The following is a 129,837-nucleotide window of genomic DNA, read 5'->3' on the forward strand; positions in this document are numbered from 1 at the left end:
CTCAAGCAGTCCCCACCTGCCCACCTTTGTGTTTACACCTAGTCAAAGGGGTGGCACTGGTTACCAGCTTCCTCCTTCTTAGTCTCAATGTCCTTTGTAGAATTCTGCCAGGAGGACTATGGGGACAAAACTAGAATTAGTTGGTTGTGCCTGCCATTGCCTCTTGCCTTCGTCTACTGTTGTCTTGCCTTCCTTCCATTCTGCCAATCTTCATCGGCACCAGCCACCACCAGGTCAAGACATTTTGTTGCCTGAGATGAAGGACGAGATGGTGCCCCTGTCCCAGGCAGAGTGAGGCAACTTCCTCTGGCGGTCACTGTTGAGGGTCAAGGAGCTAAGATGGCTGCTGCTTTCGGGTGTGGTGATGGAGGCTGTCTCGTCTCCAGATTCAACTTCTAGTCCAGCCAGTTTTTGTATGTGGAATGGAAGGTGTCATTTTGTTCTTTGTCTGAGGAACAGAACATCCTGGGCAGCCTTGACCCCAATTTGATGTTGATAAACCAGGTGGGAGCTATATGAGGACTTTTCTCACATAAGATACAGTGGTACCTCGGGTTAAGAACTTAATTCGTTCTGGAGGTCTGTTCTTAACCTGAAACTGTTCTTAGCCTGAGGTACCACTTTAGCTAATGGGGCCTCCCACTGCCGCCGTACGATTTCTGTTCTCCTTCTGAAGCAAAGTTCTTAACCTGATGTATTATTTCTGGGTTAGCGGAGTCTGTAACCTGAAGCGTCTGTAACCCGAGGTACCACTGTATATATAACCTACATTGTGAGTGGTAGGGGGGGAAACCAGATATCAAGCAAGTGATTGCAACAAACTGTTGAGTGTGTGCAAATTATAGGGGGAATGAGACAATAAAAGTAGACGGTGGTCATTCATTCATATAGGTAAAGGTAAAGGGACCCCTGACCATTAGGTCCAGTCGTGACCGACTCTGGGGTTGTGGCGCTCATCTCACTTTATTGGCCGAGGGAGCCAGCATGACTTAAGCTGCTTCTGGCAAACCAGAGCAGCACATGGAAATGCCCTTTACCTTACCGCTGGAGTGGTACCTATTTATCTACTTGCAGTTTGACGTGCTTTTGAACTGCTAGGCTGGCAGGAATTCATATATGAACAAGGAAAATCCTAAACTGGCAAAAGCCTTCAGTATGGGGGTTGCATGTAACAAATGTTCTGCTGCCAGAAGAAATGATCCACCCAAAACCAGCATGTAATAGACACCAGACAGCCCAAGCCCTGAAGTGCTAAGTGTTAAGTGACAAGATGAATAGCTGGCAAGTAAGAACTGGGCTTTGCCAATGGCTTTGATGACCAATCCCAGCAACCAGGATTGAAAATTTAGCCAATATTGCTACTCTGCAAGTAAATGAAAGCAGTCTGCCGAGTGGGGATTTCCATCCTACACTTCCGTGTGGAGCTGGGCGGTGGGATGGTTGGGAATTCTGCTGAATGTATAATGTATTTCTTGGTACTTTCACCTTGCAGATTTTGCAAGGATTTCCATGAAGACAGCTTAGTCATGTGACGGGCCAGATTCCCCAAAAGTCATTTACATAAGTAAGAAATGCACTGCCTGGCATTTCTACAAAACCATGTAGGGGTTTTCCAAATAGCTGCTCACCCGCTCCTTGCAGCAATGGGAGCAATGGGAGCCAGCGTGGTGTAGTGGTTAAGAGTGGTGGACTCGTAATCTGGGGAACCGGGTTCGTGTCTCTGCTCCTCCACATGCAGCTGCTGGGTGACCTTGGGCCAGTCACACTTCTCTGAAGTCTCTCAGCCCCACTCACCTCACAGAGTGTTTGTTGTGGGGGAGGAAGGGAAAGGAGAATGTTAGCCGCTTTGTGACGCCTTCGGGGAGTGATAAAGCGGGATATCAAATCCAAACTTCTCCTCCTCCTCCTCCTTCTAGCATTATTGAAATAAGGACATGGGAGGCAACAGATAGAAGAGCTCCCATTAACAGGCATTTTCAAAGCAACAAAATGCAAGCTGTTATTTCCGTATTATCTATATTATATATTTTGAAAAGTTGTCTGTTCACTAGACTCTTGGACACCTCTTAGGAGAGAACAAAACTTTGCAGACTTTCATCCATCTTTTGATGCAAGTGCATTTTGAATCAAGACAGCAGACGGAACCTTTCAAAACTAACACTGATTTTAACCATCCATTTCAAAACTACATGGATCTTCTCATTTATTAGAATTCCCAAGCAATGCCTGGTACGAAACTGCTAGTTGTTCATGTGCAATAACATCACTGTCCTAAATCTGTTTGGGGGTTGTTTTTTTTCAGTCCCTGTGGTTTTAATTGTAGAAGAGCTCTTCAGGGACATCTCCAGAGGACAGATTTATTAAGCACTCTTCCTGATTTGCTTGCACAAACCTTACACAGAGGTGAAATTATAACCTTCCTGCAAACAAATCAGAACGAACTCTCGATTAATACTTGATAGAAAAAGATCAGCAGTCATCGTGATGTGAGGTATTTGTGCATCTTCCTGTTAACCATTCATTCCACACTTTTCAATGCACTCCCCCATCGCTCTCCTACCCACAAAAAGTCCATTTCTTTTTTTAAAGGGAACTTACTGCACTAGGATAAGGACCACCAACTTTTGGGGGCCAATGGGGCACCTTTTGAATTTTGAGCATGTGCCATGGGTGCCAGTCACACAGTGGCTGCCAAGGGGTTGTATAAAATGACTGCTATATATAAAAGACCAGAAAAAGAGATAGGAACACAAAATGGTGCAACAATGCCCCCCCCAGCTGCCCCATCAATAGGGGGAAAGACTAAAGACTCACTCTTTGTACCACTCCCTTTTCTGCTCAGAAAGGGTGGGTTTCCATGAAATATGAACATGTTGTGGGGAGGTGTTTAATGCAGGAGGGGTTAAATTAGTCCAAACAGGTTCTGAGCAGGAAGAGCAAACAGCCTCACAAATATTATGGGGTTTTTGAGGGGATATCTACCTTTCATAAGGTAAAGGACCCCTGACAGTTAAGTCCAGTCGCGAATGACTCTGGGGTTGCGGCGCTCATCTTGCTTTACTGGCCAAGGGAGCCGGCGTTTGTCCGCAGACAGTTTTTCCAGGTCATGTGGCCAGCAGGACTAAGCCACTTCTGGCGAACCAGAGCAACGCATGGAAACGCCATTTACCTTCCCACTGAAGCGGTACCTATTTATCTACTTGCACTTTTTGACGTGCTTTCAAACTGCTAGGTTGGCAGAAGCTGGGACCGAGCAACAGGAGCTCACTCCGCCGTGGGGACCCGAACCGCCAACCTTCCGATCAGCAAGCCCTAGGCTCAGTGGTTTAGACCACAGCGCCACCCGCGTCCCTTTCGTAGGCAACATAGATGACGGTACATCAGCACCCATGGGTGCCACATGGAAAACCTTGTCTTAGGGTGACAGAGTGCTTTAATTGCATGACCTGCAATTCCCGATATGTCACTTTGGCAAAATGCTGACTGACTGGAGACGCCCTTTATCAAAAGTTGTAGGGAACAGAACTTTTAACAATCAAAGGAAATAAGTGTGGTGACTCACGTCAACCAGAGAGCGCTCTCTTCCCCCCCCCCCTTCTGAATGTCATTCATGTCCGTAGCAATCATTTGCTACTCCTTCTTCCCTGTTCTGATAACTGCATATATCAAGAGAGTATTTCGACTCCCTTTGTGAGGCAAGAAAGGGAAAGGAGTTGGCACGTTTTCCTTCTTTCAAACATATATCTGCCACTGCACTGTAACCGGTGGTTTTTTGTGTGTGTGTTTTAACTGTTGCAAATAAGACCTGGCATATTTCCAGAAGGTGTGTCTGGGCAGTAAACGTATAAGGTTCTAAAATGTGCTATTGTGGAGTAATACCCTTCCGAAGGCGTGTAGGTGTGTCTCTGACTGTATAAATAGGCATGAAGCGTCAGTACTTTGAAGGAGACGGGAATCACCTTGAGTTTTACACTTGGACAAGTGGAAAAGACAGCAGGAGGTATGTGTAATAGCTATCTTGCAATTTGTCTGCAATAGAATGCTAATCTCTCAGAACGGAGTGGCTAAATTTCTTGGTTGCCTGCTCAAAGGCAAACTGCACATTACCTACAGGAGTCTTTTTCTTTTTCATTCACATTTTAAAACTAAAAAGCAGAACCTTATTAACAGACAGCAGGAGGGCAGAGGGGGCGAGGGGGAACTGGAATGGCTGCTTACCCTTTCCCCTCTGTCTTCCACTATAAACTACATTTTACAGGCAGCTTCCCCCAAGATAGTGGGGAAAGCGGCTTGGGGAGGGTGATTGCGAGTGGGCAAATAGCAAGAGGCAAAAGAACTAAGCAGTCACTCCACACCAGTAGTAGAACATCTGCCTTGTACCAAGGAAGTCCCAGGTTCATTCCCTGGCAGCTCCAGATAGGGATGTGAAAGAAGTCTGTCTGAAACCCTGGAGAACCACTGCAACCCTGTATAGGCAATACTGACCTATATGGCCCAATGACCAGTGGATTCCATATAAGGCAGTTTCCTATGTTCCTGGCATCCTTACTGCTCTTCTGTTCCTGCTTGAGATTTCAGAGGCTCCTTTTCAACAGCAACAGCAATTAGGAAAGAAAGATGCAACTGTGTGGTCAGTGCCAGCCAAGGTTCACATTACTGGGTTAGATGGACTAATGTTCTGAATTCAACAGAAAGGCTGCTTCCTATGTTCTCGTTATGTTGCTTAAATCTTATTGATGGCTGTGGGATGTGGAGCCCAGTTCTTTGCCTATTTCCTCAGACATAATCCTACTGACTTTAATGGGGCTTTATCCCAAGTATGCCCATTTAAGATCTGTGTGTGCTGGTCCAGGCTTTTGCTCTGGAATAGTTCCTCTGAAGTCTGTGGGCCAAGAACTGCAGTGTTAGACTTCTGTCCCCAAAGAGTTGGATAGGAGAAAAACCATTGGGTACCTACTTTTGCCGTTGGGTGAGCAGTATTCAGATTAAGTAGGGAGTCTTGCGCATGAGTAAATCTTGCATTTTGCTAATGTGAATGCCTTGGAAATTGTCTGTTGGAGGAGGTGTGGCAGCAAGCACTGAAGATGTGGCCCACTTCAATATTTTCACACTAACTGTGGTTACAGATCATGCAATAACTGTCAGTTCTTACATGTAATAAATGATGCTTATCCACTCAGGGTGGCTCACCAGCAACAGGGCTCAGGTTTGCAAAACGAGTTACGGCAGCAGAACAAATTCCAAGTGTACATTTCCCTCCTGTCATTTTTGACATGTATCTGCATTGTAAAGGAAACACGTCCCCTGTTTTTTTCCCCTTAGCATAGCATCATATTTAATATTTAATATTCAGCTGACTTGTATGTATCTCCATTGGGTTAGTCGTAAGCACACAGAGGATTGCAGCCTTTTTCACTATTTTTCAGAAGTCTAAGTTGGAGAGGTACTTTTACATGAACTTTTACTCCAGTAGAGCTTTGGTTCCTGCATTCCTGAACCTTTGCGGTCCCCTCCAGTTCTACAATTCTATTATATTATGATGATCAGAGGGGAGTCTGAAACACGGTTTGATTATTCAATAATCAATAAGCACAGAGCTGCTGGACTAAATATAAACCAAGCCACCCAAATTGGCATGTGCAGCCTTAAGTGTGCATGGCAGTCTATCTCTGGATTGAGGCTAAGAGCTATTGAGCTTTGAATAAGGAATGGCCCTGTGCTTCATACACATGAAATAAATTTTCTGGAGGGGCTTTCCCATTTGAGGATAAAGGTTTTTGGTTTTTTTACTAATAAGCTCTTCCTATGAGCATAGAAATCTGCTGTACAGATTGCACTAACCCTGCCCCCAAGGAGCTCAGAATGTTGTTTAAACCTCACAACAAACCTATCTGTGCGAAGCAGGGACTTAAACATACACACCCAACATTCTAGCATCCTGGAAAACGGTGGGTACCACTTTTCCATGGGCACTGCTACACATTAGCATCAGCTTTCTGTCCTATCTTCTGTTGCCTCTGGCAGACTTTTCATCCTGTTCGTGGCTCTTTCCCTGATCCTTCTTTAACTTGGATTTGGCTGAAATGAAAGAAAAGGGATAGTCAGAAAGGGCAGTGGGAGCCGGATGTGAAACAGCTGCATATCTGAATAAATTTCAAGTGATCTTAGCTGCAAGTGATGTTCTGCCTAAAGGGAAACTGTGGACTGAAGAATCAGTTCATCTAAGCTCTCAAACACACCCCTGTTTGCTTTCTGGCTGAGTGAAAGTATAATTTCCTAACCTATATTGTCTTCAGAGTTGGTTCGGCAGTCAGACAGATCTAGGATGAGATTAGAAATTGATATCATCCTCAAGTGAATGTGGGAGAAAGGAAACAATTTCACGTTTTGCACAAAAGTTATCCGGGTGCTCTTAAAACATAGTGCCAAAGCCAATTTTACCTTTGGGGCAGTTTTGAGATATAACCTTATAAAGACTGATTGTGGCAACAGTCAGGTAGTCACGATCATAATATGACTTCCTGGTCAAGAAACATCTGAGCTGGTCATTTAAAAATAATATCCTGTTTGGTCCTGGCCAAATCAAGACCGATTGATGTAATATTTATTTTAAATGAGGCACCCAATTCTGTTATTTAAGTCTTTTAAAATCCTATTTGCCAATTCCTGACAAAAGTATAGTACTTTTGCTTAAGGTGCCCCTAGTTTATTGACTTGCCCCCCCCCCCCCCATTTGACTATATGGCCATGGGTTGTACCTGACATTGCACAAGCAGAAGGCAGTTCATGCAACTGGATTTTTATTTCCTCCTCGTCCACCCTACAGCCCTTTCAGAACTACCCCAAATCCAATTTTGGGTGATCCCCTTATCCCTCATCCCTGTAAATAAGAGCCCATAATATTCAGGAGGTCTGCTATACCCTCTGTAGAAGGATTTGGGGGTGTTCCTGGAGGAGGGAAGAGTTCTGCTCATACAGTCCTGGATAAAGCCCAGTTATGTCCCTCACTCTGAAAAGCAGGTACTTTGTACAGGTGTTCATGCACCACCTGACAAAATTAGAAAGAGGAAGGGTAAGGCTCAAGCCTACTGGCTCTGGCTCTTACCTCCATCTGTTCAAGATCTTGTAAGCATGAGGCTGAGAGACAATTAGTATCCTTCAGAAATGGAGGGGATAGATCATGCATAAGGTGTCTGCTTGCATTTTGGGCAATGAATACCTTGAATTTCCAGAGGCTAAGGCATTGCAACAGAGGTTAGCACTTTTTTTTTTTTTACAGAGATAAATCCATGCTAGAAAGATACCATGATGTGAGACGCTGATCATTGTACTGCTTTATGATCTTTGCTGGTGTCAGAGTATCGATAATGTTGATGCCAACATGGCTAAAGATGAAAATATGGATTGTCATAAATTCATTTTACTCTCCCTAAACAGGTTTCAAGAGAACAGCAAACCATGAAGATCAGACATTTCGCTGTTCTGTGTGCCCTTATTGTGTTCTCCCAGGTGCTACAAGCTGACTGTGAAAAACAGAAAGAGAGGAGAAGAGGGAGGACCAACAATGGAAAAGGTGAGAGGCCACAGCCTGGCTCTGATGACCAGAATGGAAGAGGTCAGAAAACCCGAGGACAGAAGGGTTCACTTAAAGGCAAGTTCATCACCAAAGAGAAGTCTGAGTGTACCTGGGTGCTGAATGAAGCAGAGATTGCTACCTTGAAAATTGATTGCAAAAGATCAGAGAGCACCTTCTCCTGTGAATTTTCAGGAAACCCTTCCAGCTGTCCTCAGTATGCAGAAAACAAGAAGGTGTTCTGGAAGCAAATTACTCGGTCTCTAAAGAGGCAGAAGAACATCTGTGAAGACCCAAAGAGTATCTTAAAATCTAAAATCTGTAGGAAAGGGCCATCAGCTGCTCACCTTAGAATGGTGACACCAACTAGTTCCAGAGAAGACAAGCCAGTTCACCATGGACAGGAGACCCCTCTGGAACCTGATACATCTGGAACCCGACCAGACGAAGCATCCAGCAATTGTGTTGAAGATGTTGATTATATTGATCAGAAAAAGGTGGCTGAAGAACACTGCTCAGAGTTATGGCGGTCTCTTTGCCTTTTCGTCATTTCAATGATACAAGATAAAAAGTGCAAATAGGAATACAACAAGGTTGGCAACATTCCTTGAGTTACTACAGGCGCACATGTAAATCACATTGTAGAAGGACGAACCCTATAGCCCTCTAATACATTTGCCCAGGAACCAGTTTTCCTGGAGACACTCAAAGGTGATTCCTTTTTCATCTCCAAAAGGGGCTGCTGCCAAACCCCATGGCCACAACTACTGATACCACTTGCACCCTCCTTACCGCCACGTAACTGTGGGGAAGAGGTCACATGATACAACTCATGGAGGGAAATTGGACCGAGGCCGAAATCGTGCTTATTTTCCCATCATATAAGGGTGACATCTTCAAAGTGAACATTTAAAGGTCTCCCCCTCCCCCAGAAGATACTGCTTTTCTCAGGTCATCAAAGATGCTATATATTTTATTTTTCTAAAGAGAGAAATTGATTTATATAGCATGCTATATAAATGTTACCATTGGATGTTACAAGCCCTCTGTAAAAATGTACATATTAGGCTTTGTTGAATATCTCCTCCTTCGCTTGAGTATTTCTAGCCAAAGTGATTATTTCAGTGCTATGCACTTTTTGTACTTTTGCTTTCAGAATTGCAGAAAATTAATAAAGTTAAATATCTACTCAGGTTTGTTCTCTATGTGTTAAACATTTCTTTCTGTATGAGAAAATTGTGGATATCTATGGTTTTAACGATAGGGATGCGGATGGCGCTGTGGGTAAAAGCCTCAGCGCCTAGGGCTTGCCGATCGAAAGGTCGGCGGTTCGAATCCCCGCGGCGGGGTGCACTCCCGTTGCTCGGTCCCAGCGCCTGCCAACCTAGCAGTTCGAAAGCACCCCCAGGTGCAAGTAGATAAATAGGGACCGCTTACTGGCGGGAAGGTAAACGGCGTTCCGTGTGCTGCACTGGCTCGCCAGATGCAGCTTTGTCACGCTGGCCACGTGACCCAGAAGTGTCTCCGGACAGCGCTGGCCCCCGGCCTCTTAAGTGAGATGGGCGCACAACCCTAGAGTCTGTCAAGACTGGCCCGTACGGGCAGGGGTACCTTTACCTTTATGGTTTTAACAGCCACATTTCTCTCTGTTGTGTTCATGCATTACTTGCAGTGAACATCAATGTGTTTACTCGTAAGTTAATCACACTGTGAACTGGAATCGCAGATGGAACTATATAGATGGACTCAGCTGTCGTAGATCCCCCCAAAAATGGGATACCTTGGGAACCTTGTTGGAGTAGGGGCAAACGTATTTCTAAATTATTTTTAATTTACATTTTCATATATTTAAGTGGCTGACATAGGGGAAAATTTCAAGATGTTTTCCTCTCCTTCAGTCAAGAGAAGTCCATGAATGTTCCATATTCCCAAAGTGTGTGTGTGTGTGTGTGTGTGTGTGTACAGGGGTACCTCAGGTTACATACGCTTCAGGTTACAGACTCTGCTAACCCGAAAATAGTGCTTCAGGTTAAGAAATTTGCTTCAGGATGAGAACAGAAATCGTGTTCCAGCGGCGCAGCAGCAGTGGGAGGCCCCATTAGCTAAAGTGGTGCTTCAGGTTAAGAACAGTTTCAGGTTAAGAACAGAACTCTGGAACGAATTAAGTACTTAACCCGAGGTACCATTGTAGTATGAAATTCTAATCTACAACCCGGACTAATGGTACTATACATGATCTTAATGTTTTTTAATAAATAAAAAATTGGTTTTTGAAGGGGGACAATTCAGCAACGTCCAAAGGCAAATTATTGGATACTGTCAAGCTTGCAAGACAAATGTGTATGCTAAGAACATTTGTTGAATTTTCAATAGACTTAAAATCAATCAACGCAGGACAAACAGGGATGTGTGCCTTTTGCATGCATGTTGAGTACATAAGTCCGTGTAATCATTTGTTAAAAAAACAAGAGTTATTCCACTCATGATGGATTGGAGATATAATTTGACCCTGAGGGAGTCTGCCTCATTTTCTAATGTTCCTTTCACACTGCTACGTTACCTGCTATTGGCTTTTTGACCAATATCTCAGCATGTCACACTCAATTTCATCCACACCAGTGGGCCTGGAATGACACAACAATGATCGTCACTGTATGCCACACTTTCTGCACATACATGCACTTGCTCTCCCATGAGCCACCCATGAATAATAATAATAATAATAATAATAATAATAATAATAATAATAATAAATTTTATTTATATACCACCCTCCCCAGCCGAAGCCGGGCTCAGGGCGGCTAACAACAATAAAACAGTACAACAGTACAACACAACACAACACAACACAACACAACACAACACTCTAAAATCATTCATTATAAAATTAATTAATTCAAGCCACTGGCAACCATTGGGCCAGAGCTCCACGAAGATTGCCGAAGGAGGGAGTCAGGCTGTGCCCTGGCCAAAGGCCTGGTGGAACAACTCTGTCTTGCAGGCCCTGCGGAAAGATGTCATAAAAACAGCAGGGAAGAGCTGTATGCCAGGATAACACCCCAAATGTCAACACAACTCCCACAATTTTCTGGGTTAATGGCGTTGCAAGCATAAAAAATTTGCTGGAAGCAATTAACACAGATATAAGCACAAAACACCCACTAGATATCTATAAGTGGCTTCTACATCGTGTGAAAACTCATATATAATTAACAGTTAGGGAAATCTTGTGAAAACGGAATCAACTGTTGCATGAACACAGTCTCAGACTGCTATCTTAGAATACTTCTGGCACATTCCTAAGAACAAGATGACTATGCTACGACACAAGTCCCCAAATAATCAGACATATACGCATATGCGCCTATATACACTTTACTATAAGTTCCTTGACTCAGTCAGAAATGTGAAGTCTAAGTCAGAATTGATATGAGTGGTTTTATTTTGCAAATTGGCCAGAGCAGCCTGTCATGGGTTCTACCAACTCTCCTCACAGACCAAGCTGCAATACGACTTCTGCCACTCACAATGTGACTGACACTGAGCAAAGCAGTGGTGGAGAAACAGACTTTCATCCCTGCAGGCTAGACTCTAACATCCGTCCTAGCATGTTTCCCATTGGATTTGTCACAAATTGCATACCATGCAAGCACCATTCCTCCTGTGCTATTGCCCCAGCTTCTCAGACAACCAGAGTAGTGGTGAACTCTACAATTCAGGAGAAGGCATTTGAGAGTGATTGTGTATACTACTACGCAGTCATTTCTATATTCCAGAGAACAACCAGAGCATCAGGATATGTCCACCAAATAGGTCAGTAGGAAAATCTATCGGAATCCATCAAGAGTAAGTAGATCATCTCCCCTGTCCTGCAGAGGTCAGGTGTCAGTGAAAGTCTCAAACTAGTCTGTCCATGATAATGGCACCAAAAATAGCTATCAAGGAGTTGGAGTCAGCAGCAGATTAGCAATAAAACACCCGGTGTCAGCGAAGTTCACACTTTATTCAAACAAACCACCTCAGGTCTGGTGATCACAGCCACGCTTCCCAGTAGATCTTGCCCCAATTAAGCTGTTGCGAGAACTTACGGTCCCCGCCTTCTCACAACTGTCAATGACTCCTCCTGGTCCTTCGCCAGCAACCAGAGGCTCTTTCATCTTGCCTCTCTTTTCTCCACTATTACATTCCTTTATGTGTTCTGGGAGACCAGGGAGAAAGGGAGCTGGTCACAGCAAGAGGGGGAGACTCCCTGGCTTCTTCCGCAGCCTGCCAGATCTCTGCATCTTGGCCCCCTCTCCTCTCCAGTCCCTGATTCTGGATTGCTCTCTGCCCCAGTCTCATCCTGTTCACCAATTCCTGTTACCTCTTCAGTTTCCAACACCCCTCCTCCCAGTCTTCTTCCTCTTCCCTCTCTGACCACTCACTGTCGTCCCACCACCAACCCCAAGGTATGAGCTTTCTTCCCTTGGGAGTACCACCCACACAGGCGTAAGGCAGAAGAAACCACCCCTGTGGTTCATCGTGACAGATCACTTATCATGCTTGTCACATCTCAGTTTGTGATGAAGCACACAAAGCATTAAACTTGATGTGATATACATGGATGTCCCTGTATGTTAAGCAATGTGCCAGCCCTGTTCACATATAATGCAGTGGCCGGGGGAGATGTCTAATTTGAATATCAAAAGGGATAGGAAGTCTAGGGAACTGAAAGTCTGCAACCCCATGTACTTTCCGCCCAGGAGTGATCTCAGCTGGGACAAATGTGGGGCAACAGAATGTGGGGCGGGAAGAGGAGAAAGTTCAGTTCCCCTCCCTTGCACATCCCTTTCCATGCCAAAAAAAGACTCATCCTTGGCCCTGCTTATTACACAAGTGGAGCAGACTAAAGAAGCTTGATTGTTCATGTCCCTTCCAGTTTGGCCCGGAACAAAAGATACAGTAATGCTGTTCTTCCACCTGTTCTGCTGCTTGTGGCAAACTAACAAATGGCTTTAGCAGGGATGGGTAATCAGTGACTCCTAGGGTTGGGCAAAGGTCTCAGTCTCAGTTTCTCTCAGTTTCTCATTTTTCCAGTCTCAGTTCAGCTCTTTACATTTTCACATTGACGTGTGAGTTGTGTTTTTCTTTAAGTCATAAAAATTCACCAGCATTTTATTGTGAATCTCTCCAAACGTACACCAAACTTTGTATGCAATTTTGCCTAATGTGCACATTTTTGCAAAGCAATGTCCCCAATATAATGCATTTTTGTTGGTCTTTCATTAATATTTGCATTTCTTTGCATACTTGACCCTTAGCATATGTACTTTTGTACACACTAGTTGGCCATAGAACTGCACTGCAAAATTTAGAGGTGCAAATTTCAAAGGATGGCTGAATTTCAGTTCACATGGTGTTTCAGAACGCGCAAAACAGGTAGCTTCACATTTACATGTGAACTGAATCAAATTTCTCCCCTTCCCTAGACTCCAGTTCTCACCAGTCTCTGCCAACATTGCCAGTGACCAGGATTTGTAGTCCAACAATATCTGGAGAGCCACAGGTTACACAGACTATAAAGGTAATGGACCCCTGACAGTTAAGTCCAGTCGCATACGACTCTGGGGTTGCGGCGCTCATCTCGCTTTACAGGCCAAGGGAAACATCATTTGTCCACAGACAGCTTTCCGGGTCTTGTGGCCAGCTTGACTAAGAAACCAGAGCAGCGCACAGAAATGCCGTTTACCTTCCCCCTGGAGCGGTACCTATTTATCTACTTGCACTTTTTGGCATGCTTTCGAACTGCTAGGTTGGCAGGAGCTGGGACAGAGCAACGGGAGCTCACCCCGTCATGGGGATTTGAACTGCCAACCTTCTGATCAGCAAGCCCAAGAGGCTCAGTGGATTAGACCACAGCGCCACCCGTGTCCCTCCCAGACTATAGGCGCCACTGAATTCTGATACTCAGGATTTATCCTATGCATGTTTAGACAGTAAAATGTTCCACTGTGTTCAACAGAAGTTACCCCCATATAAGTATTTTCCTCCCCCTCTAGCATAAATCTTTATGACTTACATGTCTGAAGTGTATGGTGTATATGGGGTGTTAAGGAGAGGCGTAGTATCTCTAGTGGGGAACATGTTGTGCTCCTTCTGGTGTCCAACCTGTACTCAGCTCCCATCTATGGCTCCTTGAAGCTCTCAGCAGGCAACAGCGGCTGGGAACGATTTTGACTGGCTGGCTAAATCAGGTAAGGGTGGCCGATGGGTGTCAAACATCCAGTGAGTTTGGGACCTCCCCTGCATGAGAAGACAGGTTCCAGCAGACGAAACCAATAGTGGGCCCAATGGTCAAGAAGGTGGTTTCTGCATGTGATGCACATAAGGGCAGGTGGTCTTCTTCCATTTCAGAACGTAGCTCATCTAGGAGAAGGAAAAGTCTGGTCCTAAACCTCTGCTGCTTTGTGTGAAGAAAAGGCTAAGGAGTAAGCCATACACAAATATGGAGTGGAGACCCTAAGACGCCTTGTATGCCTCCTTCCAGCAACTCCTGTAGATAAGCTGGTGCCAAATGTATTGCTCTGCTTTCCTTTGGACCACAACAGTGAGGCCAGGATGGAGGTCTTCTCATCTGGGTAGCCCAGGACTTCCAAGCACACTGCCCTGGCTTGCACCCTCGAAAAGTCACTTCAGTGCCGCTAACACAGCAAAAACAATACAGGGGGGAGCAGTTACTGGTCTCTGCAGCCACAGCAGGCGCTGTGATTCCCCAGCTGTTTGACTTTACCCCCAGAGATGCACTCCATTGTCTCTTGAGACAGACGGATGACAACACGCATCTCAAAGGAAAATGGACTGCTGAAATGGACTGCTGAAAGTTCTAGATTTGCACTTGCTTATTGCTGCTTCATTTGTTGTTGTTGTTTAGTCGTTTAGTCGTGTCCGACTCTTCGTGACCCCATGGACCAGAGCACACCAGGCACTCCTGTCTTCCACTGCCTCCTGCAGTTTGGTCAAACTCATGCTGGTAGCTTTGAGAACACGGTCCAACCATCTCGTCCTCTGTCGTCCCTTCTTGTGCCCTCCATCTTTCCCAACATCAGAATCTTTTCCAGGGATTCTTCTCTTCTCATGAGGTGGCCCAAGTATTGGAGCCTCAGCTTCAGGATATGTCCTTCCAGTGAGCACTCAGGGCTGATTTCCTTCAGAATGGAGAGGTTTGATCTTCTTGCACACCATAGGACTTTCAAGAGTCTCCTCCAGCACCATAATTCAAAAGCATAAATTCTTCGGCGATCAGCCTTCTTTATGGTCCAGCTCTCACTTCCATACATCACTAGCTGCTTCGTTATCAAGAGGAAAAAACCCACTCTCTGGGAACACCCCAATAAACTGTTCATAAACTGTTCAATAAACTGTTTAGGGACTTACATATTACCAATGAATCAGCCATCCAGATCTCCATTTAGCATTTACACTGAGTTTTTGAATGCTTACAAATGTTTAACAAAAATTGACTCGGGTTTCCTTGCAAACATCCTGTTAGGTAATGAAAGATCGTTAGACTACAGACATGGGGACTGAGGAACACGGTGGCTTCCTACTCCATCCCAATGGTTCCCATAATTGTACTTCATCTGACATTCCAGTAACCATAGCAAGAAAGTTTGGGAGCCGTGGGCCTCTGACCTTTTGCATACTGCAAACTTAGTCACTCAGTTTTCTTTTCCTGTTCACACTTTCTGGTGGAAATGTTTTGTGTGTGTGTGTGGTTTTTTTAAGAAATCTGTTTCCACACCTTTCATGGCCTACCTCGCTCGTTCCCTTCCTTGGCACTGGTACAAGCGACACACCTATTTCATAATCTCATTGCCTAACAGCCTGCTGGGGATACAATGAATGAGTCAATGGTGCTTTCTTCAGATACACTCCCCTTCCCAGTTAGGGCCAATGACTGACAACCTCCTGATATGGACTCACCTGCTCACGGCCAACCACTGCAGCGGCTCGGCAATCAGTCACTGTGTGCATATTATGCATTCCCCTCAGTTTGTACGTACTGTTTATGTGCTCAGATAACAAGCTCCACGCCCTCTGCTTTGTTAAACCCCTCTCCTGATGGGGCCTGAGGCAGGGCAACTCCTTGCTTGTTTCTTGTCCTGCTCCTTCCGTTGGCTCCTTGGTGTTTTTGGAGTTATTTACTTCCTCTAGGTTGTCTCCAAGCACGGCACTCCTTTGATTTCGTTACAGAAAAGGCGCAAATCAGAATCCGTGCTGGAAAACTGACAGGAAACGCTGCGAGTTTCGGCTTGCTGCGCTTCCTTCCACTCATCTCGGAGGGATGGTGCAGGGAGATGTATCACCAACACGGACCTCATCCCATTGTGAGAGCTACTCAGACAGTCAGGTTTTATCCAGAAGGCTATTCTCAGGGTAGTTCTGTCAACTGTAAGCTACAGAGAGTGGGGAAAAGAAGGAGTTTCTACCAACAGTAGACTTCCTACAGGCAAAAGAACAGGGAGTCGAAACACCTCTCCCCCCCTCCATTTACCTTCCCACCAGAGTGGTACCTATTTATCTACTTGCATTTTGATGTGTTCTCAAACTGCTAGGTTGGCAGGAGCTGGGAGAGAGCAACGGGAGCTCACCCGTCACGGGGATTTGAACCACTGACCTTCTGATCGGCAAGTCCTAGGCTCTGTGGTTTAACCCACAGCGCCACCCGCATCCCTTATTTAGGTAAGGTTGCTCAATTGCTCTGAGAGGCTCTAAAACAGTTGACCCACAGCTTGAAGAATGCCCAGCTTCTCCTGCACAAGCGAATGAGAGCTCACACTCATCTCAGTCATAGAATCATAGAGTTGGAAGAGACCACAAGGGCCATCGAGTCCAACCCCCTGCCAAGCAGGAAACACCCTCAGAGCACTCCTGACATATGGTTGTCAAGCCTCTGCTTAAAGACCTCCAAAGTAGGAGACTCCACCACACTCCTTGGCAGCAAATTCCACTGTTGAACAGCTCTTACTGTCAGGAAGTTCTTCCTAATGTTTAGGTGGAATCTTCTTTCTTGTAGTTTGGATCCATTGCTCCATGACCGCTTCTCTGGAGCAGCAGAAAACAACCTTTCTCCCTCCTCTATGTGACATCCTTTTATATATTTGAACATGGCTATCATATCACCCCTTAACCTCCTCTTCTCCAGGCTAAACATGCCCAGCTCCCTTAGCCGTTCCTCGTAAGGCATCGTTTCCAGGCCTTTGACCATTTTGGTTGCCCTCCTCTGGACACGTTCCAGTTGGTCAGTGTCCTTCTTGAACTGTGGTGCCCAGAACTGGACACAGTACTCCAGGTGAGGTCTGACCAGAGCAGAATACAGTGGCACTATTACTTCCCTTGATCTAGATGCTATACTTCTATTGATGCAGCCCAGAATTGCATTGGCTTTTTTAGCTGCCGCGTCACACTGTTGGCTCATGTCAAGTTTGTGGTCAACCAAGACTCCTAGATCCTTTTCACATGTACTGCTCTCAAGCCCGGTGTCACCCATCTTGTATTTGTGCCTCTCATTTTTTTTGCCCAAGTGCAATACTTTACATTTCTCCCTGTTAAAATTCATCTTGTTTGTTTTGGCCTAGTTCTCTAATCTGTCAAGGTCGTTTTGAAGTGTGATCCTGTCCTCTGCCACAGAGCTTCATCACCAGCTGAAAAGAATTACATCTCCTGTGGCCAGACAGACAGAGACTCAGTCAGGTTGACTGGTAAAGAAACCCCCATCGCCTAAAATCTGTGTCTAAATTAAAGAGGGCACATGACTTTTGAAAACAACTTGAAGCAATTGCATGACTGACATTAAAACATGCAGTGAGAATAAATTAAAGGGACTATTAAAAGAAAACTAGCAAACAGTTTGAATTGGATATGCAGTGAAAAAGATATAACACAATTAACCGCAGAAAGGGGGGAGGGAGGTCAACATTTGATGTTTTAATTTGACTATGTAAATTTTTTTTTGTTAAAATATCCGTAAAATGAGAAAATGAAAAATGTTAAAAAAGGAATTCCTCATAAGCTTCTGAGGAAAATAATAATAAAAAATTGAAACTATATAGTCAGTGCTATTTTTCTAGAGAAAGCGGAACTCACAATGAACCCCCACCTTATTCTCTTAGCGTGGCAATGGTGCCCACCTGAGAGGTACTGGAGCTCAGCTTTGGCGAATTCTGGCTGGGGAAAAAGCCCTGGCACCACCCTATTATTCCAATTGCAAGTTGTTTTAATGGATTTGAATATTGCATTTTTACATTATTGTAACTTGCCCCGGGATCTTATGGTAAGGGGTGGATAAGAAACCTAATAAATCTGTGAGGGTCCTTGTAAGGGCCAAGAGGTGATATGCAAATATTATTATAAATAAATATGAAGTAATTATAAATAAATTATAAATTATTATAAATATGTAGCAGTAGCAGAACAGACTCCCTTTGAAGGTGGTAGACTCTCCTTCCTTGGAGGTTTTTAAGCAGAGGTTCGATGGTCATCTGCCATGGATGCTTAATAATAATAATAATAATAATAATAATAATAATAATAATAATAATAATTTATACCCTGCCCATCTGGCTGGGTTTCCCCAGCTGATCTGGGTGGCTTCCAACAGAATATTAAAATACAATAGTCTATTAAACATTAAAAGCTTTCCTAAACAGGGCTGCTTTCAGATGTCTTCTAAAAGTCTGGTAGTTGTTTTTCTCTTTGACATCTGGTGGGAGGGCCTTTCACAGGGTGGGTGCCACTACCAAGAAGGCCCTCTGCCTGGTTCCCTGTAACTTGGCTTCTCACAGTGAGGGAACCGCCAGAAGGCCCTCAGCGCTGGATCTCAGTGTCCGGGCAGAACGATGGGGGAGGAGACGCTCCTTCAGGTATACTGGACCGAGGCCGTTCGGGGCTTTAAAGGTCAGCACCAACACTTTGAATTGTGCTCGGAAACGTACTGGGAGCCAGTGTAGGTCTTTCAAGACCGGTTTTATATGGTCTCGGCGGCCACTCCCAGTCACCAGTCTAGCTGCCGCATTCTGGATTAGTTGTAGTTTCCGAGTCACCTTCAAAGGTAGCCCCACATAGAGCGCATTGCAGTAGTCCAAGTGAGAGATAACTAGAGCATGCACCACTCTGGTGAGACAGTCTGCGGGCAGGTAGGGTCTCAGCCTGCATACCAGATGGAGCTGGTAGACAGCTGCCCAGGACACAGAATTGACCTGTACCTCCATGGGCAGCTGTGAGTCCAAAATGACTCCCAGGCTGCACACCTGGTCCTTCAGGGGCACAGTTACCCCATTCAGGACCAGGGAGTCCTCTACACCAGCCCGCCCCATCCCCAAAAATAGTACTTGTGTCTTGTCAGGATTCAACCTCAATCTGTTAGCTGCCATCCATCCTCCAACCGCCTCCAGACACTCACACAGGACCTTGACCGCCTTTAGTTCAGATTCTTGCATTTCAAGGGGTTAGACTAGATGACCCTTGGTGTCCCTTCAAACTCTGCCGCTCTGTGACTCTATGAATTGGTATCAACAGTAGCAGCAACATTAGCTGCCTCATGTCTTGCTTCTCCCTCAGCTCAGATCCAAATCAGATTCAGGCAATAATTGTACTATTTTATATTGATTGTTGCAGGGTCAGCTCCTGTTGCTCGGTCTCAGCTCCTGCCAACCTAGCAGTTCAAAAGCACGTCAAAGTGCAAGTAGATAAATAGGTACCACTCCGGCGGGAAGGTAAATGGCGTTTCCATGTGCTGCTCTGGTTCACCAGAAGCAGCTTAGTCATGCTGGCCACATGACCCGGAAGCTGTACGCCGGCTCCCTCGGCCAATAAAGCGAGATGAGCGCCACAACCCCAGAGTCGGTCACGACTCGACCTAATGGTCAGGGGTCCCTTTACCTTTATCTTGATTGTTGCATTGAATTAATGAGCTGTATCTCATGCTAACAGCAACTCACAGTCAATTCTGAGACTGTTAAGCAGCTTAACAGTAGAGCATTCCGATAACATTGTGCTAAAATACCCGCTGCCTACTTATTTTTTTTAACAAATATTGAAATATTCGCTTAATAGTGCTTGAACAAAAATATATTTTAGTGCAAATGAAATGGGATGCACGAAGAACCCAGAGGTTCAAACCCTAAACTGTATGTCAACTGCAATTCCAACCTGTTATCAGCCGCCTCTCGCCTTCCAGTGGACGAGTAAGCACACTGCAGTTTATAAAGCTTGTTATGTACTGAGTTGAATAGGATCCAAAATGCAGCAGTCTGGTTGGTGCTAGAACAATAGGATCCAAAATGCAGCAGTCTGATTGGTCCTAGAACAATAGGATTCAGAATGCAGCAGTCTGATTGGTCCTAGAACAATAGGATTCAGAATGCAGCAGTATGATTGGTCCTAGAACAATGCAGCAGTATGATTGGTCCCCAGGAGCCACCCAATCCAGCTCCAGATGGAATTGAATCCACAACCTGATTGGCCTACAGGAGAATCCCGGAATTAGCCAATCATGTGCAGCCCATTGTGTAAATAATGTATACAGTGGTGCCTCGCAAGACGAAAAGAATCCGTTCTGAGAGTCTCTTCGTCTAGCGGTTTTTTCGTCTTGCGAAGCAAGCCCATTGACGGATTAGCGGATTAGCACTATTAACGCTATTAGCGGCTTTTAGCGGCTTATCGGCTTAGCGGATAAGCGGTTTAGCGGCTTAGAAAAAGGGGGGGAAGGGAAAAAAAACCCCGCAGGAACTCGCAAGACATTTTCGTCTTGCGAAGCAAGCCCATAGGAGATTCGTTTTGCGAAGCACCTCCAAAACGGAAAACTCTTTCGTCTAGCGAGTTTTCCATCTTGCGAGGCATTCGTCTTGCGTGGCACCACTGTATAAAGCAGATACTGTGGGGGAACTTCCATTCCTCCTCCCACTATGAGCTGAATAAAGAGCATGAAATCCACTCTCGACTCCAAGTATATTTCAAAGCTGAAACTCAGTTCTTGGCAGCAAACGTTTTGATCTCACTCCAAGGCCAGCTTTGGTTGCACTTAAGCAGCACTGGCTGAAAAATGTTGTGATGAGAAGGTGCAAAGTTTACATGTATAAGAAGTTTGGAGGGCCGGTGCCACCTCACTAGTTTTGATTTAGACCAGCCTTTGATCGCGCAAGTTATCTTTCTCCAATTTTGATAAATGTAATCAGTCTGTGGGGGTTCCAGTTGATCTCACCATGTGGATATAAAGTCAGAAGGCAGACACATCAGCTGGACTTTGCTATACAAGTCACTGCAAAAGAAAAATAATAATGGACTGCACTTGAGCCTTTGGCTGAGGGGGGGTTGGAAAATGAGAGCAGGACAGGGAGGGGGCCCTGCTCTCAGGTCTTGCAACATATTCAAAATCTATTTTATCTGTCAGGTTAAAAGTGCACCCAGTTTGCAGACAAGTTTCTCCACGTATACCGGCCTCTTCATGTAACTGAGTGCCAGATTGGGCTTTGAAAGATGTTTGCAGAAAAAATAAGTAGACTGTTGTCAGTGCCGAATTTACGTATAAGCTAAACAAGCTATAGCGTAGGGCCCCACTCTCTTGGGGGCCCCAAAAAAAATTAAAGGGGGAAAAACCCTGGATGTACATTTCTAAAATATAAGATAAAAAACAAATAAAACAAAACCTACATATAGCAACAGTGCTTTGTGTTTTGTAGGCTCCTATTAGGTCCATAAGTTACCATATAGCATATATTCAACACAGAAAACAGTGACAATTTGTTGTTGACAAAGGACAGCTGGACATATAAAGGGCCCCAGTTCCTTCAGTAGCTTAGGGCCTCATCAAACCCCATCAAACCTTGACTGTTGTTGCAATCTGGGAGACACAGTAATTTTTTTGATGGAATCCAAACCAACTTTAACAACTTTTTTTTTTTAAGGAATCCAAACCAGTTCTGGGGACTCGGATGGCGGTGTGGTGTAAACCACAGAGCCTAGGGCTTGCCGATCGGAAGGTTGGCGATTCAAATCCCCGCAACGGGATGAGCTCCCGTTGTTCAGTCCCACACTTCGGAGCCAGTGTGGTGTAGTGGTTAAGAGCGGTAGTCTAGTAATCTGGGGAACCAGGTTCGCATCTCCGCTCCTCCACATGCAGCTGCTGGGTGACCTTGGGCTAGTCACACTTCTCGGAAGTCTCTCAGCCCCACTCACCTCACAGAGTGTTTGTTGTGGGGGAGGAAGGGAAAGGAGAACGTTAGCCGCTTTGAGACTCCTTAAAGGGAGTGAAAGGTGGGATATCAAATCCAAACTCTTCTTCTTCTTCTCCTGCCAACCTAGCAGTTCGAAAGCACATCAAAGTGCAAGTAGATAAATAGGTACCGCTTTGGCGGAAAGGTAAACGGTGTTTCCGTGTGCTGCTCTGGTTTGCTTAGTCATGCTGGCCACATGACCCGGAAGCTGTATGCCGGCTCCCTCGGCCAGTAAAGCGAGATGAGCGCCGCAACCCCAGAGTTGTCCATGACTGGACCTAATGTTCAGGGGTCCCTTTAGCTTTTTAACCATATATTATAAAGGCACCACCTTCTCCACTGTCTCTCATTCCAAGGATACTAAAACCCTGGATGAGCAATTGGAACCGCCTGGAATCTTGCGCTGCTCTGAGATTGGGGTGCAACAATATCTTTTCAAGCGTGAGCCAGGAAATGGCCTGCCTGGGTAATCAAATGGCTCTCTCTTCCTTTTTATAGCTGTTTCTCTTCCTCCATCCTACATGTTCCCAATGTAATTGGCGTCATGCACCACAACCACTGACTCAACCCTCTATCAAGCTACATAAATGGCATGTAGAAGAAGAAGAAGAGTTTCAATTTGATATCCCGCTTTATCACTACCCAAAGGAGTCTCAAAGCGGCTAACGTTCTCCTTTCCCTTCCTTCCCCACAACAAACACTCTGTGCGGTGAGTGAGGCTGAGAGACTTCAGAGAACTGTGACGAGCCCAAGGTCACCCAGCAGCTGCATGCGGAGGAGCGGAGATGCGAACCTGGTTCCCCAAATTACGAGACTACCGCTCTTAACCAATACACCACACTGGCTCTGATGATATCCACAACTTTCGTGCCAAGCAGGCACAACTACTACTGTATTGGCCCAAGTATAAGCCGCACCTGAATATAAGCAGCACCTTTAACATTCAAGGAGGAGAAAGACAACACCCAAATATAAGCCACTCCCTTAAAATTCCACAGGCACTCACACCTGTTCTGTTTTACCGTATGTCTGTTTCAGCAGCGATATCGTAAAAGCCCTTTTTTGTAAGGTCAAGAATTTCAGCCGCACTTTAACTTTTCATGGTCAGAATTTGGAGGGGGAAGTGAGGCTTATATTCAGGCTACTATGGTATATAGCCTGCACAGCCACCACTCACCCAGCTACCTATGTCCCTTGTCCTCAGATCACCCACTACCACCTCCCACCCTCTGCAGGAGAGGACCACTGTTCATGTAACAAGGAATGGGTCACTTCAAAGGGATCATTTTGCGTAACACCTTCCATCCCTGAGACCTTTGTTCTCCAAGGAGGGACCTCGAGCTTATCTTTGGGTGTTTCTGATTGACTGACAGGCACTCAACCACCCAAATTTGCTATTAGAGCAAATGCTTTTGCAAATAAAAGTAGCTAAAATAATGCACCATTGTAGTATCTGCTGTTGTTGCACGACTAGTCATATTCAGCTAGAGGTGGCTCAGGACCAAAATGAAGCCATTGTCAATTATTTTTCCTCCTACAAATGTAAAATGTTTAGGATTGTGGGGGGGGGGGGGCAAGTCCTGAAACCCTGGCACAGCAGTAAGATTCCTTTTCAGGCTTCTCACAAATGTGGTTTGCAGGGCCAAATCTTACTGCGTTATAATCTTCCTTCCTGGCTCCACGTTCATCAAACAGACGTTAAATGTTTTACAGCAACACTCAAATAGCCTGTTTCCATAGAAGCATCTAAGGTAGTTCAAACACTGCAACAAACTTGTTGATTGGCTTCTTGCAATCACCTCATATTCCATTTCCAAATTGTGCAAGGACACTGTGTAAGGAAACTGCTGCATGATGCTTAGCAACATCTTGGCTGTCCGAATGAGTTTCGGGGTAGAGCTTCACATTGCAAAGCAAATGCAAAGTTCCCAGTCCTGTGTTTGATTTGTAATACTTACATGGGTTGGGACTGGAAGGCCTTTGCAGAAGATCAGAGGGAAGCATTCATCCATACAAGTCCACCAACCTTACCATCACCGCTCACAAATAATAGAATTATTATTGCCGCCCAGAGTGGCTAGGGAAATTATTATGATTTATTTTATGACCTGAAGCCAGAAATAAACCCAATAGTGGGAGTGGGGGAATAGTAGGAACAGGTGTGGGAGAAGAATATACAGGCAAAGCGACTTCTCCCTTTCAAGTCTCCTCTTGCCCATGACTTGGCATGACCTCAGCAAATGTCGGTTTAGAAACAAATGTTTACAAGATTAATACATGGCTTATGAAAGTCATGCACCTCCCCAAAGCAATCTGGACAGCTTCTACTTGAACAATCATTTTTATAGGGAAATGAGCTGGAACCCACAACAGCAATTTCTACCTCCTAGAATTAGTAAGGTAAAGGGACCCCTGACCATTAAGTCCAGTCGCAAACAACTCTGGGGTTGCGGCGCTCATCTCGCTTTATTGGCCGAGGGAGCCGACCTACAGCTTCCGGGTCATGTGGCCAGCATGACTAAGCCACTTCTGGCGAACCAGAGCAGCGCACGGAAACGCCGTTCACCTTCCCGCTGGCGCGGTACCTATTTATCTACTTGCACTTTGACGTGCTTTCGAACTGCTAGGTTGGCAGGAGCAGGGGCCGAGAAACGGGAGCTCAACCCGTCGCGGGGATTCAAACCGCCGACCTTCTGATTGGCAAGTCCTAGGCTCTGTGGTTTAACCCACAGCGCCACCTGCATCCCCCTAGAATTAGTGGTAAGCTGCAAATTGCTTCAAGTTCCTTTCTTCTCCAAAGTCCCCTGTTCACACTTTCTCTCCCCCTCCCTCTTTCTGTGTGTATTGACTCTGAACTTTCTTCAGGACTCCCCCATGCAACATCTGAGGTTGTGTGAATAATAGTGAGAATTGGGATTTTCTGCAGCGGTGTCCTTGCCTACTTCACCTGCTTCCTCCTTTTAATATTAATATTAGTCATTTTTTTCTGTTTTAGTGCATGTGTGTGACTGCTTTAAAACTTACGCGCTTCACATTCCTTGTGTGCAATAACGTATGCCAGGATTGTATACAAATAGATTAAAGAAACCATTGATTAGAATAGCTGAGCATTTTTTTCTTCATACAAGAAAATGTGGAAATAACTGACTTTAAAAGGTAGGAATGGGCACCTGCTTATTTACCGTATTTTTCCGTAAATAAGACACCCCCATGTATAAGATGCCCCCTATTTTTAGGGACTCCAACTTAAGAAAATAGGGGGGAGATTACCCCATGTATAAGACAACCCACAGTTTTTCACATATTTTTTAAGTAAAAAAAACCTACACAGAAAAGTACGGTATTTATCTTAATCAAGTTAATGGAATAATTTAGAGAGGTCTGTCGACACCTGTTAGCCACTGTAGCTAAACAGAATGTCAATGTACATACATAATAGGTGTGATATCTAAAGGGCTTGTCTGTACTTGTTTGTGCCGTGTTTAGAGAGCATGAGTCCAAATGGTTTTTCCCTCTTTCCAAAACTGCTCTTTAGCAGTAGATTGGAACAAATGGCAAGCCAAATTGAGTTGAGTGCTAAAGAACAGTTTTTAGTTCTCAGTCCCACTGGATAAGCTGGAAGTCATACTCAGAGTACAGTCGTACCTTGTGTTAAGTACTTAATTTGTTCCGGAGGTCTGTTCTTAACCTGAAACTGTTCTTAACCTGAAGCTAATGGGCCCTCCCGCTGCTGCCACGCTGCCGGAGCATGATTTCTGTTCTCATCCTGGAGCAAAGTTCTTAACCTGAAGCACTATTTCTGGGTTAGCAGAGTCTGTAACCTGAAGCGTATGTAACCTGAAGCGTATGTAACCCGAGGTACCACTGTACAGGTGAAATCACTGCCCTTCATGCCCTTTTTGAGAGCTTGTCGGCACCTGGCTGGATCCAGCAAGACTTATGGGGCTTCGGTGAGTGAAAAACTTGTCCCGTTTGCCCTTCTTTCTTTTGCATTTTGATATATGCTTGTTTTACGACTCCAGCCTTACCAATGTAAAGGAAAATATTTTGTGTGGGTGCATTTACTCTCTGGCATCACTACAGAAAATGCATCAACTCTTAATGTAACATCACTACACTTTGAATTACTGTCCATAAAAGCTTACACCACTCCTTATTTCTCATACTTAACGATGCAATTTTTAATTATATTATGCAGTGCTCCAGAAGTGACTTGGCATGATAAAGATAAAGAATTTGTTGAAAGTACATCTGCTGGGATTCAGAAAGTGTTCTGATAACCAGGGGTGAACGAAGGCGCCGTGACACCCGGCGCATGTGCAGGCCGCATGCACCATACGTAGCAACGCCACACATGCGCTGTACATAGAGGTTTGCCGGAGGCACTGCTCCAGCGCTGTATGGACAGCTGCAGCCGCGAGCAGAGGATCTTCTACATGCAGCTGTAGTGGCAATGGAGGGACCCCACCGCCATCCGTATGGTGCTCAAGCGGCGCCGGCAGCAAACCGCTATGTACAGCGCATGTGCAGCATCATTACGTACAGTGCATGAATGTGATGCCGCACATTCGCTGTATATAGCAGTTTGCTGCCAGTGCCGGGATCCTCTGCTTGCGGCTGCAGCCACGAACGGAGGATCTTACATAACTTGAGTTGTCATTACTCTATTCCATCCCATTCATTTCAGTGCAAAGGAATCACAGTGCAAATGGTGGTGGTTTGCGGCGGGGGACATTATTTCATTATCGTTTGCAGACTGAAAGCAACAGCAGCAGCAAACATCAGGCATTTTCACTGGGTTGACAGGCACTGCCTTGAGTCAAAAAATTTGGAACATTTCTATGGAGTGGGCTGAAAATGAAAGAGCCCAAACAATCAAACTTTGTAATTTGACATCCATTTGATTCTGAAATGTGAATGTTGATGTCCAATATCATGATTTGAGCATGTTAAGGAATTTTGAATCTGGTTCTGAAATTTCATTTCCCTCTAGATGGGACTTAAGTCTGGAGAGTTTGCAGCTTAGTGATCCTTTCTTTCTTGATCTCCCTCTTGTGGTTAGACTATGAACTGATGGCTTCCTTATGGAGCCTTAGAACTCATAATTTATTTTTTCCTCTGGACACTTTAGATTCTTGGGGCTCAGCCGCTGGGTTCAATGTTGACACCTTATCTCCTTTTCTCTTCGGTATCTTATAAGGCGGTCTTTAGGAAGTTCAATTTATTTTGAACAAGTCGGGGAGCATGAGTGCCTACGAGGTGCGGGTTGATCTGGAAGCTGCAGGTGATCTGTCCCTTTTTCATTGCATTCCGTTTCCTAGGCAGCTTCTCAACTGAACTAGTCCTCAAGGTGGAATTAAAACCACGTCATCATTCAGAATCAAGAAGCCCAGCTAACAGCTGGGGATAGTGGGTGGTTGGCCGCTGTAGGAACACAGGATGTTGGACTAAGATGAGCCTTTGGAATGATCTGGAAGGACCCTTCTTGTCTTCTTTAAGACATCCAGTTCCTTTGCCCTTTCCTCATTAATGGTAACTGGAAGCTGTGCATGAACGATGTAGACAAATGGGCAGTTCAGGTCCTGTGAGAAAGACCCTTGTGCTGTGACTCTTGCCTTTCATGCTCAGCACCCGGCCAGGTGGGATAGTATATGCCTCCCTGCCCCCTGAAACCCTTCCCCCCCCTAATCACTCCCGGAAAAGATCCTTCCGTATGTCCCCTTCCCCACTCTCTAAGAGACCCTTTTTTGCCCCCCTCCCAGCTCCGACCTTACCCCTGATACCCTTCTACACCCCGGAACACTGGGCAGAGTACGACTAAGCTGCAGTTAAAGTTAAACTAAGCTGCCAAAGTTAAACAGACCTCTGGGGAGGTTGACTTTGACCCACAAATTGGAGGATCCCCGTTTGGTTGCCTGGGATTTGCAGCCATTCATGGCACAATGGCGGGGTTCCAGTGTCCCTGGAGACGCCAGAGAATTCCAAGGCAGTTGCAGCCAGAGATGTCTCGCTGCAGGAGCCAGTGCTCCTATTCCCCAGGACCCCAACCATCCCTCCCTCCCCCAATCTGCCCCCCTCCCCCAATCTGCCCCCTCCCCGAATATGCCCCCCTCCCCCCTGAGATCTTCCCTGAAGATATCCCCCTCCCGGCTTCCCCCCTCCCCCCTGAACTTCCCGAAAATATCCCCCTCCCCCTGAGTTGCCCTCAGACCTTGTCCCACTCCTCTGCTCCCTCTCTCTTCAGCCCACCCCCGAATATGCCCCCCTGCCCCCTGAAACCCTTCCCCCCCCAGAAAAGATCCTTCCGTATGTCCCCTTCCTCAGCCTCTAAGAGTTCCTTTTATGTCCCCCTCCCAGCTCTGACCTTACCCCGATACCCTTCTACACCCCGGAACACTGGGCTGAGTACAACTGAGCTGCAGTTGTTGGTAAGTATGACAGCCCAATGGGTTATTGTCTATGCAGCTAACTGAAGATGGATCCCAAACTCCTGCCCAATTCATCATCTCCCATGGACCAGGTGAGTGTGAAGCTGGAAAAATGGCCTTGTGGGCCAAAGTTAAACAGACCGCTGGGGAGGTTGACTTTGACCCACAAATTGGAGGATCCCCGTTTGGCTGCCTGGGATTTGCAGCCATTTGGGTCACAATGGCGGGGTTCCAGTGTCCCTGGAGACGCCAGAGAACTCCAAGGCAGTTGCAGACAGCTAGAAATGGCTCTCCTCTGCAGGCACCAGTGCTCCTTCCCAGGACCCCAGCCATCCCCCCCTGAACCCCTCCCCCAATATTCTCTCCTCCTCGAATATGCCCCCCTGCCCCCTGAAACACTTCCCCAATGGGACCAGTACCTGCATCACTACACGACTGCCACTGAGCTGCCAGAGCCAGTTCAAGAATAGTTGGAGCATACAGCTTAAGGCAATTGGGGAAACATGGCTCCCTGCTCTTCTCCCTTCATATGGAGCGTTTTCAAATCCCCCTGCACCCTGAGGACCCCTCAGAAATTGTTCCACTCCTCTGCTCTCTCCCTTCAGCCCACCCTGGAATATGCCCCCTGAAACCCTCCCCGATTATGCCCCCCTGCCCCCTGAAACCCTTCCCCCCCAATCCCTCCCAGAAAAGATCCTTCCATATGTCCCCTTCCCCACCCTCTAAGAGACCCTTTTTTGCCCCCCTCCCAGCTCCGACCTTATCCCTGATACCCTTCTACACCCCGGAACACTGGGCTGAGTACGACTAAGCTGCAGTTGTTGGTAAGTATGACAGCCCAATGGGTTATTGTCTACGCAGCTAACTGAAGATGGATCCCAAACTCCTGCCCAATTCATCATCTCCCATGGACCAGGTGAGTGTGACGCTGGGAAAATGGCCTTGTGGGCCAAAGTTAAACAGACCGCCTGGGAGGTTGACTTTGACCCACAAATTGGAGGATCCCCGTTTGGTTGCCTGGGATTTGCAGCCATTGAAGACATCCCCCTCCCGCCTTCCCCCCTCCCCTGCGCCCTTTCTTTTTTTGGGTGTGTGGGTGTGCTCTACAACCATGGATTTTAAAATAAACCTATCAGATTTGGGCAATACTGGAAAACAATTATTTTCCCAGCTCACACTATATCATTTCCCCCTATCCATTGCCATCTTCCTGTTCTGCAATGGGAAATTCCAGCTGTTCTAGGATTAAATATAAAGTAAACTGCACATCTACAACCTAGACAGCATTTTAAAAAGCAGAGACATCACCTTGCCAACAAAGGTCCGTATAGTCAAAGCCATGGTTTTCCCAGTAGTGATGTATGGAAGTGAGAGCTGGACCATAAAGAAGGCTGATCGCCGAAGAATTGATGCTTTTGAATTATGATGCTGGAGGAGACTCTTGAGAGTCCCATGGACTGCAAGAAGATCAAACGTCTCCATTCTGAAGGAAATCAGCCCTGAGTGCTCACTGGAAGGACAGATCCTGAAGCTGAGGCTCCAATACTTTGGCCATCTCATGAGAAGAGAAGACTCCCTAGAAAAGACCCTGATGTTGGGAAAGATGGAGGGTACAAGGAGAAGGGGACGACGGAGGACGAGATGGTTGGACAGTGTTCTCGAAGCTACCAGCATGAGTTTGACCAAACTGTGGGAGGCAGTGGAAGACAGGAGTGCCTGGCGTGCTCTGGTCCATGGGGTCATGAAGAGTCGGACACGACTAAACAACTACAAATAAAAATAATAATGTAGGCCACTGATACGCACACTTTTTATCTACCCTTAGTTAGAAACTCATTCACCTCCCTCAAGTATAAAAGCAAAATCCATGTGTGTGATGCAGATGTCCTCTACTGGCAAGAGGCAGCACTGCAATCAAATCCATTAACTTCTCCCGAGTATGTACAGCACACGATAAGACAGGCAAACTGTGCTGGTCCAGGGGGGAGGTTACCGTGGGGCGAGGTCCAGGACCTGAGTTGAGGGTCATCAGACAGTCCTCCTCGGGCAGGGTCCACAGCGAGAAGCCAGGCAAGGACAGGAACTCTGGGGGAACAGGACTGGATGCTGGCCGAAACAGCTCATCAACGACGTTGCTCCCGCAACCTGGGACCGGGCTGACTGGCCTTTATCTTCTCTGAGGCCAGGGGAGGTCCTGGCCCCCAGGTGACCCGCCTATCCTGGCCTTAAGGTGAGCACTCCTCCTGAGAGAACCTAGTTCCCTCCCCCTCTCTGCCCTGAGCCTCTGCAGCTCAGGAGAGGCTGAAGGGTTACTGGACCCAGGGGGAGACTCACCTGTAGGCACTGAGTCCTCAACCACCTCCGGAGCCAGAGTGGATTCACCTGGTGCCTGCTCCTGAGGATCCGGCACAGGTGCAGGCGCTTCAGAATCAAGGCCCTGCCCCAGTTCAGCCGGCCCTGGAGGCGGGGACTCCTGTGCAGGCTGGGATTCCTCCGGTTCACCCTCTGAATCGGATTCCCAGGCCATCACACCAACATTAGAGAGACAATTATTCTAGAGAGACAAAAGAGGCGTAATTTCTCCTGATAGCCAACTCTCTCTTCTTTTGTGCATGTTCATCTCTTACTGAACAGGCTTTTTTCCCTTTAAAAAAAGGTTTAGGGGTACAGTGGTACCTCGCAAGACGAATGCCTCGCAAGACAAAAAACTCGCTAGACGAAAGGTTTTTCCATTTTCGATTTGCCTCGCAAGACGAATTTCCCCTATGGGCTTGCTTCGCAAGACGAAAACGTCTTGCGACTTTGTTTTCTTTGTCTAAAAACAAAGACATGTTTTGTTTATAAAGTTAATTTATTTTCCCTTCAGTTTTTGAACTGCTCTTTACAGTATGTGTGACTTTAAAGAGCAGTTAATAAACTGTTGTTGTACCAAATTTGGCTTTGGACTTTTTTTGATCATAGGAACGGATTAATTGATTTTCAATGCATTCCTATGGGATTTCGTGCTTCGCAAGACGAAAAATTCGCTAGACGACAAAAATTGCGGAACGAATTAATTTCGTCTTGCGGGGCACCACTGTATTCTCATTTTACTAATGTTGAAATACTGCCCCTCATTGAGACCAAATTTAGATTCACAAAATGTTTAGGGGTATGTGTACCCCTGCGTCCCCCCAGGAAAAAAGCAACGGGTTTTTGAAACGCCAGACAAAACTGTGAACAGAGATGACCGTTGCCCTCGCGCCAACTGTCGCCCGGGCCGCGAGAGCGGCGGTTGGAAGCGGGGCGCACGCGCAGAAGGGACAGCGTCTCTGGCCGCGGTTGCCAAGCGAGAGCGCCCGGGTCTATGGGGCGCATACGTCTATGGGGGAGAGAAGATGGCTCCCTCCCCTGAGCAGGTGGATGTTTTCACGGCCCCGCACCGGCAGATGAAGCAACTCGTCGGGCTTTATTGTGACAAGGTATGAGGGGAGGAGGAGGAGGTGGCTTCTGAGGGGCGGGCGGCGCGGCGGCCATAGCCGGCGGGGAGGTCGCGCGCCCCTCGTTACGTGAGGCGCTGGGACACGCCCCTCGGCGCCCTCAGGCCTCGCTCGGCCAGCGTTCGTTTGCTGCGTGAGAGGGCATGCGCGCGCGCCCGCTGAGAGTGAGGAGAGAGGTGTGTCAGTATCTCAGCTCGCAGTCAGAGGTAACTGGCCTCCCCTGGGCAACCGACTGAGATACTTGTTGGCCTTCCCGTCTGCGTCTCCCGGCAGGATACAGGCAAGGTCACAAATGGCGATCCTCCTCTCAGACGTGAGAAGAACACACCATCCTCCCTCTCCCTGCATTCCCCCAGGGAGGGGGAAAGAGACAGACAGGAGTCTATTTACATTTCTTTATTCCTGTCATTTCAGCAGTACAGAGAAACGTGACTGCACTCTCCAGACTCCAGCAGTAGAGTCACAACTCCACCCCTGTACTTCCAGTACAGGTCAGATGACACTCTGAGCTAACATCCGGTGCTCGGTACAGAGAATAGACTGCCCCCTTTTTCCACTAGTACAGTTCCAGACAACAACATCCTGTTTTGCATTCCAGCCACCTGCAGCTGGCTTTTGCATTGCTGCTTTTTTCCAACAATGTGCGCCTGCGCAGCTGCCACCGCTTGGCGCGCGCCGTGACTCCTCTCGGCCACCGTCGTCCGCGCACGTGTTTCTTCCCCCCCACCTTCCACCGCCACATTCCTCCGCTTGCAGATTTCCCCTCTTTCTTCCCCGGTTTTTATGCGCTTAGTTGCGAACCTCTGACGCAGCTTCTCCACGTGTTGTTGTCTTTATCTCGGATGCGACCTTCTCGCCACACGTGTGCACGCACGCACGCGTGTCCCTGGCTTAAGAATCTTTTCCAAAGGCGGCACCCGCGAACGAAGCGCGGCCTAAGTGCATTAGCCGCCGACTTCGACACTCCCCTCCACTATATACACCCCTCCTCCACTGCGATTCCCAGCTATGCTGCTACATGAAGGCAGAAACTCCTTAGAAGACATTATTGGACTTTTGATGACATGAACCATGCGTGTCGAATATGGACAAAGAGCTCGTTCAGAAATCCAAATGTCAAAAAACATAGGTGGTTGGCACCCCTCTGTGCGCCTCCGGGGTTGAAGTCAAACTCTAGGAGAGTTACAGTGCCTGCTGTGACTGTAGAGACATTGGCATTTCTTTCCTCTGCGCTTCTCCCAGCAGTCCCAATGCAAAAATCCTGAGGATCCATGGGCTTTTACCTCTCCCCTCCCAGGCAGCCTCAGCTAGCATCCCTTATCTCTCTCCTGATCCCACCGATCAGCTGCTATCTTTCAACACTCCCTTCCCTCTTGTTTGTCTTAGTGTCTTTTCCTTAGCCGGAGCAGTTTTTTGCTCCTCCTTTTCTTCTAATTTCTCTCCTCACTGATTTAGTCTTCCTGTCTCCTCTCCTTGCAAGTTTGATGTCTTTACCTCCCCCCTCCCAGGCAGCCTCCTTTATCTCTAGCGTCCCTTTTCTCTCCCCCAGATTGGCAAATGATTAGCGGCTTTGGGGGGGGGAGCATGATTTGCTTTTTGCTCCTGGGCAATTCGGCTCCAGGGACCACACATTCACTCCATAAGATGCAGACATTTCCCCTTACTTTTTAGGAAGAAAAAAGTGTGTCTTATGAAGCGAAAAATACAGTACATACATACATAGAGGAGCAGAGAACCTGTAGCTCTTCAGATGTCACTGGTCTATAAGGCCCATTGACCCTGACCACTGGCCAAGCTGGCTGGGACTGATGGGAGATGTGAGTCCAACAACTGGAAAGCCACAACTTACCCACCTGCTACTTCAATCAGCATTACAACAAGGGATGTGACTGCTACACTTTTTACAGTATCAAATGCACATTATACAATCTGTGTCCTGGGGAAATGTTAAGACAGATGTGCTTGTGATTGTTACTGAGCCACTTCCCGCCGCCATCCTACACCCTGCCATTTACCAATGCTGCCTTTGAAAATCAGTAAAAATGCAGTCATGGACAATTGCAACTGAGAAATGGTACAATTTTCTTTATTAAAAATAATTTACATCCGTTTTAACATTTTATGCACAGTTCTCAGCAAACTGAACTTTGTAAGATTTCTATACAATACTTATTAGTGAACGTAAAACAATTATATACTGTTTTGTTGCAGTTGCTTAAGTATGGTTAATAAAATGCATTATTTCACAGATGTATAATTTATATTAACAGCCCCCAAATCTGATAAAGGATTAGAATAAAGGTTCGCTTTCGAATCAAAACCGAAGAGAACTTGAAGACAAAATAGATTTCCAGTTCCCATTATTTTAACTTCCTAGGGCTTCAGATCAGCACTTATTAACTCACCCCAAGCCTTTCTGAGCAAAATATATATTGTGCTGCTGCTAAGCAATGGATATAGGTAATTACTCTCAACCCAATAGGGCCATACAGGGAATTATTTTGCATGTAAAAAAGAGACAGTGTATATCACTCAGCTCTGGTCTTTCAGATATGCTTTCTGCCTGTATCAGGAAGACAAGTCCACTCAAATCCACGAGTGTGATCTCGAGGTGGGGGGGGGGGGCGGCAGTGCTCAAGTCCCACTAAAATGATTCCAGACCTGCAGCCCAACTTAATTCATGTTTACTTTGAAGTAAATCCCATAGGGGTCAAGGGGAATTGCTCCCAAGTAAAAATACAAAGGACTGAGCCTTGAAAACAGAGTATTTCAAGTTTGGAAGGGAAGATCCAAGTGATGGCCAAAACCATCAAGGCAGCTCAAGCTGTCAGTCAACACACAGCGAAAAACTACAATGGGAGGCCCTGTACTTTTAAGGAAATGGCTACTACTGATTTCACGGACCAGGAAAATAATGCCATGCCTATGAGAATGAAGTTGGCTTGCTTAAAGAAGCATTTGAGTTTATCAGAACAAGGGCATTAATGAAGGCGTTTTATGGGTGGCGTTTAACTTACTCCCAAAGGCATAGGGCAGCAAGAGATGAGGGATCCTGTGTATAAGTCACAAACATTTAAATGAGTCTGCGCCTTCAGGCAGGCCTGACAAATGTCATGTTCAGTTTGGTATTAGGGAATGATGGGTGCATCTGATAAGACAAACCAGCTGCACGTCTCAAGCAGCAAGTATTTTTGAGTCTGGGTCCACTGATCCCTTACACTAACCAAGAAGATCCCACCAGACCAAAAAAGTTAGTTTAGATATTACTATTGGTAAGGTATCTTTAGTAACAACTACCTTGCCTTCTGCAATTATCAGGACAGAACTCTGATGCCAAGCACTTCATTCAAACACCAATAATGCAGATAAGAGACCTCTCTCAGTATATTGGTAGTAAAAAGTTATTATTAGCCTTGAGAAAAGCACCTAGCACACATCATATATAGTGGAGATGATGATGACAATAAAATAAATAGTAATAATAATAATATTACTTATACCCCGCCCATCTGGCTGGGTTTCCCCAGCCACTCTGGGCGGCTTCCAACAAGAGATTAAAAATACATTAAAACATCAGTCGTTAAAAACTTCCCTAAACAGGAAGTTTAGACAATACCGGCCTGGTTCACCTGTAAGAATAAACCGTGGCTTGTCAAACAAACTAGAGCTTGCTTCGCCAAAGTTTTCTTTTGTTTTTCAGCTGTTCATGCCTTTCTAACTTGGTGAGCTTCTGGGATGGAGTAGCCAAAGGAACTATGAATAACGAAGAGTGATGGGTTTGTGTAGAACACAAAGCTACAGTTAAAACAAAGCAAGAGTCATAAACTAACAACAAAGCTAGCTTCAGATTATGGCTTGTTAGCAGTAAGTAAGCAAAATAGAGTTACGCCCCTGGGCAGAGATCAGGCAAGCAAGCTAACCATGGTTTAATTGACCATGGCTTAGTGTTACGTGCAAACCAGACTTTTAAAGAATGCCAACAGAACTCAATAAAACTCCACCAAACAAGGGCTAAGGTGTTTATCTCACTCATTCACTGAAAGGAACAGTGGTTCAAATGGGTTAGATTCATATGCATGCTCACATACTCTTTCCTGATCATTTAACCTTTCTTTCCTCAAAATTATTTGCAAGGATACTAGGTTGTCATTGGAGATTTTCTGTGGTGCACTATTCACTTGGAACGTATTTTTTCTGCATGAGGATGTGTTTGCTCTTAAATTGCTCTTTATACAATAAATTGAAATGGACTTTAATTACTAATGACATTTTCGTGCAGTGGAAATTTCCAAAGAGCAAAACCAATTTTACTGTGTATATCTGGTGGACTTGGTCAATCTTAAAGGTTACTTCTTACTGTAGAATAATTGGCACAGACCATGTTGTTAACTAAAACTACTTTAAGGTACAGAGTATGTGAAAAAGAATCCAACACAACTCATTTAAAACCCACCAGGCCTCTGCTTTCCCTGCTGTGACACAGAAGATGCTCAATTATATAAAGGAAACTGCTTCCAGTGGCAACACTGAGAGTCCAAAAAGCAGCAGCAGCAGCAGCAGCAATGTCCCTGTTTTAACAGGTGGTTTGGTCCAGAATGCAAGGATCTTTAAGAACTGATCCCGTCCTGTAAATGGGAGTACAAGGCCACAGAGCTGCCTCAGCAATATAAGTGGGTATTTAAAATACTCTTTAGGCCCCAAAATTGCAGCTGTTTTTCACTGCATACTAAAAGCAGAAGAGAACCAGAGAGGCTACTTAAAACAGAACAAGTTGAAACCCATTGTTGCGGCTTCCGATGCTTTCCGCTATGGTGAAAAGCGGCTCCCACACTAGCGGAGATCGTTTGTGCAGCTAATTAAGGATAATTTGAAAGTAATTATCCTTGCAAGCCCCCCGTCCCTGGTCGGTGTGTGTGTGTGTGTGTGTGTGTTTCACTCGCAGATCGTCTGATGCCTGCCTCTCGTTCCGATGGAATGTGGGAGGAAGGGGACGCTGATGAACGTATCAGTAACTCTCCAACGCGGTCACTATGAGCGGAGGTTCTTGTTTCTTAGGATGGATTTGGTTTTGGATCTAAGTAACAGGCGTGTTCTGGACTAAGGGGACAAGATAATTTGCTAAATGAATCAGCCATTGAGTGCCAAAGCCTAATCTGGAGAGGATTTTCATTGTAACCTGATTGGTATGTAGGGGGAGGGGAGCCTTTACCCTTTCTTTATATACATTATATTTGCTGTTTTATGATTTGACAAACCTTCCCCAAAGTATTAATTGTTAATGGATTGGAAAAAATGCAAGAGGGAATTAACGAGAACTTCATAATTTTTATGGATTAATTGCAAGAATTGAACTGTGTAAAACATCACAATGATTTGTGGCATTGACCTTCTACGGAATGGTAAAGAAGACTTTGGGTTCTGACTTATCGTGGCTTTGGAGAGATACCGGCTTGTTAACGGATGGGAGAGGGATCAAAGAAGATAATTCTGGATATCTGCCTGGGGCTATAGCGAGACACCAGACCTCTCTTTGTCTTGGATAAGCAAAATGGCGTGTGTTGCAGTGAAAATTGCAGTCCTTGAGTGCAGAAAGCGCAAGTGAAGGGAAATGCTGAGCATGGAATAGAACATGAAGAGTAAAGATGAACGAAAAACAAACATTTCACACAGAAATTTACAGGATCAAACTCCCCTTGCAAAACTAATGGATATGGAAGAGTTAAATGCGAATGAAATTAGTGGCTGTTAAAATAAAAGATCAAGATCGGAACTGTTGTATTTGGACTGAGAGTATTGGAGCAGGACAAAGTAAGATCATCATTCCCTGAAATCCAGAACCCGGGAAGTCATTCAAAATTGTTTAATTTGGTATTGGATAATTGGCTTTTTAAATCGTATTATAATTTGGTATTGTATTAATGCGGCTTTTATTGGATTGTTATAAATGAAAATTATTAAAAATTATTAATCGAAACCCATTGTTGCAGCTCAGTTCCTCAGCGATTGGTAGCCCAGGTTGCTTCTCTCAGGATTATAGCTGGGGGGGGGGGGGGGTAGCCTGTTTTTTTGCCCCAGGTGAAGTCTCCAGAGGAATGCCATTGAAGCTCTCAGCCTGTGTGTTTGTGTATAGAAATGGGGGGGGGGCACGCACTGCCAAACTAAATCTTTGACCAGGAGAAATAAAGTCTAGTTTTGCCCCTGCTTCTCTACATTCATTAACTCCAAAAGGCAAATGGGGAAAAGAGATTGCTGCTGTTTCAGCAAAGGGGGAGGTGAGGCCAACCCTGTAAATATCCGTACTAGCTCCTTGTCAAAAATTCACCTAGTTTTGTGTTAAGATTGCAGCGCCCTGTGTTTGTAACTTGTGGCCTTCACGCTGACTTTTGCTTTTGATTTTATGGAAACCTTAATTAAAAGGAAACTACCCGTCCTCATCAAGCCAAACCATGTGCTGCCATCAAACCAACAGACAGCAGTAAGAAAGCTGAAGGTGTCAAAACTGGGGTGGGGCCCAACGACAGATAGTCTTCTGGCTTAAAATCTTCAACACAATTCAGTTTCAGGTTTCATGTCACTTTATTTACAAAATGGTCTAAGACAACCCCCTCCCGCCCATCCCCATACTTACAGCTCTCTTTCACAACACACACGTCAATTTTTTAAGCAATGTCAATAGCACCATTCGAGTATTATTTTTAAAATCCAGGCGGATCTTGCTGCAGTCACTACAACAATTCACAATCTTTTACATCCATGGACGAAATTTCAGAGTGCAGCAGGACTGTACGCAGTTCCATTGATGGAGTGAGGCCTGTGCAAGCCATTGCGGGGTTGGCCCATTGATGCATAGTCCCCCCAAGGTGTGAGCAGGCCTCTACAACAGCCTTCGGACCATGTAGTTCAGAATGCCACCATGTTTATATAACGTTATGTCCATGTCACTGTCAAATGCGGCAACCACATGAAATACTTTCCCTGTGTTTGTCTTTAAAGAGACAAGAATGAGAGGCAAAAGCAAAAAATATATTAGGACTGTGTCATTTCCTAACATCTCTATAGTAGGATATTCTGTAATAGCGACAGCATATTGCAGAAACAAAAATCCTGAGGCCCTCAAGTCTTGCTTTAAACTAAACTAGTTTTATTGCTTGTGGAAGTTAATGACTTAATAAAAATACCAGCAAAGTCTGTAATGTTGGGGATCTGGGACTGAGCACGCAGATCTGCTCCTAAACAGCAATTTGACACTCCTATGCTCTTCACAGCTCTGATTCTAAGTGTTTCTCCTTTTCCCATAAGTTATGAAAGAAAAACAACCACCCCTCTGTAAGAAATAACTGGCAGATACACAAGTCATACTCTGAGCAGACCCACTGAAATCAATGGATGTAAGCTTATCATAACTAATTTAAATTGGATACCACCCCACAATAATTATGTAGGTCGGCTTCACTGGAAGGGAGCTGCACAGGAGCACAGGGCAACTGCACAGATCCTGCTCAGTCTCTGGGGCACCTGTGCAACCGAAGCGTGTTCAACTAAATCCTACCCATAGCAGACCCACTGGAGTGAGTCAGATCTCTGCCCCTCACTTTGCTGCACTCAAAAAAATTATTGCCTTAAGATAGTTGCCTGTGCCATGAGCCTCTGTGTAGCCCTGCATGTGTTTGAAAATATGTCTCTTTATGAATTCAGACAAGATTGCTCCCAATTATGTTTTTGCACCATTCAAATGACCTTGACATAAGTCTTCCCTTTATCTGAGCACCTTTCAGGACACTAAGTCGCTTAGCACAGCTTGCTTTGCATATACAGTGGTACCTCGGGTTAAGAACTTAATTCGTTCCGGAGGTCCGTTCTTAACCTGAAACTGTTCTTAACCTGAAGCACCACTTTAGCTAATGGGGCCTCCCACTGCTGTGCTGCCGGAGCACGATTTCTGTTCTCATCCTGAAGCAAAGTTCTTAACCCGAGGTACTATTTCTGGGTTAGCGGAGTCTGTAACCTGAAGCGTATGTAACCCGAGGTACCACTGTATTTGTACCTTTGTACAGGTACCACTGTATTTGTACCTGTATTTGTACCTTATTTCTCCAAGTCTCTACAGGGGTGGGGAAACTGTGGTCTTCCATGTGTTGCTAGCCCACAACTCCCATCAGCCCTCATCTCTGGCTATGCCAGTTAGGTCTGAAGGCCTGTCCAACAACATCTGGAGGGCCACAGGTACCCCATCCCTGATCTAACGGCCAACTCTGGTGCTGACTTCTCACTCAAAAGGAGACCCCCGCCCCCCCCCAAACACAGCTCATATTAACTTACTTTATACTTCCACCTTTTATGAAATGGTGTGGATACCATAAAACTGCGTCATTAGCAGCTTACAACAGAGGACAGACCATCACATTTGCGCTTCAAGGAAAAAGTAAATCTCTTCTATTACTAACACTTGCATTCAGAAGTCAGTCTGAGTTACCTTTACATCTAGGGAGATTCCAGGGGACAACTCATGAGGAAATGAGATTGAAAACTGTTCTTTGCCTGTCAGGCCCCAAAACGTTGCGTTTTCCTCGGGGAGGAACTGGAGCGGAGCAATGCCCATTCCAATCAAATGACTTTTATGGATCTTCTCATAGCTTTCAGCAATAACTGCTTTCACACCCTGTAGAAATAGTTATATCTGGCTTAGATACCATCTGAACAATAATAATAAAAGTCATCTTCATACAACCGCTCAACCCTTCTGTTAATACAAAACGTGGAGAAAATCTCAAGACAGAGAAATCTAGTTTATTGGAAAGTGGCCAGGAATGCTAGCCAAGAGTCATGAGGGTAGTAACAATGTTAACTAGCTAATACTGTCCAGCAGAGATAGGAAAACTGTAGTCCAGCAGCATCCTGAGGGGCCACAACTCTTACTAGCCCTAACCATTGGCCATACTAGCCAGGCACTTATGGGAATTAGGAGTCCTAGATCTGTTATTGCCACGGAAATAAAACCTCGTTAGGTCTAGTTTACCAGGATTTCTGGTCGATAAGCAAGAAGCAACTATGTTAAATCGTTGATTCAGATGTACATCATCTCTAAACTGGTCCCGGTTTGTGAATTTAATGGTCAAAACCACAAACGGGCACTCTTTAAAGCTCAGTGAAAAAACTGGCTCATGCATTTTCAGAAGGCAAAAAATGGCATGCTTTAAGCTCGATGAAAAACAGGCAAGCAAAATCCTGTCAAGCAACCTGAAGTAATAAAACACTGAGGCTTCTTGTTACTTCGAAGTTAACACAGTGGAAACATACCAGTAAAAAAGGTCCTTTTGCAGCCCAGTCTCTCGAGCTCCCCAGTCCATACTTCTTGCCTGCTAAGATTATCAGAGGGATATTCTCTTTGCGATACAACTCAGCCGCATCAAATACATCTAGCTGCAGGGGAGAGAGCAAGAGAGAGAAATAGATGGGGGGAAAGGACATGGGGACATTTCTAATATGCAGCAGCCCCCCATAACTTTGAACAAATATGTCCTCACCGTCTGTCCAGTTGGAAAGTGAATTGTTTTAGGAGCAGGTTTCCCAATGAATTTATTGAAAAGTTTTATGTTTGCAAAGGTGCCTCTTGTCATCACTGCATCGTTTCCCCGCCGAGCACCATAGGAATTGAATTCACGGGGCGTGAGGCTACGAGAGACAGCAGAGCATGCTCAGTATAAACGTGCAACCTGAAAAGTGGACTTTGCTCACAAACATCCCTTAGGGAAGTTTTCCTGTGCCATAGACTGCTAGTCAGGTGTGGAACCCTAAGAATACAGGTCAAAGTATTATATCATGTGTGTGAGTTATAAATGGATAGCAGGCACTTAAGGCATTCTGACTACCTGTTAACCCTGCAGGGACCTGCAGCCTAATACATAAAGCTCTGCAGATGACACTGAACTAAGCAGAAGGTTCGCTATGAATAAAGGTAAAGGTAAAGGGACCCCTGAGAATTAGGTCCAGTTGTGGCTGACTCTGGGGTTGCGATGCTCACCTCGCTTTATTGGCCGAGCGAGCCGGTGTACAGCTTCCGGGTCATGTGGCCAGCATGACTAAGCCGCTTCTGGCGAACCAGAGCAGCGCACATAAACGCCGTTTACCTTTCCGCCGGAGTGGTACCTATTTATCTACTTGCACTTTGACGTGCTTTTGAACTGCCAGGTTGGCAGGAGCAGGGACCAAGCAACGGGAGCTCACCCTGTCACCGCCGACCTTCTGATCGGCAAGTCCTAGGCTCTGTGGTTTAACCCACAGTGCCACCCGCGTCCCTTTTCACTATGAATAGGGTCCAGTAAAAACAGGACAGATTATGCAGAAAAGTCTGACTATAAGCCTGAAAGAAATTCAGTTAATCCTGCTTAGCAACCTACTTTAGCTATGGTACACACTGTTCATCTGGCCAAGCAGCAACCACCACAGCAAAGCAATTTGTGAGGACCAGCTGAATTCTTCAGTTTCTTTCCCTCACAGTTCCTCTGAAGTTTCTTACCCCTTGTTGGTTAAGTATCTGGCAGCAGCGCTGCCCCTCGCAATGCTTCCTGCAGGTGAGATGTGATCTGTCGTGACCGAATCCCCCAAATACAACAAGACGTGCGCATTCTCAATACACTGGGGTGGAAGAGGGTCTTTGGTCTGCCAGATGAATGGACACAAAAATAGATGAATACACCCCCTCTCCTGGTTAATTGAAAACACACCCAAAAGGCACAAAACGGAGCTAATGTCAAAAGGTAAAGATGTTCAAAGTATGAAAGCAAGAACGTGCGCACAGCCCTGGAAAAGGAGACCATCTAGCAAAGGACCAGCTTCCCACAAAGGCAAAACTGATGTTTCTGAGAAATCAACAAGCAAAGCAGGTACGCTCTAGCTTCTCGTATTCTAAGGCATACTGTTTCTGAACACGGAGGTGCCATTAAGACTAGTAGCCACCGATAGATCTGCCCTCCAAGAACATGGCCATTCTTCTTTAATATCTCTCTAAGGAAGCGGCTGTCACATATTGTGGCAGCAAATTCCATAAATTAATGTTGTGGTATTTGAAGAAGTACTTCCTTTTGACTGTCCTGAACCTAGTTCTAGTGTTATGAGAGATCCTTTCCATTGAGAAGGACAGCAGAATGGTGTTGACATCTTAAATTGTGGTCAGAAACATTCCCCTCACTTATTAAGTTCCCTTTCCTACAATACCTAGAACACCTCAAACATACAGACTTGGTGTTACCATACTTACAAGCTTATCAAAAAAGGAAGGACATCGGATGTAAGTAGACTTCCAATCCCACGTAAATAAGACTGATTCAGGCGCTTCTAGAGAATTCCACCGCTTATTTCCTTTCTGCAAAGCAGGAGATATAAACTTCTGATCATCTTCTCCTGTCTTGTACCCAAAATGCCAGTTACTGAATATAATATAGTGGAAACGCCACAACAAAATGCCACATCAACATTTCTTTTCTTTGTAACTGATAACTTTTGTTAACTCAGCCTTCCAAAAATTTCTTGCTGTTAATAATAACAATAATTTATTTGTACCCTGCCTAATTTATTTGTATCTCAGCCTAACCTACTTCAAAGGGTTGTTGCAAGGATAAAACAGTGAGAATGAAGGAGACTGTCTGAGATCCTTAGAGGCAGGTTATAAACACAGTAAATAAATCAGGACATCTGGCTGTTTATGCTGTTGCTTTTTATATTTGCTATAGATCTGGCATACAGAAGTGCTAAAGGCTAACAAAGATGTTTGAACCACTATGCATAATTTCATTTTAAAATTTACATACAACATTCCCTGCTAGGAACATGACACACTGAGTGATGCACAGGAAAAAGCGTTTCATTTGAGTCTTGCTGAGTCAGAAAAGGAGTAGGACACCTTTTTCACCCCAAAGGCCACATTCCCTCAGGAAATGCAAGTGACCTGAGGGACCAGAGGCAAAAGTGGGCAGATCCATGTATGTGTCTGTTACCTTGTCTACAGGAGGGGACATTTCAGCCATGCAAAAAAAGGAATAGGTTTCCCATGCACACACCTCTCTCCAGACAGGCAAGCGAGCGGCATTATTACAGTTCCAGGGCACCTGGTAGGCAGGCAAAAGCGCCCGAGGGCTTGGAGCGCAGGGGGTGAGGCCAGAGAAGGAGCAAAGCCTCTGGCAGAAAGAGCTTGGCCCTGAGAATGCCTATCGCTGATTAATAACAATGCCAAACTACCTCCATTTTCCCCTTCAGCTCTTTAAACATGGATGATATAACGAACTCTTCTTCCACTTGCTGAAGTTCTTCTCGAGTGGGCCAAATATCATGCAAGAAGATTCTTTTGCCATCAGGACTGACCCCTACAAAGAAATTTTGATCATGGTGATAATTGCAGAAATTACTCCTCCGCCATTTCTACCCGTCTTAAAAGCATTACGAACACCCAAGAGCTTTCTTAGCTGCACATACTGCACATAATTCGCTCTATGACACACAATATTCCCCTTAGCTCACCTGAAAGCAAATCACTTTTGGAGAAGAGAAAATTGCTGAACTGGTTCACAACGATCAACTTGGTTGCTTTGTTAGAAAACATAGGTAGGTTATTTTATGGCGTAGCGGAATCTAGGCCATAATGCGTCATACACTAGGTGAGGCTTCAAACAGCGCAAGAATGGTAAGCGTTGCTCTTAGAGCAAGTTAAATGCCCTGAGAGCATTACAGGAACAAGCCAAGTCCTGGATGAAATAGGAGCTGGAAGGAGAGGGATAGTTACCTAATGGCTCAGTCTGGAAATCAATATTCACAGTTCCTGCTATAGCATAAGCCACAACTAGAGGCGGGGAAGCAAGGTAATTGGCACAGATGCAGCTGCAGAGACGGCCTTCGAAGTTTTTATTTCCAGACAAAACTCCACAAGCAACCAAGTCACCCTGAAAGGCAGAAAATTATACATTTCTCAACATCTGCTTCATTGTCATGGTTGCTTGAATTTCTGTGAGAGTTTACAAGTAGCTATAAAGGAAAAGCTGAGGGGTAACCCTTGATGAAGGATACCCTCTTAGTGGCAAGAATGATTATTCGCTTCTCATATTCCTAACCTCATATTGTTCCTTAACACTCAAACTACAGAATTTGCCTTTAAACCAGGGCTGGGGAACTTGCAGCCCTCCAGATGTTGTTGGGACTAGAATGGAACTCCAATACTGGTATTAAATTCCCTAGCGCATAAAGATATATACTCCAAGAGTGTTTTCATAACCATATGGGACAGACAGACAGACAGACAGAAAATACTTAAGTGCACGGGGGCAATTATAGGGAAAAGGGCCCCTACTTTCCTAGCTCTACACACTTCACAGAAGATCTCACCCTCCAGCCTAAACAGTCAGCAGGGCAAAGTCTGGACCTTTTATTTTCCCCAATTGGTCAACAGGAACAAAGTCCATTATGCTACAGTTGTTAAAACATTACCTGCACAATTGCATTCTGAATGGTTTCTGGCAAAGGAGCAGTATTCCCAACACATGTGGAACATCCATAGCCAACGACCTCAAATCTAGAGCAAAACCAGGATTTTAAGAGAATGTCAGTGTTTCATTAGTGCAACCTACTTTTTCATTCACCTTTGCACTGCAGTGAACTCTCTGAAGTTCCCCTGCATGTTATGGGATCATTCGAAGAGAGCGGCTGCATGGCCAGGGCCTCAAGACTCTCTGCCTGTCATACTGAAATCCTTTCTGCCAGTGGGTTGCTGATTCAACCCCTGGCACCTCCAGTTTTAAAAAAGGAAGGACAGCAGATGGAAAAAGACCTCTGCATTGTATCTCACTATGTTCTACTTAGAGTAGACTCACATAAATTAATGGAGCTCTGTCTGTCACATCTATTAATTCCGGGGGTCTACTCTGACAAGACCTTAGTTGGATCCAGTCCCATGGCTTGAGATCCTTAAGAGCTGCTGCCAGTCAATCCTTAAGAGCTGCTGCCAGTCAGAGAAACAATGCTGGACTAGATGGACTCTCTCTAGACCAGGAAGGTCTGATAAGACAAATAGTTTGACCCCTTATAATGCAGTTCCCATGTTCCTGTGTGCTTGACCAAATTTTCAATAAATAAGCATGCCCCCCCCCCCAGTAAATTATGATCTGTGGGGTTTTTTAAAATAAAAAATACTATGAGCATAAATACAGCAATGCTTAGCATATGCCTTACAGCAATTATTTAGCTTCTGAATGCTGAGCTGGTCAAATGTGATGTGGCTAAAAACCATGAGCCGCAGAAACTTTAAAAATGAATCAAATGCCAGTGAGTTTGCAAGCAACACACTAATTCAGAAGCTATATGATGTTTGCATGTTACTGTGTTACTACTTTTGGATTTGACCATGTCACTTTAAGCATGCATTTTAAGCCTCTACACAGAAGATCACAGAGTCTTTAAAACTTCTACATATGAGAGCAAAGAAGTTAGTACCCAAGTTTATTGAGGTATGGCAATACACCACTGGAAGTGAGATAGTGCGTGACCATTCCGCTGCCAGGCGATAAGCTGGTTCTTATGTACGGTTTAACAGTCAGGCCAGCTTCAATGGCTTTTTTGGCCAACAGACCTAGGGAAGGATGAAAGCAGCAGTGAAATAACGGTACAAAAATTCTAAGGGGCAAAGTGATGTTGCCTATAGATAAATTACCACAACAGGTAGTACTGTTGGAGAAAAGTTTACTCTTTAGTTTAGAACAGATTATGTATATGCAGAAGGGTCTCAGGCACAAACCCTGCAATATCCCTTAAAAAAAAGTCTCCAGCTACTGTATTTTTCGCTGTATAAAAAGCACCCAGTTTTTAGAGGAGGAAAACAATAAAAAAAATATTCTGAATCAAATGTCATTGAAGAGTCTTTGCATGGCTATCCCTGAAGCCAGAACAGCAAGAGGGATTGCTGCGCAGCAATCCCTCTTGCTGTTCTGACTTCAGGGATAGCTGCGCAGCCTGCATTTGCTCCATAAGACGCACACACATTCCCCCTTACTTTTTAGGAGGGAAAAGGTGCGTCTTATAGAGTGAAGGTGCGTCTTATAGAGTGAAAAATACGGTGTGTGTTGAAGAATTTTTTGTCCACAACCCAGAAGAAATCTCTGCCGAAGTCCCTGATGAACAGTTGCCAGTTAGGATTAACCGTTCAGGGTAGATGGACCAATGTATGACTCTCTGTCATTGGAGGTTTTTAAGCAGAGGTTGGATGGCTATCTATCAGGGAGTCTTCAGCTGGGATTCCCGCATTGCAGGGGGTTGGACTAGATGACCCATGGGGTCCCTTCCAACTCTACAATTCTATGATTCTATGTACGACAGCTCTAGATATCATATTAACTTCATAAGCGGCAATATCAAGCCCAGGTGCAGCATTCCCTCCATTCATTTTGATGGGGCGTAGCGGATTATGACCTTCATCCTCTTTTGATAAGCAATTTCAGAAAGACGAAATTCTAACATTTATGCTTTTGCATAAATCCCCAGAAAGTTCAATCCTATGAGCCAGCAGGTTGACCACTTGTTTATATTAAGGCAAGACCAAAATCACAGCTTCACTGGCACAAGGTCACCATTAGCAATGCTGCTCTTGTGCTGGAAGCTGGCCCAGGACACTGCTGTTGTAGTATTGCGGGCATGACTTCAAGAACCACCACCACTTTTTCACAGGTAATGAACAGAACTTTAAACACAATAAATAATAAAATACATTTTTTAAAAAAGAACAGCTACTACTGTCAGGTGCAGAACACTGGGAACTGTGAAAAAGCTGCCGTGTTGCACCAGGTACTGCAGAATCTGTGAAGCATTTTAAAGACATACTGTTCAACAAAAAAACACAATCCCAGTACAATTTCAGCTATCCAAATTTAATGGTATTATAACTAAAATGCACCTCCACACTTTTCAAGCTTCTGGTTAAGCTACACTGGCACAAACTCCTCTGTCTGCCTTCTACAGACATTTATAGGATGGCGGTTTGGTTAACGTGGCTCTATAATGCAATAGATAGAGAAGAAAACCGAAACCAGGCAGAGTATACCTGCTCCTAGCATTACAGAGGGGTTGCAGTTGTTTGTACAGCTGATTACTGCAGCAATGACGACTGATCCATGAGCCAGCTTGTACTCATTTCCTTCATACTCCACAGGAACCACATCCCTTTGCCTTTCAGCTGGAATCTGAAAGCCTTTAAAGCCAGCCTAGGGAATCAAAACAGACATTGCAAAATCAATTACACAACAAATTCAAAGCTGCTTTTAAGCAAGAGAGGGGACACTAGAATCCTGTGTAGGTGTATAGCCTTGGCAGCCAGGAAGCCAAAATCCAGTGGCAACATCTCCAATAAATTGGGGGAACTAACACAAACTATTTTATTAAGTCTGATTGCAAAATCTGCATGGTATACCTCAATCTGTATCCTCCCATTCCTAATGGTTTCGTGCAGACCAAGACAAATGTTTGGTTTTCCGCATGGCCGCACTTCAACCAGTGAAAGAGACAAGGGTTCTGCACTCATGTTTGCATGTTACAGTACCCAGCTGGGAGCATGAGAAGACGTGTCATCTAGGTGTGCCCTTTGATTTTCAAGCATTACAGCTGACAGGAAAGAGCTTAATTTTTGTTTTATAAAATGTTGTGACAGTGAAAGAAGCAGGCCTCTTTCCCACAGAACAGAGACTATATAATTCAAAAGCATAGAAACCCTAATAGTAGTTCTTCATTTCAACTGCACATACCTTTTCATTTAAGCAGGCCTGGAAATCACTCTTCATATTCGTAACAGCCACTCTGTCCTGTGCCCTTTTGGGACCACTTACATAGGGCATTATAGAACCCAGATTTATGCATATGACCTGATGGAGTAGAACATTTGTTAATAAATTATTGCACAGTATACAGCACTGCACTGCTGCCTAGGCTTTCAATATAAGCTAGCCAAAATTTGTGGACTACCAGGACAATTTTGCAAGTTTCTTTCTACAAATCAGGCTTTGGCAATTTATGTAAGACACACTTTGCAGACAAGCTGAAATTAACAACTTTTCTTTCTAGCAAAAGATGGAAAAGCAACATATTATGCGATTTTAATATTTTTGAAAGTCACCCTAAATTAGCAGTTTACAAAGGCCATTTTACTGAACAGCAGTAATCCAAAATGCCAATTAAAAAAAATACTAAGATTGAAATACTAAGAGCTAGCGTTTGAAATCCCAAACCACTTCACAGTCTGCTCCACACCAGTTCCAACAAGAACTCCTGCGAATATCAGAAACTGCCAAAGAACACTGTAATTTGGGAGACATTTTGGGAAATATTCAACCCACCCAGGAGGTAAGGTTTGAGGGAAGAAACTAAATTATACAAATATAATGTGTGCTCTTTTGGCCAAGACGTGATACCAAAGTGGCTTACCATTAAAATGCACACAAATGCTTAACTGTAAAAGAGGCATGCACAGTAGAGTCTTCTGGTTTGTGGCAGTTGCAGATGGAAAGAGCAGGAGAGCTGAAGATGCTCAGTAGCTGACTGATGGTAAAGACGCCTGTCTATAGCAGCTGCCCTCCCTTGATGCTCTGAAAGCTCACAATGCTGAGCTGCCCCCAGTGGTCTCATCCAGGTACTGATCCAAGCTCTTGCAGCTTCAGCAATGTCACAGCATCAGTTCACTGGATCTTTATTGCCCAAGCTTTATTATATTGTAGATGGGGTGGGGTACAGGTGGGACAAAATGGGAAGGAGAAAGTTGGTTGGAATGAGGCAAGTATGGGAACTATATGCCCCTCAAGGTGCTGCCGGATTGCAACTCCCATCATCATTGACCGTTAGGCCATGGCGGCTGGGGCAGACAAAAGCTTGATTCCAACAACATCTGGAGGGGGACATGCTCCCCATGCTTGGAACAGGGAATTGGGTTCTCTTGAAGGTATAGGAGACCCTATTGGCTGGTGAGGCAAGGTAAAGGGTCCAAGCAAGACTCAAGCTGCAAATATGAAAGAGGCAAGCCCATTTTGACATTACCTGGGAATATTCAGGTTCTTCTGTGGAAAGTTCATAACTTCGAAGTAGTTTCACAGCTTTAAGATATGTTTCCATCAACTTAAGCCTGGTCTCATCAAAGCCTGTGGGAAACGGTTAAATAATCAGAGAAAAAATGTTTAAGTAATGAACCTTCTGCTGATATTCAAATCAGTAAGTTGATTGTGCCAAAGGCCATGACAAGTACATTAAAATGTACCTAAATACAAAAACAGTAATCACAAGCACCAGCAACATAAAATAAGAAAAATCAGAACACCATCAAATAACTCAATTTCACATTAAACCCCATAGTCACCAAAACAATTTACAGCAACATTATTTGCTGATATAGAAACATAACAGAGTAGCTCAATAGAACCTGTGCAACAAAAGGCTTGAACTTAACTGCCTTTTCCTAACTCGAAATACCACAAGCCTCTGAAGAGTCCCTTCCAGGGAGCACTTCAACTCCCAATTTCCTGCATGCATTAGCCAGGAAAAAAAGATGGTAACCCGAGTATCTACTGCAGCATCTTACTTAAAGGAAGACAGAAGTGAACCAAATCAAGTCTCTCAGATATACACATTGAGCAGGAAGATACATTTTACACACACACACACACACACACACACACACACACACACTGCATGTGTGAAGACCCTCAGGTCTGGGGGCTGCATGCAACCTTGCAAACCTCTCCACTGACAGCCCTGGGCATCTCTCTAGGCCTTGCCTCCTCCAGGCCCTTCTGCAGTATTTCTGCCTGACTGCAACGTGTCCCTGAACTGTGAGCCTCGTTTGACTTGATGGAGAGACATGCACGTTGGAGAGATCCAAGACTTTCACTGCATGAGAAACTATAACTCAAGAGTATGGTTTCTACCAAAATCTTTAATGCTCAGATCAGCACGACAGGCAGACAAAGCATGGTTCAAAGGCACAGCAGGTGCTATGTATGGCTAAGAGAGCTAACACAGGCAGAGGCAAACTCAGCCCTCCAGATGTTTTGAGACTACAATTCCCAGCAACCCTGACCACTGGTCCTGTTAGCTAGGGATGACGGGAGTTGTAGTCCCAAAAACATCTGGAGGGCTGAGTTTGCCTATGCCATTGATCCAGCAAGTTGCACGACCCCCTCGGGTCCCATTATATGGGAATGGGGCAGGCATAACGTCAGCATGGCAAAGAGGTAAGCAAACCAAACTTCTTCCGGAGGTCTGGACCTGAACTGTCTTGTTCACACCTCGCTAGCTTCTCTGTGGCCTAACTGATGGAGGAAGGCTACGCTACAGGATCCCTCCTTGGGATATGACTTCTTGTTCATACTTCCCTGCCACTTGAGGCCGTGACGCAGTCTGTCCCAAACTTCTGGGCCCCTTCCCAGGGTCATCAACCAGCAGCTTCCCCAACTTCCCCCACCCCCACAATGCCTTTGCTTTGGGACTCATGACGTGGATGTTTCCGATTTCCATGTAGCTGGAACGCAGCCCAAAAGTTAAGGCTGTCACCTACTGCTCTATCCACTTGTGGTTATGGCCCTGCTTGCCACTGGCATGCGTCCCCCAAAAGGCTGCCCACAACAGAATGCAGCCCCAGGGCTGGGCAAGGTTCCTCACCCCTTACACACGGGAAAATTCCAATCATGCAACACCATGTTGTGAAATATTACACCAATTTATTTTGTTTAAAATGCATACAGCAGTTACTTAACAGAAAGCCTCTAGGTAATATATTGCTATGGTAAAGCTCTGGAGAACCAGCTGTTTAAATTTCCATCTTACCAGTGTGTTTTAAGTGCTTCAATGTCACATTATCGATAGGGAAAAAGCTCAGGATAGCACCATATTCTGGACACATATTTGCTATTGTGGTCCGGTCACCTATGGAGAGCTGGGAAACTCCAGGCCCAAAGAACTCCACAAATTTTCCAGACACGCCTGCTTGCCTAAGTTGCTAAGGAGAGGAAAAAAGAAAAGAAAAATCAAACACTGCATGCAGAACAAGGAGGCATCTTATGACATAAAGGTTTCGAATGAACTACTAGCAATTCCACCAAGAGAAATATACAGGATCATGAGGCAGGAGACTACTTAATCAGCAAGGAGCAGAGTATGGAGCATGGCATGCGGAGTGAGTGCACTTCATTGCTCTGCAAGATGTTTTGGGCAAGTGAGCCAAGCTACATGCCAAATTCCTTGAACACACCATCTTCTGGTGTCACCATTCTTCAGTGCTGCCCTTTTGTTGCACAGCAATTAGTTAAGGCTGTGGGGCAATGCTTCTGAAGGTTTCCATTTCACTACCCTCTGAAGTCATGGAGACAAGGGGGTGCCTACATCTAATACTACAAACTGGAAAAATAACACTTTTTCATTTGATTCAATGACACAACTAGTTATTTTAACCCAGGGTGCATTTGATTTAAATCAAATCGATTTAAATCACGATTTAAATCAGTAGTCAGTAAGACTTGCTTTAAATCGCTAGTCAGTAAGACTTGATTTGAATCATTTTTTTTACAAAAAGACTCAGCCTTGCTGGCATCCTCTTAATATTTACAACCAGATGAAGGTTTCATTTTTGGAATAGTAAATTTTCAGAGTAGTTTTTACAGTTATAGCAAAAATTACTGATTTGGTTATACTGTTAGAAATACATAAGACAGATAATTATGAAATTATTGTGAGGTTTAATAAGTTAACTGTTTATGTTCAGACAACTTTTCTGCTGTACTTTATTGGAAGGAGAAAAATAATTTCCTTAGTAACCATTTATTTAACTAAAACAATAACATTATAGCATATGTATTCATGTTTGTTAACTGATGTGGTTAAATGGTTTTTTAAAAAACAAAAACTTAGACTGTGTTTTAGCACACATGAAAAACTTAAAACAAATCCTTATTTCTGGATGAATAGCCTTTGGACTATAATGTAACTTAAATACAAAACTATCTTTAGAAAGATTTTTCTTCCAAAAGCATTTTCTTTTAAAAATCTGATTTAATTTTTTTTAAAAATGGATTTAAATGTTTAAAAAATCGATTTCTTTTTTTAAAAAATCTGATTTTTTATTTTTTAAAAAAACATTGATTTTTTAAAATCCACCCTGGTTTAACCATTGCTGTATCCTTAGCGTGAAATTCTGCAGCAGGTTTGGGCAGAAAGCAGTGGTGAGATCCTGGTCATTGTAAGCTTTGGTCTAGAATGAAGTATTCTCTTCCATATCCACCTTACAACTAATAGCTGAAGGGTTGCTATCCACCCAGGGTCCTTCGCCCTCAGTATCTAGGAAGGTAGGGAATCAAATCAGTGCCTGAGTTGGCTTTCTTTTCTTCATAAACACTCAGTTGGAAGCCAACACAGAGCAGGTCTTTTTAGTGTCTACAGGAGAATAGGGATGGTGGAAGATTGGCTTCAGAGAGGAAGGAGGAGGAGGAGGAGGAGGTGATTCCTAGTTCAGCCCCAAGCAAAGCCTTTCTTCAGAGGAATCCAAGCAGATGGGAGTAAGGGCCTCCCATCCAAACTGTAGCAAGAAAGGAGAAAGAAGACTGAACCATATGGACACTATGTTGGCCAGGCATGGTCTTTAAGGCTAGAGAGACCCTCATGTGGGGTTACCATGATGAGCTCCTTAGAAACCTGCCCAGAGACAGCTGCTCCTTGTCCTCAGTAAGGGGTAACCTGCTGAAAGAGCACCAGTTGCTTCACCACAAACTTCATTGGGTATCCACGGAGGTGGTGTTGAATTTCCCTTGTTTACCTGCCACTAAGTTTCTTAAGGCCTTGCCAAACCACTGCTAATGACACTGTAACCTTAGACAAAATCCTAGGCACTTTTATGTCACCTCCAGCAGAGCTAGTAGTACATGGCCTGCTTGACTTGGCAACAAAGAGAGCTCTAATTTACCTTTGTAATGCTCAGGACCACATCGATTGATGTGGCAAGCGGGCTGGCGGAGCCTGTCAGTTGACACCCAACCACCTCAGGCAGGGTGAGGGCGACTGGCAAGCCAAGCATGACGGCTTCGGTTTCAATTCCACCCACACCTGGAAGGAGACGTTACATCACTTAAAACAGCTTGGTAACTGGCAGATTCTTTAAAACTTCGAAGAGCATGCTAGAAGTATCTTCAGAAATCTTCTTTGTCAAAAGTCAAAACTGACTACTGTAAAAGATAACCCCGTATCGTCCCCATTTTAACCTGACTGGAACACACACACATGGAGCTGCCTTTTAGGAAAGATGTTGGAAAATCAGATATATAACCTCCAGGTCATACTGCCCCCCAAAAGTGCCTCCCCTCCACACCTTCCTAGATTTTAGATAGCACACCTAGTTCCAACATTGGGGTTTTCTTTCATTTCAAAGGAAAAGCCAGCAGTCATTACACTAGGTTGCAACAGCGGGAAGAGAAAGGATGAAGGGCCAATGTGTTGGTACAGCCAAAAGACCAGCAACTTTGGACCTCTCCTTGTCTTCAACATTTTCACACCAGCTGGTGATTAGAAGAACTAAGAACTTATACCCGAGTCTGCCTATTTCCTCTCCCCTCCCCACCCAAATCCATTTTCTTTTCGTGTTGTGCCTTTTTAGATTGTAAACCAAGGGCAATGATGAGCAATTTTATTTATTTTTATTGTTAGTTAACTGTAAGCCATTATGGGAATCTTTTTTGGTTGAAAAGCAGAGTAAACATTATTTAAACTAATGTTGCATTGATCATAAATAAAAACTGAAATGGAAGATGGGGTCACCTTCTGATGGGTTAATGAAGAGTTTCCCATCTTTGTCTTAGTGAAAGAAAGGAAGCTTTCTCTCCTCTCAAACTGTCGGGGCAAAGGTTTTCTTCATGAAATTAACTATAGATTACAAAAACTATAAGGATTAAGGCTGCCTGTACGCAGCATGATGTGCTGTGTATTATGCATAGCTTTAGTCTCCATTATGTCATGTAGTATTTTATACTTCTTCTCATACTTTCAAAAATCTAGCAGGTTACTCTCTCCTAGCCCCCAGGTAGCAGTGTCTATTTAGATTTATAACCCGTTGTACCCCCACAGAAAATGGAACTGAAAGAGAGGGATCAGGAGTAAAACACAGAATTTCAAAATACTGAACAAATAAGCCTCGCCTACACAGAGTGGAGGGGACGCGGGTGGCGCTGTGGGTTAAACCACAGAGCCTAGGACTTGTCGATCAGAAGGTCGGCTGTTCGAATCCCCGCAACAGGGTGAGCTCCCGTTGCTCGGTCCCTGCTCCTGCCAACCTAGCAGACTGGAAGCACGTCAAAGTGCAAGTAGATAAATAGGTACCGCTCCGGCGGGAAGGTAAGCGGCGTTTCCGTGTGCTGCCCTGGTTCACCAGAAGCGGCTTAGTCATGCTGGCCACATGGCCCGGAAGCTGTATGCCAGCTCCCTCAGCCAGTAAATCGAGATGAGCGCTGCAACCCCAGCGTCAGCCACGACTGGACCTAATGGTCAAGGGTCCCTTTACCTTTAAGAGAGTGGGTTGCTCTGAATACAAAAGCAGGGAAGCTCTCCATTGAGCCAAGAACAGGTATGTGCAGTGTCTTTGCCTGTCCTCCCCTGCCCCCTCCTCACTCTTACAGGAACACGGATGTTATGGTGGGTGAGGAGTCTTATTAAAAAGTGAGTCTTATTTTTAAATTATTAGTCTTTTTAAAAATTCATTGGGAGTCTGTTTAACCTCAAGACTAAATTAGTGAAGTGTGTTTTTAAGCACACAAATAATAATGATAATAATAGAGCATCTTTATATTTTCTCACACTTGCAACTTCCTCCTCTCCACCCAACTATCACAATATAAAATGTTACGGAGGAAATTAAAATAAAGAGAAAGAAATTGAAAACTAGAGCTGTAACAAGGAAGAACATTGTGAACTGCCAACTCAGTCATCTTACCCCATCCCAAGATTCCCAAGCCGTTCACCATTGTTGTATGGGAATCAGTGCCAACAACGCTGTCTGGATAGAGGAAGTCTTTAACATCAAATACTACTCTTGACAAGTACTCGAGGTTCACTTGGTGGGCCATTCCTGTTCCAGGAGGAATTACTGAGACATTCCTGAAAACTTTGGAACCCCACTAGAGAGAGAGAGAGAGAGAGATAAAAGGGGTGGGGAATTAAGATAAGTGATTATCGCACTCTCTGAACCAACCAAGCTTTAGCAATGGCAACTGTAAATGAGAAAAGGTACATCAGGATTTATTATTTTTTAACCAACGCATCCCATATCTACTGGTAAAGAAAGGCAAACTGCTGAAAATATGAGTGTCTCAGCAAGTATTAGCATAGGAGAGAACCTACATAGCTATCACAGTTCATAAGATAGTGTGCCCCTTCACAGAGAAAAATTAGAGCTTCCTGCACAGGTTAAAAACTCTGCTGTTCTAGGCATGATCTGTCTCTCCATTATACCTTTCCTGAAGTATGTCAATCATAAACAGGAGTTAATTCGAGAATGAGTATGCCATTTCATGTTCAATACCAGAAGCCTCCTTTTGTTCTCTTAGTTAAATATTCTGAAAGAAAGGGGGAAGGTTCAAAACTGATTGCAGAACAGACCCAAGCAGATCTCCACCAGACCACTTTGTGCGGTTCTGCCATAAGGTTCTTCAAACCAACGTACCTTGAAAAACTGAAGTCTCTCTCTATTTCTACCAAATTCCATCTCCTGGTTTTTTAACACTGTTTCCGGCCTACAGAGGAAAAAAAAAATCAAACCCATATAAGCATTACTGTTTTCTCTCCTAATATTTCACTTACAGTTGAAAACTGAGAAGTCTGGAACTGGTTAGGAGAGGAATTTTAACTCCACATGAAACGGCACATGCCTCCTCCACATTCCCTCTTTTTAAAACAAGCCAAGGTCTCTTGTAAAGCATGCAGTGAGTGTCTATCATGTGGCAATAAGCACTGCTTCAGATCGCATGGGGCAAGCTGGCTTTAAAAAGGTTAAAAAATAACCTTGCTATTAGAATGATGCTGCCATAAAGGGAAGATGTGCTTTCTAGCTACTGTTCTTAGAGGTAAATAACCTTGAGCAAGAAGCAAGTAAGAGCCATGTTATACATGATAAGAAAACCGCTTATCTTCATATCTTGTTACTGCAAATTAGAAAACCAGTAAGGTGACAAGTCAGGCATTAAGAAATATATCTGGAGGTATTTCTACTATGCCTGTCCAACAATTGTCCTCCTATATTACGCTTTGCTTAATCCCTGGCAGAGACTGAATTTTACTGTATGTGGCCAATCATCACGTCTTTCAGAAGAATGTTAAATGGATAGACCAAATCTGGCTTCCTCTCGTGGTTTGAAAAAAAATAAACAATGATTGCTGGATCACATGTCAGTCCTCTGGTTCATTTCCTCCCAGCCAGGGAATGGAAGAAAAGCATGATTTGAGAAGCATGTACCAGCACACTTTCTTGTTCATAGTAAACAATGGTCTGTCTTACCATTCTATGTGAACCAGGCCTTCATGAAAGTTTTCCACTGAGAATATACACATATAGAAACTCAGCTAGAGCCAGTGTGGTGCAGCAGTTAAGTGTTGGTCTAGGACCTGGGAGAACAGGATTCAAATCCTCACTCAGCAGTGAAAGTCACAGAGCGACCTTAGGCCAGTCATAGTCTCTCAGCCTAACCTACCTCACAGGCAAAATAAAAAAATTCCTTCCAGTAGCACCTTAAAGACCAACTAAGTTAGTTCTTGGTATGAGCTTTCGTGTGCATGCACACTTCTTCAGATACACTGAAACAGAAGTTGCCAGATCCTTCTATATAGTGAGAAGGTGGGGAGGGGTATTACTCAGAAGGGTGGTGGGAATGGGACAATAACCTCACAGGGTTATTGTGAGGGTAAAATGGCAGGGAAGAGAACTACATACACCATCCTAAGCTCCTTGGGGGGAAAGGTGGGCTAAAGTGTAATTCATCAAAATTAAAAATAAGTACAGTGGTACCTCGCAAGACGAATGCCTCGCAAGACAAAAAACTCGCTAGACGAAAGGTTTTTCCGTTTTCGATTTGCCTCGCAAGACGAATTTCCCTATGGGCTTGCTTCGCAAGACGAAAACGTCTCGCGACTTTGTTTCCTTTGTCTAAAAACAAAGACATGTTTTGTTTATAAAGTTAATTTATTTTCCCTTCAATTTTTGAACTGCTCTTTACAGTATGTGTGACTTTAAAGAGCAGTTAATAAACTGTTGTTGTACCAAATTTGGCTTTGTTTGGACTTTTTTTGACCATAGGAACGCATTAATTGATTTTCAATGCATTCCTATGGGATTTCGTGATTCGCAAGACAAAAAATTCGCTAGACGACAAAACTTGCGGAACGAATTAATTTCGTCTTGCGGGGCACCACTGTATCTGCACTTTGGAAGCAGCCCTTACAATTATTACATCTGGCAAAATGCCTTAGCAGAAAAACAGATTAAACCAGGCATGTCCAAAGTCTGTTTTGGGGGCCTAATCTGGCTGACCCGCTGGTCGATTTAATCTGGCCCCCTTTGAAAAAAGTTTGGGCACCCCTGGAACAAACCCAAGAATGTCTAAATATGAGGATAAATTTGTAGCTTGATGGTACACTGTTGTGCTGCTGTGAAGCACCCTGGGGTCGTTGGATGAAGGGCAGCATAGAAGTGTAATAATTATAAATATAAATAAATAACATTCAATAGGCTAGTAGACAATGTGGTTGTAGGATTCCACCACCCATGGCACCGTATGGACTGATCTGAGATGTTTTTAAAAAGAAATAAAAAAAGGAAGTGGCCTTTAGAATAAAAACATTATTGCCTTGTCAAGCATTCACTGTGGCAAAAAAAGCAAGACCTGAACTGTTATAGGCAGCCAACCTGCCAGTTTTTGATTGCCAATAAGTTACAACTTAAAGTATGGCAGTGCTTAGTGTTAGATAAATCAGTGCCTGATACTTAACATGCTCCATGTTAAACTTAAGGGATGTACTGTTATAGAGGAATTGGAAGCAAGCCCTAGCAATGGCATGGATGCTGATCTGCGCAAAGAAAGCAAACTGAAAAAAGGAGAAATGGAGGGGGAAAAGTTACTCAGGCACTGGTTGAAGATGAAAAGGACACAGCGGAGGCGTGTTCTCAATCTGCACAGAAAGTGGCCCCGAGTTACGACCAGACTCTCCATCACATGGCCCTCTGCAGCTGGACTGGCCCCTGCACGGTAGCTTCCGAGGAGCTTTAAGTGGAGAAAGTTTTGGTGGTGGCCTCTGTGGATCACCACCTCCAGGATTGGGAGTGTTCTGTATTGCACTTTAAAAAGAAACAGAGAAAATAAACCGGCTTTAGTTTATCAAAATCCTTTGAATTACTAAATATAAACTAAATGTAAAATATATACATTAAAAACCCCAAACAAAGCAACACTAGAATAGTGAGACCATGTTTTATCTCTCAAGAGATGAGAGATGCTAATGGTTTGGGTAAACTTCAGCAGGCAGGCAATTTCAGCTAGGAGACATCCACCATGCCTCTGTGTCTCGCAGAACTGGCACCTGGAGCAGGGGTGGGCAACTATGGCCCTTCATCTAATTTCACGAGGATGAGAAGGGGGGGTGGGGGGGAAGGGTAGCAGAAAAGGAGTGGAAAAGGGGTTGCCCATCCACTTTTGGCTCTGGCTCTGCTTACTTCCAGTATGCAGCCCTCAATACAAGAGAGTCAGTGTGGTGTAGTGGTTAGAGGGGCTTGACTGGGAGCAGAGAGTAGGAATTTCACATAGAATCATAGAGTTGGAAGAGACCACAAGGGCCATCAAGTCCAACCCCCTGCCAAGCAGGAAAATACATACATGAAGCGACCCACATTCTACTATAACTGCTACTCAAAAAGTAGGATAAAAACAAAACAATTGTACAATAAATACCATTTACTGAAGTCAATCTGCAAAGAATGGTCCACAGTAAGATCTGTTGGGCAGGCAGGATGAACTTTTGTAGGATCCCCTCCAAGATTTTTCACAGCTTCCCTCATAGCGGCAAAATCCACTATTGCAGGAATTCCACTAATGAAAATGAAAATGACCAATGTAAAAAATATTTAGCTGCCATACAGAATAAAGATCCTTTAAAGGCAATGGCATGGGCTTTAACCATACTGGTTAACACAGCCTTAGTAGGTCCCACATGATAGCTCAGAAACACTCAGGAAAACTTTTATTTTATGCTACAGAATATCCTTGCACTGAATAAGACATAGTTTGGAGAAACAGAAACAAACCACAGACTTGCACACTGCATCTTACCCTCTTCACGTGCTATTTCAACTCTCAGTTTCCTTATAAAAAAATTCCTTCCAGTAGCACCTTAAAGACCAACTAAGTTAGTTCTTGGTATGAGCTTTCGTGTGCATGCACACTTCTTCAGATACAGTTCTTCAGATATATCTGAAGAAGTGTGCATGCACACGAAAGCTCATACCAAGAACTAACTTAGTTGGTCTTTAAGGTGCTACTGGAAGGAATTTTTTTTATTTTGACTATGGCAGACCAACATGGCTACCTATCTGTAACTGGAAATCTCAGTTTCCTGTTAGTCATAACATCTGTATCAGCAATTATTGCTTGTGTCTGCTTTCAAATCAAAACTGGAAACCCAATCAAACCTCCAGTTCTGGAGCGCATACACAAACAGATGTCATAACTCTGCTTTGCACTAAGCAGAAAGTGCACAAGAAGGAAAATAAAAGTATGTGAGCCTGGTTTGTTTCTACTCCTCTAAATCACTTTGGATGGTTGTTTGGTTGTATGTTAAGGTGCACATCGGAGTCTAATGAGACCTCTGTATCACCTTAATTCTCAGCACTGGCCAGCCAGACGACAATGTTGCCAGCAATTTCAAGACAAAACTATCAACAAGAGGCAAATCCCCGGCAAATTGCTTGCATCAAACACCATCCTTAATACAGTGGTGCCCCGCAAGACGAATGCCTCGCAAGACGGAAAACTCGCTAGACGAAAGAGTTTTCCGTTTTGGAGGTGCTTCGCAAAACGAATTTCCTATGGGCTTGCTTCGCAATGCCTTGCGAGTTCCTGCAGGTTTTTTTCCTCCCCCCCCCTTTTTCTAAGCCGCTAAGCCGCTTATCAGCTGATCCGATCAGCAGATAAGCCACTAAAAGCCGCTAATAGCACTAATCCGTCAATGGGCTTGCTTCGCAAGACGAAAAAACCGCTAGACGAAGAGAATCACAGAACGGATTCTTTTCGTCTTGGGAGGCACCACTGTACTGAGCCACTTGCTACATGAACCTAAGTTATCTAAACCTCCTCCTCAAGTCCAGTCTGATTAGGTCTGGGTACACTAGAAGGCAATGGGCACACCTACTCCCTGCATTTAGTACAGTATAAACAGATCGAGTGCATACCATCTTGTTGCTCTGACAGAGCTGAGAACTTTGGGTCTACCTCTTGATGGAGTTTATTTTTTTACATGGGATTCTGAAGCACACCGTATTCCCTGCTAGTATTGATCCAGCCTTTACCATTAACATGCTCATGCTTGACACAGGCCCACCTATGGACATGTTTTTGAAGACCTAAATTTCTTCCCATGGTTTTCAAGTACTTACAGCAACATATTCAAATTCTTCCTGCTATGTCCATGCTGCTATAACCAATTTGCTAACTAGACATGCAAATGATTAAAAGCACAATTAATTATATGCCAACCGTGTTTTGCATTACACAGAATTCATGTCTGAGACGGAGACCAGATTAAAGGAGTAAGAATTAACTGCTACTGTTTGCTGCTGCACTTTGAAGGTTTACATTTTTAAACAAATTGGTCGCAAGCCACCTTGATTTAGATGCAAAGTGATCAGGACACAAATCCCACTAACAGGAATAATACTGTCAACACACAACAAATAAAATGCTTAGGCAAGGGACAGTAGCACATCCTTTATATGCAGGAAGTCCCAATTCAAGCCTTGGAGCCTCTGGGTAAGGCTGGGAAAGACCCTTGTCTGGAAAGCAGCTGTCAGTTCCTGTAGACCAAGCATGGGAAACCTCCGTCCCACGGCCTAATGAGACCTAGCCAGAGTCCCAATTTGACCCATGAGGGTTTTCCCCCCATGCCATGCCCTGTGCCAGGTGTAGGGCAGGTAAAGATGTAGCTGCAAAAAGCTCAAAGTGTACTTCTGATCATACCTTAAGGAAGCAAGGCACCTTTTAAAAATTGGAGCCAAATGCAAACCCTATTGGGATCAATTATACTCCAGAGTTCTTGACAGGGAACTGTGAAGTGGAGCCAGTGGCTGGATCCTATTCCCCATGCCTACTGAGCTTGACAGACTAATGGCCTGACTTGATATAAGGCAGCAGCCCATATTTATGTATGTGGAAGCATGTCCCAATTGTGAAGAAACAGTAAAGTCATTAGTGTGAGATGGGAACTGAAGCAGAGATGTCCAAAAGTCCCTGCCGCATATGTAAGTATATTGAGACGTACACAAAGCAGAGTCGTCAGTGAAATGATACCCCATTATTTCAATCACTTTCCCTAAAGAGACATTCATTATGTAGATCTGTTGCCAGTATAAACCTACATGATATCTGAACTTCTGACTCTCTAAATACTGTGTAAGTTCCACCCTGAACATTTAGATAAAGCCTGCAGTGCTTGAAGAACGAATTAGACCCAGCTAAAATATATAATGAGGAAAATGTGTCTTACGTAAAGTCTTGGAGAAGGACTCTGGCAGGACAGAAGGGCACTTCAACATTGTTCTGTTTTTCTTTCCAGTCCAAAATGTTCATAGCATCTTCTTTTTTCACTAGGAAGCCATCACAGTTGCGGACAGCAGCTTCCAACAGTACCCGTATGGAGTAAGGCAGGATATCTGCACAAAGATAAAGAAACTGAATTGGTCAAGTTTGGGACGGATTCACTTGTGTATAGGCTACTCCCCAAATGTGTTTTTCCCCTCCCTTCTGGGCCTTCACATCTCTAAACAGAGCCTTTAAAATGATGTTGATAGCTTTATCAAAATAGCACTACAGCTGAGTGCAAACTATTCTTGGTAGGAAAATTAAACAAATCAAAATAGGATACTTATTTGCACCAATCCCCCATGTAAGTGAGCTAGAACCTAACATCGCACTTTTATTATTGATTAACAACATGCATAAACTGGTATATGGTCGCCAATTGGTGAAAGTAAATTAAACTAAACTCGTATATTTCAGGCTGTCCAGAGCTAGATGGAATTCTGGAAGTGCTGGTTAGTCTGTCAATTTCATTTGCTAGTCTTTGAGATAAAAGGGCTCCAGTTGGGGAAGGCTGAACTAGCGCAACAGGGTCTCAGTACCCTTGAGTGTCACAACAAAAGGCCAATAAATGCTAGGTAACACTGAATAGTTTTCTTTATTGACAAAGATAAGCCAGCAAATGATGCTGCTTAGTTGTAAGACAGATCTCCTTGATATTGTGCTTCTGGGCTTTTTGTTGTGGCATCTTGAGAAGGGAAAAATTAGTACAGAGAATTGTTCCTCTGACAGATATGGCTAAACCAAGGGACTTGGTCTCACGTGGCCGGTAAAATTTTACTGCTTCAAATCCATGATGTTAAGTCCAGCATGTGGCAATAAAAAGATTTCATAAAAGTATTAGTGTCAGGGTAGGGTGAGGAGAGAGAAAAAATGATGATGAGACTAAGAAGGGCTCGGATTGAAAATCTAGGCAGATTAAAAGCAATGGGGGAAATGTTAAGATATTTCCCTCGGAGTGACCAATATTTTAGATGCCGTGCAGCACAGCTATGTCTATTTTCCACCTTCAGGGAATACTTCATGCACTGACTTGCCTGCTGGGATCCTGGTGCACCTGCTCATGAACTCTTTCACACAGCAGAAATCAGGGGTAAAGCACACGCTTTGTACTCAAGAGGTTCAATCCCTGGCATTCCTACAGATCTACTGCCAGTCAGTGAAGACAATGCTGAGCTGGACGGCCCAATAGTTTGATGCTGTATAAGGCAACTTTCTGGGTCTTTATGATTCTGGGGCATGTTCTAACATGCATGTCTTCACAAAGGGCATTTGTGAGGATTTTACAGCAACCACCTCAGGAGATAGCGGTTACCCCATTTAAAAATAATTCACAATGTAAAGTTGCAATAAAGTAGACTGACACAGCACTAACTAGCAAGTTTAACAGGTCCGCATACTATTTTTTTAGCTCCAGAGAGCACAAAGTGCTGCTGCAGGGCTCACTAGCTTCATTCAAATTAGTTGGGATTACAAGGCAGACAGCATGATTTCACTCTCATTAGGTGATTCATCCGAAGGCTAACCATGAATCGGCAAATGTGTTTTAGATTCAAACTGCCAAAATTTTGTCCTTTTTGCAATTTCCTCCATTTAATTAAGAACATGGACTCTATGCAAGTGAGCCAGTGTGGTGTAGTGGTTAAGAGCGGTAGTCTCGTAATCTGGGGAACCAGGTTCGCGTCTCCGCTCCTCCACATGCAGCTGCTGGGTGACCTTGGGCCAGTCACACTTCTATGAAGTCTCTCAGCCCCACTCACCTCACAGAGTGTTTGTTGTGGGGGAGGAAGGGAAAGGAGAATGTTAGCCACTTTGAGACCCCTTAAAGGGAGTGAAAGGCGGGATATCAAATCCAAAACTCTTCTTTTTAAACTGAATCCCAAAGACTTTAATAATTATTTTCAACCTGATCAGTATCTACATACAGTTTGCCCACAAGCAACACTCAACTTTCAATATTTATATAGCAAAACCTCAGAATGCATCAGAACAAAAGGAGTCAAATGCAAGATTTGGCATTGATGTTTTATTGTTTTTAATATTCTGTTGGGAGCCACCCAGAGTGGCTGGATGGGCGGGATATAAATAAATTATTATTATTATTATTATTATTATTATTATTATTATTATTATTATTATTATTAAAGGCATGTGATGCCACAACCTGACTGAAGCAAAACAGGCCTGGTCCATGCCTGGCGGGCAAGTGGTTGGAAACCCTATGCACATGTAGTGAGTTCCATAACGGAAGGCAGGATAAACATGAAAAACATGAAAAACATGTGTATCTGAAGAAGTGTGCATGCACACGAAAGCTCATACCAAGAACTAACTTAGTTGGTCTTTAAGGTGCTACTGGAAGGAACTTTTTTATTTTGACCATGAAAGACAAGTAATTTGAGCAATTAATACATTTTTTTTACATTAATTACCAAAGAGAAAGCAGATAGAGAAGTCCTCCTCCCTTATAATACTAAAACCAGAGGTCATCCAATGAAGCTGAATGGTGGGCAGGGGTGCCAACTTGAATAAAATATTGGGGAAGGGGGTTTCCAGGTAAGCTCCACCCCACATAATCTATCACAAGACACGGCACCCACCCCCATTTGAATAGCAATGCCCATTAACTTTGGGAGGCAGCTCCCTCAAATATTTTGTGGGGGGGCAAAGGGGCCTCGGCCCCTAGGAGTCGGTTCCTATGATGGTGGGACATTCGGGACAGAAAAAGATGTGAAGAACTTCACACAGTACACAGTAAAATGGAATTCGCTGCCACGTAATGTAGTGATAGGCACCAAGCAGGAAACAGGCAACCTCAGTACATCAGGTGCTGGGGAACACAAGTAAGGAGAGTGCTGTTGAGCTCATATATTAAGCTCATGCAAAAAAATTGGTCAGAATCCTGAACATGGCCTCTTTTCTTGCTCTTACAAGTTTCCTTGCTCAATAATCAGGGTTCTCATGTGCCTTGAGCAGCAGCAACCAGCAACAATCAACACTCGAGGACAGCACCTCAGTGTCTGGTAGACTAGCCAGACTGCAACCTAATTGCCTGTTTTGACACATAACAGGGAACCTCCTGAAAGGTGACAGCAGGCGTTTGGCCAGTTGCTTAGAAACCCAGTGCTGGGCTGCTGGGTCTCTGTCACCTAGCTTCAGTTTGGCTCTTGCACTGTTCCGTGTCTTGCCTAACTTCCCTGTCTCCTTTCCCCACAGCTGTTCATGTGAAGGGGGGGGGGAACACTGGAGACAAACCCTCCCCTGGGCACCTTGCTTATTCCTAACCCTAATTTTATCAAGAGTCTGCCTAGTCTGAATTCCTGGTGATGGACTATGCTCTCTTGATCCTGGTTGTCTTCTGGCAGCCAATACTGACCTAGAAGAGTCCATGGTAAGGCAGCTTGATATGTTCATAAATCTGCTTTTCAAAGGCTATAAACAGCAGAAACTGTTTGCGTCCATGTTTTACACAAGATAACAGTTGCAGGCTAGCAACAGCCAGGCTGGACAAAGTGATAAAACTCTGGGAATACGTATTCTGCAGTAAATGCCAATGAACTCAGCAAGACTTACTTCTGAGTAAACATACATAGGATGGCTCTATAAAACTAAGGCAATTTTAGAGCTTTGCAAAGGTACATCAAAGAAAGCACTGCACTGTTTAATATTTGTTTAAAGTAAATAAGAGATACTAGAGGCCTAGTAAGAAGAGTGGTTAAAAGTATTTTTTTTATAAATATTTCGTATTTATTTCTTTATTAAATTTCTATACAGTGGAATCTCGGGTTGCGAATGTGATCCATGCAGGAGGCACATTCGCAACCCGTTCCGGTACTTCCGGCACGGTGCTCAACCCAAAAACATGTAACCTGAAGTGTCTGCAACCCGAGGTACCACTGTACTGCCCTTCACCCGAGGATCACAGGGTGGTTTACAGTATAAGAACTGCTTCAGTAATATGTCTATCTGATCCACCTTGGCTCATAGGTTTTGTTTCTTACTATGTTATGTAACAAATAAAACCTATGAACCAAGCAGTGGTGTGTAGTCAGTGGACTAGGGGGACTAGGCTAGTCCCCTAAATGTTCCCAGTAAATTGGAGTATTACAGTACTGTACAGTATTAAAGCCCGGCGCCTCCTTCCTGAAGCCCAGGAAGCTTCTGCCTGGCTTACGGAGGGAGGTGCGATGCTCACACGCGTGACAACCTGCTCCACATCACCCTTGCAAGCTGCTGCCTCTGGCCTTAACTGTTCCCCTTGGAAAAATTTCGCTGAACACCACTGGAACCGAGGTGGATCAAATAATACATATTACTGAAGCACTTCAGGTGAAACACTTTTGTTTTGTAAACTTCACCTTAACTCTGCTTGAGTTACGTGTCCCAACTGCAGGTACCATGGAAGCTATGACATCCATCTAGAATTTTAGCAATATGCAATAAGGTAACTAACTGAGGAACCCCAAGTATGTTTACTCAGAGGTAAGTCCCAATATGTTTCATGGACTTAATTCCTATTAGGTTTGTTTAGGATTACAGCCAAATTCTGCTCAATTGTTCTTGTTTCAGAAAATGACAGTTAAAGGAAAGGATTTGAGATATTACCCAGTGAGTGCTAATTTTAATAAAATTTTACAAAAATGAATGGGGCAGGGGGGCTTGGGAGTCATGGCTATTGGCCTTGTACGTGCCAGCAGCCCATCAATGGAAACCAAACAATGCATACAAAAATGTTGCTTTCCCCTACCCCACTTGCAGGAAAGTTAACTATCTTTGCGCCATAACTAAGTTGTATTCTAACAGAGCTGTGAGGAACTTCAAAGAGATTGCTCTGATTTATGTGATTCTCAACTAACTCAGTGATAGCTCTTGTCCATTAAGGCTGAAATCCAGTGAGTTAGATGAGTTTGAACACTCTGAAATCAGTGGACATAAGAATTCTGAACTCTACATAGTATTGAGCTTCATGTTATACTGGATAACAGAATTTGGCCTCGTCTCAGTTTGTTAGACGTGTAAAGCATGGAAATAAATTCCTGAAAATAGCTAGCCTAGATTACAAATACATGGAGCAAGGCCCAATCCTAACCCCACAAGGGAGTAAACTCCACTGGATTCAATACTGCTTGCTTCTGAGCAGGCAGGTTTAGGACTGTGCTATTTATGCAGTAGATGTAATCATCTCCATGGAAGTGCGATCAGCATGTAATAGTGTCTTATATCAAGCCATATATTTCAAACAGTTCTGGAGAAAACCAGAAGTGCATACCAACCTATAGAAAATCAGCATTTAAATCTTATGTAATACAATATGGCAGGTATCACATTGTTTATTAATGAAGCCATATTAATAAAAAACAATTAAAAATTAAGTGTTACCGTATTTGGTGCCTCCCAGTTTAGCAACATTGTAGAACTTCTTGTCTGTTCTGTCATTCAGTGGTTCAATTAAGTGCTGGAAAAGGCTCTCTGAAAGACAAGTCATACTGATGATTAATATAATATGCTATTATAATATATATAACTGATAATAGCACAGATATGGAACAGCAGAAGAAGGGAAGTAACTATTGACAATGACTTCTTGCCAAAAGAAGACAGGTATATATGATAAAAAACTACAGCTATAATTCTATTCACATTTACTCCTAGGTAAGCACAATAGATCTAGACTGAACAGGAATGCGTATTAACCAGCAGTGTTAGAAACTCACATATATAAGCTAGGTGCTAAATGGCTCCTTAAGTCAACGTTACAGTCACCAAAACGGAATGTCTAGTTGCCATTTTTGGGTAAGATGGCTCTAAAGCCTTATTTTTCAAATGATTGAATGGCTGTGACGGATTCTCAGTTAAACATCCGTATAGTTCAGATGACAACCCTGAGCTAGGTAAAGAACTTTGAGAACTTAAAGAAAAGTCACTTTATCCAGGGACAGTCCATATATTGGCCTATTCCTACCTCTTTTTCTTATTCATAACATAATAATATTCTTCACAACTGTGAGCAGGGAAGTGGGGTGGGGTAAGTGAAGACAAGCGACAACAATTTCACTACTCCTGCACAGAAAAGCATTTCAATTCCTGAAATTCATTCTGATTGTACAGATAAAATATAACTGATAGAATTCTACAGGGTGTGGTATCGGTGTGTGAAAACATTCAAGATCCAATGATCCCCAGGCATGCACCTCTAGATGGTGGAGATGTCAGGTGCCATCCTGGCGCCCAGGCATCTTCACTTGGTTCCAAGTGGCCGACAGCCACGTGCGAAATTGCCCTGGCTAATTTCACACACTGTTAACCAGTTAACAAAAATAGGATGAAAACTATAAGGGTGGAGTTCTAAGTGAGAAAACATGCGTACAGTACAATTTGTCGGGCACATAAATCTGCAAACTGATTGGAATAATGCATGAGAAGTATTTATACTGCATTTCCTCCCCAAGAATTGTTTGTAAGTTCCATTAATTTCAAGGGCCTGGTTTACACACAATACATTATGTGCACAAGCTTCAGAACCCATGCACTCCTTCATTGTGGTCAGGAGGAAGACACTGAAAGCTTTTGCTTCAGTTGTCAACTGTAGTTTTATTCAAAACCGGAAAAGCTGTATTTAGTATTAACTATAGTTTAGCGAAACAAGTTAACTTTTAAAATGTGCTCTGTTTCCACCCCGTCCCGCCATTAGCAGTAACCACTATTAGTGACCACTATTACTGACCACTCTTCTTCTCAGTTTGGATGAAATGAGGAACCATTCTGTTCCCTGCAAATAACTTGTGCTCATTCCCATAGCACTGAACTGTGGTTTTGTGTTATGTTTGAATGCATTCTCAACATGCAAGCTTAGGAGTGCAGCTTTAAACATCAAAAATGTTTTTACATCTTCTATTGTAGATACGTTATTCAAATAATTTACTCAAGTTGTACTGATTACAATTCTAAGGAACAAACAGAACAATTTAGAGTGGCTTTGCACAATTTACTGCCACTAATCTTTAGATAGTGTGTAATAGATTAAATGTATTCTGTCTTCCAATCCTCTCTCAACCCTCCATTCTAATTATTCTATAGCTACATTTGGAAGCAGCAACATCTGGATGAATAAAAAAGCTCCACTGTGATTTAACTGAGGGGATTTCCCCCTGAAGCAGGAATACAGTATTATTCAATCAGTCACAATTCAAAGGTCAGCATGCTTAGGCTGCAATCCTAAATACAACGCACCTGCAAGTAAGACCCACCGAACACAGTGAGATTTACTTCTAAAGAAACATACAGGAATTGTGCTCTATTTAAGCCCTTTGATTTGGGTGAGTTGAACACCAATAGCAATGTACTTCATTGCTACAATGCCATTTTACTATTCCCTGATTGTATAAATACCAGAATCAGTTTCAAAGAGGCTTTATACTACTGGGGACTAAATTAAGAGTTTGCAGAACTTAGTTATGACTAAGTGATTTTTTATTACATAACAAATATTTTTATTACAGCTTTAAATGGTGTTGACATGCTTCATAATGGGCATATATGTTTAATTTTCTTTACAAAAGTAGCCATACAAGTCTGATCATACTTCTATAAAATATTGTTCCCATTAACATGCTTCATATTATTCATCATATTTGAGTAACCTCAAGCAATTTTTTGGGGGGAAATGTAAGGGTTAAGGCACAAGGTATACCTTCTTTTTAAAAAGTTATTTGAAGAAACAAACAAAATATTTTTCTCTTTTAAGGTTTGAGCTGCATAGATTCCTCATGCTAGTAAACTGTGGCATTCTGAAAAATGCAGGAGGGTTATGCCCATATCTACTAGCATTGCTACTATTCATAACTGGCCTAACAGTTTTCAAGCTTTACTAAGCCAAGCCCTTAAAAAAAAAAACACCATTCCTCATAGTATGCTGACATGCACTGAATCCAAGGGAAAAGTTCCTGGCCATTTTGCAAGCTGGACTCATTGTCTGGCGAGGCCATTTTGCTGGTGGAGGCTTTTGCTCTTAACATGAAATACTTTTCAGTAAAGAGCATCATCCCCCAACTCAATCTTAACATTACTTGCATTTTCTATGCTGTTTGAGCATGCCCATCTCCTGCCATCAGCTGACAGCTTTTATCGGGGGACAGAGGAATGCAAATATGCAGGGAAAATTAAAAGAAGCAGGGAAAGTTAGGAGCTGGTCTGCCCTGTTGCTCCTTTTACATACTGATCTGCACCTGTCAAGCCACAAAAATAACCAGGCTTTTCTGGCTGAACAGCAAGGAGTGCAAAAAATAACAGAAAAAAATTAAACACAACATAGAGAGCATGAAAACTGTTACATGAGGCACAGAGGACAATTTTGTTTCATTTTCTCAAAGGCGTAACACAAAAATCCTATCACGTTTATACCAAATAATATGGCCTACTTTCTCACTTGAAAGAGGATGCATCTCAAACCTGTGTCAGGGCTGTGTGTGTGTGTGTGCAGACTGCAATTAAAAAAATATATGAAGCAGCATTCAGTTAACTCCCTGCGCACAGATAACTAGTGTGTCACAGCAAATACAAGTTTCTTGACACACTAGCTTTCTTTAAAAACAACTCCCTACACATAGAAAACCAGGAGTGTGACAAGGCAGCCCCACCCCCCTTACAGCACACATGCACAAATGGAAAAGTAGTTTATATAGTGTACACAAAGCAGAGGACCAGAGGGCGTGTGTTTCTCTCCAAAACGCTAGCCTTCGGTGAGTAGAAGATATTTGTTTTTAAGTAGGGCGGAATGTTCACTGAGGGAACAACCCCCCCCCGGAATCCCTGCCACAACCAACCCCGCCCCCCCCACAACCTGAATCGGCACAGTCACGACGGAGATGAACCTCCCCACCCCACGAAAACAAGGCCTCTCCTATTCCCCCACATCAAGCGCCCAGAGGCGCAGTAAAAATATTTAACCCCACCCCATTCTTTGACTTCCCCCCCCCCCGCAACCTGAAGTGGCCCAGCCCTGACAGAGGTCAGCAGCCCCGCCTCCTCCGCTCCCTTTACACGGGGCTGGGGAGAGAAGATGGCCGACAGACCCCGGCCCCTCTGAAGACGGGGGGCTGGCGGGGGGGGGGGAGAGGCAAGCACAAAGGAAAAGGGGCAGAAAAGACCGGGGGGGGGCTCTGAGGGGGAGGTGAAATGAGGCCTAAGGGGGGGCGGCAGGAGAAGGAATGCGCTTGAGGAGGGCCGAGGGGGCGCGGGGGCCCGGGGTCCTTCCCTCCGCCCGCCCGCCTCCCCTTCACACTGACCTGGCCCGGCCGGCTCCATGTCACTCCCTCCCGAGAAAGGCGGCGGCGGCGAGGGAGGGGGGCGCGAGGGGCCAAGTGCCCAGGAGGGGCGGAGTCTTCCCTCAAACGCCGCGAGAGGTTAAGCGCGGCGAGGAGATAACAGGCTCGCCTCGGCCCCGCCCTCTCTTCGCGGTGGGGGGGGGGGCGGCGGGCGTCTCGCGAGAGCTCGGCAGCCGGCAAGAAAGGAAAGCGGCCGGAAATCTCGCGAGGCTCTACCTCGGGGAAGGAATAGCGGCGCTGGCCAGCGGGCCGGCAGCAGCTCTCGCGACACTTGAGCCCCGCTGTGTTTGTCGAGGGAGGGCAAAGGGGCCGCGTGTGCTGCAGCTGGGGGCGTCGCTGCCGGGGCCAAGGCGGAGGGAGGAGCGAGGCTTCCCTACCGGGGGCCGGGCGGGGGCTGGGGGACGTCCCCAGCCAGCAGCCCTGGCCGCTGAGCCCCTCCGGAGGCAGCCCCTGGGCGGCAGGGGGCAGCGCTTGCTTGGGGCTGGGCTTCTTCCATGAACAAGCCCCTGCCATGTTCGAGGCGGCTTCCCCTGGTCCTAGCGAAAGTGGCTGCTGCTGGGGAGCCCACACAAGGGGAGTCCCCAGGCCTATGATTTGCACAGGCTCACCCACAGATGTTCCCTCGCCTCGGCTTTACACCTGTGTAGAAATGAAGTCACATTCTCGGAGGGAAAAGGATGCCAGGGTCCATAGCTGTCAACTTTCAGACTTGAAAATAAGGGATCAGCAGCCTCACCTGTCCCGGGGACAGTCTACGGGATATCTAACAATCCGGGATAGCAGTGGGAAACGGCGCTGGAATAAGGGAATTTCCCGCAAAAAAAGGGAAGGTTGACAGCTATGCCAGGGTCCGATTCACCGAGAATTAACAGGGCGCCTGCTTTCTTTCAAGCTAGCTCAAGGCTGAATTTTCCCTGCACGTGCCTTGACATACAGTCTTGAGTTAGCAGTCTCCTAACGGTATCCTTTCTCATGCTCTCTCTTCCTAATAAAGGCTATCAAAGCATATGGTATAATTCCCACCAGCTCCCCTTGCGCTGTGAGCATAGGACGCTGACAGGGAGCAGAGAGAAAGAGGGATCCACAAGCAGACATCATGCATGCTCAGACCTTTAAGGCACTTGCTGATGTCTCCCTGCCCCGTGGCATTGGTTTGAATGGGCAGCAAGTAGGTGTCAGGCTGAGCAGCGGTCAGGTGCTGAAGGGCTGAGCTGGGTGTGGCAGCCACATGGATCTCCGAAGCTCACCTGCTGCCCTTGGGTGTGGCAGAGGATGTTGCTCCCTTTGCACTAGTAAGATTTAGCTGCCAGGCTAGTTGGGTTCCTGCCCCTTCCATGTGCCTTTTTTCATTCATGAGATTGGGTGGAAGCTGAAGGGGGTTCAGCAGGCCCCCTTTTTTGGCCCACTGGATCCTCCCCAGGCTACCCTGCTCACTGGTTCTGCTTCACTCTCTCCTTCACTCTCTCTTCTCTTGCGTGCCTGGGCAGAGGGGGGGGTGTGAGTCTGTATGGAAAATACCTTGCTGTAGAAAGATAAAACCTGCTTTCATCGTTCCACCCATTTTTGCCTCTCCTGCATGGCCCCAGGTCACCCAGAGAAGGTGTTCTGCTTCCATGTTAGAGGCACTGGTGTGGTGTGTGTTGGGCTAGGAGCAGTCAGGCCTTGATTAAATTTCAGTTCAAACCACGAACCTCAGTGGGTAATGTAGAGCAAGGCACTACCTCTCAGACTTGCCTACCTTGTATCCTTGCTGTGAGAAAAAGAGGCAAGAAGAATAAATAACCATGTACAGTACAACACCCTGAGCCCCCTTGGAAGAAGGTGCTATTCAAACAAGGTACCAGTGTTGCACAGGAGCAATGTATTTTTAAAGTAATTGTTAAGTTGTAAGCCACTATTGGGTCATCTCACTGTGGGCCATAAGTTGTGGGGGCACATATTTTTTTTATAAATAAATTCATTTTTGAAAAGGGGAGGGAAGAGCCTTGTCCTTTTAGAACAGCAAGCACACAGGGCTCTGTGTAATTTTGTATGGTCTTTTTCTCTGAAAAAAAAATATTTGGTGGTCAAAGCCTAACTATGTTAGACTTTGCCCTTTGGTGCTAACAGGGGGGGCAGGGGGCTGTGACTGTCTCGCTCACAGCAAGGCTGCCCAACTCTCTTACACATTCTGTGCAGATTCTATTGCACTGTATTGCAGAAAAATCAGTCGTGGATCTTTCACCGGATAAGCGCTTTCCACATCCGGTAAAGATGTACTGTACACGTTGAGGCTCAGAGGAAAATGCAGTGCTCTCCTTTTGGCCACCAAGGGCATAAACTTCGCTACTGTGGAAAGTGAAGCTGAGGGGAAGGGCGGAGACTTCGTTTCCTTCATACACCTGCGCCTTAAAAAAGACAACTCCGGTTTCCTGGAACCCGAGAGTCGCTCATTCAGGAGTCCAGGGGAGGCGGAACCATTGTGCTCAGTTGTGTTGTGCAGCGGAGATATTTACGTGCCGTACCGAAGGGATTAATTTTTGCGTTTGGAGAGCCATGGCGGGGTCCGGGGCAGAGCTAAAACCTGCCGTACTGAAGCACCGGCGAACTACACTCGAACGGGTCGAAAAGTTTATCTCCGAGATATACTTCACGGACTGCAACCTCCGGGGCAGGTGGGCTTGTGTTGGTCCGACACCTAAAGCCTTCCCCATTCTCCCCACCTGGCTTACGCAGCGCAGCGTTACACTACGGAACTCCCTCCCACAGGAGGCAGTGATGGCCACCAACTTGGATGGCTTTATAAGTGGGTTACCGTCGCAGTTTCATGGAGGAGAGGGCTATGGATGGCTACTAGCCGCGATGGCTGTGCTCTGCCTCCACAATTGGAGCAAATAACACTTGTGAATATCAGTTTCTGGAAACTGCAGGGGCGGGGGAAAGTGCTTTTGTGCTCTAGTCCATGGGCGTAGCCAGGGGGGGCAGGAAGGGGCAACTGCTCCCCCAAATCAATTAAAATCAATAAAAATGCATAGCTAACTGAGTTTCTGCCCCCCCCCAACAAAAGGCCTGCCCCCTCCTAACAAAAATAATGGCTATGCCCATGCTCAGGTCCTGCTTCCGGTTTTCCCACTGGGGCATCTGATTGCCCCCCCGTGAGAATAGAATGCTGGACTAGATGGGCCATTCCATTCAGCTATTCCACCTGGCCTTCAATTTGAATTAGCCTGATCCTCTATTCCCATTTCCCTTTCCTTTTCTATGAAGAAACCCTTCTGGGACCCCACTTTTAAGCTCTTTCCTGGTCTCCTTGCTGTCCCTAGGAGGACCAACTTGGCCAGTTAGCCCTGGTGATCATTTGATGTCTACTGGCTGGGTTTCTCCCCCCCTCCCCCCAAAAAATGACCCCTGAATTTTAGAATTTTATTGACATTGATGCTGCATTTATGTTGTGTTTTTATGCTGTTTTTAAGTCGCACTTTAACCAATGTTTTATATTTGCTGTTAGCTGCCCTGAGCCTGGAATTTTAAATCGGGAAGGGTGGGGTATAAATAAAAAATTATTTATTGATTGATTGGATCCAGTAGACTCTTCTCATGGTTATTACATTCTTAAGAACACACAGTTTGGCCTGCATGGGGGATTTGATGTGACCATATTTGTTTTTAGAAGGTGGTTGTGGCCATGTTGGGTCCAGAGAATAGCACAATATAAGTACTGTACGGTTTAAGAGCCTTTCGAGAGTCCTGTCATTTGCTGTTAGAGGCTACATGAGACTTCCAAGTTTCAAAGTGGCCCTTGTAGCCCCATCCTCTTAATCATAGAATTGTGGAGTTGGAAGTGACCCTGATGGTCATCTAGTCCAATCCCCTGCAATGTCTCAACTAAACTTAGCATTCCCGGGTTTGGACAGTTTGATCTCCAGCCATTTTAACTGTTTGCTGTGAAACATGCCATCTGATTTCTACTTCCACAGTTGGAGTCAATGCTGCTTCTGAATAAAGTGGTACCTCGGGTTAAAAACTTAATTCGTTGTGGAGGTCCATTCTTAAAAGGTACCACTTTAGCTAATGGGGCCTCCCCCCGCCGCTGCCGCCACCGTGCGATTTCTGTTCTCATCCTGAAGCAAAGTTGTCAAGCGTCTTTTTCTCCACAGTGACCCATCAGATTTATTTTATTTATTTATAATTATACTTGTACAGTGGTACCTCAGGTTACAGATGCTTCAGGTTACAGACTCCGCTATCCCAGAAATAGTACCTCGGGTTAAGAACTTTGCTTCAGGATGAGAACAGAAATTGCACGGTGGCGGCACAGTGGCAGCAGGAGGCTCCATTAGCTAAAGTGGTGCTTCAGGTTAAGAACAGTTTCATGTTAAGAACGGACCTCCGGAATGAATTAAGTTCTTAACCCAAGGTACCACTGTATACTGCAATTTCATAAAAATATCAAAGAGCTGATGACACTGAGGTGTGTGTTTGACTGCAGGTTGTTTGGTGCTTCCTGCTCGTTGGCATCTCTCTCTTGCTTTGAAACCTCACAGCGGATTCCATATGACGAAGCTGTCAGACAAGAATTTAGGCTTGTGAAAGTTGGAGACTGTTTTGGAAGCACGTAAGTATTCCTTTAGAGGCTAATGAATTAAAGGAACATACAGTGGTGCCTCGCAAGACGAACGCCTCGCGAGACGAAAAACTCGCAAAACGAAAGGTTTTTTCGTTTTCGAGTTGCTTCGCAAGACGAATTTCCCTATGGGCTTGCTTCGCAAAACGAAGCTTGCCCCGCAAGCTCCGGGGACAGCGGGAAGCGCAGCACGTCTTCCCCGCTGTCCCCGGACCTCTTCTAAAGCAAGGGGCGGCGCGGAGAAGTTCGCTTCTCCCCATTGCCAGCCCCGCAAGCTCCGGGGACAGAGGGGAAAGCACAGCGCCTTCCCCTCTCTCCCCGAACCCCTTTTGAACCAAGGGGCGGCAAGGGGGAGAAGCGATCTTCTCCCCCTTGCTTCAAAAGAGGGGACAGAGCGGCGCTTCCCCTCTGTCCCCGGACGGTCTCCATAGGAACGCATTGATTGATTTTCAATGCATTCCTATGGGAAACCGTGCTTCGCAAGACGAAAAACTCACAAGAAGAAAAAACTTGCGGAACGAATTAATTTCGTCTTGCGAGGCACCACTGTATAAACTATCCTTTCTTCATGTGCCTCCTCCATGAGATGTCTGGAAGGCGGTAACATGAGAATGGCCTTTTCTTCAGTGGCTCCCCATTTGTAGAAATACTCTCCCCAGGGAGGTTCGTCCAGCACCTTCATTATAAATCTTTAGGCACCAGACGAAAACATTCCTCTTCAACCAGGCCTTGGGCTGATTAATATTCTATGGCCTTTTTAATGTGTTTGTGGGACGAGGGGGTATTGTTTTGTTTTAACTATTTATTTTGTGCTTTTATCCTGTATTTTTATCTTGTAAACTGCCCCAAGATCTTTGGGTGAAGGATGATATATAAATTAATAAAATAAAAATATAATAGAAACACAGGAAGATGCCTTATACAGTGGTGCCCCGCAAGACGAATGCCTCGCAAGACGGAAAACTCGCTAGACGAAAGAGTTTTCCGTTTTGGAGGTGCTTCGCAAGATGATTTTCCTATGGGCTTGCTTCGCAAGACGACAATGCCTTGTGAGTTCCTGCGGGGGTTTTTTTCCTTTCCCCCCCTTTTTCTAAGCCGCTAAGCCGCTTATCGGCTGATCCGATCAGCAGATAAGCCGCTAAAAGCCGCTAATAGCGCTAATCCGCTAATCCGTCAATGGGCTTGCTTCGCAAGACGAAAAAAACGCTAGACGAAGAGAATCACAGAACGGATTCTTTTCGTCTTGCGAGGCACCACAGTACTAGTCAGACCATTGGTCTGTGTTGCTCAGTCTTGTCTACACTGACAGTGGCTCCCCGGAGTTTTGAGCGGGGAATTTTCCCCAGCCCTACATTCTTGAGTCACAGCTACGGAAATCTATGGGACGAAGCAAACTTGAGCGGAGTGCCGTTACATCACACCAGGCTGAATGCCCCATCTTTTTCCTAGGCCCTCATAAGTAACATCAATGGTGTGTGTTTTGGTTGAGCCAGGGATTTTCAGGACCCTTTTTTGATTGAAGCGTTGGGCAAACACTAATACATTTCTCGCCATCCTAGTGAGATAGTTATCTTGTGGAAATTAGAAGTATTGTTTGTATTTATTTATTTATTTATTTATTTATTAAAAGTCACCTGAAATTGTGCATGTCACTTCCCTAAGATGGCAGACTTGCTGGTTCAAAGTAGATCTCAGCATCCCCAGGGAATGGACAGGAAAGGAAGTCCACCTTCTTTGGGAAAGTGAAGGAGAGGGAATGATTTGGAGGGATGGCCAGCCTGTGCAGGTAAGTGACAACCTCATCTGCATGTGCAGAGTGCTGATCAGCTAGCGCTCATGACCGTATCAAAGTCATCCATCCTGCCCCCTTGCCCAGAGTAGAATTAAAATAGATAGATGGGCTCCTTTTAAATGGTGCTGAATTTAACTAGAGATGAAACAAGCCAGGCACATGATTTTCTTTCTTTCTCTTTCTCTTTCTCTTTCTCTTTCTCTTTCTCTTTCTCTCTCTCTCTCTCTCTCTCTCTCTCTCTCTCTCTGAAAAAACAAAACTAAGTTATTTGTTGGTGGGAGTTGGCAATGTCCACAAAGGGTTCAGAGTCTAGTATATATGTCAGGGTGTGTGAAGGGAGAAGCAGCAGATCTTGCCATGCAACTGAAAAGCCCTCACTGGCTTTTGGAAGGAAGTAGTGTATCTTTGTGCAGCATTGAATTGTCAATAGTTAGTGACAAGTCAATGATTGTGTTGGCACGTTATGCCCCATGTTCCGTTTTAACCTTTTACAAAAAGATTTAAAAACCTAAATGGCTCAAATTCAAATACTGATCAACAGTAACATCTGGACCATGGGAGCGTTTCAGCCCTAATCTTGAGTTTGTTTAAAATCTAAAACAGCTTATCTTATCTTTAGACAGTGTTGTCCATTCTTGTGTTACATTTCAGTGGTTACCTCTGATCCCCTCTCTCCCACCCGCCAAAATCTGACAGGGTTTGACGCGGGAAGGTGAGAAGACCAGCTACATTCTGACGGATAATCTAAAGGAGACGGACCCCCACAGGTGAGCAAGGAAGCCCTCTTAGCCATTCAGAGAGTTACTCTTTTGTTTTTCTAGGAAAGTCAGGTTGCCTATTTTTCTCCATTTTCTTTCAGCAATTGTTCATTTAAAAAGAAGTCAAGACCATGTTGGCTGAGGGTGAAGAGTGTCGGAAGGCACTGTGTTTGTTACCCCTGGATTAAACAGATAGATGGCTGATGAGATTGCTGACATTTTTACCTTCCCTAGCTTGACCCTGTATGTGGAGGTTGCCTGCAACAGTCTGTTTGGAGCTGGGAAAGGCAGCATGATTGCACCACCTGATCCTGACAAGAAGTTCTCCCTGCAGAAGGCAGAGCTGGTGGTCTTCAACAGGGCTGTCCATGAACTTCTGGTAGACTTTGAGATTCTTCTGGACATGGCTAAGGTAAAGCTTATGCTTCCTGGTTTGGTCTTCAAATGCTGACTGTGCACTAGAGGAAGTCGCCTCCCCCATTGCCTAATTTTGTTGTTCCTAAACTTTTTGGGGCCACCGCTCCCCTGGTTCCGTAAACTCACCCTCGGCGCTCCCTACTCTACCTAATAATAATAATAATAATAATAATAATAATTTATTTATACCCCGCCCATCTGGCTGGGTTTCCCCAGCCACTCTGGGCGGCTTCCAACAAAACACTAAAATACAATAACCTATTAAACATTAAAAGCTTCCCTAAACAGGGCTGCCTTCATATGTCTTCTAAAAGCTTAGTAGTTATTTTTCTCTTTGACATCTGATGGGAGGCCACTACCGAGAAGGCCCTCTGCCTGGTTCCCTGTAACTTGGCTTCTCATAGTGAGGGAACTGCCAGAAGGCCCTCGGCGCTGGACCTCAGTGTCCGGGCACAATGATGGGGGTGGAGACGCTCCTTCAAGTATACTGGACCAAGGCCGTTTAGGGCTTTAAAGGTCATCACCAACACTTTGAATTGTGCTCGGAAACGTACTGGGAGCCAGTGTAGGTCTTTCAAGACCAGTGTTATATGGTCTCGGCGGCTGCTCCCAGTCACCAGTCTACCTGCCGCATTCTGGATTAGTTGTAGTTTCTGGGTCACCTTCAAAGGTAGCCCCACGTAGAGCGCATTGCAGTAGTCCAAGCCTGAGATAACTAGAGCATGCACCACTCTGGCGAAACAGTCTGCTGGCAGATAGGGTCTCAGCCTGCGTACCAGATGGAGCTGGTAAACAGCTGCCCTGGACACAGAATTGACCTGTGCCTCCATGAACAGCTGTGAGTCCAGAATGACTCCTAGGCTGCGCACCTGGTCCTTCAGGGGCACAGTTACCCCATTCAGAACCAGGGAGTCCCCCACACCCACCTGCCCCCTGTACTTCTGTCTTGTCAGGATTCAACCTCAATCTGTTAGCCGCCATCCATCCTCCAACCGCCTCCAGACACTCACACAGGACCTTCACCGCCTTCACTGGTTCACTTATTCAGAACAGCACTTTGCATGACCCGCTAAGGAAGATAGTAATGCGATAAAATTCGGAACAGTAGCAATCAATTGCACATTTATTCAAATCCAGTTCAAACTACTAGTTTAATTAATTCAACAAAAATGGCAAAATTGATCAAGAGACACCAGCTTTGCAATGTCTGACAATCATTTGCACCTTTAGCAGCCCCCTGCTGGCCCCTTGCCTCATAGCACCCTCCCCCATAATCCCACTGCTACCCCCAGGGAAAGGGGTAGCCCATCCCGTTTTGTTGCCTGAGGCAAAGCAGGAAGGGGCTGCCTTGTGTTTGTTCCCCACACCCTCTCCCCTTGCTGCCTCCGCTGAAGCATCAGGGGGTGGGGTGGGTTCTGCTTCATGGATGGGCCAGCCCTGACCAGTACTGCGTACTTTGGGAACCATTGCTCTAATCAGTTAGAGGTTTGTGAATGCCCCAAGCAACTGTGGGCATCTTGGGTCCATTCAGCTCAGGATGCTCTCTGATGACTGGAGGTGGCTATCTAGGTTTTCAATCAAGGTACATTCCGACCCCTACCTGCCAAGGATTGAATCTGGGACCTTCTGCATGCAAAACATTTGTTTTCTCCATATTTTGTGAATTCACACATCGCACATCAGCTTGGATTGGGTGTTTAGTTACAGTCTGTGTGCGTATGCTTGCTTGCACACAAGTCCCACTGTTTGCTTCTTAACATATTGAGCCATAGACTTAGAAAATAGTACACTGTAAAGAAACGGAAGGTACATTCTTTCACCTTTGGTGGACGTGCCCAAGGATTAAGGCTTTCTGGGAAATGATATATAATGAATTGAAAAGGGTATTTAAATATACCTTCTTGAAGAAACCAGAGGCCTTTCTTCTGGGCATTGTTGGCCAATTGGTGCCAAAGAAGGACAGAACTCTCTTTATGTATGCTACAACAGCAGCAAGAATACTCATTGCAAAGTATTGGAAGACACAAGATCTACCCACTTTGGAAGAATGGCAGATGAAGGTGATGGACTATATGGAATTGGCAGAAATGACTGGCAGAATCCGAGACCAGGGAGAAGAGTCGGTGGAAGAAGACTGGAAGAAATTTAAAGACTATCTACAGAAATATTGTAAAATTAATGAATGATAGAATGATGTTGGATAGCAATTAAGGGGTTTCCAGCTGTAATGATTTAAGAGAATATGAAAAAAGGGTTATAAATGGGTTAAAATCTAATGGTAAGGATTTGCTGAACCAATAAATTGAAGTGGAATACAAAAAAGGGAGGTATGAGGAGGTCCGGGAAATAAGTTAAAAGAAAATAAGTAAAAGAAAAAATGTATGTTTTTAACTGTTTTTATTTTGTATTTTTCTTTTTTCTTTTTTATTTTTTCTGTTATATTTCAAAAAAAATTAATAACTATTTTATTAAAAAAAAGAAAATAGTACACTGTGGTTTGGCATCTTTAGGCAGCCTGCACCAAGCGCCAGAATATGGCAAGTGCTGCTGCCTTTAATGTTGTATTTGGGACTTGGTTTCCCTGAACAGCTCAGGTCTAGGGTACCTCAGGCCTAAACCTTTATATCTCACCTCAGTCACTGAGATAATCTTTAGGAACACCCTTGCTCTTTCTCGAAGTTGGCAAAGCTTGTTTGACAACAGTGAGAAACCAAGCCTTTAGTGCCACCGACCCCATCCTGTGGAACCATCCTGCCAACATAGGTTCAGTGAATGTTTTCTATGTCCACTTTTAAATGCCTGCTGAGTTTTTTTTTAATTTTGCCAGGCCTACGCAGGCAATTAAGAATACTTCTCCCACAATGGTTTGTTGATGCTTACTTTTAGCCTTTCTTTTTTGTTGCTGTCCCAGAAACTCCAGCAGGTGCAGAATGCTGCAGCGAGGCTCCTCACGGGGTCCCTGCCATGGGAGCATATTCACTCAGTGCTTTTGAAGCTGCACTGGCTCCCGGTGGAGTACAGGGTCAGATTTAAGGTGCTGCTTTTGACCTTTAAAGCCCTTCATGGCCTAGGACCCTCGTACCTACGGGACCGCCTCTCCCAGTATGCCCCACGGAAAGCCTCAAGGTCCATAAATAGTAACACCCTAGAGGTCCTGGGTCCTAAGGAAGTCACATTAGCTTCAACCAGAGCCAGGGCCTTTTCAACACTGGCTCTGGCCTGGAGGAATGCTCTGTCTCATGAGACCAGGGCCCTGCAGGATCTGATTTCTTTCTGCAGGACCTGTAAGACAGAGTTGTTCCGCCTGGCCTTTGGCTTGGAATCAAATTGATCCCCTCCCCCTCTTTCTTTTTTTCCTTTCTCCTTCTATGATGGAACTCCTATTTGGGGACTTCCCTGGCTTTTTTCTGGCCCATGTAGGACCAGTCTGGATAGTTGGCCTTGGTGAAGACTTGACGTTTTCATCCCAAAAAAAGTTTTTTATTTGAGTTTCTACTGAAAGGAGGCTGCATTTTAATGCTGGATTTTAATCTTGTTTTTATATCTCATTTCAATCAATAAAAACAATCAATTGTTTTTCTATCTAGTGTTAGCCGCCCTGAGCCCGGTCTTGGCTGGGGAGGGCGGGGTATAAATTATTATTATTATTATTGCTTTTAACTTAAAATTTTGTGTGTGTTTTTATTGTATGGTTTTTACCATTTGATGTTGTAAACTGCATTGATATGTTTTGTGATTTAGTGGTATATACAAAACAAATACCTAACAGTTCCTTGGTATAGGCTTGTGTGGACGACATATTTTGCCAGCACATGGTTAACGTTTTCCTGTTATGCAGCTTCTTGGGGAGGAAAATCAGCGGAGCTTCCAGGCACTTTACACAGCCAATCGGATGGTTAACCTGTGCGATGTTGCCAACCCATCGACTTTTGCTGCAGCGCACGAACTTGCCTGCTCCGTCTTCGGTCAAAAGAATGGAGAGAGTCAGCATGTCATCCACGCGATGGGCCATTGCCACATTGATTCCGGTAATAAGAAGTGCATTTTGGCACAGCGTTGTAGGGAAGGCACCAGCAATAGTGGATGGGTTGGGTGGTGGCGGGTGGTTGTTCTGAACCGCAGGCCCAACGAAGGGCTTGTGGGAGAGGTGGGATGCAGGGATACCAAATAAGGATGCCAAAAACATCAGAATGACCGGTTCTAGGTAAAGGTAAAGGGACCCCTGACCATTAGGTCCAGTCGTGGCCGACTCTGGGGTTGTGGCGCTCATCTCGCTTTATTGGCCGAGGGAGCCGGCGTACAGCTTCCGGGTCATGTGGCCAGCATGACCAAGCCGCTTCTGGCAAACCAGAGCAGCGCACGGAAACGCTGTTTACCTTCCCGCCGGAGCGGTACCTATTTATCTACTTGCACTTTGACGTGCTTTCGAACTGCTAGGTTGGCAGGAGCAGGGACTGAGCAACGAGAGCTCACCCCATCGTGGGGATTCGAACCATTGACCTTCTGATCAGCAAGTCCTAGGCTCTGTGGTTTAACCCACAGCGCCACCCTATGGCCGGTTCTAATGCTTTACTAAAGAAAGGTATAGACTTACAGCACAGCAGCAGCCTGCCAGATCTCTTAGCCTTTCAGTCGCCAGACGGACATGGCAGCAGGGAGATGGTTTGTCCACACCCAAGCAAACATGCAAACAGTCTTTATACACAAAGCAGCATACGTCACTTTGTCTAGGACTTCCCACTGCTTCACCTGCTCAGATTAGGGCATAGAAGGCAAATACCCAAATCTTACAGGGAGTTTCCCTTTCTGGGTTCAGAGCCCAGCACCCGAAGCCCGCAGATAAGGATAACATCAAAGCAAGCCAATTAGCTTATATTGAAGCCAGTGAATATAAACATATATCAGCTCATTGCTACAACAGCTCCCAATGGCACCAGCAAAGCACCAGTTCTCCTTTGGTTCAGCACAGCGGGACAGAGGTGGGCTGCCCCTCTTCCTTCTTTCCCCACCCCCAGGTGCCACTGCTGGTGAGGGAGACGGGCAAAGGAGTGGGCAGCTTGGCACCGTGTGACTGCGGTGTCCACAGTGTTGGTTAGGGCATGCCAGTTTAGGGGCTGAAACTTAATTTTTTGCAAATTTCTTCAGGGATGCTCTTTAAAATGTGTTTTGGGGTGTGGGGAATTCAAATTACTATTTTTGTGATTGGACAACATGTTTATGTCTATGTCTATGTCTATGTTTGACGAAGAAGCACATAAGCTGCTTTTGGAAAGCCAAAGAATTTCAATTTTACCTTCTGAACATGTCAGGTAACGCTGAAATAAATAGATAAAATATTAATATATAATGTAAGGGCAAGTCCTTGGCAATCATTTTTAATGAATTCTATGCAATTTTACTTACTAAGCAGAACAAAATTATATCAATTTAACCAAAATATATATTTTGAATTTCCAAGTCATCTTCCAACTTTTTAGCACCCCTCATTTTTGGAATTTGAAAGTTGAGCCCCCTGCTGCCTTGGCTAGTGTTAGGTGGTGTTGGTGAGGCAAGAGATCAAAGCAACGCCCCCTGCGCTGCCCGGCCAACAGCTACTGGATATCTGGGCGCATCTGGTGCTATTTGACAAAATGTGTGTGTGATTAGGTGGCAGGTTCACATTGTGGAAAGGGTGTTTCAACCTTGGACATTTGTGTGGGAGAGAGACACCTGCCTGATGCAATGAACTGCAAATCAGGCCAGTTTGTTTATTCTTCCTCTTGCATGGCTCTTTTCCCAAGAGTTAGGTCTTTGTTTTTTTTTTTAAATGGAATTATTTGGCAAGGACTGGATGGGAGAGGAATGGATGGAGGGGGCAGAGTTGAAGGCCATAGACTAATGAAAGCTATGAACAGCTGCAAAGAGAATGTTGTAGAATCTCAAAAATGGTCAGGCTACAAAACTAGAGACGATCTAACTGCAGTTTTTGTGCAACTCCAATTTCATGTGCCCTGACATTTTTTGTTCCTGTCTATATACTTAGACTTTTCTGCACAATCTTTTATTTTTCTTTTGGCACCATTAAAAGTGCATTTGTTTTTTCCCACTTGCTGCACACAGCTTGCATTTCTTCCTTCAAGGCCTCATTTCTGTAATGGCATAATTGCTGCACACTTCTGTCTCCATGAAAGCCTTGTGCTGACCTCAGAATCTGGGTTTTCTGGCTGCAGAATTTAGCACCTTCATTATATATCTATCTAGTCATGCATGCGACTGACAAGATTCTGATTTCTTCTGAATGCCATGTGAGAGGCTTATTTCCTGTCTCTTCTGCTATGGGGCCGGGCAAGCTAAGATTGTGACCGCCATAGGCCACGTGGGCATCATAAATGAATAAACCAGCTCCTGCCTGCAATTGTCCTCTTAGCTTGGCTGTGGCCTTATGATGAGACGATCCGTAAATGTGCTCGCAGCTGGGTGACTGTCATACGCCTGATGGAGAAGAACCCGGAGTTCACCTTTGTTTGCTCACAGGTATTATTAATATGTCTATGTACGGGAAAGGATCTAGTTTAGGTCAAGGGCTGTGTTCCCTCGTGGGTCAGCTTCTGGGGACCACATACCAGTGGTGATCAGAGCCAAAGCCACATACAGGCCCCCCACTCACACATCTCCAGCCACAGCTTCCCAGCAGCAATGCGGATTACGACTGTGTCCTGTTTGCATGAATGGGATTCTTCCCCTGCTCACTTTAGCCCGATTGCCTTGTGTTTGGTGGGGCTGAGGCACAGAGGCTGCAGGCTGGATCCAAGGAGCTAGTGATCAAACGCCCATGTTTTAGTTGATTAAATACAGTGGTACCTTGGTTTAAGGGACGCGGGTGGCACTGTGGGTTAAACCACAGAGCCTAGGACTTACTGATCAGAAGGTTGGCGTTTCGAATCCCCATGACGGGGTGAACTCCCGTTGCTCGGTCCCTGCTCCTGCCAACCTAGCAGTTTGAAAGCATGTCAAAGTGCAAGTAGATAAATAGGTACCGCTCTGGCAGGAAGGTAAACGGCGTTTCCGTGTGCTGCTCTGGTTTGCCAGAAGCAGCTTAGTCATGCTGGCCACAAGACCCAGACGCTGTACGCCGGCCCCCTCGGTCAGTAAAGCAGGATGAGCGCTGCAACCCCAGAGTCAGCCACGATTGGACCTAATGGTCAGGGGTACCTTTACCTTTGTTTAAGAACAGCTTAGTTTATGAACAACTTGGATTAAGAACGCTGCCAACCCAGAAGTAGGTGTTTTGGTTTGTGAACATTGCCTTGGAAGAAGAACATGTTCCGCTTCCTGTTGAGTGTAAATTGAGTCTCCCGCTGCTATGGGAAAGCACACCTTGGTTTAAGAATGCTTCATAGGCGCCGACTCCATGGGGCTTGAGGGGGCCCGAGCCCCCTCAAAAATTCGTTTGGGGGGGCTCCACCCCCCCCAATAATCTCCGGCGCCCCTCCAGCAGAACGCCATCGCCGCCCCTCCCCCAGCCCAAAATGCACAGGGTCGGGCTGCATGCCTCCTGCCCTCCCTCCCGAGCAAAAGCTCCACCCAATTTCCTTCGGAGCTGATTAATAGGCGCAGCACACTCTCCCCTATTCGCTCACGAGGAGGCGGCGCCACTTTATTTGCATATTCATGAGCTTATTTATTATTCATGAGCTTTCCCGGCCCCCCCAATATTTTTTATAAGTCCGCGTCCCTGGAATGCTTTGGTTTAAGAACGGACTTGCAGAACAGATTAAGTTCGTAAACCAAGGTACCACTGTATTTAATCAACTAAAACATGGGCGTTTGTATTGCAAATGGAGGTGAATGTTGCATACAGATATTTCCTACCTGGTATGACTAGAGACATTATTGCTAATGAAAAATAATTTCTGATGAAGGAACTAAATACAAAATGAAACGCTGCTCTCCTGGCAATACTATTCTATTGTCCTGGAGAACTGAAAGGGTTGCAAGCACTCTGACTGATCTGTGTTTTATAAATGAGGGGCACATTGATTGTTAGCTCAAATTTTTAGAGCCATGCTTCTCCAAATCTGGATGGTAGCACTTTTTTTTGCACACAAGTTGCAGGTGTGGGTACAGAATGACGACTTTTCATTATATTAAATTTACATTACAGGTGCCACATAATACCTGTTTCACATTGTAAGATCTGAAACATAGTGCATTTACACTTTGGAATTTCCTGCCTACTGACGTCAGGCAAACACCTTCACTTCCCTCTTTCAATGCCTCCTAAAAACATTTTTGTTTAGTAGAGCCTGTCCAGATGTGTAGAATGTAGATGTGTGTTCTAATCTGTTTTTAGTTTCTTGCTGATTTTGTTTTGTGAATGTTTTAAAGAGTCGCCTTTACTTGATTTTATTCTCTTCCTAAACCACTTTGAGGATTATTATTTTTTATTCAACAAAACGGTGTGTAAATTAATGAAATAAATAAATGAATGCGTTTGCCATTTTCAATGCAGGCTCAGCAGTTTGAATGGGTGAAGAACTGGTACCCTGGGTTGTACTCTACAATTCAGAAGTTTGCGAAAGAAGGGCGTTTCATTCCTGTTGGGGGCACCTGGGTGGAAATGGTAAGAAGGCAAGTACCCTTCTCGGTAGCTGGGCCACACAGGCGGCCTGAGGCCAGAAAGGGCAAAAATCTCACCTTTTGCCTGTGTTGCAAGTGTTGAACTGAACTTCTTTGTAGCTTAGGTTTCCAGCAGGGTAGCCAATGTGGGGACCTGCAAATGTTTCCATACGCCAGCTCCCAGCAGCCTCGGCCAGCATGGCCCTTGGTCACTGATGACCCATCTAGAGGGCACCACGTTGGCCAGCCCTGAAAAGAATCTCATTGTACTCTGTGGTCCATACTGCTTGATCTTCTCTCTGGCTGCTAGTGCCCAAAATTCTTAGATGGAGCACTTAATTTGTCTGGGATGTGCAGTTGCTCCGGTGAAGAATGCTGCCAATCTGTGCAGGTGTGGGGGGGGGTAGGAAAGAGTGATGGGCTTAAGCTTCCTGCATAGGGTTAGAGGCTTGTGATCTTCCCCCAGGACGGCAATCTTCCAAGTGGAGAATCCATGGTTCGTCAGTTCCTGCAGGGACAGCGGTTCTTCCAGCAGGAGTTTGGGAAGCTTTGCTTGGAGGTAGGTGCTCCCAGCGCCAGACGTGTCCTTTGGTCCCAGGGTGGGGTGGGGGGACTTCAGGCATGGGGGCAAAATGCAACCCTCAATCAAAAACTGAAAAAACCCAGCATAAAAACAGAACTATTAAAGTACATATAGTAACAATAGCACAGTGCTATTTAAAAGCACTTTTCTTAAAAAAATGGTTAGTTTCCCAAAGCAGTTGAATAGCCTCCACCTACCAGAAGAAGGACAAGGAGGGAACCAGCCTAGCCTCTGTAGGAAGGGATTTCCAAAGCCTGAGAGGAGCCACCACCAAGAAGACCCTCTCCTGCATCCTAACCAGTGAGGTTGTCCTGGGCATCTGATGGATCACTGCTTGAACCAGACTGCTGGGTGAGATGGACCTGTTGTCTGGCCAGCAGGGCAACCGTCACATCATTTGCTGTTTCTTTCATCTGTTTCTCTCCTGCACAATCAGTTCTGGTTGCCAGACACGTTTGGCTACTCTGCACAGCTGCCCCAAGTGATGAACGGCTGCGGGATCCACCGGTTCCTAACGCAAAAGCTTAGCTGGAACCTCGTGAACACTTTCCCGGTGAGTTGTTTTGCTGTTTTTCAGTCAAGAAAAAGTGTAATAGTTTAGAAATTTCAGGGGTCAGCAAACTTTTAATAATAATAATAATAATAATAATAATAATATAATATATAATATAATATAATATCTTTATTGTCATTGCTCCCTCTCGGGGACAACGAAATTACTTGGCTGCTCCATCCACCCAGGTAGGGCACTCCACACAAAATCAAAACAACTATAAAAACACTAATTAAAACAATACAGTATAATACAGCAAGGAAGATTAGATGACTTTCAAAGTCCAGGCTTCCCATTCAGGGCCGAGATCGCTCTGGAGAAGAAGCTGTTCTTAAGACGGCTCGTTCTTGTCTTCATTGTCCTGTATCTCCGTCCCGACGGCAAGAGCTCGAAGAGACAGTGACCAGGATGCGATGGATCTTTTACTATGTCCAGTGCCTTCCTGTGGCACCTTGTGGCATAAATCTGCTCTAAGGTGGAGAGTGGGCAGCCAACAATGCTCTCTGCTGCCTTAACAACCCTGCACAACCCCAACCTGTCCTGGGTAGTACAGCTTCCGTACCACACACATAAGCCATAAGTGAGCACGCTCTCAATGGCACAGTGATAGAAGGCAAGCAGCAGTTTCTGCGGAAGATGGTTTTCCAGCAGGGGGTCAGTCCACTGAATCTCAGACCTTGTGGGGGGCCGGACTATATTTTTATGGGGTGAAATGAATGAATTCCTGTGCCCCACAAATAACCCAGAGATGCATTTTAAATAAAAGCACACATTCTACTGATGTAAAAACACACTGATTCCTGGACCATCAGCAGGCTGGATTTAGAAGGCGATTGGGTCGGATCCAGCCCCCAGGCCTTAGTTTGCTTACCCATGGTTTAGATTGAGCAAGAAATAGCTTTTCCTTTCATTGCTTAAAAGGAGTGCCCGGGTGGGTGTTCTTCCTCAGTTGAAATCTGCCCTGTAGCATCATAGGATTATTCAAGCCATTGTTTATGAAGCTGGCTCCCCCTGCTGCTGCCACCACAAACCGTAGTTAAGATTAAGCACAGTTTAGGGTTTCGACATAGTGCTAAATCAGTGATTCCCACCCATTTGGTTCCATAAACTCATCCTCAATGTCTCCCCTCCCCTCCAAAAAACATTATTCAGAATAGTGGTTTGCAAGACCCACTAAGGAAGGTAGTACCACAGATAAATTCAAAACAGTAACAATTAATTGCACGTGTATTCAAAAAATAAATATATGCTGTGATATAATCTTGCAGCTAAGAAATTCACCAAAGACTATTGGACGAAAAATATTATGTTAGGGAGATATCACACAGGTGAAGGGGAGCAGTGGGGAGGGTAAGGTTGAATTTGGGAAATAAAATAATATAAGGGACAGCAAAGCATATAATAGATTCTTATAGAATAGTAGTATATTGTAACCAGAATAGAAGTTCAAAAGAGGAAGTAAATGTATTTTTAGTATTTCCATTATTGTAATAGTTATTATTATTTCTCATCAGTAGAAGGCAATGTTAACTTAGACTTCTTCGTTTTGCTGCCTGTATAATTTTCTTAAGTCAATTTTTAAAAAAAGACTATTGAACGAAAAATATTTTTTACAAACTCTTGCTAACAAAAACATACGGGTGAAGGAGATTTATAGCATAAAATGTTTATATATAACTACTTACCAAACACGCACAGACCTTCACCCACCACAAATGACCAGTAGCTAGTTTGTAAGAAAATCAATAGCTGTTACCAATAATGGGCTGTCTTGTGGCAACTCACAACTGAAAAGGGAAAAGCTCTGCGAGCAATAAGAATAGTAAATCTTTAAATGCAAAGTGATCAGTGCCCCTCGGAGGGGCCCCACCCCCTGCAGCCCCCTTGCCTCTTAGCATCCCCTAGGTCAGGGGTCTGCAACCTTTAAGACAAAAAGAGCCACTTGGGCCCGTTTCCGAAGAAAACAACAACTGGGAGCCGCAAAACCGGGAAGGTGACGTCGGGACGGTGCATGACTAACACACGCACCGCCCCCATGCGACGTCACAGCCAGTACAGCGCCCGCCACAGTGGGGAGTGTCGGGGCACACAGTGCGCCTCCTCCCCTCGCTAGTATCCGCCCCGGAGCCGCAGCAAAGGTGTAAAAGAGCCACATGCAGCTCCGGAGCCGCAGATTGCAGACCCCTGCCCTAGGTAGTCCCACCATCTCCCAGGGAGCAGGAGCACCTACTGTGGGAACCCCTGACATTGACTATGGGCCACAATCTTCTCTTTCAGCACAACACCTTTGTCTGGGAAGGCATTGACGGGTCCCAGGTTTTAGCCCACTTCCCACCTGCAGATTCCTATGGGCTGGCTGGTTGTGTGGAGGAGGTGAGTGAGGGCTACTTGCCCCCCGGAAGAAGGAAGTGAAGGCCAAGTTGGGGTGGGGTTTCTAGCACTTCTGAAGACCGGCAACTGCAAGGAATGTATTGCAAGGGAATGGACTGAATGACCTGGAAACCATAGCTTGTCCAAGGTGCTGGGAATTGTACCCCTGTGTAGGGAGAGGGGAGCCATGCGCTTTAAATGTGCTTTGTAGGAATGATCGCTGGGTGCAGAGCACACTCCCCCTCACAGATAAAGCCACAGCTGTCTGAACATCTTGCCCTCTGTCTAACCTTTTGCGGTCTCAGTAGTCTGCGGTGCCCTGTCTGTAACCTTTGTCTCTGAGACCTTTTGTCTCCTTGTGCAATACGCTGTGCAAGGGGAAAATGACATGCTGGAAACAGGTGCCAAAATAACTCTGTACCACCCCACGATCTCGGGACGGGAAGATGCGTAAAGGTCACAGCCCAAAATGTGTCTGCCTGGGTTTGCATATTGTGTCAATAAAAGGAGCCTCCACAGAGCTGGCCGGCAGCTTGCTTGCAGCTCACCTGTGCGCAGCTCACCTGCGTTACCAACTCCTGCCTCATGTCCTTCACTTCAGTGCTTTGCGTGTGTGGTGTGTGTCAGGTGCTGCTGCTGGTTGCTCGCGAGTAACCAGGCAGGACTCCAAACCTGTCTTTTACAGGTTTTATTGTGCAAACTATTTACATTGCAGATCTACAAAGTTCATGTCCGTCTTAGTCACTTGCAGAATCTGGAAGTGGCCCCTTCCGGCTTCTCCCCCAACGTAAGAACTTAGACACCCCAAGCCTCCACCTCCCCTCCTTGCGTTTCACCCCTCTGCGCAAGCTGGGCGACAGACATGGCGTGGGTCCCTCCTGGCCAGCCTGGCAAGGTGAGGCACTGGGGCTCTCAGCAGCATCCTCAAGCCCTTTCCTTGCTTGGCTGGCGTTTCCGCTCACCGGAACAGGAACTGCTCCTCAGGAGCTTTGGAGGCTCTCTGTATCCCAACCCTGCCTCCCTCCCCTGTTCCGAGGGCAGTCCCCTGACAGTGTGGATCAACCATATTGCCTCCTGACACCAGGCAAGCAACCTTAACTGTACTATTTTCAGTGCCTGCTTAAAAGATTTTTATTTAGGAAAGCCTATCCAGAAATGTAGAAGATACGTGGGTCTTTATTTCTTTTTAATAATATTTTGAATATTTTAAAATACAGTGGTGCCCCGCAAGACGAATGCCTCGCTAGACGAAAGAGTGGTGCCCCGCTAGACGAAAGAGTTTTCCGTTTTGGAGGTGCTTCGCAAAACAAATTTCCTATGGGCTTGCTTCGCAAGACGACAATGCCTTGCGAGTTCCTGCGGGTTTTTTCCCCTCCCCCCCCCTTTTTCTAAGCCGCTAAGCCGCTTATCAGCTGATCTGATCAGCAGATAAGCCGCTAATAGCGCTAACCCGCTAATCCGTCAATGGACTTGCTTCGCAAGACGAAAAAACCGCTAGACGAAGAGAATCACAGAACGGATTTTTTTCGTCTTGCGAGGCACCACTGTACCTGTTTTAACTGAGTTTTTCTAATGCAATAATGTTAGTGTTTTCTCTTATATTCTTGCAAACTTTTCTTTCACAATGGAGCTGCCTGTGAATCTTGTGAATAAAATAAATAAATAAATATTCCCTTCGAAAAGAGGTCACGTCATCACGTTGTTGCCTCTGCCCTAGATGTTAAAAACGGTGAAGAACAACAGGGACAGGGGCCGTGTCAACCACAGTGCCGCTCTCTTTGGCTTCGGAGACGGGGGAGGCGGCCCAACGCAGAAGATCCTGGACAGGCTGAGGAGAATGAAGGACACAGACGGCTTGCCAAGGTCAGTTTCCCTTTGCTGCTCAGACAAGCCCACTTTAAAAAGGAAGAAGAAAAGCTTGGCTTCCTGTGGTTAGGAAGATGGACCCACAAAGGTATGGGCTGAATAAAAGATTTCTGGGAAGCCATATACAGTCATACCTTGGGATAAATATGCTTCAGGATAAGTATTTTCGGGTTGCGCTCCGCGGCGACCTGGAAGTAACAGAGCGCGTTACTTCCGGGTTTTGCCGCTCGCGTATGTGCAGACGGTCAAAATGACGTCACGCGCATGCGCGGAGGCGCCGAGACGTGACCCGCGCATTCGCACATGCGCAGTCGCGTCTTACGTTCTATTCAGGATGCGAACGGGGCTCCGGAACGGATCCCGTTCGCATCCCAAGGTACCACTGTAAATGCCCCATAAACAAATTGGGATGAACGCTCATTAACTCTCGGCATCTCCCCCCTGCATCCGGATGAGCATTTACCTAGTCGGAGGACACTTTCCTGCACCTCAGGAGGTGGCGCAGCAGGGCCAGTGAGGGGGCGTGGCCTGGAGGAAAGAGGGTGTGGCCTTTTGAGCATCCCCAGGACTGGAGGGAGAGGCATTTGGTCTCTGGGTCTGAAGCTCTCCCCAGCCCTGCTACAACTGGTGATTTCTCTTTCTCTCCTTCTCGCAGGGTTCAGATGTCCACACCTGACCGGCTTTTCACTGCCCTGGAAAAGGAAAAGGCTCAGCTGTGCACCTGGGTTGGCGAACTGTTTCTGGAGCTCCATAATGGCACATACACCACACATGGACAGGTTAGTATGCACAGGAAAACGGTCAATTAGACAGTCCTCTGGCTGAGAGTCAAAAGGTCTGTCCTCGGAAGCTTCTGTTCCCGAATTTCTAAAACCAGCATAACCTTAGAAGTTCAACTTGGGGGAAGTTTGTCCTCATAAGCCTCCTGTTGGTTGCTGCAGCGTCTGCTTATCTTGCTCTGTGAGACAGGAAAGGACAACCTTTCAGGTGCTGTTGGACTCCACATCCCATCAGCTCCAGCAAGCAGAACCAATAGTCAGGAATGATGGGAGTTGTAGTCCAACAAAGGTCCGGAAGGCCGCAGGTTCTGGGTACAAATACGTAGAGTTGCAATGTTACAACTTGCAATCTCTGCTTATTGGTACCTGATTATCATCATCATCTATTAAATTAATTACAGCATTGAAGTCCATTACGAAAAACAATTTAAAACAACTGGCAATCATAAAAAACAATGTGTCTGATCATTTCCTTCCATTGCTGTTTTCTGTAAATGTTTTCTCCTTTTGAAACCAGATTAAGAAGGGGAACCGGGAGTGTGAGCGCCTGCTCCACAATGTTGAGATTCTGAGTAGCTTTGCTTTGGCACAGAAAAGCTCTTTCCAGTACCCTTCTGCTAAGCTTCAGCACCTGTGGAGGTACAACTTTGAATGCGAATATTTGGTGCTGTTCAGAATATGGGATCTTGCTGGGCTTTGTTGGGGTAGTAGAAAAGGGTGGCCAAACCCTAAGAAAGGTCACCCACCACCTTTTCCCTCCCCACTCCTATCACGGATCCTGCCTGCTCTCCATCTGAGAACTGTGACAAGGCGGTGGAGCCCCTGACCTGCAAATGCTTTGTATAGATGCCAGGTAGTTCCTCTCTTTCTTTGGGTCTCCTGATTATTTGTCCCCTTTTGGTGGCAGGCTCCTCCTCCTGAATCAGTTCCATGATGTCTTGCCAGGCAGCTGTATCCAACTGGTAGCTGAGGATGCCATGAGATACTATTCAGGTATGAATTTACCCTGGCCCTTGAGAGAGGCCTCAAGAGGCCCTTCTCTTCAGCCTGCTATCGGGTACATTAGATTGGTCAGCCCCAGGGGCAGGGCCTTCGTGGTGGCAGCCCCTGTCACATGAATTTACTTCCATGTTACCCATATTTTACTGGGTTTAAGAATCTAGCACTACTTCTCTTCAGGTATTGAGCTGTCAGAATGACTATAGCATGGAACAGGGGTTTCTGAACCCTGGTCCTCAGACCAGCAGTGGTCCAAAAGCTTTATTTAGGTGGTCTGTGGCATGTCTGTGAAGAACACTTAGAATCTGCATTCTGCAATAAAATACAGTATAAGAAATAAAAGCAGCAATACGCATACAATTAAAAACCATGCCGTATCTGACACAAGGGATGCGGGTGGCGCTGTGGTGTAAACCACTGAGCCTTGGGCTTGCTGATCAGAAGGTCGGTGGTTCGAATCCCCGCGACAGAGTGAGTTCCCGTTGCTCAGTCCCAGCTCCTGCCAACCTAGCAGTTTGAAAGCATGAAGTGCAAGTAGATAAAAAGGTACTGCTCTGGCGGGAAGGTAAACTGTGTTTCTGTGCACTGCTCTGGTTTCGCCAGAAGCGGCTCAGTCATGCTGGCCACATAACCCAGAAAAACTGTCTGTGGACAAACGTCAGCTCCCTCCGCCAGTACAGTGGTACCTCGGGTTACAGATGCTTCAGGTTACAGACGCTTCAGGTTACAGACTCCGCTAACCCAGAAATAGTACCTCGGGTTAAGAACTTTGCTTCAGGATGAGAACAGAAATTGCGCAGCGGCAGCAGGAGGCCCCATTTGCTAAAGTGGTACCTCAGGTTAAGAACAGTTTCAGGTTAAGAACGGGCCTCTGGAATGAATTAAGTTCTTAACCCGAGGTACCACTGTACTTTATTTTATCTTGGAGGGCAGGCACCCAAAGCAACCCCAGGAACACTAACTGGCAGTTGGGGTGTGTGACACCAGGACAGAAGGCGACTCGGAACAGAGTAACCGGGAAGAGGGCAGGTTCTAGCTGTGGAAAGGAACCATCTGCACGGCAACATTTTGTTGCAGGTCCCACTTGCCCCTTTTAAAATATGTGCTACCGCTTCAGCTCACTCTGGATGGGCAAGTTCCCTTAATGGAAATCCTTTCCCCCCAGAAATTTGCAGTGTTGGATCTCAACTTCTGAAAGATGCTGTGCAGTCCCTGTTTGGAGGCCTTTTGTCAAGCAGTCAAGAGACTAACGGTGGCATCCTTGTGGTCAACACGTTGCCGTGGAAACGAACTGAAGTCATCCCCAAAGCTGGACCAGGAGGATCCAAGACCTTAGGTGCCAACAGTGCTTCATGCCTAAAAAACTTTTGATTCACAGATAGATTACTTTATAGCAAGTTCTTCTCTATTGTAGTGTGTAAAGTACAGTGGTGCCCCGCAAGACGAATGCCTCGCAAGACGGAAAACTCACTAGACGAAAGGGTTTTCCGTTTTGGAGGTGCTTCGCAAAACGAATTTCCTATGGGCTTGCTTCGCAAGACGACAATGTCTTGCGAGTTCCTGCAGTTTCCCCCCCCTTTTTCTAAGCCGCTAAACCGCTTATCAGCTGATCCGATCAGCAGATAAGCCGCTAAAAGCCGCTAATAGCGCTAATCCGCTAATCCGCCAATGGGCTTGCTTCGCCAAAACGAAAAAACCGCTAGACGAAGAGAATCACAGAACGGATTTTTTTCGTCTTGCGAGGCACCACTGTACTTCTAATCGTTACAGAGTCCTTGCAGTATTCTTAAGCGAAGGGATTGTTGCATTCATAAGAAGAAACGCTAAAACTGGAACTAATGGACCTATTTTAGTCATACCCATTAATTTCAGTATGCATTGTGTCCCCAGGTGGGACTGAGATACAATGCAGGGGATTGTAGAAGGACTTGACCTTAGCCAATGCACCTGTTTTTTGGCTGCTTCAAAGTTAACCTGTCTCCTTTGTACCTCTTTAGCCTTGGTGACGGTTCCCAGCATGGGCTACTGTGTTGTTCAAGATTCCTTACCTCCTCCATATCCCGTGACAGTGACCAAAGAGGTGAGCTCCTCTGTGGCTTTTGCCAGGAAACCGGAGTTAATAATATATGCCGCAGGGCTACTAAATGGTGGGCACCTGAGGGCACATGTGGTGGGACTGCCTCACGGTTGCGGAATTCTGGGCCACGACGTTCAAAGATATTTCTCTAATAACAAATCAAACTCGTCCCTCCTTCGTATCTGGTGCTTCAGAATTATTTTCTGAAGCTGATAAAGAAAAAAGAAGGAATTCATTTGCCACCTTTTAATGGCAGCCAGGATGTCTGGAGCAATGTTTTGGGAAACGTTTGAGCTAGTCAATTTGGCCTACTGGTACGCAAGGGTTTGGCAGGTAGCCTTGCTGGAAGAAAAATCCCGTAAACTGTCTCTAGGTGGATTCGTTCAAAAAGACAAGTTTGATGAAGTATGGTTTGATTTCATATAGTTTCAGAACAAGGAGGCATGTGGATGGATGCCCCTCCATGGAATAAGTTACATGAAAGTGCAGCAAATTCCATTACTTGGGAATGGAGATCCCGTTGCCTCTCTAGATGTTCTGTACTACAACTTCCATCACCCCTGACCATTGGGGCTGATGGGAGCTGGAGCCCCTCTTTCTCTAGCTGATGGGTGAATCCAGGCAGTCTGTGTTTCCCCTTATTCTTAGGCATCAGGGTGTGACTGTTGGGATGCTGCCAGGGAGACGGGGGCATCAGGCAGGCCCCCAGCTGGCTCCAGACACCGGCCGGCAGCCGGGCGATCTCCAGGTCACGGAACAGCATCAATCAATCAGCAACTCGAGCCTTAGTAGCCTTCTGAAGCTACCGAGTACGCTAATTAGCAGAGTGAATAAATCTCCACAATGGAAGTCATCATCATCATCAACCTTTTATTCGACCGTCAGTCAGAAAAAAGTACATTTGTCAATACACAGTTAAAAACTCCAGGAAGATTTTAGAACTTAGCCAACACTAAAATGGGCTAAACAGATAGCCCCATATCAATACAGTCAATTATAGTCTTGCAATGCTTAAAAGCTAAAAAAAGAAATTTGGCCACCAAGGAAGGTATAGCTCTAGTGACGTTATTCAGCAAGTGTAAAACCTGGTTTTCTCCGGATAGGAAGCTAGATTGACATAGGAGTGGGTCTATAAAATTTTGTCTAAGCTCTGCATAAGAAGGGCAAGTCAAGAGAATGTGTTCGGTGGACCCACAATGGAAGTGGCGGACAGAGACATGCATAAGCATTATTTACAACATTTATTCAGCATAGTTCAGGAACAAAGGAAAAAACATGTCTGCTTCCCCTCGTCTCCAGCAAAACAGCAATAGCAAAAGCAATATACAAAACAGAAGTTCCCAGCAGACTGTGCTGGAAGTAAACAGGCATGTGACACACAACCTTCATGCCTGTTCCCTTTTAAGGTGGAACCTAACAGTGACCTCCTAGCAGCTCTTGTTCCTTTTCATTTATTTAGTTCTTAAATCTTCCTCTGCAGGTGGATGGCTCTGTCATCATGAAGAATGGTCTCGTCCGGGTCTGTCTGGATACTCTGGGGCGTGTGACATCGCTTTGCTTAATGCAGCCAGAGAGGTACTTTGAGATCTGAACTTTATTTTTTCTCAGATCAAGCCATGCAATTCCTTGACTCCTTGAGGGTGTGTTTTTCTCCTTAGAGAGTCAGTTCCCGAAGGTTGCTGCGCTAACCAGTTTGTGATATTTGACGACGTTCCATTGTATTGGGATGCCTGGGACGTTATGGACTATCACCTGGAGACCAGGTAGGTCGCCTGTCATCTTTTTGGCGCAACGCTGCAGCTTGAGATTTCTTGTATGTAACAAAAGGATGCTGAGGAGCTTCTCTTCGCAGCAAAGGTAATGGCATCCATTCGGTCTCTCTTGAGACAGAGCTGGAATTGCAAATCGGTCAGAGAGAATCACACACGCTTCGCACCAATGGCACAATTTAGTTTAAACCACTGGGGCGCTTCCAGGTGTTGTTAAAAAATATCCAGGTGTATCACAAGCATGTAGGGAGAAGTGGCCATACAACAAGTAAGGAAAAGCAAGGGCTTATATAAAAAGAAATAGCACATTTCCTTGTTTGAGAACACTGCATGTTTTCAGCATAGCTCAAAACTCAAATCTATGTATCTCAGGGTAAGCAATATTTACCACTGTAAGGAATGTTCTTGCATTTTGGAACCCTTCTCACTCCTGTTCTCCTCTCTCTGTTACATACTCATTTCTCTTGAAAATCTTTAGGCACAGCCATTCTTCCTTTGCAGAGGAAAGGAAAACAGGACTAAGGAGGAGGGCGCGGTGCAGACTTACCCCTTAGTGTGAGCGGCATGGAGGGAACCAATGAAAGTGATGGCCAACAGACTGAAAACAAAGGGAAATGGAATGTCTAATTCACTAATGGAGCAAATAAAGGAGCAGCCGCAGCTCAGGGCAGTAGGGAGCCTGCTCTGCAGTGTTAGTCGCCAGAACCTCAGATTAGAAGGTAGTAGGTGATGGTGGAGGGGACTGCCTGAGACCTTGGAGAACTGCTGCCAGCCAGTGTAATACTGATCTAGGTGGAGAAATGTCTGCCTCTGTGTAAGGGAACTTTATTTGATGGGACCAGGCGGGCAGGCAAGGAACGGAACGAAATCTAATCTGCTATCTGAAACCTTTTGGCTTTTCTAGGTACAGTGGTGCCTCGCAAGACGAAAAGAATCCGTTCTGTGATTCTCTTCGTCTAGCGGTTTTTTCGTCTTGCGAAGCAAGCCCATTGACGGATTAGCAGATTAGCGCTATTAGCGGCTTTTAGCGGCTTATCGGATCAGCTGATAAGCGGCTTAGTGGCTTAGAAAAGGGGGGGGGAACCCGCAGGAACTCGCAAGACATTTTCATCTTGCGAAGCAAGCCCATAGGAGATTTGTTTTGCGAAGCACCTCCAAAACGGAAAACTCTTTCGTCTAGCGAGTTTTCCGTCTTGCAAGGCATTCGTCTTGCGGGGCACCACTGTAGTGTGGTGGATTTCTTCAGTAAACACACCATTGTGATGCTTGAGATGGCTTTATCTGGTCACAATAGCGGCCTTTGGGGAGCCCACAAAAGTGGAGTCCCCAAACCTATAAATCACACAGGCTTAAATAGAGACATTCCTTCACCTTCGCTTTGCACATGTGTGGAAGTGAAGCCACGTTCTCAGTGGGAAAGTGCGCCTGCATAGTCATAGCTGGATGCCTGATTCACCAACAGGAACTCGGCACCTGCTTTCTGTCAAACTAGCCCAAGGCTGAGTTTTTCCTGCACAAACATTCTTGACACCTCCTTAATACAGTCTGAGCAAGCAGATTCTCCTGACCGTATCCTTTCACACACACTTGTTTACATCTCTTCACATATGGGTATTGGGCATTTGAAACATGGCACAGAGTCCGTGCAGAGTAGACCACACAGATGGGAACACTGAAGAGATGCAAAAATATCTTTGCATGGTTTAATAACAAAACTCCTCTAACATACATCTTACATAGTGTCTATAATCATCACCCATCCACCCACCAGGGGAGAGTAAGGTGCATACTGCACATTATATACCATTCACAATTGCTGACACAGCTAATTACAGTGACTTATCAGCACCTGCTACACTGGTAAAGGTAAAGGGACCCCTGACCATTAGGTCCAGTCGTGGCCGACTGGGGTTGTGGTGCTCATCTCGCTTTATTGGCCGAGGGAGCCAGTGTACAGCTTCCGGGTCATATGGCCAGCATGACTAAGCCGCTTCTGGCAAACCAGAGCAGCGCACGGAAACACCGTTTACCTTCCTGCCGGAGCGGTACCTATTTATCTACTTGCACTTTGACGTGCTTTCGAACTGCTAGGTTGGCAGGAGCTGGGACCAAGCAATGGGAGCTCACCCCGTCCCGGGGATTCGAACCGCCAACCTTCTGATCGGCAAGTCCTAGGCTCTGTGGTTTAACCCACAGCGCCACCCGCGTCCCTATGCTACACTGCTACACAGCTGTAAAAACTAGGTCAAGATATGCACCCTGGCTTTTAAATTGGTACACACCCCGTGGAACAATAACGAACCCTAACATTTAAACAAACTATTCAACAATGGGCTGTCTCATTTATGCTACAGTAGTCAGCAGAGGCAGCCCCCCCCCAGGTTATTGGGCTTTTTGTGCTCCCTCTTGTGAGGAGAAGCACCATCTTCTACTCAGAACAAAGCTTCCCACAGCCACCGTTGGAGGCAGTGATGCTCCTGAATGCCATTTCCTGGAAACCACAAGAGGGGAGAGGGCTGCTCTTGTGATCGGTTCCTGCTTGTGGGATTCCCATTTTGGGCATTTGGTTGGCACTAGACGGGCTGGACTAGACAGGCCATTGGCTTCATCCAGCAGGGCTCTTTGGATATTCTTCCCTTACGGCCTAGAACAGGGGTCCCCAAACTAAGGCCTGTGGGCTGGATAAGGCCCGAGGGACTTGTTTATCCAGCCTGCGGCAAGTGCCGCTGCCCGCTTTGACCAGTGCTGCGCTGCGCAGCTGCCCACTTCTGGGTCGGAGGAGCACCGGAAATTGGTTGTGCACATGCGCAAGTGTTATTTCCGGTGCACATTTGGGTCGGAGGAGGCCCGCGCACAAGCTATTTCCAGTGCTCCTCTGACCCGGAAGTGCGCCGGAAATAGCATGTGCGCACGCGTATGGGCACACGCTCCCCCACCCTCCGGCCTGCCGCGCAATCGGCGCTGGAGACACCGGCCCAAGGTGCGGTAAGTTTGCTGACCCCTGGCCTGGAACTCTGAGCCAATGATTTCCTTGTAAATATCCCTTTCAGGAAGACCATTGCACATCTCCTTAAACCCTTGGAAATCATCCAGCCAGGGGGACTGCGGGGCAGTGTGACCTTCTCCCTGCAGATCAGCGAGAAGAGTGTTCTTACCCAAGAGGTCATTCTGGACGCAGCATGCCCTCACGTCCGCTTCCAGACTCAGGTTCGATATGCTTGTAATCTTCTCTGCAAGCTCTTTCCCCTCCTAAATACACCCACACCTGTGTATGTTTTGTAAATCTGTTTTTTTCCCTTTAAATTAAATATTTTTTAAATTACATTTCAAGAAAAGATCGTACAAGGTTATGCAAAATACAGTGTTAGCAAACAGGGTCTGGTGACAATATACATAGTCCATATACCATTACTGACCACTGTCAAACAAATACAGACATAAAATAAAACCAAAATAAATAAACCACAGGTATGTGAATGTGTGGAAGGTAGCAAGTGGAGCTATCTATAGCATAGGCATCATAGTTAAAGAAGACAAGGTTACAAAACATGGACCCTGTTATACCAAGGAAAATGATGAAATGTGCTGAGTCAGTGTATAAGCCATATTTGTTTGTAGGCCAAGGGAGGTCCTTGCTTACCATAGCTGTCAACTTTTCCCTTTTCTTGCGAGGAATTGTATTCGGAATAAGGGAATTTCCCTTAAAAAAAGGGAAACACTGACAGCTGTGCTGCTTACAAGTGAAATAAAGTCAGACCAAACAAGTATGAAATCGTCCTTTTTCTGTGGCCCCTCAAGACTCTCAGCTTACTACGTTTTCCAGCAAGGCAATATCCCACACTTTAGATGGGTCCAGTCTAATTTTTTCTAGGACTGTGCAATGCTCATTCCAGCAGCTATAAGTAGGTGCACTATCAAGCCTTTATTATGCAATGTTTAAAATATGTTGATTCAGAATGCTTGATATTTCTGATTAAAAAAATATTATAAACGAGGCCTGCTGTGCAAAATCCAAAGGTTGGTTTTATAACCTTAGTCTATGAAAGATTGCAGCGTTTTGGGACTTTTAGCTTAGAGAAAAGGTGAACAAGAGGCACCATGATAGAAGTTTTAAAAAATTGTGCCTGGGAGGGAGAAAGTGCATATAGAAAAGTTTTTCTTTCTCTCTCATAACAATAGAACTCAGAGGCATTCAATGAAGTTGAATGCTGGAGGATTCAGGACAGGTCAAAGAAAGGACTTCTTCTCACAGCGCATAGTTAAACTGTGGAACTCCCTGCCCCTGGAGGCAGTGATGGCCACCAGCTTGTTGTTGTTTAGTCATTTAGTTGTGTCTGACTCTTCGTGACCCCATGGACCAGAGCACGCCAGGCACTCCTGTCTTCCACTGCCTCCCACAGTTTGGTCAGACTCATGCTGGTAGCTTCGAGAACGCTGTCCAACCATCTCGTCCTCTGTCGTCCCCTTCTCCTTGTGCCCTCCATCTTTCCCAACATCAGGGTCTTTTCCAGGGAGTCTTCTCTTCTCATGAGGTGGCCAAAGTCTTGGAGCCTCAGCTTCAGGATCTGTCCTTCCAGTGAGCACTCAGGGCTGATTTCCTTCAGAATGGATAGGTTTGATCTTCTTGCAGTCCATGGGACTCTCAAGAGTCTCCTCCAGCACCAAGCATCAATTCTTCTTTATGGTCCAGCTCTCACTTCCATACATCACTACTGGGAAAACCATAGCTTTTACTATACGGACCTTTGTTGGCAAGGTGATGTCTCTACTTAAAAAGTAAAGACATCACCTTGCTGCCAGCTTAGATAGATTTAAAAGAAGATTAGACAGCTTCTTGGAGGAGAGGGCTATCAAAGGCTACCAGCCACTGTGGGAAGCAGCAATGCTGCTAGAAATGGTTGCTGGAAATTGTAGGAGCGGAGAAATTGCTCTTGGGCACAAATCCTACTTGCCGGTTTCCCACTGGGGCTTCTGCTGTGAGAACAGGATGCTGGACTGATTCAGCAGCCAGGCTCCTCTTAGGTTCTTGAGACAAAAAATTTACTGCATTTTAGTGTTAGTGTGCTTGGCTCTGTGATAGGCCTTTTGAACATTGCATCATTAGGAACTTTGCTTGCCCCACCCCACCCCAATCTGTCATTTCAGTGAACTCTGTTGCTTTCCAAAAGCAAGGAAGGATTGGACTCTGATTAATAAAATGCACACGAGGCTTGACCAGCAAGACTCTGGGAGGAAGGGCCAATAATAATCTGTCCACCCCTTAGCCCAGGTCGTTTTATTCACAAAAGAACCTTTTACACAGTGTTTGTAAGAACCAATCAGATTTCCTCTGAGCATTTCAAAAAACCCCATGTGGGACAGATCAGAAGAAATCCTTTGAACTACAAAGAAACTATTTCCTGCTTGAGCATGCATATGTGGTTAAGCTAAATAAACAGGAACCAAGGAGAAATTCATTTAGTACCCCCAGAAGTCACAAACTCTGTTCCTGGCCCTTAAGATCTATCTTAAGATTAACCAAAGCTACATCAAAGCTACCTTCTATCTTTATGGCTCGGGATGCCTGGTCTGTGTTTTAGAATGCTTTAGGCGTAGAAAATGGACAGTAGAGAAGATGGGCAGAGATGCAGAGGCTTATGGGATTTAATCAGAAATTATTGTCAATGAATCAAGCCCAGTCAACGTAATGCTTTCATTGTGGACACAGTGGCTTGCTCCGTATTTTCATAATTCCTCATAGCAATCCCACCTGACCCCCACAAATTCTACCCTAGTCTGATTTCACTTTCCTATGCTGTTTGGGACTGGCCTGGAATAAGGAGAACTCATCAGCTTTAGTAGGTTTGGAGATGTTATGACACTTCCTGGTGACCTGGAAGTTCCTAGAGCAGGGTAGCCTCCAAATAAACTTGGAGAATGTATGTGTTTTATATGTATGTAAGTAAGTAAGTAAGTACCGTATTTTTCACCCTATAGGACGCACTTTTCCCCCTCCAAAAATTAAGGGGAAATGTGTCTGTGTCCTATGGAGCGAATGCAGGCTCCTTGGCTTCAGCGATAGCAACGCGAAGCCTCCAAAGCGCAGAGGGAGCGCTCCCCCCGCGCTCTGGAGGCTCCGCGGTGCTTTCGCTGAAGCCGCCTGAAGCCCCTGGAGCACAGCAGGAACTCCTGCTGTGCTCCGGGGGCTTCAGGCAGCTATCCGCAAGCCTTCGGAGCGCAGCAGGAGTTCCCGCTGCGCTCCGAAGGCTTGCAGATAGCCGCCTGAAGCCTGGAGAGCGAGAGGGGTCGGTGCACACTGATCCCTCTTGCTCTCCAGGCTTCGCTTCGCTGGAGAGGCGCTGCACAGTTTTCCCTCTCTGCGCAGCACCCCTTCAGTGAAGCGGGAGGAGAAATGGAAGGGGCTCTGTTTCTCCTGCTGCTTCGCTGAAGGGGCGCTGAGCAGAGAGGGGGAGAATTTTTTTCCCCTGTTCTCCCCCTCCTATGGTCCGGTGCGTCCTATAGAGCGAAAAATACAGTAAGTAAGTAAGTAAGTAATTTCGTTGTCCCCGAGAGGGGGCAATGACAATAAAGATATTATTATTATTATTATTATTAAATAAATAACTTTGAGGTTGGGGGCAGAGCGGAGAACAAGGCACCTTTTCTCGTCTGATATGCTACACTTCTTGCTGGATCCACAGGTGGACTGGAATGAGGCTCATAAGTTCCTCAAGGTGGAATTCCCTGCCAAGGTCCGGAGCCCCAATGCCACATATGAGATACAGTTTGGCCACCTTCAGAGGCCAACGCACTGGAACACCTCTTGGGACTGGGCTCGGTTTGAGGTGAGAATCTGCCCAAAGGCTCCTGGCCAAGATAGGTATTGCTGGGTGGCTGTCAACCTTTCTATTTATCAACTGTCTACACCGGTGGTTCCCAAAGATTTTTGGGCCACTGCCCCCTTGGTTCCATAAATTCAGAAGAGTTTTTAGCAGGTGTTTCAAAGTTGGCACAGGAGACGCCTGCTAAATCTTTCATGGCAAAGAGTTCTTACAGGACCAGGCCAATGGCACCAAAGGCTCTGTTTCCTGCTGTTGCCAAATGAGTTCTCAGAGAACGAGCAACGGCGCTCTTGCAGGTGAGCTCAATGATCATACTGGGACAGAAGGGTTCAGGCAATCCCTGAGTTACCTGGACCTAAGTTGTTCAGGGCTTTGGAAGACCCTTGAACTGGGTGAAAGGACTGTGAACTCAGGCCTGGCACTGAAAACAAAATCCCTGGGCTGAGCATCTGCTCGGAGGCACCTTGTTCCTTAATTATGTGTATATATGTCCACCCTCCCCAGTGCTTTAAAAAACAACAACAACATGGTTCTGGTTAATATACCTTAGGAATTCTAGTTTTAAAAACACAGGAGACCCTGCAAGCCTGAAGTCCGCTTACATCTGCCGTAGATGATGATGTTTATCATAATATCTGGTTATTCTTTTTCCAAGGTGTGGAGCCACAAGTGGATGGACCTGTCTGAGCATGGCTTTGGGGTGGCCCTGCTGAACGACTCCAAATATGGCTGCTCCGTCCGGGGCAACGTGATGAGCCTTTCCCTGTGAGTTTTGGCAGGCAGGCAGGAAAAAAATTCTGGCGGGATGGCTTGAGGTCTTTGGTATTCCAGAATTTTGCTGTGTTTTCCTGGCGCTTTAGAAGGGAGCTTGCAGATGCCTTGTGTATCTTAGCTCACATCTAATGTTTGCCTGTTTGGCTACGTCAGGAATGGAGTAACAGAAGTGAGTCTGGGAATGGCCATGTTGGTGGAACTGCACAGTCAATAACACAAGCGTCCCGTGCAAAGCTCAGAACAGATTAAAAAAAAGAACTTAGTCAGGCAGCGCAGAGTTAAACCATGGAACTTAGGTGGCTTTAAAAGAGGATTGGACAGTATCATTTATTATTCCTCTGAAACTTGTTTAGAAAACCCAGTAAAAAGTCATTTTTCTGAAAAAAGAGAGGATTTGACAAATTCGTGAAGGAGAGGGCAATCGATGGCTGCTAGCCTCGGTGGCTACACTCTCTCCATGGTCAGCAAAAGCTTCTGAATATCAGTTGCTGGAAACCACAGGAGGGAAGAGAGCTCTTGTGTTCAAATCCTACTTGTGGATTTCCTTTCGGTACATCTGGTGGGCCACTGTGGGAACAGGGCGTTGGACTAGACGGGCAATTGGCTTGATCCAGCAGGCCAATTCTTACCTTCTTGTATAGTAATATATCATTTTCATCTGCATGAAGGTTAAGAGCACCAAAGTCGCCTGACGCCACAGCAGATATTGGGAGCCATCAGTTTACATATGCAGTGATGCCTCATGTAGGTAAGAAGAGTTTGGATTTGGATTTGATATCCCGCTTTATCACTACCCAAAGGAGTCTCAAAGCAGCTAACATTCTCCTTTCCCTTCCTCCCCCACAACAAACACTCTGTGAGGTGAGTGGGGCTGAGAGACTTCAGAGAAGTGTGACTAGCCCAAGGTCACCCAGCAGCTGCATGTGGAGGAGCGGAGATGTGAACCCGGTTCCCCAGATTACGAGTCTCTTAACCACTACACCACACTGGCTAAGTGGAGCTTTTTGAAGCAACTAAACAGGCATGGCGGTGAGGTGACTGTCCCTTTCTTGCCTCTGATGGCAAAGTGCTGTCTTCTGAACAGGTTCATTCCAGGAGGCGGAGGTGATCCGTCAGGCATACAACTTGAATTTCCCTCTTCACAAGGTGCCGTGCGTCTCAGGGCAGCACCCAGCTTGGAGCGCCTTCTCTGTGCAATCCCCAGCTGTTGTCCTGGAAGCAATAAAGCAGGTACGGGGCCCAAGTCACAAAGTGACTTCTCTCGATGGCTACTAGTCATAAAGGAAGCTCAGCTCTAACTCCACGATCACAGGCAGCAGTGCTTCTGCTGGGAACAAGAAGAGAAAGAATCATTGTGTTTGGGTCCTGTTTACTGGTTTTCCACAAGGGGCATTGGGGTGAGCCCTAGATGGGCCCTTGGCCTAATCCAGCAGGACTCTTCTAATGATGAGCACAGTATGAGATGGTAGGCAGAGCTGGGCACTGCCCAGGTGCCCTCTGTTGCAGTATGCCAGGGGTGGGGAGCCACAGGCCTGAGAGCAAAATGTGGCCCTTCAAATCTCTCTGGCCCTTGGAGTTGAAAATATCAATAACAAAGAAACCAGAATCATATCTCCTTGGATTGACAGATGAAGAGATACCACCGGGGGGGGGGATTTTTCCATGTGCAAGTACAGCTGCTAGAATAGTGATTGCTGCTAGGTGGAAGTCACAAGCTATACCCACAAAGGAGGAATGGGTTTGTAAACTAAATGAATATTTAATTTTGGCAAAATTAACTGCTATAATAAGAAATCAGCCGAATCAAAAATTAAAAAAGGAGTGGACATGTTTATGAATATATGGATATATGGCAAAATATTGCTGTGGAAAAACATACGCTAATATGCATAGATTAAAATGTGAAGTACTGGATGGAAGAAAAATTAGTAAGGAAAGATAAGAAGAATATATAGATGATTTGAGAAGATTGTAGAATGCAAAGGTTGTTGTAAATTGTATAATGTGGAGGAAATCGAGTGGGGGCGGAGGGAAGTGGGAGGAAGGAGAAAAGAATAATATGGTGGATTGAGGAAATAGAAATGTAAATGGATGGGGGGATGGGGAGGAAATGGTGTTAGCTTTGGTACATCTGTATTGTAATGTAATATGTGGAAACCAATAAAAAAAGAAAGAAGAAAAACAACAACAAAGAAAAAAAATCTCTCTGGCCCTTGGGAATTTCTCCAAGCAGTGCCCCCCCTGCCCATGCCCCTCGCCACCCTTGCCCTTGGCTTTTGTGATGGAAGAAAGGTGGGATACAAATATAGTAAGTGGTCAGCCATAACCAATGGACCACAAGGAGAGAGGAGTGGTTGCACAGAGCTGGAGAAGAGCATTGTGCTGACTATGGGCTGATTAAGGGACGCTTCTCTGTTTCCTTCCCTCCTTTCAGGCTGAGGACGTGCCAGGCGTGCTGGTGATCAGGCTGTACGAGTCGCACGGCAGTACTGTGGTCACCTGGCTCCAGACGTCTCTCCCAGTCCAAGAGGCCGTCATGTAAGTGTGTAAATGTAAACACCACGAGGCGCTTCCAGGCTGCTGCTGTTTTCAGGTGGAGCTCTATCACATCCTGGCATTCCGCTAAAGTTTATTTGGCACCCCGACAAAGAAATGCACTTCCCCCCAAAATTTGGATTTTTTTGTACAGTGGTACCTCGGGTACGCGGGTGGCGCTGTGGGTTAAACCACAGAGCCTAGGACTTGCCGATTGGAAGGTCGGTGGTTCGAATCCCTGTGATGGGGTGAGCTCCCGTTGTTCAGTCCCAGCTCCTGCCAACCTAGCAGTTCGAAAGCACGTCAAAGTGTAAGTAGATAAATAGGTACCGTTCTGGCGGGAAGGTAAACGGCGTTTCTGTGCGCTGCTCCGGTTCGCCAGAAGCAGCTTAGTCATGCTGGCCACATGACCCGGAAGCTGTACGCCGGCTCCCTCAGCCAATAAAGTGAGATGAGCGCCGCAACCCCAGAGTCGGCCACGACTGGACCTAATGGTCAGGGGTCCTTTTACCTTTACCTCGGGTTAAGTAGTTAATTCATTCTGGAAGTCTGTTCTTAACCTGAAACTGTTCTTAACCTGAAGCACCACTTTAGCTAATGGGGCCTCCAGCTGCCGCTGCCATGCGATTTCTGTTCTCATCCTAAAGCAAACTTCTTAACTCGAGGTACTATTTCTGGGTTAGCAGAGTCTGTAACCTGAAGCGTCTGTAACCCAAGGTACCACTGTAATAAAGAAAGCAGAGGGGAAGCGTACTGGAAAGTGTGAGATAATACTTGTTGGTCACAATGCTGTCTGACCTCCCAGCAAACAAATCTGAGCGGATGCTTAGTGAGTAGCCGATCTCATCTCGCCTCCCGAATCAGGATGAATGCCCAGTGAATGGGTTTTCCGGACTGTGCTCAGAGTTTCACTCTTCTCCTTTCTTAGGTGCGACCTCCTAGAGCGGCCTGATCCAAGCAAGTGCGTGCTACTGGAGGAGCGTGGCCTGCGCCTCTCCTTTACACCTTTCCAAATACAAACTGTCCTGCTGACTTTGAAACAACCAGGCAGCAGCTGATCTTCTGGAGCACAAACTGCAAGCTTGGGCCTGAAGCTATGGCAGACACGGGTGACTTGAAAGATCCGCACCATTCTTCTTCTTCTAAATAATTTTTTATTATTTTCCTTTAAACAGCTTTCAACAATACATTGATCAACATAAAAACCCTTTTTGCTCTGCCGGGCTTACGACTTCCCTTCAACCGGTATCCCATATCAAATCCAATCGTGCAATCTAACTTTACTATATGTCTACATTGTAGGATTTGCTTCAATCCTGCTAGTGTCTTCAAATTTTTGCAATTATCATAAATAAATTTACTCCATTCTCTTTGGAATTTCTGATCATCCTGGTCTCGGATCCTGCAGGCCAGTTTGGCCGATTCAGCAAAGTCCATCATCTTCACCTGCCACTCCTTTAGGGGCCATGCTAATCTTCTCTGTATCCTTCCAATTTTGGTATATCTGGCACATCTACGCCATTCTTCTTATTTCATTTAACTAGAGCACTAAGGTCTGCCAACCTGTGGCAAGTGCAAAAAAGCTGCTGTGCGATGCCGCCAATGCAAAATGGCAGGCTGGGATGGCACTAGTGGACTACTTTAACCGGTGAATTTCTATTTCCTGGGATGACCTGTTCCAAGTCTAAATCGTAGCTGGGATTCCTGCTTGGCAGGGGGTTGGACTAGATGACCCTTGGATCCCCTTCCAACTCTATAGTTCTATGATTCTATGAAATCTACACCTGGGATTCTTATAGCTTAATTGACTTTGTGGCAGAGTGGGCAGCTTCTGTGCTACTATTGATAAACAACTGGGAAGTCGGAAGCTTTTGCTTATCTGCTGTGAATCATCCTGTTTCTGCTCAAACATCCTTTTTAAAGGGGATAAAGGTAAAGGGACCCCGGACCATTAGGTCCAGTCGTGGCTGACTCTGGGGTTGCGGCGCTCATCTCGCTTTACTGGCCGAGGGAGCCGGTGTACAGCTTCTGGGTCATGTGGCCAGCATGACTAAGCCGCTTCTGGCGAACCAGAGCAGTGCACGGAAAAGCCGTTTACCTTCCCGCCGGAGCGGTACCTATTTATCTACTTGCATTTTGACGTGCTTTCGAACTGCTAGGTTGGCAGGAGCTGGGACTGAGCAACGGGAGCTCACCCCGTTGTGGAGATTCGAACCGCCGACCTTCTGATCGGCAAGTCCTAGGCTCTGTGGTTCAACCCACAGCGCCACCCACGTCCCACTTTAAAGGGGATACGGCAACGCTTTTCTTCTAGAAAAAAAAATGTTGTTGGTACTGTGTACCCTCGCGAATCCCCAGAAAGAAGGACTGGGCTATGGTTATAGGCAGAGAAATAGCTGTGGTGGGGATGGAGTTTCAGAAGAACTGCTTGAAATACTCTTCCGCATTCCAGGTTAACATCTACATGGCAGTTCAGGCCTCTCCTTGTCATTCCCTTTGGAACGTGCAGTAGGACTCTCTTTGATGTGGGGAGGTGTGACCTCAGTCCTTGCCAGCCCTTGTGCCAAAGGGGCTTGGAAGGACGGTCATTGCGCCCACCCACAGGTGGTGACTTTACTTACTATCACCCATCTGCACACAGCGGGAGACCATCTTTGACTTGCCAGCAGGAGCTCCCAATGTTTAAAGGTTGTGGGCTGGAATCAATGAGCGGCGGAGGAGGAGGAGTTTGGATTTGATATCCTGCTTTATCACTCCCCGAAGGAGTCTCAAAGCGGCTAACATTCTCCTTTCCCTTCCTCCCCCACAACAAACACTCTGTGAGGTGAGTGGGGCTGAGAGACTTCAGAGAAGTGTGACTGGCCCAAGGTCACCCAGCAGCTGCATGTGGAGGAGCGGGGAATCAAACCCGGTTCACCAGATTACGAGTCTACCACTCTTAACCACTACACCACACTGGCTCTCAGAGTGGGGCACCAGTACTGTACTTAGGACTTTTTCTTGACAATTGTCTCGTCATAGCACCACACCCTACAACACCATCATTTCTAGAAAAAAAATCTTTATTTGCACCAAAAAGCACCGTAAGAATATAATCAAAGGAGAGAGAGAAATATAATCACCAAGGATAGAAAGTATTTGACTGAGTAACTGTTAAAATGCACGTTTCTCTCAAATCTAGGAGGTAATGTAGCAGTGGATCAAATCCCACTCCTTGCTGAACAGAACTACCTCTAGATATCTTACTGATCAGCTGAAATGTTGACCTGAATTATCCATGTAGTTCTTGAGCCCCAGAGAATATTCCTGTCAGAATAAGGCTGAGAAGGAAATACTGCAACTGTTTCAGCAGCTGAGCTCTGCTCTTGTGCTCCTGATCCAAAGGCCAATCTAGACATGATGTTAAATGTGTCAGTGGTGGTGTTTTTAATGCAAGTAGTATGAAGGTGTCATTTGCTCTGGGGGAAACTGGAACGGCTTAAACTTCATTCCCGCTGCAGTCCCCTGCTAGCTGCAGCGAACAACCTGCACCTTAAATGCACAGGTGTATAATGGGCCCTCACCTTGTTCAGGAAGCAACAGGGCAAGACTCATTTCACCTAAAATTGCAGCGCCAAGAGTCCAGGTCTTGGAGGAGCTGGAGGTAATGCCATCAGGTTGTGGATTCTTCTTGCGGATTATACAACAGTGCAATTATACCCCAAACCAAGCGAAAACTATCTGCTGATGAGTTGAGCTAGATTTCCCCTACCAGAAGCCCCTGCAACAGCTCCCAGATTGGAGGAGGCTGAGCTATGTCATTCCTCTGTTGTGAATATACAGTCGAACCTCAACTTGCCACCACCTCTTCTCACGGTCGTTCCAAATCGCGACCGCGGCAAACCCGGAAGTAACCGGCGGGTTTGCTGCCGTTCGCGCATGCGCAGGAGCGGCAAACCCAGAAGTATCCAGCGGGTTTGCCGCCGTTCATGCATGCGCAGGAGCAGCAATAGCCGTTCGCACATGCGCAGGAGCGACAATCGCTGTTTGTGCATGCACAGAAGCGGGGAATTGCCGCCTGTGCACAACAGCGCCTCTCCCAGCGACCTGTTTCGACCTCCGGAATGGATTATGGTCGCAAATAGAGGTTCCATTGTATCAAGAGAACCCTCTCTTTATCGCAGGCCTCGACACCCAGAGCAGAAAGATCTCCTCCAGCGGTGGCATATGCGAAGCCTACTCGCTGTTTGGAACCGGGGCTGAGACCGTGGCCTGAATCTACAGCGGCATTTCCAGAAAGCAAATCAGTGTATAAAAGGCCTCATAGTAGCTGCTCTGCTATATGTTCCTAGCAGGACTTGAAAAAGCACATAAGTGACAAAGGAGACAATTCCCACTGTGTTGCCTGTTGCCAGAAACCAACATAAGTCAGCTATGTGAGCATCGTCCAGGAGTTTATACCCCCTTTTGCCTCAGCAGCACATGGCTGAGAAGGGGAGGAGGATGTTCTGTATCAGGAATGTTACTGTGCCTTCACCTGCCTGGGTCTGGTGGAAACAGCAGCAGTACCTGAAAAGCAATAGCAGTTAGTTAGATGGCTTGCAGGCCAGACATGTAGGCGTTGGGAACCAACAGTCCCATACAAACTTAAGAACCCCCCTTCTGGATCAGGCCAGTGGCCCACCTAGTCCAGCATCCTGGTCTCACAGTGGCCAACCAGAAGCCCCAATGGGAAACCCACAAACAAGCTGAGCACAAGAGCCTTATAGTGGTTTCCAGCAACTGGTATTCAGAAGCATTGCTGCCTCTGGACATGGAGGCAGAGCAGAGCCATCATGCACAAATTCTCCTCTATGAATTTGTCCAATCCTCTTTTAAAGCCGCCATCTAGGTCAGTGCCCACCACTGCCTCCTGTGGGAGTGAGTTCCATAGTTCCAACTCTGCGCTGCCCAGTTCCCATCACACATTGCAAATGGTCGGGAATGATGGTCGCTGGCATCCAGCAAGGTCTAGGCCAGTGTTTACCAAACCTTTGGGGGCCCCACCCCGCCCGCCCACCCAGTTCCATAGAACCATCCCAGTGCTGTACCCCACCCTATAAAAAGCATTATTCAGTGGTTTGCCCAACCTACTAAGGAAGATGATAACACAGTACAGTTCAACTTGGTAACCATTAGTTGTACGTTTCTTAAAAATCCAATATAAATTATTTAATTCAGCAAAACTGATGAATTTGATCCAGTGATAGCAGCTTTTCAAAATCCAATAATCATTCCCACCTTCTGTGCCCCCCTTCCACCTCTTTCATCTTAGTGCCCCCCACGGATGGTACCCCCAGATCTCTGCCGCAGGTTCCCCATCCCTGCAGTGGTTGAGTCACATTTGCTCTATAAAGCCACCTAAGGAACTCTGAAGCCAGATCACATCTCTTCTTACCCCTGGTTTTCCGGGTTGATTTACGCCTCTTCTGGGATTCAGCCACAGCCACTGTATTATCTGGTGCTGGAGATTGCTGCAAGGCAGAAACCTTTCTCCGAGTTCTGGTGTTTGGTACCTTGGCTTCCTTAACCATAGTGTGGTCCTCTGTTTGGGGGACAATTCTCTTCCCTTTCTTCCTTCCAGACTTCCTTGTTCCCACAACATCTTTCTGAGGAATACTGGCCACAGTCTCCAGTTTTGTGACCTAGGAGAGACAAAACAGAGCTGAATTTCACCTCCACAATTCAAGTGTGCGCCTGTGAGATAGAATAATGGAACTGTAGGGGTTGAAGGTCTCAAACCCCACAATTGCAGGAATCACAGAGACAGACGGAGATAAACAAAGAACGATGGGGGAAACTCATTCTTTGAATTCCTCTCTTGCTTCCCTATGGAATGCGAGGGCAGGCAAAGGCACTACAAAAAGTGAGGTTGGGAGAAACTGGATTAATAACATGAAATTTAACATCAAATTGGAACTGCATGTGTGAGAAGAATGGAATGGAAAGAGAAAGAGGGGGAAGGACTATGTTGGAATACAGAACAAAACCACCCCTGTGCTCTGCTATTTTCAAAGGAATGCAAAGGAAACTGCGACAATTTGGAATGTAATCTAACTGGAAAGATAATGGACTATATTTTTTTCAGCTGAAAGGAGGAAAGGAGTCTGCCAGCTGCAAGGTCAGAGGTTTTCCTATTAATCATTTGCAGTTTGGAATCAGAGCGCTCTCCCTAGGCTGAAAAAAAATGGCGAGGACAGTTTATTTGTTAGAACAGAGGGGTCTCTAACAAGCTCTTGAATCACAGGACAAAGTGACACAGAGGCTTTTGGAAAACTGTGAGACAACTGCTTCCCCCGAGTCATGAGGGGAAATATCAACAGTTGGAAGACTGAAGGACACAACATTATATATGGTTGGGACAATATCATGGGAAAATTACTACACGCAGGAAAGAGCAATGATTACAGACTGAGTACCTCACTTGAAACTTTATGTTACTTAATATATTAACACCAACTGAAACCAAAAGATTGCAGTTGTATAAGGGATTACTATCTTGAAGGGAATGTAACTGAAATTATTAAGATTTTGGAACGCAGAAAATGTTAAAGAAAGCAAAGAAGAACCCATCAAAACTAGCATGTGAGGAAGTCACTTTAACTGAATCATATAATTCAGTATATAAATAATTGGTTTTAATAATTGTTTTAATTGGATAAATTTGGCATTGTTATAATGAGGCTGTTATTGGAACAATATTGGAAAATCAATTTTAAAATTCTATTTTTTTAAAAAAAGAGCTGCCTTACCTTGGAGCTTGAGGTATCAGGATCAGGTTTTACTTTCAACTGTCTCTTGCGTGGCTTTCCTCCTGCAAAACAAAACAAAAGGTCCAGTCCCAGTTTTGCCAGCGTTATCTTAAAATGTCTCTGTTGCGTCCAAAATCATAGAAGAGAAGAGGAAGCTGCTTCATTTGCCGACTGGTAGCGGCTCTCTGGTGTCTTAAGCACAGAGATGAGTCTATGCATATCTGATCCTTCTACCTAGAGAGACCTGGGATTGAACCTGTGACCTTCTGCATTCAAATTAAGGGCTCTGCAACTCAGCTATGGTTCTTTCAAAGATCCTCAGTGGGAAGATATTTAGCTCTCCCAGAAGCAGAGCGCCTCTGCAAATGTAGTAAACAGGAACCTGATACTTTGGAGCATATTTTATTTTCTTGCGATTTTGGCATTTATGCCAGAAGACAATTATTAGAGGCCTTACAACTTAACAGGCTCAATTCTATGCTACCAATGGTTCAGGACCTCGGTTCTCGGACAGGAATGATCAAATTACTTTAATACTGGCTGAATTTTTGAGTGCTGTCCATGTAGAAAGACTGGGCCATTATAAAGAGATTTCGTGGTTCTTAATTGATCGGTGATGTGGTAGTGTTATATTGTATTATTTATGCAAATTGATTTTCTGTGAAGTTAAAGATCTGACTGGGACAAACCCTGTTATGCTGAATTCGTATTTTGCACAATTTGTATACGGTGTTTGTTTGATAATGTGTGGTTTGCTATGCCTAATAAAGGATTGACCTTTTAAAGATCCTCAGTGCAGTTTGGGGTTTGTAGTCAACTAAGTAAAGAAGAGACCCATAAAAACTTAACAGCCCTATGTTAGTCATGCCTATGTTACACCAGTGGTGGTGTAGTTGGTTAGAGTGTCACACTAGGGCTTAGGAGACCAGAGTTCGAATTCACCACTTCGTCATGAAACTCACTGGATGATCGTTGGCCAGTCATTGGCCTATGCCTTTAATAGGTCATGCTATATTCTGGATTATGTTATGTTTTATAGATTATGTCTGAATAGGATGAGAGTGTCGGAGATACGTGCAAATGTGTATGTGAACCCGGTCTTTGGGTGGGTGTTTGATTTTCGTTGTTGTGTATACTGTGTATATACGGACAATGACAATAAATTTATCTATCTATCTATCTATCTATTCACTTCCAGCCTAAGCTACTTCACAGGGTTGTAGGGATTAATTTAGACTGAGGGGGTGGGGAGCCATGTAAGTCACCTCGAGCTGCACAGAGAAGGTGGGATATCAATACAACAAATATTAACAGCAATGTGTCTACTCTGAGTAGCACCTCCACAACCTACCACCTTTTGCCTTTGAGCAACCAACCTACATCTCCCAATCAAGCACTGTAGAAGTTGGCCTTGTTTTGGAGGCACATCAGGGTATATTAAGATGAAAGACGTCCTCAAGGAAGAGCAAGGAGTCTCCCTGTTTAAAAGCCTAAATCTTTACTTAACAAGCAGTGTGAGAGGCTGGATCAAAAACTATTTGCTCCCTTCGCAACCCAATGTATTGGTATCCAGGAGAAATCACTGACAGGCGATCCAAGGGGCCCCCAATACTCACCTTTTGGTGCCATCGGTCCAGGATTGCCCTGCAAGGGAAGAAGATGGCCCAGAATGTAATCAGTACAAAAAAACAAAAACCTCATCTTGAGTTTTGGTGCTGGGAACATAAGACACAAACAACTAGGTAAAGGTAAAGGGACCCCTGACCATTAGGTCCAGTTGTGGCTGACTCTGGGGTTGTGGCGCTCATCTCGCTTTATTGGCCGAGGGAGCCGGCGTACAGCTTCCGGGTCATGAGGCCAGCATGACTAAGCCGCTTCTGGCAAACCAGAGCGGCACACGGAAACGCCGTTTACCTTCCCACCAGGGCAGTACCTATTTATCTACAGTGGTACCTCAGGTTAAGTACTTAATTCGTTCCAGAGGTCCGTTCTTAACCTGAAACTGTTCTTAACCTGAAGCACCACTTTAGCTATTGGGGCCTCCCGCGGCTGCTGCACCGCCAGAGCATGATTTCTGTTCTCATCCTGAAGCAAAGTCCTTAACCCGAGGTGCTATTTCTGGGTTAGCGGAGTCTGTAACTTGAAGCGTATATAACCTGAAGTGTATGTAACCCAAGGTACCACTGTACTTGCACTTTGACGTGCTTTCGAACTGCTAGGTGGGCAGGAGCAGGGACCAAGCAACGGGAGCTCACCCCGTTGTAAGGATTCAAACCGCCGACCTTCTGATCGGCAAGTCCTAGGCTCTGTGGTTTAACCCTCAGGTTATTTCACGCTGTTTTCCAGATGCCAAGATTTACAGACCATGACATTTTGAAATGCTCACAGAGGGCCACCTGTTCTCCAACCTTGAAGGAAGAGGGGCCAGCACACTGCAGCACCCCACCCCCAGGAAAGCAACTGGTGTCCTTCCCTCAGGCTCCTACCTGAAACCAGACGGTCCTGCCATTGGCATCGCGCAGGCTCTGCATGCCTGGGACAAAATAGCACTGAGTCCACTCCAGGAACATGGTGTAATCAGACGTCCTAACGGGATCATAACCTTTGCCACCTATTGGGAAAAGGCAAGGAGAAATGTGAGTGCAGAACTGCATTCCCACCCTATCAAGCTGTACACACTAACCCTGTACAGTAGTATATTGGTTTAAGACTGTAATCCGGTCTTAAAACAAAGCGGACTTAAAACAAGGTGTGCTTTGCCATAGAAAGAAATTGAAAATGGATTGATCCGTTCTAGACAATGAAAAACACCCCCTTAAACAGCAATTTAACATGAATTTTACTGTCTAACAAGACCATCGATCCATAAAATGAAGGCAATAATCAATGTTACTGTAGTATAAAATAAATAAGACAGTATTATAGATGAAAAAAATTAAAAAAAAAAATTCTTACGTGCACTGATGATAGTCATTGTTTGGATGGGGGGCTTTTATCCATTTCTGCAGTCATACCACAATCAACCAGTAGCTGAACTGGGTTCCACACAGTCACAAAAACGAAGTCACAAGCCACAGTCACAGGTCAGTCCCATAAAACGAAGTCACAGTCAAAAAACCGAAAAGCCACACAAACCAAAATGCAAAAAAGCAAAAACAAAACCTCCAAATATCACCTCTGTGTTGCACCCGGAGCACTCATTTCTGGGTTGCAATTGGACTTAGTCCAAAACGGACTTATAATAGACTGGACTTTAGTCAAGGTACCACTGTACCTGTTTACTTGGGAGGAGAAGCAACAAGTTGACGGGTAGCAAGGTTTGCCTCCACCCCTCCTCAAATTTCACTCAACCCTGCAAATCCACTTAGATGCTTTTAAAAAAAAATCAAGCATAAATTTTATGAAATAAAAACCCACCCATCCCCCTCAAACCTACACACTTTTGCAGCCCTTGAATGATACACAGAATATGGGGGGTGGGAAGCATTTTGGGTTGTCCTCAACCTGGTCCTTACCCAGATTCACAACCTCCATGGGCACCAGGTGACAGAGCTCCAGCAGGTCGGGGTTCTCCTGTTTCGGCTTCACCTTTTTCCTAGAGGTTAGTCCAGGTGCCTGCAAGGGGAAGGCCAGCAGTCAAGGGAGGCCGAGCAAAAGAGGACCCAACTAAGGTGCTTTCCATACAGCCTTCATCCTTCCTCCAGGTTCTCTCACACATACACCCAAAGACTAATGTGCTAAAAAATAAAACTCAATGGGAGTGCTGGGAAGCAGGGCTCCCTCCATTGACACTGCTGCGGCAGTTGTTGCCATCAGGCTTCCTCTCCCCCCAGCTGTCCCCTGGAGCCAGGCATCGCACCAGGTGGCCTCAGCAGGGCAGACAGGAAGCAGAAGGCTCATGTCATCAGCTTTGCTGGAGGCCCAGCTCCGTCGGGCACCTCCTGCCCCTGAACTGTGCCAGTTGCTCATGGGACAAAACTACAGTGGTACCTCTGGTTGCGAACGGGATCCATTCCGGAGGCCCGTTCGCAACATGAAAAAAGCGCAACCTGAAGCGCCGTATCTGTGCAGGTTTGCAGCGCAATTTAGCTCTTCTGCGCATGTGTGAGCGGCGAAACCCAGAAATAACCCTTTCCGGTATTTCCGGGTCGCCGTGGGACGTAACCTAAAAGAACGTAACATGAAAGAACGTAACATGAGGTATGACTGTACTGTTTAGAAATTGGTGCCTGAGTTTGGGTTTTGAGTTTCCTTCTCCCTCCCTGTTCCTTTTCCTCTGTGTGTGTGTGTGTGTGTGTGTGTGTGTGTGTGTGTGTGTGTGTTTTAGATTGTAAGCTGCTCTGGGAGCCTTTTTGACTGAGGAGCCTGGCACAAGTGGCTCTAAATAAATAAATAAATAAATAAATAAGAAAGAAGCTATTCTCGTGAGTAAGCTGAATGCATGAGTGAAGCTACGCCAAGTAGCTTTGCCCCACATCCCCACACGTCAGATGGTCTGGCTCCCTCATGTCCATGCAAACATCTGCAGAGATGCAGCCAAGGTTTCCATCATGTTTTGAGCCTTGCATGATCACAATTCCAGGTGGTATCAATATGCACCCAAAGGTTTTCTCCCTGCAGGCATGCACACTGAAGAAGGGCGTGGGAACATACGCACAGCCTGTTAGACCAGGCCAAGGGCGGATATAGTCCAGCATCCTGTTCTCACTGAGGCCAACCAGATGCCTCTGGGAAACCCGCAAACAGAACCTGAACACAAGGGCACTCTCCCCGCACTCCTGTGGCTTCCAGCCACTGGTATCCAGAATTAACAGTAGCCTTCAATAGCTCTCCCTTTATCTAATCCTCTTTCAAAGCCATCTAGGAGACAGTTCCATAATTTAACTATGCACCATGTGAAAAAGTACTTTATATTAACTGTCCCAAATCAGTTTCGTTGGATGTCCATGAATTCTAGTGTTACAAGAAATGGAGAAAAATGTTTCTCTGCTCATTACAGTCATTCTGGACTCACAGCTGTCCATGGAGGTGCAGGTCAATTCTGTGTCCAGGGCAGCTGTCTACCAGCTCCACCTGATACGCAGGCTAAGACCCTACCTGCCCGCAGACTGTCTCGCCAGAGTGGTGCATGCTCTGGTTATCTCCCGCTTGGACTATGCAATGTGCTCTATGTGGGGCTACTTTTGAAGGTGACTCGGAAACTACAACTAATCCAGAATGCAGAAGCTAGACTGGTGACTGGGGGCGGCCGCCAAGACCACATAACACCGATCCTGAAAGACCTACATTGGCTCCCAGTACATTTTCGAGCACAATTCGAAGTGTTGGTGCTGACCTTTAAAGCCATAAACGGCCTTGGTCCAGTATACCTGAAGGAGCGTCTCCACCCTTCTGGCGGTTCCCTTGCTGTGAGAAGCCAAGTTACAGGGAACCAGGCAGAGGGCCTTCTTGATAGTGGCACCCGTCCTGTGGAACGCCCTCCCACCAGATGTCAAAGAGAAGAACAATTACCAGACTTTTAGAAGAGATCTGAAGGCAGCCCTGTTTAGGGAAGCTTTTAATGTTTAATAGGTTATTGTATTATAGTGTTCTGTTGGAAGCCACCCAGAGTGGCTGGGGAGGCCCAGCCAGATGGGAAGGGTATAAATAATAAAAATTATTATTATTATTATTATTATTATTATTATTATTATTATTATTATTATTATTATTTCTCCATGCTGTGCTTAATTTTATAAATGTTGAACGTTGCGACCTTCCTTCGTAGGAGAGAGACTCCACCCCCCCGATCATTTTGGCTCCCCTTTTCTGAATCTTACCCATCTCTACAACATCCTTTTTGAAGTGCGGCTCCCAAACTCCCCAGCCATTGGCTGAGGCAGCTGGAACCAATGGGAGCTGTGGTCCAGCGACACCCAAAGACCTAAAGCGGAAGGACAGTGACCTCTCCCACATGATGGGATGAGAAAGGCTGAGCAACAGAGCAAGAAAACTCCCTCCTTGCTTATAGGAAGCCTGGAGTCAGGAAGCAGGGTGCTAACTGGACCTGTGGTCTGATCCAGCGGTCTCCTCCTCGCGTCCTCTCACCTGTTCCTGGGGCTTCAGGTCCTCCAGAACAGTCCGTGCCTTCTCAAAGGGAGGGATTTTCAACCTGGAAGAGGCCACAGGAATGATTTCAAATGACTGCCAAAGAGTTGGAACGGTGAAATTTCAGTGACACACTGCAAATTTCATAAAATTTGATTTTTAAAAAGCCTCGAAAACAGTTTACAAGAAAAATACAACAATGAAGTTACCCATAAGAATTAACAACAATTTAAGACTTGCGAAAAGTTTTAATAAACTAGAAACAGGTTAAATTTTGCATTATACGCTACCTACCTGAGCACAACCCACCCAAGACAGCTCACAATATCAAACACAACGTAATTAACAACCGTTAAAGTAAGCCCCAATTGCAGCAATTTTTCAAAAAAAGCACTTTTCAAAAGGCTAGTGAAAAACATGACACGACAGCAATGTCAGAACTCAAAAACTCTCCCTTTGAGGACAGCTCCTTAAAAGGCCTTGATGGTTAAAAAGAAAAGGGATGGTATCCACAATATACAAAATACTACTCCCAAATCCCGCAAATCCCCTAGGCGCATGGGAGAATGACATAGGCTATAAGATTAACACCACTCAATGGACCAGAATATGGTCTAAACCCCCCTTTAAATCCATATCAACAAAAAGAAAAGAACTCACACTGAAACTCACCTACAGGTGGTACCTAACACCAAGAAAACTAGCGCTAATACGCCCAGGAACCTCACCAAAATACTGGAGAGGGTGCACCTCCACAGGCACATACCTCCACATGTGGTGGGAGTGCTCCAAAATCCAACTATTCTGGACAACAGCCACATGAGAAATATGTAAAATAACTAAGTATTAGACATCACCCCAAAATTGGCCCTACTAAACATCTTCCAAGACAACAATGCCCATTTACACCACAAAGAATTCATAACCCACCTACTTTCAGCAGCCAGAAACACCATAACCAGACACTGGAGAGACCTGTCAGGAGTAAGCATGGACCAATGGTACCAAAGAGTATGGGAAACAGCCCTACTAGAAAAATTAACCAATAAACTGAAACTGACATGGGGACAAACAGAAGAAGACGCCTTTACCCCGGTATGGCTCCCCTTTATCACATACACAGCCCAACAAGACAATGACAATAATCCACCAACAGCATACAAATCAATATGGCTAACCTGATCCAAAACACCCACCCAACCCACTCACACACGAAAACAAAGACCACCACAGCCAACTACAAATGAACAGCCACACCCTAGGCCAACCCCAACCTCTCTCACCACCAAAGGAACACAAGCGAATAGCACAAGCAATGCTGACACCAAACCCTACATACATTAAGTATAATAGAAACATCGCCACCCGACCCCACCCCCACCCATCTTCCCTCCCTCCAACCCCCTTTTTTCCCCCTCTCCCCCTAATGTCTCAACAAATGAAACGGATTTGTAAAAATGTTACATGGAAAAAATACGAGAGACATTACGCTTACTTCTGAAAAACAAGAAAATCTTTAATAAAAATAAATAAATAAATAAATAAATAAATAAATAAATAAATACATAGAAGAATATCTGCTTCAATTTTGCAGCATAGAGGTCATGTGCAGAGAGGGAGTTGCAGAAGCTGGAGGACACCACAGAAGAGGAGTCATCGCTTGTGCCCACGATTATAGTGGTGCCTCGCAAGACGAAATTAATCCGTTCCGCAAGTCTCTTCGTCTTGCGTTTTTTTCGTCTTGCGAAGCACGGCTATTAGTGGCTTAGCGGCTATTAGCGGCTTAGCGACTTAAAGAAAAAGGAAACAAACTCACAAGAACTCGCAAGACGTTTCGCCTTGCAAAGCAAGCCCATAGGGAAATTCGTCTTGCAGAACGACTCAAAAAACGCAAAACCCTTTCGTCTAGCTAGTTTTTCGTCTTGCGAGGCATTCGTCTTGCGGGGCACCACTGTACAGAGGTTTCCAGGACCAGAGTGACCTGGGCAGGAATGTTCCCAGCCTGGCAGACTCTGCTCCCCGGGCGCAAGCGAGAGTCAGACACCTGCTCACCTGTAGAGAATCTCAGCCCGGAGGTAATTGCCAACACCGTTGAAAAACCTCTGGTTTAGCAGAGCCTCGCAGATGGGCTTGTCAAAGGCCTTGTCCGAGAGGTTCCTCAGCACATTTTCCCTGGAAGAGAGGAGGGCTTGTTAAAAGGGCCACTTAGCATCAGTCTTTTTTATCCGAAGGGCCACATCACAACCTACCGGGGGGTTGGGGGCAAAGGCAAAAGTGGCCTGGCAAGCAAGAGGCGTATCCCAGTTCAAGGGCACATTCCAGCCCGGCCAAAGGTCTCAAAGATCTTGCTGAGAGGGGCATGATTTGACAAGAGACCCAAGGACCAGGTAAAGCGGGGGCTGCATTTGCTGCGAGACTCCCCAAGCCCTGGGCTTAACAGGAGCCTAAAGCTTTGCACAATCACATGCTGGAAACGAAATGGCAGTGTGACATAGTGGTTAGCGTGTTAGAGAGCAGGGTTCAAATCCTCATTCAGCTATGAAGCTTACTGGGTGACCCTGGGCCAGAATAACAGCTATGGGGACAGCAGCAGTGGGCCCACGGAGGAGCATATGAAGTAAAGCTGGCTTTCCACATAGGCAAAGTGGTACTTCATACATTCTCATTTTGTTTTTTTAAATGATATTTATTGAAATTTTACAGACAATAAAAGGTTACAAAATTAAAAATAAGAAATAAAAAAGAATAACAATAGTAAAAGAAAAAGAGATACAAAAATACAAAGACAAAACACATAAAAAGTAAGGAAATTTTAAAAAGAAATCAATATTTTCATGTCTTATATTTCATTTACTTGTTTCCTGACCTCCTCACACCCCCCTTTTTTGTATTCCAGTTCACACAGTTAATTCAGCAAATCCTTACCCTCTATCGTTTATCTTTACTCAATATCTTAACCTATTATAACTATATATTTTAAACCATTATCAATCCGAATTCACATATTCTTGTTAATCTTTTTACCAATACCGCTTATTTTCAATCCAACATCCCTTTAACATTCATTAATTTTACAGTATTTCTGCAAGTAGTCTTTAAATTTCTTCCAGTCTTCTTCCACCGCCTCTTCTCCCTGATCTCGGATTCTGCCAGTCATTTCTGCCAGTTCCATGTATTCCATCACCTTCATCATACATTCTCATTTTGGAAACTAAGTGGGCTAAATTAGAGCCATTCATTTCCCCAGCCAATCACCAGGCAGGGCCTGCTGTTTCCCACACCAATCAAAACAAATCTATCTGATCCAGTCCCCACCTAGAAATATGAAAATCTTTTATATACAAATATATTTTAATTCTATTACTATTTCATTGGGGTTGGGTTTTTTTTAATAACTACGGGGTTGCCCCCCCCCCCAATGTTTTCAGCTGCTCCTATTTTATCTGTAAGCCGCCTCAAGTTCCTTTTGGGGAAAAGGTGGGGTATAAATAAATAAAGTCAGAACAAGACCACCTCCCATTTTTGAAGGGTCTTTTCTTTTCCCAAGATGTCAGGAGGAAGCCACTTGCTTTCATAAATGAATGAGGGGGGCAGGCGAGAATTCTACCACTGAACCACCAATAATTTTCTTAAGTCAATAAAAAATAAATTAAAAAATAAATGAATGAATGTGGATGTGACGAAAGGGGCAGCAGAGGAGGTGGGAAATTCACCCAAATTGAGGGGCCAAAACAACTTTACCAGCCCTAGATATTATGCCACTTGGGGGGGGGGGCAGGGGACACTGTTTGCTGCTCTGCCTCAGGCGGCAAAGCGCCTTGGGGCAGCCGCTATAGGCGATCCTCACCTGAACTTCTCATACTCCAGTATCACGCAGGGCCCTCGGTCCACCTGCCAGGAACTGCTCACCTCCCATCGGCCAAATCGGCGGAAGTCGACGAAGCAGAGAACGCGTTGCGGGCTTCCTCGGGTGTAGAAGCGCAGGTGCGCATGCTTTGGCATCTCGGACACGGGGACAAATTTGAAGTTGCCAGACATACCAAAACGGAAGATGATATCCATTGGCTCTTGAGCTGCCTGCTTCCCTCGGGCTGCAGAGACCCGCCTTTTGGAAGGAGCGGGGCTCTCCTGTTTGAGAGGCGTGAGGGTGACTTTCAGTTCCTTGCCCCTCGACACGGCCGAGATCAGGTACCTGTCGCTCTCAAAGGGCACCTCCGGGTTCTTGCTCACTTCCGACTTCTCCACTTTACCCGAGAAAACGAGGCCCCCGCACTCCTCATTGATGTACCGGCTGTTTAGGAACAATTCTGGACCTTCCGGCATCCTAAAGACGTGGAGGAGCTGAGATAGGAGACACGGCTAAAGGAGCAAGAGGGAAAAGGTGAGTTTTAAAAATGTTTCTTAAAGAGAAGGGGTGGAGAGCCTCGCACCTGGAATCCCAATGCAGCCCTCCAGGTATCTGTATACAGTGGTACCTCAGGTTAAGAACTTAATTCGTTCTGGAGGTCCGTTCTTAACCTGAAACTGTTCTTAACCTGAAGCACCCCTTTAGCTAATGGGGCTTCCCGCTGCTGCTGCGCAGTCGGAGCACGATTTCTGTTCTCATCCTGAAGCAAAGTTCTTAACCCGAGGTACTATTTCTGGGTTAGCGGAGTCTGTAACCTGAAGCATCTGTAACCCGAGGTACCACTGTATGGCCCACAGGACTCTCCCCAGGCCACAGTCCTCACTGGCCCCACTCTGCACCCTCCAGGAGTGCTTTTACCTGGCTGAAATGTGTCCTTCAATTCTCCCACTTGCCTAGAATGTGTAGAGACTTGCCCTGCTGCACCAAAGTAAAAGGAAAGCTGTTGCTCCACCCACTTCTGCCTCTGGCCCCGCCCACCACTGGCATGCACCCCCCCCCAAAGGATGCAGAGACGGGAATGTGGCCCCCACAGGCCCAGACAGAGGGGGCGCTTGATTCCAAAGGGGTCAGCATATTTATCTATATTTTCCATGTTGTCTTTATATGCAGATACGGTTCAAGCCTTGAAATAATGTTATTTGTCAGCATAACTTTTGTGAAAAATAGTTATATACTTATTTATAAGACTTATCCCCAGGGTAAAAAAGGGGGGGCACATTATCTACCTGCCTGGCTCTGCAAGGCCCTGGGCTGGAAAAGGTTTCCTGGCCCTGATCCAAAAGGGTGAGATTCCCAGGTGGGAGAAGAATAACGAACATCCATTAAAATATGCAGTTATAAAACAGCGAAAAGTAAACAAATGCAAACAGGAAGTCAGAGATTAAAGTCGCAGAAGGGAAGGAACAGTAAACCATTAAAGGACTGAAATCAGAGGTTGGAAATGGAGGTGTAGCAGAGATGACAGGTGATAAACGGGGGTCTGGGAAGAGGCCACTCAGCCATCAATCTCACCTGGGGCTGCTGGCTGCCTCTCAGTCTGGGCATTAAGCAAAGAGGGAGGAAACCAAAGACAGGACATGGAGCTCCTTGGAGATAAAAGCGGGATAGAATCGCAGTAAATAAATAAAATTAATTAATTGAGGAAATGGCCAGCATAGAAATGCAGTATAGAACTCTGGAGGGATTCGGGGGAGACGCCTCTTTCTACTTACGGTGATGCGTTGCCAAAGCCTGGGAGAATTCTGTGCTGTTTGCTGCTTTTTAAAAAATATTCTGTACCACCAACAGGGACTCCCAGGACTCCCTCTCCACGGGACACGGCGTCTATTTGGGCTTTCCTTGAGTCCTCTACCGTTGCCAACCTTCAATAAAATCTTAAAAATAAAGCTATAGCGCGTGCTAGACGGCAGGGCAGGAGATGGCGGCGCCGGAGATGGCTTCCAGGAGGAGCGAAGGGAAAGGCGCTCTGCGTATGCCCAGAGGCTTCTCCTTGAACCGCCCGAACGGCTGGTTGCATAACCGCAGCCCCGAGCGGTTCCAAGGACGCAGCGCCCGCGCGCTTTTAGCCGCCTCTCCCTTTTCCTCCGAGGGCGCAGCTGCCTGGATGGAGCCCGGCTCCGACCCACGAGGGAATCCGCGCAAGAAGCGCCCCTCGGCGGGCGGAGAGGCGCGTCGCTTGTCCCTTGTCGCGCGGAGGCTGCGCTTGCAAGTCTCGGAGGGGAGGGCGCGCGCGCTTCCACGCCCACGCAGGGGAGGATCCGTGCCAGGACAGAATCCGATTAGAGCTGGGGCGCGCCCGGCTCTGATCTCGAATTTGGGTGCCCCCAGGTGGTGTTGGGCTACGCCCCCCCCCATCATCCCTGAGATTGGTCCTGGTGGCTAGGGATGATGGGAGTTGTAGTCCAGCGACACCTGGGGGTACCCAAGTTGGAGGAAAGCCGGAGAAAGGAAACTTCTTCATCCTGCAGAGTCTACGGAACTCACTGCCACTGGAGGTGAGCGGTGACGGCGTGAAAAGATTAGACAAGGTCACGGAGGAGGCGGCTAGGGAGCGCTTCTAGCCAGGAGAGCAACCCTCTGCTTCCCAGTACTGGTTGCTGGAAGCCACTGGAGAGGGCTCCCCGTGTGCTCAGCTCCTGGTGGTGGGCTTCCCATCGTGGGCGCCTGGTTGGCCATGGTTAAGAAGAGCAGGCGGGGCCCCATCCAGAAGACTCTGCTTATCCTGCTCTTATGCTGTCCTTTTTAAAGTACCCCAAGTTTATTCAGCGTTTAAGGATTGTTTTTTCTTTCATTTTCTTTAAAGTCAGGCAAGGGAAGGGATAAATAATGAAAAGTTAGGCACCGATTCTGACTGGGTCCTTTTTCTTCTAATCCCCTGCTTGTTGGGAGATTGTTCAAGGAAGAGGGGGAACCAATGGCCCCTTAAAATTGTTCTGATATTTTGATCTTGCTGTACCCTGCCTTGCGACCATATGGTGGTTAAGAAATCCCATTATTATTAACCATAGCTTGGTGTTGGAGCATCACCTTTGCCCACAGAAGGCCCCTGTTTCAACCCTGAGCATCTCGGGGGGGGGGGGGGAGCTAGGAAGAACAATACAGCCACCTTCTGAAACCCTGGAGAGCCACAGCCACACAGTGTCAATGGTACGAGGTGGACCAATCCTGACTCCGTTTAAGGGAACTTCCTTTGCTCCTACTTGTTTCTTACTGAGAGCCAATCATCCTCATTGGGCCAAATGTGTATCATCCATGCACAAGTAGCAGGTATCTTCTTTTTGTAAACCACTTTGAGGGTTTTTTTACAATCAAGTGTAAGAAATTTGCTCTCCTTCCCAAAGCCTGGCGCCTTGCTTAGCTGGTTTGGGGAAGGCAGCGCAAGGGCGTCAAATTTTGGCCTTGCTCTTCGCCTCCTCCCGCGTGACAACGCAGTGTACAACTCGCAAGTTCCGTGTCCAAGTACAGTGGTACCTCGGATTACATACGCTTCAGGTTACAGACACTTCAGGTTACAGACTCCCCTAACCCAGAAATAGTACCTCAGGTTAAGAACTTTGCTTCAGGATGAGAACAGAAATCGTGCTCAAGCGGCGCAGCGACAGCAGGAGGCCCCATTAGCTAAAGTGGTGCTTCAGGTTAAGAACAGTTTCAGGTTAAGAACGGACCTCTGGAACGAATTAAGTACTTAACCCGAGGTACCACTGTAATCTTGTGGCCCACTTGGCATGACTCAGGGAACCCAAAAGTTTCCAAGTTTCCCTACTTTTTCCTCTATTTATCTATTGCATAAATAGTTCCACAGATCGAAGCAGTTGGGAAGGCAAATTGGAGTAAGGTGATCTC

General features: G+C 45.6%; 4 protein-coding genes and 2 long non-coding RNA genes across 11 annotated transcripts; 3 read left to right on the forward strand and 3 right to left on the reverse strand.

The window, feature by feature from the left end:
- Window positions 1-3,774: 3,774 nt before the first annotated feature.
- On the forward strand, window positions 3,775-8,765 carry FGFBP1 (fibroblast growth factor binding protein 1). 2 transcript variants are annotated; one of them, XM_083460635.1, is made up of 2 exons: window positions 3,775-4,000; window positions 7,446-8,765. In XM_083460635.1, exons 1-2 carry the CDS (start codon window positions 3,924-3,926, stop codon window positions 8,152-8,154), a joined length of 786 nt encoding a protein of 261 aa, XP_083316761.1. In that variant the 5' UTR covers window positions 3,775-3,923; the 3' UTR covers window positions 8,155-8,765. The 2 variants fall into 2 exon arrangements, with proteins under 2 accessions (XP_083316761.1, XP_083316762.1); XM_083460636.1 differs by having other exon boundaries at window positions 3,844-4,000; window positions 7,438-8,765.
- A 17,716-nt stretch (window positions 8,766-26,481) lies between these two features.
- LOC310686670 lies at window positions 26,482-29,901 on the reverse strand. 2 transcript variants are annotated; one of them, XR_014516031.1, is made up of 2 exons: window positions 29,562-29,901; window positions 26,482-27,407 (listed from the first exon to the last, which is right to left on the reverse strand). It is a non-coding gene; the product is annotated as an uncharacterized lncRNA (long non-coding RNA). The 2 variants fall into 2 exon arrangements; XR_014516032.1 differs by lacking the exon at window positions 29,562-29,901 and adding an exon at window positions 27,689-27,861.
- A 1,435-nt stretch (window positions 29,902-31,336) lies between these two features.
- On the forward strand, window positions 31,337-37,706 carry LOC310686680. Its single transcript, XR_014516042.1, has 2 exons — window positions 31,337-31,714; window positions 33,404-37,706. It is a non-coding gene; the product is annotated as an uncharacterized lncRNA (long non-coding RNA).
- A 583-nt stretch (window positions 37,707-38,289) lies between these two features.
- IREB2 (iron responsive element binding protein 2) lies at window positions 38,290-72,064 on the reverse strand. Of its 2 annotated transcripts, XM_083460433.1 has the most exons (22): window positions 71,898-72,064; window positions 67,993-68,082; window positions 62,522-62,687; window positions 59,716-59,853; window positions 58,890-59,105; window positions 56,442-56,511; window positions 55,713-55,896; window positions 53,697-53,836; window positions 51,569-51,740; window positions 49,787-49,887; window positions 48,505-48,621; window positions 47,808-47,967; window positions 46,208-46,343; window positions 45,206-45,290; window positions 44,508-44,664; window positions 43,967-44,091; window positions 42,990-43,094; window positions 42,249-42,391; window positions 41,257-41,404; window positions 41,030-41,152; window positions 40,206-40,391; window positions 38,290-38,717 (listed from the first exon to the last, which is right to left on the reverse strand). In XM_083460433.1, exons 1-22 carry the CDS (start codon window positions 71,914-71,916, stop codon window positions 38,607-38,609), a joined length of 2,892 nt encoding a protein of 963 aa, XP_083316559.1. In that variant the 5' UTR covers window positions 71,917-72,064; the 3' UTR covers window positions 38,290-38,606. The 2 variants fall into 2 exon arrangements, with proteins under 2 accessions (XP_083316559.1, XP_083316560.1); XM_083460434.1 differs by lacking the exons at window positions 56,442-56,511; window positions 58,890-59,105; window positions 59,716-59,853; ... (1 more) ...; window positions 67,993-68,082; window positions 71,898-72,064 and adding an exon at window positions 56,231-56,319.
- A 2,001-nt stretch (window positions 72,065-74,065) lies between these two features.
- MAN2C1 (mannosidase alpha class 2C member 1) lies at window positions 74,066-110,607 on the forward strand. Its single transcript, XM_083460432.1, has 26 exons — window positions 74,066-74,590; window positions 76,405-76,530; window positions 78,202-78,325; window positions 79,028-79,098; window positions 79,324-79,501; window positions 83,345-83,534; window positions 85,913-86,019; window positions 87,998-88,108; window positions 88,571-88,663; window positions 89,124-89,240; window positions 91,518-91,613; window positions 93,328-93,473; window positions 94,132-94,255; window positions 94,773-94,894; window positions 95,163-95,248; window positions 96,420-96,590; window positions 97,252-97,334; window positions 98,812-98,906; window positions 98,990-99,094; window positions 102,151-102,307; window positions 105,781-105,924; window positions 106,577-106,686; window positions 107,364-107,443; window positions 107,780-107,925; window positions 109,130-109,233; window positions 110,159-110,607. Exons 1-26 carry the CDS (start codon window positions 74,472-74,474, stop codon window positions 110,286-110,288), a joined length of 3,135 nt encoding a protein of 1,044 aa, XP_083316558.1. The 5' UTR covers window positions 74,066-74,471; the 3' UTR covers window positions 110,289-110,607.
- A 1,667-nt stretch (window positions 110,608-112,274) lies between these two features.
- Window positions 112,275-128,646, reverse strand: NEIL1 (nei like DNA glycosylase 1). Of its 3 annotated transcripts, XR_014516015.1 has the most exons (11): window positions 127,707-128,646; window positions 125,935-126,446; window positions 124,140-124,259; window positions 122,088-122,151; window positions 119,516-119,615; window positions 118,487-118,611; window positions 117,617-117,644; window positions 116,001-116,062; window positions 114,647-114,893; window positions 113,191-113,778; window positions 112,275-113,135 (listed from the first exon to the last, which is right to left on the reverse strand). XR_014516015.1 is itself a non-coding variant. In XM_083460607.1 (10 exons), the coding sequence occupies exons 2-10, from the start codon at window positions 126,408-126,410 to the stop codon at window positions 113,732-113,734; spliced, it is 1,269 nt and encodes a 422-aa protein (XP_083316733.1). In that variant the 5' UTR covers window positions 126,411-126,446; window positions 127,707-128,646; the 3' UTR covers window positions 112,275-113,731. The 3 variants fall into 3 exon arrangements, 2 of the variants coding, with proteins under 2 accessions (XP_083316733.1, XP_083316732.1); XM_083460607.1 differs by having other exon boundaries at window positions 112,275-113,778; XM_083460606.1 differs by lacking the exons at window positions 112,275-113,135; window positions 113,191-113,778 and adding an exon at window positions 114,406-114,511 and having other exon boundaries at window positions 114,619-114,893.
- Between the last annotated feature and the right edge of the window lie 1,191 nt (window positions 128,647-129,837).

Source organism: Podarcis liolepis (genome assembly GCF_965112155.1).
Source record: "Podarcis liolepis genome assembly, chromosome: 9".
Taxonomy (NCBI): Eukaryota; Metazoa; Chordata; class Lepidosauria; order Squamata; family Lacertidae; genus Podarcis; species Podarcis liolepis.

Excerpts from the sequence above, each read along its gene's own strand:
- FGFBP1 (XM_083460635.1), top strand. The coding sequence starts at position 3,924 with ATGAAGCGTCAGTACTTTGAAGGAGACGGGAATCACCTTGAGTTTTAC. Across the intron at positions 4,001-7,445 it reads AGTGGAAAAGACAGCAGGAG|AGAACAGCAAACCATGAAGA; the intron begins GTATGTGTAATA and ends ACAGGTTTCAAG.
- IREB2 (XM_083460433.1), bottom strand. Across the intron at positions 55,897-56,441 it reads AGAGACTTCAGTTTTTCAAG|TGGGGTTCCAAAGTTTTCAG; the intron begins GTACGTTGGTTT and ends CTCTCTCTCTAG. Across the intron at positions 44,092-44,507 it reads TTTCCAGACTGAGCCATTAG|GGGTCAGTCCTGATGGCAAA; the intron begins GTAACTATCCCT and ends ATTTCTTTGTAG.
- MAN2C1 (XM_083460432.1), top strand. The coding sequence starts at position 74,472 with ATGGCGGGGTCCGGGGCAGAGCTAAAACCTGCCGTACTGAAGCACCGG. Across the intron at positions 86,020-87,997 it reads TCACCTTTGTTTGCTCACAG|GCTCAGCAGTTTGAATGGGT; the intron begins GTATTATTAATA and ends TTTTCAATGCAG. Across the intron at positions 89,241-91,517 it reads ACCTCGTGAACACTTTCCCG|CACAACACCTTTGTCTGGGA; the intron begins GTGAGTTGTTTT and ends CTTCTCTTTCAG.
- NEIL1 (XM_083460606.1), bottom strand. The coding sequence starts at position 126,410 with ATGCCGGAAGGTCCAGAATTGTTCCTAAACAGCCGGTACATCAATGAG. Across the intron at positions 124,260-125,934 it reads CTGGAGTATGAGAAGTTCAG|GGAAAATGTGCTGAGGAACC; the intron begins GTGAGGATCGCC and ends CCTCTCTTCCAG. Across the intron at positions 117,645-118,486 it reads GCAGGACCGTCTGGTTTCAG|GGCAATCCTGGACCGATGGC; the intron begins GTAGGAGCCTGA and ends CTTCCCTTGCAG.